The 112127-nt window shown below is 42.2% G+C and overlaps 7 protein-coding genes and 1 long non-coding RNA gene across 16 annotated transcripts; 4 read left to right on the top strand and 4 right to left on the bottom strand.

Moving 5' to 3' along the window:
* Window positions 1-7862: 7862 nt before the first annotated feature.
* LOC6505996 (mitochondrial 2-oxoglutarate/malate carrier protein) lies at window positions 7863-9776 on the bottom strand. The gene is made up of 2 exons (XM_001964715.4): window positions 8934-9776; window positions 7863-8872 (listed from the first exon to the last, which is right to left on the bottom strand). Exons 1-2 carry the CDS (start codon window positions 9033-9035, stop codon window positions 8045-8047), a joined length of 930 nt encoding a protein of 309 aa, XP_001964751.1. The 5' UTR covers window positions 9036-9776; the 3' UTR covers window positions 7863-8044.
* An 891-nt stretch (window positions 9777-10667) lies between these two features.
* LOC6505995 (protein phosphatase 1B) lies at window positions 10668-36722 on the bottom strand. 8 transcript variants are annotated; one of them, XR_004311568.2, is made up of 7 exons: window positions 36472-36722; window positions 34170-35051; window positions 33997-34114; window positions 30988-31093; window positions 30863-30917; window positions 23283-23380; window positions 10668-11616 (listed from the first exon to the last, which is right to left on the bottom strand). XR_004311568.2 is itself a non-coding variant. In XM_044714318.1 (6 exons), the coding sequence occupies exons 2-6, from the start codon at window positions 34980-34982 to the stop codon at window positions 30178-30180; spliced, it is 1107 nt and encodes a 368-aa protein (XP_044570253.1). In that variant the 5' UTR covers window positions 34983-35051; window positions 36464-36722; the 3' UTR covers window positions 29115-30177. The 8 variants fall into 8 exon arrangements, 3 of the variants coding, with proteins under 3 accessions (XP_044570253.1, XP_014760873.1, XP_044570252.1); XR_004311567.2 differs by having other exon boundaries at window positions 36464-36722; XR_004311566.2 differs by having other exon boundaries at window positions 34170-35046; window positions 36145-36722.
* Window positions 27261-29971, top strand: LOC6505531 (dynein assembly factor with WDR repeat domains 1). Its single transcript, XM_001964714.4, has 5 exons — window positions 27261-27490; window positions 27551-27626; window positions 27677-28081; window positions 28150-28467; window positions 28524-29971. Exons 1-5 carry the CDS (start codon window positions 27451-27453, stop codon window positions 29029-29031), a joined length of 1347 nt encoding a protein of 448 aa, XP_001964750.3. The 5' UTR covers window positions 27261-27450; the 3' UTR covers window positions 29032-29971.
* A 1025-nt stretch (window positions 36723-37747) lies between the features above and the next one.
* On the top strand, window positions 37748-38601 carry LOC6505532. The gene is made up of 2 exons (XM_001964712.4): window positions 37748-38189; window positions 38251-38601. The coding sequence occupies exons 1-2, from the start codon at window positions 37809-37811 to the stop codon at window positions 38470-38472; spliced, it is 603 nt and encodes a 200-aa protein (XP_001964748.3). The 5' UTR covers window positions 37748-37808; the 3' UTR covers window positions 38473-38601.
* Window positions 38602-38754: 153 nt separating this feature from the next.
* LOC6505994 lies at window positions 38755-39426 on the bottom strand. The gene has a single exon (XM_001964711.3). The coding sequence runs from the start codon at window positions 39424-39426 to the stop codon at window positions 38755-38757; it is 672 nt and encodes a 223-aa protein (XP_001964747.1).
* Window positions 39427-39825: 399 nt separating this feature from the next.
* LOC6505533 lies at window positions 39826-40682 on the top strand. The gene is made up of 2 exons (XM_001964710.3): window positions 39826-40289; window positions 40347-40682. Exons 1-2 carry the CDS (start codon window positions 39888-39890, stop codon window positions 40629-40631), a joined length of 687 nt encoding a protein of 228 aa, XP_001964746.1. The 5' UTR covers window positions 39826-39887; the 3' UTR covers window positions 40632-40682.
* Window positions 40683-63237: 22555 nt separating this feature from the next.
* Window positions 63238-72647, bottom strand: LOC6505993 (muscle segmentation homeobox). The gene is made up of 2 exons (XM_001964709.4): window positions 70973-72647; window positions 63238-64560 (listed from the first exon to the last, which is right to left on the bottom strand). Exons 1-2 carry the CDS (start codon window positions 72225-72227, stop codon window positions 64223-64225), a joined length of 1593 nt encoding a protein of 530 aa, XP_001964745.1. The 5' UTR covers window positions 72228-72647; the 3' UTR covers window positions 63238-64222.
* Window positions 72648-83636: 10989 nt separating this feature from the next.
* On the top strand, window positions 83637-87073 carry LOC26515608. Of its 2 annotated transcripts, XR_001408496.3 has the most exons (4): window positions 83638-83835; window positions 83887-85547; window positions 85628-85815; window positions 86472-87073. It is a non-coding gene; the product is annotated as an uncharacterized LOC26515608 (long non-coding RNA). The 2 variants fall into 2 exon arrangements; XR_006506935.1 differs by having other exon boundaries at window positions 83637-85547.
* The last annotated feature ends 25054 nt before the right edge of the window (window positions 87074-112127 follow it).

Here is a 112127-nt window from a genome sequence, read left to right on the forward strand (position 1 = left end):
GGATTATTGCTTCAAGCTTATGTTCTGGAATCGGATTCTATTTATGGCTCTGCGTTTTGTATGTGTGAGTAATTCACATGAGCACACACACACACGCACCCGCAGCTACAAATCTGTCTGGCTGGCATTTCCGCTCCGCCAACTCATAATGTATTTAATTAGCGGAAAAAGGGAGTCTACCCCAAGGCGCCAAAGCTTTAAAACGTGTAGTGAATGTTGCAATTGCAATATACATGAAATTTTTTCCTCAAAACCAATCAAAGATTTTTATCAAATATATATTCAAATTACATGTATAAAAATCAAACGTCAAATTGGTTTTTGATTTGTCCCTTTGATGTTGAAATGTTGGCTTTGCATCGCTGCATCCCTCAGATACTTTTTTGCAAACACCAGCAGCAGTAATGCGACAAAAAACTGTCACAATCAAACAACGGCAAATAAGCGAAATTTAGCGGAATATTAAACCGGTGGCCATAATAAAAATCAATGTAAAACATGGCCACAAATGAACGTCGTAATGAAATCAAAAGGCACTTACACCCACAACGACCATCCGCAGCGGCTAAAAAGTCACAATGTTGAACTTAAAACTTGCCACAAGCCGTAAAAAGTTCACTGCGCTTGTTTGTGTGGGCGGTGTGTGCGCCAGAGCATTTATGAATTTTTTAAGCCACAAAAAGGATGCTTTAATGAAATATGTCGTCGTTGGGCAAACAGCGATTTATTGCATCCGAAACGTGCATTATTAATGCAAAGCCGCTGGTCAAAGTCTGAGGGTAGCCTTGTAAATATGCAACCTGATGGGGATGGGGAAAATTGCTGTTGCTGCTGCTCCCGTTGTCTTTATTGGCCCTTAAAAGCCGCTAATGAAATCAATATAGCTGTTCTAAACAATTCCTCTGGAGCCCGGACGCATAAAAATGCTAAATAAATTGATGAACTGCGGCAAGGATGACGGAAGCCGGAAAAGTGGTAAGGGTCTAAGAGGAACTCAAGGCAAAAGAGCTCAAGAATGACGAGACTGCCTGCCATCTTGTCGTAAAAGGCGCCGTTCCCTTCCTGTTGTAAAAAAGCAACGCTCGACCCTTTCATTGTTCTCGTGGCCTGGCCCATTCAGCAAACCGGCGACTGTCAGGGCACTCTTGGTAGGGGGGCCATAGGCACTTGCACTTGCCTTGGCCAAGGTCTATGAAGGGGCGTGGCTGGCGCCCAAATTGTATAAATATAAACGACATTAAAGCGCGTCTGGAAATAAAACAAACAGCAAGTCAAACCCAATGAACTGAGCTGAGGACCTTTCATCGCCCCCCTTTAAATGAAGAACCTCCAGCCATCCTCGCCACAGGACGTGGAGGCCCACCTGATGTGGCAATTCAAGCGCAGCTTTATTGTGCTCTCTGTTCTAGGTTCTCGGTTCTCGGTTCGATTTTCCATATCTCTACACAATGCCCTTGCTATTTTCGTAGGATATGCGGAGGGAGGCGGGCATTTTGCTATTTGTGTGGGTGTGGCAGGTCCTTTACCAATTTGCCATTGTGCGTTGGCAAGCTTCGTTTATATTTAACCATTTATAAATATATGACAGTGGCTAGGAAGCGAGCAGCAATGACAATGTCCTCACCATAAGTCCTTGTTGTTTTGGAGCCAAAAAATGAACAGCCTATGACAAAAAAAGGAGTACAGTTGGTCCTCGGAAATGAGAAACTAGGACTATTGAAGTTTAAGCTATCTTATCATAAAACACTATTCAAGCCTAATTAGTAAGAATATTGATCCAGAGTACAGGTGTCTTAAGAAAACTCTATACACAACTTTATAAAACATAGCAAATAATTAATTTAATAGTACATTTTAATCAATTCCATACCCTTTTCAATTTAACTATGCTTCACTGTATTCGAAAAAAAACTGTGAAAAACCTACGACTACGTGTCAATGCCAAAGGTTCACACTTTTGAGCCGGCGTGGGAGATCCTTTCGGGATTGGTGGGGTTATTGTTATTGGAGTCGCTAGCCTCTGATGTCCTGACGGCTGTGATGGCAACACATTGTTCTAAATATCTAATGGCACACAAACAGGGTATTTGCAGTTGAAGCGTGAATTTTGCCCTGCACAATTCCGGATGCGTGAACAATTTCCACAGCCAAGACGAAAAACACACAGAACAAATGAAGAGGGGAAGCCCCTTTAAAAACCGAAACTCCAAGCTGTCGATAGAGATATGAAGTTTTGTTTTTTGGCGGCATCATGAGTATCATGAAGAGTCGAAGGAGCTGAAGGATATGCAGTGAAGCGGTCCATATCAGTGGATTATCACGGACATCGGGAGGAGCATAAACACAAGCAATTTCCTGCTCCTGTGCTTCCATATTCTTTTTCCTTTGTGAGGAATAAAAAATTGAATAAAACACACAGAGGACTCTGCATGGTGGCCCCGTGAGCATGTGTGAGTGGAGCGAAACAAAAGGATGAAATATTGCAAGGAGCGATGAGGAACACAACGGCACAACACGAGACCGGGTCCCCTCCGGTTCTTCGCCCCCTATTCTAAAGTGTCGAAGTTTGAGGGCAGCACGTAAATTTGCGTTATCCTTGGGCTGACCTTGACAGACGACAGGACAGCGAACGCGGCGGCGACTGCGACATCCTTGGCAATGCCACCAAAGGCCTCGCGCATTCTTTTGCCGCTTAGTCGGAGTATATGTTGAATAACTTCACGCAGAAATACATGTTAAGAAAAATAGAGTGCTTTTTTAATAAAAAATAACAAAAAAAATATATAGATTTAAGAATTTAAAAGTTTTTTGCAAATCATCTTTAAGATTTTATACTTAAATCGTATAGAGTCAAGTTAGAACTCTTGTAGTTTCTAAAAGTGTAATCTATTTTGATAAATGTCCTTTATAGGCAATACAAATTGAACGAAACCGTTTTTTTTCACTTTTTTTCAGGCTCAAGGATATTTCTTATTTATTATTGTCAATCTGGTTTTAAAAAACATTTTCTGTCAATGCAGAGTCAAAGAAGAAATGGAGAAGTGACTGCTGTTCATGAATGCAAGTACAAATTACGGGCTCATTCAGTTGGCCAAAAGGCAGAGGCCCGAGCAGCGGGCGGGATACACGAGTCGTGTTGCCCTGTTGAGGCCCCCCGCGGCTGCAGTTGGCCTTCAGCGGCATTCACACGCTCAGGACATGTCCTGTGCCAGCAAACAACAACAACAGCCGTGGGAGCCTGATGAGCCGCAAGCCCAACATCGACATCGACACTGGTAGTTGTCGCTTCTCGACTTCCATGTCTCACACCCCGCCACGCCCACTTTTATCCTGGGGATCCTGTCGGCCCCTTCCGCACTGTAACACGGCGTCGTAAAACTCTCCATTTCCACACTAAATTACAAGTCTTAAATTTTATGCTTCAATAAATCCGCGGGACAAAAATGTGCGCGACTCGTTGGCAATTTGTAACAAATTGAATTCAATTAAATAAATTAAAATGCATTCTACATAAGCGAGTCTGTTAAATGGAATCAAGCGAGGAAAAAAACTGAATTAAAAATTACTTTCGAATATGAGGGGGGGAAATTGGGGCGCTCGTCCTGCTCCTGCTCCTGCTCCTGCTGGCGACCACTTTTCATCTGCAACTTTCCGTGAGCCAATTTACAAAACCAGAGTGCAAAATCAAAGCGAAAGTTGGAACAAGAGAAAGTTGGCCGGGGCGTGCAGGAAAAAAATAAAAAGGGGGATTGGTTGAAGTAACTGGGATTTGTAGATAAATACGAGTGTGCACGGTCTTGAGAGCACATTAATAAAAGCTGAGCATGTTGGAAACTTTTTGCCAGTCAATAGAAAAGTTGGCTGGGAGTTTCCTCGATTTTTCTCCCCTTTTTTGGATATTTTGAGGTTTCTGGGTTACCGGGGGGCGTAACACAGCCGGAGACGCCCTGCTGACAAATGACAATTTTCACTAAATAACTGAAGGGAGCTCATAGAAACGCATCGGAAACCCCAACAAATGAAAACAAAAAAAAATCACCACAAATAACAGGGTACATCAAAACAAAAGACATCCTGGAGAATCCTGTGAAAAACTTGCCAACGGGGCGGATACTTGAAAAAGTTGAAGGAACAAACAAAATTGCACACTTCCCACCTAGATTATTCAATCTTTGGGGCTCGGATCCCATTGAAGAATTATCCAAGCAAGGGGTTAGAAAGCAGGTCCTTAAGGAAATTGGAACTTGTTAAGTAACACTCTTGGAGGTCATTAGGAGTAGCTTGTATGGGACAACGTTTCAAGTGTCAAGTCAGCTCAGGTCCACAAAATCAGTCATAATCCTCTGTAATTTTTAGAAAATCCCTAAATTACCGCGAAGAAAAACAACACTTTGGCAAGCTTGCAATACATTCAATTGAGCACTAAAGGAGCTGAGAGTCTCGGCAAACTTTTTTGTTCAAAGTTCTGCCTGCCACAGATCCCCTTATAAACATGTTTGCCCGGGCCTGGCTAATTGAAATGCAGCCACTTGGCTAATGCCGGGTGGATGCAGTTTCGCCGTATAGTTGCTCTTTCAGGGGATACCGCCCGATGCCTCAAATCCTCGCCGGGATGGCTACAAACTAATCAATTTAAAAACTTTCAACCGGCAGCAAAGTTTTGTGTGTGCGATGAGCGCTACTTGTCTGTTTTCTAGTTGGGTAAGTCTCGAGCGCTGGTCCAACGTTTTTATGTACACGCCTAATGGGAAAACGGAAGTTGGAAAGGAAATTCGGGTTGGCGGCGGCATCGGCGACAAGCAACAGCCAGGGGAAAAAATATTGAAACAGCGAACGAACACAACACAGCGAGCAGTTGTTCTGCATTTCCGTTTCCGCTGGCGGCGTTGCTATTTTTCCCCCACTTTTCATCGCCTCTCCCCTTCTCTGCAAATGCTATGCACACAGATAAACAGTGACCCGGAATAAATTGTTTCTGAAAAATATGAATCTCAAAAACTATTTACAAGATAGTCTTTTCAAAATACCCGTCTTCTTTCAAGGAATACAAGTCCTGAGAGGACAAGTTCTCGTCTTTAAAGCGCGACATTTTTTCCCAGCAGGATCTAAATAAAGTGCATTGGCATTGTCCTTGTTTATGATGAATTTGCGTCCATGCAACAATACACTTTAGAGGACATTGTAAATAGTCGCAACCAGCTAAGGACAGGCGGCATCGCTAAACAGATAAATTGAAAAAGTTGCGCGTTTCAAATGTTTTGCAAAAGCAATTAGTTTGACGCTTCGGGCCGGGCAGCATCGTATTGCAATTAGCGTAACATAAAGAGCAGCACGAAAAACAATACGAGCACCAAACGGCCGGCAAACCACTCAGCACTCGGCACTCGGCAGGCAAAGCCAAGCCACCAAACCAGACCGAACTAAACCGGCCAGCAAATCGGACAGCCAACCAGTTAACTGAAAACTCTGAATTATGAGCCATGACGATGGGCGAACGGAGGGGCTAGCCACTCGTCCACTGTGGCTTTTCCACATCGCCCTAGCGCTTCCCGATCCCAAATCCAATTCCATTGCCTCATCGAATCCTGTCGACTCCGAGACCCCCTCTGGCATACTGCCGATCGATAGGGAGCTGCCTTGGGGCCGCCCCAAAACGCATTAATACCAAAATCAATCGGGGCCAAATTTCGAAAAATAAAACGGGCATTTGCTGAAATGTGGCTTGATTTTGATATCCAGTATTTCCTTAGTCTGGTTTTGCTTTTTAAATATACATATTTCTCATTTATTTTTGCAAATCAAAGATATGCCAAATGTTAAAATCAGGTATTTATAAATTCAGAAGAAAAGCCACGCAGTTTCTTTCATAAAATCACGCATACGCCTCGTGGCCAAATCCACCAACGTCAAAATATCAAGAGGCTTTATATGCGGTTCCTATTTCAAAATAATTTGTGTAATTAATGTTTGCATTTCTCAGAATTTGGCAAGCCTATTAAAGAACAAAAGGCACAGGCCAGCTTACGTTTTCAAATAATTAATTCGAGAATTTGATGTAAATATTTTTCCAATAAATCGTTTTAGGAAAGCGCCTACAGGGTATTCAAAATGGTATTCAAACGCAGCTGTGGCCGCGGAAAAGAATTTCACGAAAATCAGAGCCAACTGCGAAATGCCACTGGCCAAAGGCAAAGATAGTCGTCGGATTTGGCCCTAATTGAAGTTTGTTTGAATGTATGGATGGGCGGAAGTGGGCGGATGGGGGCTTTGGTTGAATTGACTTGGTTGGTCGTGTGGGACATTGAATTAATTACATTTACACGGCCGGGCGTCCCTTTTTCGCTTTATCTGTATTTTCCTCGATGGTGGGCCGATGTTTTGAGTGTTAATTAAAAACTGAATGTTAAATAGGCGCTGACATTTGCGGTGAGAGCATAACCCAAAGCTAAATGGAGGCTCAATCGCCATTTAAGTGATGTCAAAGGAAATCCAATTTGGCTTCGATCATACGCTACATATTATCTACATTTCCGAATTCCGAAAATCAATATTATTCTTTTTCCGTAAATGGCACCATTCAAATGCGCCTCAAAGCAAGTACATTTTCCCACTAACGAACCCAATTAGAGAGCGCACCCTCCGGCTGACTTTAATTACCCTGAAGTACCAGGGCCAAAGGATAACTAATATCCCACAGAATCTTAAGCAGGAGTCAGCTTAAACTTTTCCAGTAAAGTAGGGGCAGAAAAAGTGTCTCCAAGTCGGAGCTTTTCATAAGCAAGTGCCAGTTTTTAAAACAGGCCCATGGCCCCTGGTCAAGTTAGATTTTGCTCATTTATTTACGAGATAAACTTTTGATTTGTCGCACCAGCTGGAGGGGAAAGAGTCAGTGAGATGTGGAGAAGTGGTTAAATGCAGGCCAAGCTGAAAATATTTTATTACCCAAATACTATTTGGTAATCTGGAAAACTCCGTCCAAGTCTCTGGCCGTTGTACCAAGGCCCTATAAAATATATTTAATATGGCCTCCTTGCTGTTGGCTTTCGGGTAATTCTCGCTTATTATTACCCCCTCGGAGCGGCCCACTTCCGCCACACGAATACTGTAACGCTTCAGTTAACAAACTTATGGCATAATAAAAAACTTTTTAAATAAATTTTCGCGAGGATTTTTATGGTCAGTTTGTAATAAATAAAAATTCTCCAACAACCACAGAAGCAGCCAGAGAAATTCAAATTAAGTTTTTTGTGGCCTTTTGGTTAGCATTCCTTTGACCCATTTGCCGCAAATAATTTTATCAAATTATTTAATTATCGGCAGTCATAAAGGGCAACCAATGGAAATAAAGTTGGAGAACAAAGATATACAACACTTGCACTGACAATCAAAACATGATAGAAAACTTTATGGCACGACTGTTTAATTGACTTAGACGCGAACAAAGGTTATCAGTCGATTTCCCTTATCAATGAAAGCGAAAACTAGGAATATGTTTGCAATCTTTAGTGCCGGAGTTTATCGTTGGGGTTTATACTTTGCACTGGCAAACATCGAGCACCGCTCCAGCTGAGCTGCGATAAGTTTATCAGGGGAATTAGTAAACAGAAGCTACATATGTGATTTCAACCGAGAGGGGGGCGTTGTTTGCTTTATACACGGACTCGGAATAATTAAAGTGCAATAACAACATATGTGCCAGCACCCACCACCCACACCACCTCCACCCACATGACCAGCCCGGCGACAGAAATAGAAGTCGCCCGCTCATGACTTTGAAAGAAAGATAGCAGGGTAAAAGTCAGGGGGAAACTGACAATATGAATCAAATTAATAAACCATCAGTAGTTTCAAACAAGATTGGACACTTTTAACATGTGCTTTATTGAGAATCCATTATAATGGCGCTACAAAACTTTCTTCCAAGCTAATCGTCGTTAAATCGTAATATTGTCTCCGGAATTGCCGACATTTAAATGCCCTATGTTGGTTTAAACTTAACGTTATTTACACGCTTCGATAATCTGTTTTCCTCTGGCCGCTATTTCTACACATTGGCTTTGGCGCTATTAATGTATGTGTTATAGGCCTTGTTGAGCTGCTCCAGCAAAATGAAGGTCAGCACAGTGTGCGGACCTAACCGGCAGTAGTAGGGTGTGAATCCCTTCCACAGCGAGAAGAGGCCCTCCTGGCGGGCCACCCTATATAACACATCGACAGTACCCCGGTACTCGGGTTTGCCATCAATGGTCTTCATGTTTTGGATGCGAGTTTTGGCAATATCCAATGGCATGGACGTCATGGTGGTCAAGAGACCGCTCAGCATACTGGCACAGAAGTGCAATGGAATGCCCTCTTGCATTTTAAGAGGCCCATCCCGGAAGTAGGCCTTGAACTGGGAGTAACTGGCCAATTGGGTCATGTTCACTATCATGGCTCGGCCCACGGTGGGCAAGCTTCCCTTCCAGAGGGCTGCGACTCCTTCCTCAGTCGTGATTCTGGACAGGGCATTAAGCACGCTGGTATAGTTCCTCCTCTCCGCCACCGGCAGGCGTCCATCGGAGGTCATCCGTATAAGCGCCACCTCAGCGGGAGTACCGATGAACGCACCACAGGCTCCGGCTACCGTTCCCATCACCATACTGTGCAGAACGCCGGGGTTGTGCTTGAATCGCTCCAGAAACTGATCGTTCAGGTAAGTATAAATGCCCAACCTACTGGTGGTGTAGGTGGCCTGTCGCAGCAAGGCAGCTCCGATTCCCGTGTAGAGAGCCAGGACTCCCTCCTTGCTGACAATCGTTTGCATGCAATGGAAGGAGTTCCTGAACTCCTTCTTTCCACTGCCAGCTCCAGAGATCTGCATGCGGGTTTTCACCTATCGAAGAGAGAGAACTTTTGAGTAAAGTTTCACTTACACTTTTGAATGGGAATCTTACCAAATCCAGAGGCTGAACCACTATGGTGGCTCCCATTCCGGAGAGGCCACCAAATAGAAATTTGATGGCATTGGAGGTGTGCTTCTTGGGAGGAGCGCTCATCTTTTACAAGTGATTACACAACAGTGATTTGAGTAAATGCTCGCTCAATTGCCTGCAATTTCCAGTTCAGACTGCTGCCGCTGCCGCTGCCCCTGCTGCTCGTACTGCTAGTGTCGCTGCACTGGAAACTCAACTCAGATGAGGAGGGAATGTGGAAAACGGGTGAGGAATCCGTTCGGCTGTGACTTCGCCTGTGGCACAATTAATAATGAATTTTTTCACCCGCACGCACTTGGCCAACAGCTGATACGGCTGACGCGTTATGTTGGTATTGGTTATATTGGCGCTTCCTCGTTTTATTTTCGCCTATTTCACTGAGACTGAGACCCGCGCGAATGTTGTTCAATGTCAAGCACGTCACTCGCTGGCACAGTGTTCCTCCTGCTCTCGTCCCGTTTCTAATTTTGGCTTAGTGGCACACGTGCTGGTTGACTGCAAATTGTTGCGTTGTCGCGGAATGCTTTCCCACCGTTTGTTTGCTCTCTTTTTAGTTTTTTAAACCAAATAAAATGCAACCAGCAACAACACCAAAATACATCTGGTGACGAAGGCGATTGTTGTTGGTGGCTCAGCTGGTGACGTCTGGTTGCCTGAGAGCGGCGGCGCAAGAGAGCATTAGGGTTGTCAGGCCTGAGCATGGTTCAATGGTTAAACAATTTAGCTGTATAAAATGTTATAAAATATACACATTTTATATTAAATAGTGTTAAAACTATCAAAATATAAACTACTACTTATATTCAAAATTTTAAATATGTTTGTAGCAAGATATAATAGCCCCGTTGAAAACAATTATGAAACCGTTTGGCAGTTGACTACCCTGGTTGCTGCCGGGGTCTACCAACCAAGAGCGAAAACTGTGTTGAGAAACGCCTTGACCACAATTTTGAATGTGAGAGCGGTCAATTAGCCGTTTCCCCTGCAACTTTGTTTTTTTGTTTACAAAATTGATTCGCCCACCCGCCCACAGGTTGAATTTGCCAGATTTTTCGCATTGCTGCCGAAGACCAAGAGCGAATTTATAACACCTCTTTCACCTCATTCGTGTGTTTGAACATTTCTTTTCATTATCTTTTCCCTTGCCTTTATTTGGTAACCTGCTTATCGACACACGGCCAAAATGTTTGCAGCCTTTTTATCGTAATTGCTCTAATTATTAACATTATCACTGCATCGTTTTGGTTTTAGACTTGTTACTTTTTAAAAAGCCAATGCTAATGAACTACAGTAAATACTAGCTTAAGAAGACTGAAAAAGTACAAGAAAATATTAACATTAGGCTGATATAATTTTATCTAAAATAAATAAATCTTAATCAAAGTTACAGTAAAAAATATCACATTTACACTATTTTGACTTTGACATTTCAATAACCAAATAAAGTTGTTTTTTCAGTTTTTCTATTTTTGATTTCTTACTAATTGATAACGTAAACATTTTCAATTATGTTTCCACTTTTGTAAATATTATTGTTTTGCCCTTTTCTTCACACTACTATTGCAAGGCCATTCGATTTTTAAAGCTTTCACGAATCAAAGGTCTTCGTCGATTTAACGAAAATGACAGATAATGACGATGGAGCTTGTCGCACAACATATTACCATTATCTCGCACTCGTATTCAGTGAGTGGGCTGGGATTCATCCATCCAAGCGCATTACGCGCATTCGTTACGCTTTTCCCCGACTCCCACCCACACCCACACAAATAGCCGACTCCCGCCTCCTGCTCCTTTGGCGACCTTGTTCCTGTGCTTCTCATTCAATCAGAGGAGACTCAACAGATTGCCTGTCGTTTGCCTGCCATTGAAGCTGAAGCAATTCCAATTCAATTTTAGCAGCGATGACGATGCGCCGACGACAACGCTTGCTCCAACAGGGATTTTCGCATTTTTTTTGTAAAAAACTGAAATGAGGACACTGGAGATGGGATGGTGGGCGGTGGGTGGTGGACTATGGGCGGGGCCAAGCGAGCAGGCACATTGTAAGCAATCAGGGCCGGAGGTAGAGCCAAATCTTCAGCTGTCAGCGGGGCTGTAGATAAAAACTACCTCCCATACAGGACATACACTTCCACTTCCCCGGCTCCGGACTCTCACTTGAACCAACACAACATACAGCTCATGGCCGGAACGGACGGCCAGCCACGGTTAATATGCTCCTCTGGTGCAAATATCAGACATATACATCATACAGTTGTTGAAAAATAATAGTATCATCTTTAAATTAAACATTAAGGTTTATTTAAAGGAAATTCAATAATTTTATAATTGCAATAAATAGTTTTTACCATTCAACTAACAAATATAAATTTTAAAAATAATTTTTCAAAACAAGGAATTTAACTTATTTTTTGTGCTGGATCTGTATCTATGTATCTGCACTCGGTGTGAAGGACATCGTAAGTGAAATTGAACGCTTGGTCTTACGGAAGAAATAAGAGGCGGCGAGGCATATAAATTATATCCCATCGATTGTGGCATTGTGGATAATAAAATCTGTTGACTTTCTCCTTTAAAGGATTAAAACTTTAATCCTTTATAAACTGTAGTTATAGCAATAAACGGTATAAACAACCCATTCCTGAAATAAAGAAAAAGACAACATTTTAAAACTAATTCAAAATAAATTCATAAAAATATTGAGATACACTTTGTTAATAATACTTTTCTTTAATTAAAGATCTTCGGCTCTTAAAATCGCTTTCTGAAAACGAAAATAAAATTTTCAACAGACGTCACAAAGTGAAAAAACCTTTCAGACTCTCACTTAGCAAACTGCACTTTGAAAGTCGCATCAAAATCAGCAAGTGCACTCAATCCGATCCTTTTGGGCAGATGCTCTGGATACTAAGGTGGATTGGATGAGTTTGTCGACTCAGTTGAAGACTTCGAAACTGGTTTCCATCGCTCATGTGACGCTGGCTGGCCAATCAATAAAATTTCACGGCGCAGTAATCAAAGCATGTGACATTAGCGTAAAGTTGAATGAATCCATGGCCCGGGAGCTGGTTAGGCTTTTGTGTGGCAACTGAGATGATAGGGTCTCGCTCGATATAGTATACAGAGACTACCCCCTCAGCTATACATACATATATTCCCAGGCAGAATCAACAGTTTGTCGCCTGCTAATTTTAAACGAGAAACGAAGGAATGGGAGTGGGTGCCCCGCCAGCGAAGTTCACCTGCAAGTTTGTTGGCGTTTATTTTTGTGCAGCGCGGGTATTGATGCGTTAGGGTAACCAGCTGGCGGGCAGGAAGGGGGTCGTGGTGGCTGAATCGATTCGATTTTAAGTTATACCAGGTTGGGTTTTTGGCAACGACCAAGTTGGAGTGCAAATCGAGCGGAAGACTCCAGTGCGTTGGCCAACAAAAATAAGTTACCGCTCCAAGCCCGCTCCCATTCACTTCCTGTCTGCCAACATTTATTCTTGGCTCCTGCTCGAATAAATAGGAATCCTTGAAGTTCAGACAAAGGTCGCACTCCTTAGTAGGTATTCAACGATTTGTGTCACTGCCAAGCGGCGGAATGGCCAAAAAGGAAACGCCCTGGCGCGTGCTGGAAGGCCCGAAGAGTAAGGAAACCGACAAAAAAAATGCCGCATGACTCAGGCAAGAGCCACTGCACTTGGCGCCAAAGTGCAAGCCAAATTAAATGGAAAGGCAAATGGTAGCAGCTGAAGTGAGGAATTGTTTTGGCAAACTGGATTCCTGCAAAGTTTCCGGCGAACTCGAATCACCTAAATCAACAATTCCCAGAAGTAAAAAAATAACCAGTCAAGAGCACACATTTTAAGTTAAAACTATATATTAGCAAGAAATTCAATTTACAGAGAAATCTAACTTGGTTATTGCATTAACAGTCGTATTTATGGTTTACAATGTCACCAAGAGTACTTCTCTTTTAAGATTATACAATTTATGCAAAGTATACACTTAAAACCCTAAACATATGAATCACATGTTCTATGGAATTTGGAGCTTACTCCGGTTCCTTTGAACTCTCACAATGGCACATACTTTTCTGCTGACTGTCGCTTAAATTAGAACACCATTCGGAGATCCTGTCCTCTTTTCAGTAATGAAATCCGCTTTAGGAATTCATGTGGGGATAAAGCCGGAAAAAAGCGAATATCCTCGAATAGAAAGTTGAAATTGCTTTGCCCCAACGGGAACGCGGGGTAATAGGGGGCTAAACGAGGGTAACTCGTGGTGTCCTTTGGCTATTTGTAATATGCAAAATGCGACAAAATAGTTCGGGGTGGCCAGTGCCACGCCCAGCCACTTGGCTGCGTAAATAAACATTTAACTTTCTATCAGAATTTGCATGAAAAGCAGCGAGGGATGGGTTGGATGGTAGCGGAGTAAAGCTCGACAGGATTACCGCGACCGCAGCCAATTTAAGCGGACTCCAGAGGGCGATGAGAACTCAGCCAAATCTGATTGTGGACTAAACATGCTAATGGCATTATAATTATCCCAGGGGATGAAGGCGCACAGCCGCTGTGCCACCTGCCCCAGTGAATGCAAATTGCCAACTTTTTCCACTTTAAGCTGCTAAATTGCATTGTGGTTGCAGAGGCAGAGGCAGCTCCTGCTCCAGCGACTACTGTCCGAGTCCAAAGGGTACTCCGACATTAGCGTATAATCAGCATTAATGGGGGGCTGACAATGCTCTTCGGAAGAAGCGCACCCATCATCCGCCGGATGCCACTGGCTAAGGGGATTCTAAGGGCCATTGTGTTTGGAGCTTCTGCGTTTCCGTATTTTTTGCTCCCGGCTTTCTCCCAGCGCGGGATTATATCCGCATCAGCTCAATGAAAAATTATATGCGTGCAGGGCATTGTTATGGGTCGCGAGCAATATGGATAACGCCCTATTGTCCTTTCCTTGGGTGTCATTGAAATTAGTTTGCATCATTCCAACCAACTCTGGCATTTAATTGTCCTTCGGATGAGCCCTTCTGAGAGAAATTCTCAACCGTTTTGTCATGATAAAAAATTTCAAAAAAAAAACGTTTATAAGAAGAGATCAACATTCTAAAAAACGTATTGTTTGAAATATAAGCTTAATTTCTGCCTGTGTGCTTTTACTGACTTCCCATTCCTGTTGCAAAGGTATATCTCATGATTACCTTTTAGGACCAGGCCAAATCTCTTGGCCGTAAGCGCAGAAAAATATGTTCATACGCCCCATTGTCCATATTACGTATACGCCACCAGGCACTCGAAGGCGGCATCCACATCAGGAGCTACCACCCGCTGATTAAGAACGAAAATTTATGGCTCCTCTCATGGCTGGCTCATAGAAAGGAGTTTTCCTCCTACCCGGCCTGTCTGTCTCTGGTTTACTCGATCCTATTTTGTTGTTTGCGTGTCAACCTTTTCGGTCATATAAATTAAAAGCAGCTCAGCGTCGGCCTCAAACAACTAAGCCACTTGGCTAAAATGTCTGTGGCTTCAACAGTGTAACTAAAGTCGCTCCAGAGCCAACCTCAGCCTCAGTTTCAGTTTCAGTTGCAGGCCTGAGTCTCAGTCTCAGCATCATTGTCAGACGCAGATAAAAACTTGAAATCTGCTGCGGGTGCAACTTTGCTCTATAAATGCGGTCGAGAAACCGAAACCACTTTCAACTGCTCCAAAAACCGAAACACTTTTACTCGGCCACCCTTTGGGCCAGAAAAAGACAACAATGTTGGGCGACATTGCAGGGGGGTGCGGAAAGCAAACAAGCCAAGTCAACGGATGGAAGGGGAAGGACTCGGAGCGACAGAAACAGAAAACAAAAAACAACTTGGTCGCCCCATTTCTACTTGCCACTTACGTCCTGCCCCAAAGTCAAGAGAAGTAAAGGCAGCGTGCCAGGCATAGTTTAGGCTACAAAATTTATGGTGTTAATTCCAAGTATGTGAGTGAGCTTGGATGTGTCGCTTCTGGGCAGAGTGTGTGTACAGTATGTTTGAGTGTCTCAATTCAGGACCCTAGGCCACCACCCACATTCTACGCCATCCCTGAGCAGCAATAAGCTCCTAGGAAATCCGAAATGTCTTCTCACGTGGTGGCGAAAATAGACGAAATCCAATAAGACAAAATATGAAATGCCCTTTACGAAAATAGTACTTTATTATACTCTACTCTATGATGGAGGGTATTAGATATTTGAGATTGGTTTTGATAGAATAAAAATAAAGCAGAGAAACTACTGAAGACCAGGTGACACAACACGTCAGCTTATTAGCCAGAAAAGTGAGTGATCGACAACTGCATTTACAGACTCAAGGCTGACTAGAATATATGCTTACAATAACCACAATAGACACAAATATTAAAGCTTTTATAAGTACAGAAGTGATGACACAACTTAATCCATCATGCCTCAAGGCCGCCCACCCAAGTGATCCACAAATGCATCAAACCCCTGAAACCCAAGAGTATCCTACTGTTTGTCTGCGTAGTCAAGTCTATACATACAGCTTCTTCTTCGCTTCTTGTCCTTTTTTTTTGGCTTTAAGGACAGAAGTTCAGGTTCAGCAGACAGAGGGATACGTTGGGTTGTCGTCGCAGTCATTGGTGATTTATTGTTTCAAAAGTTTTTCTCCATCAGCCGGGCAGTTCTGGGCCGTTCTCCGGGTCGTTGAAATGTGCCCGTGTTCGGTGGAATAAAACTTTATTGAAATCCTAGCCACATCCGCCTCATCGGGAGCGCATCAATCAAGGACGCAGTAACATATGTCGACAGATTGGTTAAATGCCACGCCCACTGCGGCAATGCAGTCATAAAAAGGCCCAAATGGAGAATAGACTTTGAGCGGCATAAATTAGAAAAGCCTAATGATGGTGCAGAGAGAGAAATTTATATGATACTACAACTACTTCAAGCTATGGAGCAACGATGGACTTTAGTAAATAAAAAGTCTGTTTAGATTTTTGTGCCAATCTCATCTTACTTTACTTTGGATTAGCTTCAACTAACGTGACTTTATTAATTCCCTGTGTGGAAGCCAGATTGATTCAAACTTCAGTAAAAAAATAAAAAAGAAAGTGCGGAAACAGAGTGGGAAAGAAATCTGCTCTTAAAGTTAAACGCCTGAAGCAGGCCATGGAGGTCACTGGGGGTCGGGCGGAGGCAAGCGCAGCTGCAAACAATGGCATTTTAAAAGCTCAGGGCAGGACGAGCCGGAGCTCTTTGCTCGACCTCAAAGCCACAGACAGACAGGCAGGGGCAGGGCCAGGGAGCAGAAAAAAATTCTAAGGGCTATGAGCGGCGAACGGAGTGCTGGGTGGTGGGTAAAACACTCGGTAAAACGCGGACGACAAACCTTTAAAGACAAACAAGGCACTACGACGGTGACACGACCGCACACATGGCGTATGCGTAATAACATTTTGCGTTACATTTGCTTTTTATTGCATACCGCAAGGCGGTATGCCTGTTTGCCGTCTCTGCCCAGGTCCTTTGTGTCCTCTGGCCGCCTTAATTTCCGTGCCATGAGGCACGGTGAATGTAAATGTCATACGACTAATGCGAAAACTTTAAACTGCCCCAACAAATGGGGTCCTTCCGGGCCCTCACAAAAAACTTCGTCCAAACCAAATTCGTCGCGTCATCCGGGCATTATCGCACATAATAATTGCCATTACCTTTTAAGTAATAAAAAGGTCCTCCAGACTTGAAGACCTTCTGTGACTGATTTAAGACCAGCCTGAAGCATTTTGCCTTTTTCTTAAGGTTTGTACTTCATTTGAAACTTTGTTTTATTCTTATTATAAAAAAGAAACAATAATATCTTCTGTGACTTAAAGTCTAAAAAGTAACTTCAAAACTAGTTCTTTAGTTTGTAAACTGGTCAGAGGGCTCTCGCCTCCATTGGCCAATCAAGCAGGGCCAAAATACTGGATGAGAAGCTCACGAAAAGCGAAACAAACTGACGAATGTCAAGCACAGCCATCGACAGAGCAATTGGGATGGCAAAATGGCTGAGGGACGGGCAAAAAAGCAGCAAATTGTGTCATTTTCCGTCTATCTGTATCTGTAAGTTTGCTGCTCAAACTTCCATTGAATGAAATTGCGAACGGAGGCTGCCAGAGGGGCAGAAGTGTGGGTCGTGGATGGTAGTGGAATCCCACTGAAACGGAAGCCGCGATTAAATACAAATAAGGCATTAAGTGCAAAGGCGCTGAGGCGCATAATACAAATTGCGTCGATTGGGGAGAGGCGACCGATGATTGGGAGGGCGGGTGGCTCAGTGGGATGGTAGATTGGCTGCCTGGAAGTTTGTCTGGGTGCTTCTGATTGCATGTTGCTGCCAGTTACTTTACAGGAAATTGTCTATGGAAAGTAGGCGGAAAGAAAAAGTAGTTTTTCACCCTGTCTCTTACACTTTTTAACATTTTATAAAAATATTGCAAATTGCATTGCGATGACTTGAGTAATGGCTAAAACAAACATCACATTGCCGGAGGCTGTCGAATTCTTTGTAAGGACATCTCCTAGTCAGCATCTCGTTGACAATTTTCCTTTCATTGCTGCTAGGGCTTCTCCGTTCGCCTGTCAATTTATGCCCGGCAATTGCTTAGCCCATAAGTAGCAACGCTCCCCCTTATTTCCATCCGCTGCTATGCAAACTGTCCTGCAGTCGAGGACCGAATAGGAGTGGATAAGACAGACAAAGACCATAACATTGCGGCTGGACGCGCTTCGTGTGGCACTGAAAATGAAATCGAGGGACTGGCAATTGAAAGTGGTCTGCTTAGCTCAGAAAGGAAGAGCCATCCGGGGCTTTAAAAATTTATGAATGTGCTGGATGCGTACGATGATCCTGACCGTCTCCGGCTGGCCAAGGACGAGTCAATGGATGCAAGTATGCCAATTTATATTTAGCTTCTCATTTGGCCCTTCACCCACAGACAAGAACTTTTTACTATGATGTTGTATTTCTTCTTTCTTCTCGGCCAGCTGCACAATTTTGCGGTTCATTTAATATTTTTTCGTGTTGTTTACCTGGCCGATGGGCCAATTCTGTGTAGGTCGAGTGGCCAGTCGACTCTCGCCCGCGGCCAATGGCATTTGCCTGGGCACTGGTATTAGTATTAGAATTAGTATTAGCCCTGCCATTAGCCTCATCCGCCGCGGGCTCTTTGAAGCTAACGAGCTGCCATGGCAATTAGGGCGTGGAGCAGACGTCTCTTTATTCCACCTTCGGAGCAGTGCTCTCCAGTTTTTCCATTTATATTTTATTTGCAAAAATTGTAAGCTGCCAAAAAAAAAACAAGTTTCGCCAAGTCATCACAATATGAATAAGTCAACGTTCGGTTTGCACGGGATTCGATTGCTGAGCGAAGTTTGGGAATTTTGCAGAGAAAGAAATGGTAGATCTTTTCATCTATATAAGGGCTTTAAAAGGTTAGCCAGAAGGTATACACTAATTGGTTTATATCTTCTAGAGTCCTTACATTTAAATTCAATTTAATACCTATCTTATGTTAAAAGATATCTTTTCTTTCAGTGCACCTGCGGACTGGCATGTGTAGTGGTAGGTGTCAAGTACCTGAGCGCGGCTCAACTCGAATCAACTCGGCGCCCTGTCAATAATGTGTATGCATTCAGTTTGTGTGTGAAACCAACAGGGCGTGCAGTTCCAATTAAATCCAAGCATTCAATTACTGAAAAGGCGACAAATGCACACACCTATGGAATTTTTTCCATTTTTTTACATTTTAGGACGGGGGCATGGCATCCACTTTCACACAAAGTTTTTCTATCAAGAAGAAAATCGAACAAAAAGTCATGGGCCAGGGACCATTGGACTAGACTCCCCAATGGCAATAAAGACTTTAAATTTGTGAAACTAAAGTAATAAAGTAAAAGGTAAACAAGGGACAGCTGCACAGTTGTTAAAAAACAAAAGATTTCGACGTGTCACTGGGAAATCTGTTTGTTGTATGGTTCGTTTTGAATTGATTAAAATTGACAGCCGCGAGTTCAGAATTGAAATAGAAATAGAATAACACCGAGTTGAAACGCAATGGAAAACAGCAACAATGCCCGTCGTGCTTAGGGACAAATGGCCAACTGGGGAGGAAGACCCCTGCACTTTCGACCCGCCCTCGGTCGTCGGATCGAACAGGCAGTGAAGGGCAAGCCATATGTGGATGTTTTTCATTTGGAACAGGCGCTAAAATTTCCGCCTGCAGGAACAGGATGTGTGCCATGTGCCTGTCAGGAGCGGAAAAACAATTTTACATACTGAATAAAAGAGAAACAAAATAATTCTTAAATCTGGGCGAATATAGTTTCGCTTAATCGATTTCCTGTTAAAAGTTCCATAAGCTTTTAAAGCAAAGGAGGGGGAAAAAATCTTTTAAATATTTTATCGCCTAACATTAGTTAAACAGGCAGACCACAAATTCGGGAATATTCGACCATCGTCCTGCTGCTGAGTCGGAGTTATCCTTAAACACAAAGTTGCGCCCGAACATAAAACACGCATAAACAAATGCATGTGGACATAAAACTGGAGCACACACTCGCCATCACGCACATGCAGGGAATCGCTTATCGGCAGAGAAACATAAAATGTGGGCACTGATTACATTTGCATATTACGTATACGACCCGATTGCCTGGCCGAGATACATATCGATGCAAGGGTTAGGACCTGCACCCGAGGACATGGACGTGTGTTTGCTGAAAGAATTTAATTTCCAACTTTGACTTTGGCCAGGCGGTGCCCGACGAAACTTCCGTGTTGGGAAAACTTTTGCTTGCCCCGTGCGCCCGGGCTCGAGTCTACTGATCTAATAAAGGCACCGCGTCCAGGCGCCATGTGTGTGACACTTGTGGCACAGCCAGGCACTCCAGTTGCCGGGATTATGCAGCTGCAGAAGAAACTTTAAAATATGTAATTCAACACGTTGGACCGGTGCCGAAGGATGAGCCAGCTCAAATGGGCAACAGGCAACAGGCGACGGGCGACGCAACAACAGGCAACATGCAACGTGCAACCAGCGATGCGCCAACAGGCAGGACATGCACATAAATGGGGCACGTAGGATTCAGGCACTGTGAAAAAGTCTTCATTTTAATCATCATATTAATATTTTAAATGAAAAGTTATACATTTTAAAAGTTAGCTATTGATGTCTCTTTATAGTTATAAAAAATTCATTATTTTCCAGCTTAGTAAGTTTAATCTTAATCCTACATATTTATTCTCCAATATGATATGATTAAGAAACAATAGTTTCTTTCCATGCACGCATAAATTGAAGTTCCTGTTCAAGGCTCCCCGTTCGCCGTGTCGATGGATGAATATGCCCCACCTGGGATCCACGAATTTCAATTAACGTGCCAACAAGAAGGAGATTCGTGGTGGCGTCGCCAGGTGGCCGTCACCCAATTTCCCCACCTCGTTTCTTGTTTGATGATGCGCAATAAATTGTAAAGAAACATATAAAAAAAGCTCCAAATTAAACAAGCAGACGTCTTAAATACCCTTCTGAAAGGTGCAACATATCCTTAGTCTACCCATCGAATATTCCAGTAATCCCCATGGAGAATATATCTGCCATTCACAAAAAACGCTTTTCACACCCAGGAGGGTTATTTTTTTAATCTGAAAACCGATTGAAATGAGTGAGGCAGAAGGTGTACTGATATGTTGCCTGAAACATTGGCGGAAATTTATATTTTTGTGGCGCTTTTAAGTGGGGCAGGGGAGGAAATGTGTTTCCGCTAAAAGCGATTCAATCTAAATTGCAGCGCGAATGAAAATCATTTATAAGCGTTAAATAAAAACCAGAGCCGAAGACAAATCGCACCACCGATATGAGTGGATTCTGTGTGGGATTGAAAATATGGGATTGTTGAAATAAGAGCTTGTAAGTTGAATTAATAGCCGATTAAGATTTATGTTAACTTTTTTGCGGGGCTTATTACTTATGGAAGAAAACAGATCCATTAGCTGTTATGGTATTTCAGATGCCATTTTGATTAGTCAACAACCTCCTCACCCAAATTTAGATTACTTTTAGAGCCACTGGATAAGAAAACTGAAATTTAGGCAATGTTGGGTGAACGAACTGAAGTGCTTGGGGCATGGTTGACTCTGCGTGCCAAGGTGTTGCATGTGCCGCAGAATATAAAAGGGCAAACGTAAACCTATGGGTACTAAGCAAATAGACTTTCACCCACACTCTTAGAAGAGGACATTCAGAAGCAAACACACACCATGGAATATTGAGGCAGCAAAGCTTATTTTACAAACGCCAAAGGCTGACTTGAAAGTGAGCTTAATAGGCGACGTGAGAGGAACTTTGTGCCGAAGGAACGAGCAGTTGAATGACTTACCCACCCAAGAGCCCCGTATCCTTGCCAATCTTTCTGCTTTGGATGGGTGTGAGCGCGCGCCGTATCGCTGGATTAGGGCGATTATCTTTCTCAAATATCATTTTGCACGAATACCAACAATGTCTAAATTTCCCGCGATTATATGTAAGGTGGCCTGCCATTATGGGAGCTGATTCTACCAGAAATAGGGGCGTGGTTGCTTTGCAAACCGCATACAAATGTTGCAGGTGTGCGGTTGCGTGTGCTTTTGTGGTTACCAAAGAGCCAACACAGAACCCGGGGACCTCCCAACACAAGGTACACCGAAAAAATCAAACCAGTCAAATAGAAAAACTTCACAGAGCTTAACTCCATCTGCCAAACTAAACTCTTTTAAAAATCAATTACATTAGAGTGAGCTTTTAATTTAATTAATAATTTTCAGCCTTCATAATTAATCAGAGCTAGCTAATTCCCACATCAATTATGGGACTTGACGCTTTTCTTGCCGTGCTTGGCCAGGTTCACATTGCCTGGCTATTTACTTTTATGGCTTGTTTGCCAGCTCGTGAAAACTTTTGGCCCGCACGCCCAAGTGACCCATTAAACGAATTGAAAATGAACAACAGCTCGTCGAGAACTCGTCCAGAACTCTGGCAACTTCTCAACCTTGCTCCAACCATGGATGGCTTCTCTCATTCGGCTTTTGTACAACGGCGCGTATGTGTAATAAATTTTGATTGAGTTGCACTGCATTGCAGCTTAGAGATGGTTCTGCGGAAAGTCACATCAGATCGAGATTGCTGGCGAAAGTTGTGGTCATTGCGGTTCAGCAGATTTCATTGAATTGGCAGCCCTGCAGAATCACAAAAATCCCCATATGCCACGGCAATGGGCTAACTTTGCTAACCAAACCAGAAAACTTTCAGAAAATAAGCACGAGTATGGCTAAAACGAAGAAGAACAACAACAGGAGCAACAAGAAAAAATAACAAAACAAAACTAAATAAAATCTCATGCCAAACAAGAGGCAAACGGAATAACAAAAACGTTTGGCATTTGCCACTCGTGGCCCTTGTGGCGGCAACGTGGCGTATACGCAATATGCAATTAACTCGGTCATTTCCTTTCGGTTATGATTCACTTTCGTCGCTGGCACAGGTGCAAAGTGAAAATATGTTGCCAATTAATGTTAATTAAATTCATATTTGTGCCCCACCGAGTCGGCACTTTAAGGGCTGCCAGTGCTTCATTTGCTTGAGTGTTTTAACTGAATAAATTATTGCCACAAAATGGCTTGGAATACATATTGTAATGATTTCATATTTTATGCCATTTAGCAGCCAGACTAAAAATAAGTGTCAGTTGATGATAATGAAATTCTCTAGTTAGTACAGAAAACTTAAATCTTTTAATGGATTTAGAATGTGCTTAAAATATGAACTATTCTTTGTAAGCTTTTAAATTATATTACGAATTATAGCATGAGTACACCATTTAGAATAAAAACCTCCTAAGCTGCATATAAGTTTGAGTGTTTAGACGGAAAATGCACTCTGTATGAATTGAAACGACTTATATAAGAAGCTTCAGAAGTCATTTGCAAACATTGAATCCCAGCGCACTGGCATTGGTGCATTTAGCCAGTCGACTGACAAGAGAAACAGCAACAAAAACCGTCAGAAAGCATAGCCATTTCGGGCAACGTCGCTAGTTTGCATAAATTTTACGCACATTTCCCATAGCATACTATTCGGGGCAAATGAAATTTGCATGGAGGGGTGAATATTTTGTGCATGTGTGTGCATTTCCAGGGGCATTAATGGATTCCATTTCATAATTTACAACCATAACATTTGGAATACATAATACTTGATAGCTAAACAAGCGTATAATTAAAGGTTTTACAAACCAGAAGCTTACCTACGGGCCAAATGGATGTGTTGAAAATTGATTCTCTGTCCGATGATGAAATTGCAGCTCAATTACTTCCATGGAATAAAATATGCAATTGGAGGTTTCTGAAAATAAAATTTCAATGAGTACAAAGGTTAAATCTTAATCATTTTACATTAAATAAAAGTTATCTGAATTATTTATTCTGGCCTTGACACCCACACACTTGTTGAATAAGACAGGCCCCCAGGATAAGAAAAGACTTATTGGTTGTCGGAAAATTTACATAATTAATTGGCGTTCTTTGTCATTCAATGTCAAGTGCAAGCAATCGATACAAGCCGATTGCGAAAGCTGAACGAAAAATCAGTGCAGATAAATGGGCAATATAATGCGCACAAATTAACATGCCATTCATCTTTCGGGGCCACTCCTGGCCAGTCGGATCCGGACTTGGAAGTGGCCGGAAATCTCGACGACCAGGGCATGTGGGCACAATCGCATCCCAAAACATACACACGTGGATGCCACCGACCCGTATGTGTAATATATAATATCAAGCACCGGCAATGCATAATTCATTTTAAGCACCACTTACCGTTATGACGAACGGCCATGCTGGCGATTTAAGAGCGAGTTTAATGCCTTTAATACGTCATTGGGCCGGCGTTAGGACCGGAAGCGGAGCTTCTGCCGGTTCTGACCCTGATTTATGGTGCGTATACTTGCTGCGGCCGCTAAACCGCACAAAATGTCTGCTAAACTTCTTCCTACCATTTAATAAAGCCCACAATAAAACTTCAAAACAACGGTGGCGGGAAACCGAGGGAAACGAGGCGGGCAACCTGCACAGGGCTATTATTAAATTTTATAACATTTCGATGCGTCTGCATTTCAATTGGGCATAAACGGTTTAAGGTTTCCGGCCTGCACACGGTGGGCTATAAAGTTCAGCTGGTTGTTGCCTGGTAGCATGGAGTCCTGGCTGTCGGGCATAGTCGAATTTTGATATATTCATACTTAAGGGATGGCTAAACAAGCTCTCTGGGTTTGTGGGCCTTACCAAGCTCGATTTAATTTATCAAAGTCATAAACTTTACAACGGTTAAGCCGCAGAATGCGTCATAAATGCCGGAGATTCGCAGAAGCTCAGGTTGTAGCTTGTTTATTGACTTTTAAAGTTAGTTTAAGTTTTTAGTTTTTTTTACACATTTTTACCTTAAAGGTCCGCTTGCGTAGTGAGCAGAAATAGATTGAAATATTTAGAAATATATAGCGTTTACCAGAGTGCTTATTAAACAAATACGAATGTACTTCAAATTCCACACACATCGAGGGACTCACTAAATTGGAGGCACCACCCATTTGGCTACCAAACATTGACCCCGGATCTGGTCCGCAATCTGTGAAAATGTTTTTAGTGCCTCACGGTGCGGCAATTCGATTACCAACCGTTTGATGTCCTGCCAGCCTGTCCCTCTCCAATTAGAGAGCCACTAACGACTCCTTTTAGCTGAAAACCGGCCACACACGACTACCAACAAAAAATAACAACAACTAGTTGGCAAACAACCGCGGGCAGGACAAGCGGAAAGGAAAACAAAAATCGAATTTTATGTCGCTTAGTCGAACACCAACTGAAAATCTGCTTATATATTGCTCAACGTCGAGTTCTTCCAGCGGCTCATCCTTCTCCATTCCCGATCCCATTTCCATGCCACTGGAGAAGCTGGTCTATCGGCTTAGAAACTGAGGTTGACGGGCCAAGTTTTGTGCCATTTAAGCATAATTTGCCAGAAATGGGTAACGAGTAGAAGAACCCAGCTCTCAGTTGTCGAACAAAACACACATAAAATGCGGCAATAATAATTTTTATCTCCAACGTTTCTGGTGAAAGGTAACGCTTGTCGTGCCATTTTGAGTTGGGATGGGATATGTGTGTCTATAATTTATGCAACGCCGCATTTTCATGGCTCATCCGCACACACACCCCCTCACACACAGACACATACATAGCACTCACATCCGCCTGGCGGAAATCAACAAAAATTTATTGAGCATAAATTCAAATCCGTCAGATACTCTTCGCCTGCCCCCGACTGTGGCGCATTGCTCCGCTTTGTTTCGCCTTTGCTTTGTTTATGAAAGCGTTTTATGGGATTTTAAATTGATTTTATTTCCATTCGTACTCGTATTTATTCGTCTCTGATTTCCTTAAAGCATCCTGCTCCTGCTGCTGCTTCTACTGCTACTGCTACTGCCATCCCAATTACATGGGGCGTACAAATGAAGAGATGTATCTCCTGAAATGGTAGGACAGCTGTTGCTTTTGTTCTGGATCCATCTGGCAGGGGGATGAGTGTCAAAACGGACCTCCAGGTGCTTCCTGCCCACTTGAAATGAGCCGATGTCTCCGTCTCCACTTCCAGATTGGTATTGTTGTTCCGTTTTCTTCGATGCTCGCCATTCAATGAGCATTCAATGAAATGTTTTATTATTGACAGAGACACAGCCTGGTCATCTTATCTTACTTTTCCCACCGAACATGTTCTTTCAACACACAGAAGAAAAACTACAACCAGAAAGGAACCAAACTTATTTTCACTCATTAAATTGAGGCATATTTTTACCCTGATTTCAGACAGTTCATAGGCCCAAGGTTGTCTTGATTGATAAATGCCTTATTGATTACCAATTTTGGTTGTATTTTTTTCTCTGTGCTCAGACCTCCTCCCGGCCCTGTCCCATTTAATTCTCGCCTTTGTTCATCGCTCGGCTGTCGCTTTCAGTTCTGCTGCTGCTGTGCAACAAAATTGTGTGCGATAATATCTAATCATTACTTATCATTATTGGCCCTGGTCAGACGCCGTGTTCCTCCGCCCCACTATCTTCTGTTTGCCTTTTTTGCCAGGAGGGAGAGCTCCCAGGCTAATGGTTGTGCTTCTTGGACCCCAAAGGAATTTTCTCTTCCAGCCGTCTGACAATTCTGTTCGGTTTCCTTCCCCCAACCCATCGCAGCGATTACTGAACAAATTAAATTAGTGAAATGCCGAAACGAGGCGAAGGAGTCAGGAGCGGCAATCTAATTGCACAGGTGAGAGAGTGTGTGCGTGTCTGTCTGCGGGGGACATATGTTAAATCTGCTAAAAATGCGGCCAGGTGTCGGCAGCCAATTGGCCTCTGGGGTCCCCGAGCTTCCTGTCCCATCTTAAACAAGCTAATTAGGTTTAATGGCCAACGACCATTTAGGTAGCCGCTTACGGTGCCTGTCAAATGCCAAATGGGGTTTCCCAAAGGACAATCGTAGGTCAAGGGTTACTGGAAGTGAGCACTAGTCTGTAGGCTAATTATTTTGAACTTTTGAGTATCCAAATAGCTCACGAAAGGATTTTTTTTCTATCTTATGCTTGGAAAAATAGTTTTAAGAGAAAATAAAAAAACAAAAATTGGTTGGTTACAACAAAGTTGGTTATAAAAACATTTCAAACATGTGCCAACTTTGCTTTTGATTCCTTTTCTTTTTTTATATCCTTTCTATTCTATATGTTAAAGGATTTCTTTAATGTATAGAACATATTAACTCGACTGAGAACCTAAAGGTTATATATTATAGTAAGTAATAGTAAGTTATGCATTTTCCTCAATGTACTTGTTTTTGGAAAGAATCATTTTGGAATGCGGAGACTACTAATTAGTTTTATTGATAAAAACTTTAAAAAACATTAAAGTAAGTAAGTAAGTTTTAAAGTAAAGTTAAAATCATGATTTTCTATCTCAAAATAATCCAAATACTTTATATTTACATGAATAATACAATTTGACAAATTCTACAAGTTTACAAAGCATAGGCCACTACCAATTGGAAAAAATCATGGCTAGAAAAAGCTTGTTTATGAAAAAAGCTCTATGGGAAAGAGATAGCTACGGTAAAACACTAGGATTCAAATGCAAGCCAATAGCAACACCAACAACTAATAACAAATGTGTTACCCTATATCCTTGAACTGCTCATCCTCGAGACCTCGGCATAGACCTATCACAAGGAGCCCAAGGCGAATCGACCAAACGATTACTTTGGCATGGCAGCGCCACTCGAATCAACAAAGTCTGAATTAAAGCAGGCCAACCAACTGGCAGGACTGCGGCATGTCCTGTGAAGGAATTCCAGAGTCGTCAGAGACACAACAACCTCAGAATGAGTGCCAACAAAATACTCCTGCGTTACTATCCGCCGGGTGGGAAAGGTTACTAATCGAAGCGTTCATTAAATATTAATTGTCCTTGGGTTATCCTAGGTCTGGCCATAAATTACAGAACCCTGAAAGGCAACGAGCGCCTGCGGCACTTTGATCTGCTTGACCTAGATACCAAGTAAGTACTTAAGGACTAAAAATGATTTTAGTTTAAAAATCGTTTTTCAGAACAGATATTGAGCCTCTGGCGGATAAGATTCTGATGCAAACTTTAGCCGAGGCGGAGGAGGAGGACAAATCCCCCACGGCTGAGGAGAAATCGTTGGTAACTCGTCCTTTTAGCGGAAGTGTTAGCAACTCCCAGACCACATTCAGTGCCTTGAAGCAGGCTCTGGGAAAACTCCAGAGAAAGCTTCGGGAACCAGTTAAAAAGAAGTTTTATTTGCACAAATGCCACACTTCCCACATCCTGCCCCTGACGAATGTGTGCTTCGACCGGAGCGGAGATCGGTGCATCACCGGAAGCTATGATCGCACCTGCCACGTGATCAACACTCAAACAGCTGAGGTGGAGCACATCCTTACTGGGCACGACAATGTGGTGTTTTCGGTGGACTTCAATCATCCTAATTGGTAGGTTAAAATAATAAGTTTATTGAATCCACAGCCACCACTGCGTATGAGTAATATGCCCATTCCAGTGACAAAGTAGTGACTGGATCTTTTGATGGCACTGCCAAGGTTTGGTCCACCGGCAGTGGACAATGTCAGTGCACCTTTTACGGACACACTGCTGAGCTGGTGGCCGCTGAGTTTCATCCGGTGAACTCCGGCAGTATAGCCACTGCTTCCATGGACGGCACTGCCCGGATATACGATGTGGAGACTGCTCACGAGCTCCAACAATTGACGCATCATGGAGCCGAAGTAATCGCCGCCCGATATAATCGCGATGGGAACTTGCTCTTAACAGGATCTTTTGATCATACGGCAGCTATTTGGGATGTGAGGAGTAAAAAGTGGGTTTACTTATACCACCTTGGATGGATCCCCCTTGAAGTAATCTATTTTATAGCCTCTGTCATCAGCTGCGGGGTCACAGCGCTGAGTTATCCAATTGCATTTGGAACTTTAGTGGATTGTTGATAGCCACCGGTTCCCTGGACCACACTGCTCGGATTTGGGACACTAGAAAGCTGGATCGCGAGCTCCATTTGGCGGCCAAGCACAGTGACGAAGTGCTAGACATTAGCTTCGATGCCGCTGGAAGACTTTTGGCCACCTGCAGCAGTGACTGCACGGCGAGGGTGTGGCAACTGGAGGGATCCTCGGAGCAGCTGGAGATGCTATCGCTGATGGCTGGACACACGGATGAGGTGTCCAAGGTGTGCTTCAGTCCCGGTGGTTGTATGCTGCTCACAGCCTCGGCGGATAACACGGCCCGCCTGTGGCTCGCGGATTCAGGAATGTGCTCCCAGGTGCTTTCCGGGCACGAAGCCGAGGTCTTCAGTTGCGCCTACAGCTACTCCGGCGACGCGATTCTTACCGCTTCCAAGGACAACACGTGCCGGTTCTGGAGGTGATATGACTGGTACACAGTTCAGCTGAACGAAGATTAGTTGTCCTGTTTACCAAAAAGAAACTGAGTGAAAGCAGAGGTTTGGTGTTTTTTTTTTTTATCAACATTTACTACAAACTCGAGCGTAATTTTGCTTTTCTCTCTTAAGATTTTCATCATCAACTTGCTTCTTATAAATTAATAGTTCTTAGTTTTCATTCTTTCTTTAAGATCGGACATTATTGTGGGGTTGCGTTTTGTTTTGCTTACTTTAGGATTTAGGTATTACTTTCTCGTTTCCATACATAGATAGTTACAGATTTTGTTTGCTATTTTGGTTTTTTTTTCCTTTCTTTTCTGTATTTTTTTTCACTTTTTTTTGTTGTTTACTTTACATTATTAAGTTTCGCTTTCACTCCACGCGATACATTTTTCTCATATACATATACAAAATATGAACAAAAAGTGTTTTCGGTAACAAACATTTTACAACTTACATAAGTCCGCTTCGTTTCGGAATCAATAGTTAATACATAGTTTTGAAAAATAAAAAATTCTGATAAACAAAAATTAGAGCGGAATGACCCGCCTACATTTTTATTTTCTTTTCAATAGTTCGCTATTTATATTTCTTTCCAATATTTGTGGAAGTTTGTTTGAAGTTTGGACTGATGATTACTGATTGATGAGGTGTGACGGAACGATAGGGCACACAGAGGGTTAACATTCACATGGATAGACAGACAAGGTCCTTCAGAGTCGATCTGTTCAGATAAATCTGATGTAGTGGTATCTGGTGTGCTGCTGGCTTTGGCTTTGAGCCATCCGCTGTTTAGTCCCATTTCGGTTCTCTGAGGTCTGCTTAGGTACGCTCTGTTCTAGATCTCTTCTATATCTTAGAGTTGTGTGTGGTCGTGTGTGTTGGCTGTTCGTTTCTTGTGTTTTAGGACTGGCTTCGTATAAACTATAAATGTATCGTAATGCTTATTATTATCATTATTAGTAGGTTTTTTTTCTTTTGTGTTTATCAAAGTAGAAAACTGTTTGGTGTGAGTTTTGTTTTTGTATGTTTGTGTGTTTGCTTCGTTCAAGTTGTTGTGTGGCTCTGTGTTTTCTGTCCGTCTTGCGGCATTCTTTTAACTGGTTTTGTATATCGTGTTTAGACCGCAACCTAATGCGTTGGACTCTGGAAGAATAACAAACATCGCGATTAATAAGATGGGGGGCCGAAACATTGGGACGCACTACGAGACGCAGAGGATGCAGGCTTACATGAATGGGTGGAAGGATATGAGTCATGCAGGACATGCTTTTTAGTTCTTCAAAATGGTGAAAATAAACGAAACGAAACACAGCGAAACAAAATTCAGGGAAACGATGGATGAGGCAAGCAACAAAATGGGATTTCGCCTTACATTTGAAGTATGCGAAGCTTAGGGATGTGTTTGAGTTATCTTTGTTCTATCTTGGTTGATTGGTTGTTGTTGGTGGTTTGTTTGTTGGTTGGTTTAAAAATGAACAATTAGCATTACAAAATTCATATATCATCATATGCATACAGCTAGAAATAAAAGAAAGAGAATAAGTAACCATGATTAAATGTTAGGAGTTCCCCTACGTTAGGGGAACCCCCCGGGGAAAAACTGAACATGGAACATGGAGGGGGTAACAGTGATAAATGGGTATGATCTGATGGGATCTGATCTGAGGCCAAATCTAATAAGTAAGGCAATTCCAAAGGCTATAATGATCAAATCGGTGGTATGCAAGCGATAAAGAGAAGCGTTTATGTGTGTGTTAGCAGTGGCAAGAAGCGCAGCGATTCGAGATTATAGATTATAAAACAGATTTCGTACTTCACATGGTCGATCCGGAAACTCTTGCTTGAATGTGCGCTCGATAACGTGATATCTGCGAAAGGTAAATGTCACTGATTAGCAATCGCCGTTCGCTATTTTCGGCCCGTGATCGGACTACTCACTTGGACTGCAAACCGCCACCGGGGGGAAGACCTTCGATGTCGTCTCTGTTCTGGAGACACTTCAGCAGATCCACGTAGTCGGTTATCTTGCTAGACTCTATCTCATCTGCAACAAAACGAGAGAATATGACATTGGTTAGCAGAGCTTAGCTTAGGAGTAGTGCAGTCTTAGCCTAAGAGATTGTTATTTATTTACATAAAAGAAATACAAATGGAATTACGTATTTAAGCTACATGAAAGCAAATTCAATATTTATATATGGGAACTCTGGTTATTTGAAAGTATTAACTAAAATTGTGTGACCATTGCAAGCGTATTATCTTTGAACAGTAATAAAATAATTCGATTTTACAGGTCGATGAAAGAAAAAGGAGTGTGGTGTTGGGACATAATTTAAACATTTTTCAAGTGCCTTCGATAAGTAATATGTTTTCTCTCGACCTGTACAACCCATAAAGGAAACGGAAAACAAAGGACTGATTTAAAAAGAAAAAAGCTTCCTAAGCATGAATATCGGTTTAGTTTGAACTTTTTTTAGAGATTTGCAAAAATACTGTGATGTTTTTCGTTTAGGAAATCAATCAATTAATGACTTTGGCTGACGGGGGCATGCGATTTTTATAATCTGTCGGATTGGTGGTGGATATTATCGTAAAATGTAGTACACAGATAAGTTATTAGCGGGCGGGGCTGGTGGTACGCAAAACAAAATCAAACCAATCAATCGATAAGATAAACGATAACAAAATGACAAAGTTGCTTTCGAAATTTACAAAACTACTAATCTATAGACGTACCTTATGCTCACTCATCTTAAATTTGTATAGCTTTCTGTTTCTTGTTCTTGCACTGGCACTGACACGCCCATTTGGCTTATTCGCTCATTACTTTGGCAATAGTGTTTTATTTTTTAAATTGGGACTTGTAGTACGATGCGCGAACAACCATTACAACAACCATTAAACAACGACAGCGAATGGCTAAAATTTTCCTTTTAACAAATTACTTTAAATTAAGTTAGGCATTAGATGGAGAGAACTCGCTGACAGTTCTTAGAAACTTGGCAAAAATCATAAAACTGAGTAGAATAATTAAATGAATTTTGGATTTGAGGGGATAGGGATAAAATGATAATTTGAATGAGAAACTGAAAACTGAATCCAATAGATAGAATAGAATTAGCAGACAAACACGTTTGCTTCGGTTTTCAAATCGTTCTTTAAGTTATATTTTTTTTGATTTAGCAAGGGAGTATTGGGTTGCATCAGTGGTTATTCATTAATCACTATAGATCATGTATGCTAGGACGTGGTGCACGACATTGGCTTCTTTACACTTGGCTCGAATAATTCACAGATTGATCTCTAAGTGGGTACAAATTGTTTGGGGATATCAGGAGGATATTGCTTATGTTGCTTCGGGTGCCTCTTCAGTATAAACAAGCACAACAGTTGGTGAGCATAAGGTTTACAATTTCGTTTCATTTAACCTACGTATACATGGCATTCAAAACCCTTGGCTAGACTACTACACTAGGCTAAGTAATTTGTCTGGACATTCATCATATTTGTCATCTTTGGTTAGTTGCTTAGATCTAGGTAATTTGGTAATTTTCATAGCTACTGTAACCATTGGTGGGCACGGCATGCTCTAGTTGCTACTATTCACTAATTAGCTAGTCATAAATTATACGCGATCGAGTTAAAGTATTTGTCTCTATATATCAACAAGGTCACGTCTGAAACGTCGGCCCGGACGCCGGCCGAGATTCACTTTGGTGCTTCGAATACTGAAGTCGTTAGTATCTCAGAGATACTCCTCAAACGGAGATATCCATTATTTATTGCTTTATATACATAATCCAGGTAATACTTTGCAGTAATGAGCGGCTGCTTGTAGGTAAAATAGTTTATTTTTGGTATGTTAGCTTCTTAGCTCCTTCTTTAGACTATCTATCGATCTTCTCTGTTAATTTTAATCTGCTATGCCTACTAGTTACATCAATTCCAAGTGTTGTTTCGAGTGTTAATACCTGCTTACGTTAATATTGCATTTTCTTTGATTGATTTTGCATCGAGGCTCCTATCAAATATTGGTAGGTATGCGTAGACGTATATATATACACATACAAACTGGATACGACGGGTCATTTAACCATAACTACCTACTTAGCTCGGGCAGGCTCACCGATAATTGTTAATATTTAGGTGTATAAGTACTAAAACTAAATGGGCTGGATTTCGCATACATGGAACGCTTTGGCAGTGGCTGTATTACACACAGGCATTTATAAATAATACTATAACTCACGCACAATCACACGCACGCTTGCTGACACTTTGGTCAGCACCACACGCACAGCCAGCAGATATGACAAACTAACACGCTATACAGGTATTTGCTATGCATTAATGATAGGATATTGGTAGTACACCCACTCACGCCCACATTTACATACAGGGAAAGTCTCCTTGGTCGAACAGTCGCCACAAAAGGCAGCACAAAAGTGCAAACCTTTCAAGTGGCAACTCTCCTTCATAATCGTAATCTAATGAACACAACTGGATAGAATTCAACGACCAATTCTACCGTTTAGGAAATACATTTTTCAATTTTAGTCTCTTTTGATTTTTGGTTGCACAACGTGAAATTTACTTCCAAGAGAGCTCCTACTGTACAGGGCTGTGGGTGGGTGCAGGCTCCATTCTTGGCATTCGTAATGGCAATGATTTGGTTTTTGTTTCGGATTTGATTTGAAACTACTTTTGGAAGGAACTATGGTCTTTGAATCGAGTTATGAACAAGGGGCGCTATATGTACTACAGCTCTACGGGAAAGATTCGAGGTTTCTGGACATCGAGGCGATGGCCACTCTCAAAATTTGTTCGTGGCGTTCAAGGTACAAAGTATACGTATATCGCCTTGGTAAAGACACGGAGACGGAGACCACTACGCCATGGATCAACAGTTTACGATTAGTTATAAACAGAGTAGACGACTAAGACAACCTCTTGTGATCTTCTCGATTTGTTTCTCCAGCCTGTTCTCAGCCTCTATCGCCTCCACGGTGGGCTTCGGAGCTCCGGGGAAGGCGATAATGATGATGCTCATGTTATCCCGACTGCCCTGTAACCGAAAAATGGTTAAAAACTGTAGATTCAAGCGTAAGCCAAGAACTAACCTTGTGCAGGCACGTGTCCACCACCTGGTTGGCGATGTTAACCAGGTCGCTGGTCACCCGCATTCGCGAGTGAATGAAGCTGCACACGTCCTCGTTGGTCATCACGTCCCAGATGCCGTCACATGCAAGCACCAGAAACTCATCGGTGTCTTGTCGGCTCTGACAGAAGATCTCCGGCTCCGGCGAGACCAGCTGCTCGCACTGTCCCTTCTCCTTGACATTCTTGAAGTCGTAATCGCCGAGAGCCCTGGAAACCGCCAGTGTTCCGTTCACTCGCTTGATCATGACGCTGCCGCCGGCATTGTGGATGCGCTCCTTTTCTTCCGGCAGGATGGGCTTATGATCCTGCGTTGCGAACACCGGCACTCCCTGGCGGCAGAGCACCGCCCGGGAGTCACCACAGTTGGCGATGTACACCTGCGTGGAGCTGACAAATGCGCAAACGGCGGTGGTGCCGCCACACTTCTCCTCCTCCATGGTGAACTCCGGCAGATCCCGCATAACCTCGTCGATGCGAAGGAAACCCGTGCGTATGCCCTTCACGTGGTCGCCGCCAATGAACTCATCGGTGCTGACAATGCTGTCCAGCAGGTGCTTGGCACAATGCTCGGATACCTTGCAACCAGCGTGCCCATCGAACACGGCAAAGAAGCTCCAGTCCTCCAGGGCATTGCCCAGACCGGCACGGGCGTAGTAGGCGTCCTCCATCTCGCAGCGCCAGCCCTGCATGGAGCTGACGCCGAAGAGCAGCTTGTTGCCCTCGCCCTCGTCATTGTGCTTGGCGGTGTTCGGCTTATCCAGGAATCCGCCCATGTCCACTGAACATGCTGTGTTGTGTGCGGGCGGGTGGAATTCGTTCGGTGTGCCTGCGACCTGACTGTCCTGCGGCGATTAAGAAAACAAACATGAAAATTAAACATCTGGACAATCAATAAACAGCGGAGAACGGAGAGCGGGGCCGACCCTGATCTTGAACTCTCCGTGCCCGGTATACATAATGGGAATGGGTAGGTCGGCCCAAGCGAAACACTTTCCTTCAAACAATTCGATGAATCATAGACTTTTCGAACAATTATGAAATTACCAATAGAAGAGCTTAGGGGTCAGGGGTTTAAATGAAATTATTCTTCAAACTTTTCAATCAGAAATCGAAATCCATTCTTGCTACTTATAGTTTGAATGTGTTTTTTTTGGTATTATCTGTAATAAATAACAGTTCTTAGATAGACCAGCCAGTATGACAGTTATACGATCTACTGATCTAATCAGATCGGAACCAACCCATAGATTGTCTTCAACACCTTGTTGAAAGATAGTTATTTTGAAATTTAAAGAATCTATTCAGCTTGGAAACCGGCGAGAGCTTGGGCTTATCTATTTATGTGTTTGTACTTTCAGGGGCTTCCCTCGTCAAGGGAAACTATTGAGGGAAGCCAGCAGCAAGGACCTCTGCCCTGCTCCCCACCCCCTACACTTTGCACTGCTATTGCGGTTTCCTTTTTACTGTTTCTGTTTCGATTTCCCTTTTTGCACATCGATTTATCAAGGACGTGCGCGGAAGGACAGGTCCTTCCGTATCAGTTGCTAAATATAGCAGGACTACAGATGGCACGCCCACACGCGGCTGGTTGTGGGCGTGCGGCGAACCGTTATTCGGCGCTGCCCACGCCGTCGGAGCGCTCGAAAGCGAAATAGAGAAAGGAGAGAGATGGCGGAAAAGTAAAAAAAAAAAAAAGGAAAACCGAAAAGCATTTTCGGCGCGCGGCAGCATCCATTTCCAGCAAAAACAATAATTTTCCAACGGCTACTTTTCTTCGGAATCGCGCAAACAGCGGGGGGGCAGGCAGGCGGGCGGGCGCAATAGGCATATATGACCCCCAACAAATTTGTTAATGAAAACACACGCACGGGGACGTCGATTTATGAACTTTGTTGGCGGCTGGCGGTGGGAAACCTTCGCTCTCGTTATTTTCACCTCGCAAATTTTAAGTTGATGGTCTCCGCTTCGCTTTTGCCTCCGACTCTTCTTCTTCTTCTGCGTGCTCTGCAGCTCGGCCGCCGCGTGTGTGTGGGTAGGTGTGTGTATAAGTGTATGTGTGTTGGTCGAGTAGGTAAAATTTTTAGGAACGAAAAATCGAGTTATTGTGCGTTGGGGGCATCACCGTTTAACACTGTTTCGACTTGCGGACAAACTTCACAGCAATTAACAATTAACAAGAGACCGCTCGCTGCACTCACGAGTCGAAAATTCAATTTTTCCTAATATTTTGATTAACAAAGTGACGCACACTCACTCACTCACTCAGCACGTCTCGCCGCTCTGCTTATTCAATCTATGTGCGACCGTAGCTGCTACCACATCCACTTCCAGGTGAACAACAAAACCTCTTGTATTATTATTTTTTACTTTGCTCCTGCCAATAAATCGATGGTGGCAATTTAAAATCAAAAATATTTCTTAACTGGCTCGTTTTATTGGTATTTTCTATTAACTTGTTGTTACACATTCGCGTCGCGGCGGCTCCAAGCAAGAATGATTTTGTTCGAAGGAGTAGGAGGTCACACTGGTAGCACACGGTCACACTAATTGCATCTTTCTCCTTTTTTATTTCAGTGTTGTCAAATCTCTTCTTTTTAATAAATGGCAACGCTAAGAAAGGCTTTCTAAGGGACTTGGTCACTCTTGGCGCTAAAAGCTTTTTTTAGCGCGAAAAATTTGAATTATATATAATACATTGAACATTAAATTCCCAAGATTAAGAAACGATTTTAGATCAGTTTTTCAGAATTATTAGGCAGGAAAGAAAGGTTACAAATAACTAGCTCCAGGAGCTTCCCAAAAAATTCCCTATTATGCGAAGATTAAAAGATATGGATTCATAGAAATTTATAGTAATTTCTGACTAAACTGTTCATCGTATCTTGACGCTATAAACTAATAAATTATTTGACAACAAATATTTTTTATTTTTAGTTTTTTAACAGTAAATTACGGGGGTTTTCCGATCCCCGGCATTTCATGTCTAATTTATGAGAAGCAATATAATCAGTGTCTTAATAAGAATGAAATCGAATTTCCGTAGCCTTTTGCATTGTTTATCAATAGAATTGTTGCTATAAATAATATAAAATAATTATTTTTATTGAGATAACAAGAAGCTAACAATTGAAAATGATTCAGAAAATGAACCTGCTTTAAAATGAAGCTAAACATTTTAAACACCAATTTATAGAAATTTTTAAAAGGCGGTTTGTTTCAAATAATAAACCAATGAAACAATGTTTTATATTTTGTTTGGGATGCTTGTAAGAAAGAAATGAAGATTCTATTTAAAGTTATATATAAATTTGATCTATTTGATCCCGCGATATTAACCCTTGAGATCAAATACTCAACTATTTGATGATATTTTTTTTAATGTCGGGGAGACGGTATTCTGAGAATTATGGGGGGTTTCATCGAGGCGTCCTGATAATAGAGAAAGCATAAGACCTACACCCGATAATTACTGGATCGTAAATTACCCAAATCAGTTTTCGAGTGGGGTGGGGAGTATAAAAGCAAAATCTGAAATGTGGACAAGCGCACTTTTAGCACGATTGGCGAGTTGTGAAAGTGAAAAGTTAAAATATTCTACAATGTGGTTCAAGGCGTTGACTCTTTTCCTGGTCGCGGTCGTCGCCGTTCGCGGAGGAGTGGCTCCACCCGCTTTCCACATTACGATGGAGACATCGTTGGCCGACGTCTTGTTGAACTCTCCTGCTTTCCGGAATGCCGAAACCTTCAACGCGGGCTGCGTCGAGTACTACATTCCGGAACTTAAGGTCCATGCCGACAAGTATGACGCAGATATGAAAGTTTGCACGGATGAATATAGCAAGGGAAAGGCAGGAATCGATGCCACATACACCCTTTCCCGCAATCAGCTCTTCGACTCGCTTCGGGGTTCCTGCAGCACCCTGCTCGGCTGCGATAGCCAGACTACCAACTCTGATGCCTTCACTTGTCTGACCAAAACGGTAAAAAATACGCAATAGTTTCAATTAAATGGTTTTCTTAACTTTTATTTATAATTTTTAGTGCCCCAGTGAGATCAAGATAATTAACAGCATTGCTGACAATTCCACTGATCTGAACCAGGAAGTGACCGAAAAGTTCAAAGCTATTGATGTCACATTCCTAAACTGCCAAGTCGTTGCCCAGCGCATCTACAAGACCAACCATGGCCAGTGCCTGGAAGATTTCAACGGTTGCCTGGATGACCCCAACTGGGACTTTCCTGCCAGCACCGCTCTCTACTGAGAGTCTTAACATTCTGTCGTACAGGGCATGGTTACTTCAAATATAAAATTTAAAAATTGAAAAAAAATGAATAAATATTATTCAAGACAGAAGCAAAGCGGTAAATAAAACGATCTTGACCCTCGAGAAGTTAAACTTTTTCTTTTTTACGTATTTGGGATAAAAGAAGCTAAATCGTTGAACAAATAGTGTTTAAAGTAAATTATATTTTAGCGAATATTTTTAATTAAAGCCCAAATTAGATTGCCTGATACTTTTTTATTCAATTTTTTAAATTAATCATTAAAATATCCAACCCTCGGTAGTAGTTTCCGGCTGAAAGGTTGTAGTAGTAGGATACTCATAAGTAGAACTGATTGGGATACTTTCATCACCCCTGAGACATGCGTTCAAAGCTTCGTAGGTTTCTGCAGTATTCGTCACATACCTAACCTCTGCATTGTTGAAACATATGTCCTCTTGAGTTTTTATTGTAAGGTAGGCCTCCTCCAATTTTGTTGCTATCTCGGTGGCATTCGCCGAAATACCATAGAATATCTTGGAGTTCTCGGCAGACACAGAACTGGCACAGTCCAGACGATTCAGCAATTCCTCAAGAGTTTGTTGCTGCTCGATCCAAACCTGACAACAGGCACTGCAGGAGTTGGTGGACTGGAGAATGATATCATTGTAGGGTTCCGCATATCGTTTATCAATAACTTCCTTGGCCATGGTAAAGTTCGACGTACAGTACTGGAATTCAGTCTGGTACTGGGCTACGACTGCACTTAGTTGGGGTGAGTAGAATTCAAAACAGCTCCTGGAGGTGTCTGTGTGGGTGGCAGCTAGTTCTCTGTTCTCCGCCTGCAGTTTCTGGATGTGGACGTTGGGTCTGATAGGAGCGTGAAGTTTGAGGGCCAGGGAGGCTCCCACGCAGAGGCAGATAGCCAGGATCAGGGATGGTTTTCGGAACATCTTTGCCGGAGTTCTGGAGACTAATAGACAACTTACCTCTTTTTATATGGACGCTCACCGTACCTTTGCCAAATCATTATCTTTTTAATTAAACCTTTTGATGCCAGGTTGTGGCGTTTTGATATAAAGTTCAATTGTTGACAAGTCTTGACTTTAGTTGGATATGTCTTAGGCACTTTTGATACAGACATGCTTAATTGTCAAATAAAAATCGTGTTTCGCGGAAAATATTTATCTTTAATTAATTCTAGAGAACAATGATATGAATTAAAAAAAGATTATGAGAGAAATTCAGTGGAATTATCGAAAAGTACAATCCAATTAGGAATTACATTTTGACATTTCATCGAACAAAAAGCAATTAAAGAAGATAAAGATACTTGGAACGACTTATGGATATATAAGGGCAGATCAGTACACTCACTGCATCCAGTTGTGAGTGGAGTTCTTACAGCTTGAAAATGTATTCCAGATCCTCGCTGTTCGTCGGGATCCTAGCCATTGGGCTGGTCACTGGTCTGGGCATAGCTCCCAAGCTGAAGGCTTCCAAACTAAAGTTGCCGATCACCAAGAAGCTCGAAAGCCTGCATCAGCAAACAGAGGTCCTGGCAGCTCTCGATCCGAGCAAAACCCCAACCTGCTTCGAGTACTATACCCCTATCCTTAACCAGTATACATTCAGCTTCGAGTTGGACTATGCCTATTGTCTATCGGTCTTCAATAGCTCCAGTACCCAGATAGCCGAAGCCTGGAACAGCACTCTGTACCAAATTCAAAGTGGTGGGGATAAGGGCTGCTCCAAATTCAGAGAATGTGAGAGCTTTTCGGAACTCAACTTGGCTTTCAAGTGCTTTGCCACAGAGGTAAGTGAACATAGCGACTGCATATGATTTATATTGTAAATATTTGTTTTCGTTTAGGGCGCAGAACAATCGAAAATTCTTTACCAAGTTTCTGCTAATGCAACCGAGGTGGCTTCTTTCGTGAAGATCAGTCTCCAGACCCTGCAGACCCAGAGGGATTCCTGTGTGAATGTTGCTCAAAGGAACTATATTGAGGGCACTTCTAGGACCTATGACCAGTTGAATAGTTGCCTTCAAGGAGCTCCCCTTCCAGAAGCTCCTACTACTCCTATAGATTATACTACTACTACTACTACTACGACTACTACTACTACTGAGTATCCGTATGAAACTACACGATAATCTACAGATTATTAAATAAAAAAAAAACTATTTAGATTGAGCCTGAACTAACATAAACTTGAAATTAATTTAAAGACTGGAACATCGAAGAACAGCTTTGGACCACCCGAAATTTGAAATCATATCAATGTCAAAACCGAAACTATCTAGCTAATTTCTTTTATGTCAGCATTTTACGACAGTCCCACAGAGTTCGGCCAGTTTTCCCACAGTTTTCTAGAGATTTTTGACCGTATCGCAGGATCTATCAATGGTTGGTTGGACATCCTTTGACCTTGCCACACCCGAAAAACCAACAATCAAGCAGCCTGTGCCGGCAGGTACACGGAAATAAATTCGTATCTTGTCCCGACCTAAAATACAAGAGTTGCCTTTTCAAGAGTGCCGACACACAAACACACCAAGTCTTTGTCAGCGACCCAAAATTTTGCGCTTAATTAATTGTGAAATATTGGCTGGAAAATCAATTGACAATTGCGTTTGCCTTTGCGTCTGAGTTTGAGTTTGAGTTTTCCGCCGCAATTGAGTTGTAATGGAATTTGCAGCAAATGGCCAAGTAGGCGTCAAAGGATCGTCGAACTCCAAAGGTGCAGAGAAGAAAATTATAAAGGTTTGTCTACAGGTTTTTTATTTTAAGATAGATAGGAAATAATGTGTGGATTATCTTCTCAAACTTTATAAAATATACTTTATTCCTTGCAATTTTCTTCCATGGCTAAGGAACTCTAATTTCCTTCAGTGTACATTTACCGACGTTGCTGGAACTACAATTGCCAGTCATGTCTTCATAAATTTTATTGAATTGAACCGCCGACCGGAGTCGCGGTCTTCAACATGCGCCAAAAACACAAACACACAAATCGGCTCCGAAAGGCGGTCAGGGGGCGATCGGTGGGTGGAAAATATAAGGGGGGACTAGGATACCTCTGGCCTATTCCGACTATTTCATCTTTTGCCGACGGCGTACGGCTCATGTTGTATGCAGCCTTAAATTGAATCGTTACAAATTTTGTTGCTCGTTATAGCAAGCGTTTTATTGCCCAACCAGTTTTGGCCCGCAATGCAAAGCAGCAAAAAGCCGAGGCACTGAGATCAGGCTCTTGGCCAGAATGTCGAGAGCCAATCCGGAGATTATGATCGCTAAATGGACACAGAAAACCAACCGGCCCCGCCCCCCTTCTGTGCTGGGAAGAAACGGTAGCCCCTAGAACAACGGGCAGCGTTTAATAACTTCATTAAATGCCCTTTGACATTTATGCCAGACACACACTTATTTATGTGGCACTATCTGCCATTTGAGATCGGTGCAGGTCCAGGTTTAGGCATAGGTACAGGTAGCGAGGAACTCTATAAATTACATAATCATCTGATAGTGGAACTGTTTACAAGCCGGGTCTCGAGACAGGCACACCCACAGTAGCCACTCGGGAGACGTATAAAAAAAAGGTCATCAACTACTCGACAGAACCTATTCCAATTCCAATTGATTAGCTGCCTTTTTGTTTCATTTTATTTGACTGTCTATTCTTACATTTATTTTTTTATTAGGCAGCCGCTGGTCAGAGCTAATTGCTCTAATTTCCAGCTAAGCAGACGCGCTCTTGACATTTTTCTGGCTTGTTGCTGCCCTCGGGGCAATGCCATAAATATTGCCTTTCGATCGGATGAGATCGGATCGCAGCTTGCGCCCGCCGATTTTTATCAGGAGTCATCGCGGCCAAAGTCCCGCCGCTGGGATCCAAAATTTGTCGTCGGTTTGTGGCGGCGGCCCTTTTGGCCAAACAATGGTTTTCTGGCCACGGCCATTTGAATTTCAGTTGTTGTGTAGAGACCGGGCCGAAAAATGCTGAGATTTATTACGTTCAATGCCCTACAATCTGGAGGAGACATTACACTTGCCATTCCGCCTTATCTCGCCCAGCTTTCTAGCACCAAACTATTAATATATAGAGCTCCGAAAACACGTGGCTAAAATCAGTGATTTGATAGTACAAACTACTAGTAATTGATCGACTAATTGCTGTGTTTTATTTCTAAATAAAAATAATAATTATGGTGCTAAAAATTTAAATGAATTTATAAATTGCGTCAAGATCTATTTATAGATTGCGAGCATTACTTATTTTGGATTGGGATTCAAATTACTTTAAAATATAGAAAGCTGAAAAACTGTAGCATACTTATTGCGTTTTATTATCTACTTTTATTGTCCAAAAAGGATTAAGTCTGAGTTTTTAATTTTGTTTCATTTTAAACTTTAGTTTAAAAGTTAAACTGTTTTTTAGAGTATTTATTTTTCGACTTATAAGAACTCATTTTCTGTTCGATCTGCCGCTGTGATTTTTGCGTATTCCGTCCGATTCCCCGCCGAAAATCAAAAGTGATCGATATGGGGCGGCCTGTTGACAGAACTTTGTTATCGTGCTGCCATTGTGGAGCTTTATTTTTTGGTGGATTTCAGCTTCAAGCACAAAATTATTATGTATCTCGGAGCGATTAACAGACGCATTTCAATTTTATTGCGCCTGATCATTATCGGAGCACAGATTGGACCTTTTTGTTCGGCTGTCGTTGCTGGGGCTGAAAACTGTACGACAACAAATCATTAGACTCCTAATCATGATCATAACAAAATCATAATAAAAACGAAATCGGCGAAGAAACCCCAGGCAGGCGATCGTCGTCCGTCGTTGTCTTCGTCGATCGGCATCAAAGGCGGCCCGAAATTAACATTGAGGCGCGAAGAGAAACTTTCCTTTCGCCGGACGACGCCAATGATTTCACCTAGTGCCACATATTGGCCAATGCCACAACGAAGGAGAACGCGATACCATCAGTACACTGAGAGAAAATTGGCTTTAAACGAATGTCTCTGAGGGGAAAATATGTTAATGAAGGCAGGACATAGTTTACGGACACTTCGGTTTGGAAGGGTTTCTATTTTAATATATTTTTAAGGATTGTCCATTTTTTCCACAGTACATCCTCATTATCAGAGACTTTATACGTGCTATTGCGGGTGGCTTTGGCAATTAGACAAGTGGCTTGATGAAGAGGAAAGAAATACGCTGGCGGCTTTTTTCAAAAACGCGATCCACTAATCAACTAGTTAAATGCTGGAAAACCCGTTGAGGAGGTGTGAAAATCGTTTACCAATTTACCAAGAACAACAAAAGTGGCCATAATGGGCCTGCAATGGAGCGGAGAGCAGTTGGGCAAATAAATTAATCAAAAGGAAATCGGCGTTGAAAGCAAACGAGTTTTAAAGTTACCCACAGTTGACCGCTAATTCACATATGATTTATTTTATAAATTAGGCAGCCCACTCGGAGATCAAAGCCACTGCCATCTCGCACTTAGCCCCATCGGTTTGTCAAATAATCATCTCCTGGTTTTAATTTTTTGATCGCGCCGCCCGTCAAAGAAAGACAAAGGCACTTCGGAAGCGGCTTCTGTGGCCCGAAACCCGAAAAAATAACGAAACGAAATGGTTTAATTTGTTTGTCCAGCGGCAGCGTTTGGAAATGAAACGCTAAGTGGCCAGCACTTGTTTAACCAAGGCCCTATTGCCCCTCGCCGGATTCGGCTGACAAATTGTGTAGCCTCTCGTCTGAGTGTTCAGGTGAAGCCGAAATAATGGAATCCAAGGGTTAAACACTAAAGATGAAAGTTCCTCTCCCACCCATTATATACTTTTCCCCCACAGCTCTTATCAATTTAAGAATACAACTTTATCGCTTAATCCCCGACTTTTCCAATTATGGCACTGAGAATATGTTTGCTTTGAAATTGATTTGATTTACACCCCTCATAAGGGGGAGTGTTAACCACCCGTAGCCGAAGAGAAAGGGAAGCTGCCTCAGCTCGCTGTTTATCCCATTCGCTTCACCCCTCAGCGTACCGCTCTATGATATATGTTATTTTGATAACGAGAGTATTTAACCCGACGTAGGGTTAGGAAACTAGTGATGCTAACCAGAGGTTAAATAAATAATTTTTTATTAATTATATCTGATATATACAATTTTATTTATTATATTTAAAAAACCAAAATAAACTTTAAAATTAATATTATTTATAAACTTTAGATTAAAGATCTTATTTAATTACAGATACATAGAATAGATAAAATATGAGAAAAATATGTTCAAAATTTAATATTTTATTAATCTATATAAAATAAATATTTAACAAAAATATTTTTGAAAAACATTTCTTCTAAAAACTAGCCGAAAATCCAACATCCAAATGAACAACACTGTAACTAAGAGCTGCCTCAGATTCTCCCGTAATTTGCCCGCCTAACGAGTTCCCGGACCAAATCCCAGGAACCCACAAACCACCCCCGCCTGGCCCGTCTTTTCTGGTGGTGGCTACCACATCCTCCTCTCGGATTTTCTCCGCTGGCTGCCGTTCTGCTGGCTGTCGACGCATATTAATCCAATTATCATGCACTGTGCACGAAATCACTTAATCGTTTCGAAATGCGGAAGACCAGCAAGCTGAGGGGGCGGTGGAAGCGCTTAAGCCACCAAAATGGTTACATTGGGACATTATGGAATAGTTGGACTTATTCCGGTTTAGTTGTATTTAGTTTCTGACTTTATGATTGTGATTGATGCGAACTGTGCGACTGGATGTGATGGGATGGCTGTCGTCTTTTGGCAGTTTCTAAATTGATTCTAAATTTAATCATACCACGATTGGAAGATGTATTATTATTTTTATTTAAATAAATGCTTCGACTCAGAAAATATTTGATTTAAAGTTAAAGTTTTACCATTTTAAGGCAAGAATTCTGCAAGAAATCAGTTCTCCATCCGATGACATAAATTACATTGCATCCTCTATCCCACGAGCCTTTAACGAGAGCGAAACAATTTGATTTAATTAAAAAATTATGGGATTACATATATTAATGCTTATCAAGCAATATATATGCAAATTTTGCAAACACCCAGTACGCACACGAAGGGCAAACAGGATGACAGGGAGCAGACTGCGGCGAGTGTCGCATATTAAAGAATATTTTATTTGCTTTTATTACACAGCACGCCCAGTTCACCCTGGCCGAAGGCTCCGTTGGCCTCTGGCCCACCCCGCCCCATTCAGGAGTCCGGTTGTCCTTTCCGCGCCCACTTTGCCCTCCATGCCCACGTAGCAGCATACCACCGGAAACTTGCAGCGCAGACTCTGATGATATGGAATGAAACTGAGAAAAAATGAAACCCGAGGAGGGAGGGAGTAACGCAAGCGTCTGTCCCACAATGAGGCTGAGAATCTAATAAATTGTGGCACTGTCACTTGGCTTAGTGAAGGATAACTGGCCACACGCCCTCTGCCAGAAAAGAAAAGGCAAACAACAACAAACAGTTACAACGTTTTGCTGCAAGGGGCTCATCAAAAATTCATAACGCCACGTAATAAAAATTATTCAAATTTTTCGCAGCCACCGAAGGAGACGAGGGTTGGAGTTACCAGGCGGGGGAGGTTGATATATTTTTTTTGTTATAGCTTTTGGTCCTGCAAAAGTCAACAAAATTGCGGTGATGTTTCAGAGCTGGGAATGTGGCAGAAGAGCCAAGCGACAATCGCAGAAAAAGGACAAATCACACCCTCGATTATGATGCGCACAGCATCATATGCGTCGAAAACAATTGGGTTCAAGGTTGTAGTTCTGAGATTTTTTGCGATTAGAATTTATATGGAAAGTAATGTAATCTTTTCAAAGAAATATAATCAAAAAGTGTGTGCCATTAATTATAATTTTAAACTATTTAAATCATAAATTTTATGTGAAATATAGATATTCAGAAATTTCAGAATAAAACCCAAAGATCATCATAACCAGGCATAATAATGGGATTGAATTATAAAGTATTGTACTACAATGTTCATATGTCAATATAAAAACTCCTATTATTATGGAAGCCACTGTTAATATCCTCAAAAAAAAAAGAAATGGTGGACCGTAAGGATATTCATGGGTCGTGTGGCCAAACGGAAATTGAATGATTTTGCGCAACAGTAGCGGAAGTTGCTACTTTATAGTCATTTAGTGGTTGGTCGTCGGACAATGCATCACGGGCTTATCACATGTTTGAGCTTCGCCGGCTGTCACAGGCGGATTACAGCCAAAAACCACACTCGACGATGGGTGGTGGTTGTTAAAAAATTTTACAGAAATCGAAACCTGGCTGGGATGGCTAGGATGTCCGATAACAAAATAAAAGTGCCGCAGGACGACAATGACAGAGATGTCGCTTCCCAGGCGTCGACGCTGTTTCCGGCGGAAGTGTAATTTGATATTTTACAGCTCCGCACGAGCATCATATACTTGTACTTGGCTTATCCGAAAGGGGTTCTCGATTCAAGTAAGCCTCGACTCTCTACGAAGAACGCTAATTTCTGCAATTGACTTTTAAAGCCTTCGGTATGAGAACGGCGCCTGTCAGACCGGCAGAACGCACATAACGAGCTCCTTTTTTGTGCAAAAAAATTGTGCATTTCAATTCAATTTCCTCTCGCATGCGAAATTGCACACAGAGGAGTAACGATGAGGGCCTAGACCAGGGCCAGAAGTTTTGCCTGAATGAATGCTGGATACAGTCAGTATTGGCAAGAAAAACATTTGGATCGCTGGAAAAAATTGATCTATTTTAATTATAATATTTCATACATACATAGTTTCATACGAAGTCTTCCAAAATAATTATTTTATTATTTTATAATCGAATTCCATTCCCATCTAGCGACCACTGTATGTGCCATATATTGGCAATTTTGTTGGCCAGTTTCCATGGCCTGTTTTTGGCCATTCAATGAATCGCTTTGGCTCCGTGGCCAACTCGGTTTCCCCAACTACCAGATATCTGTGGTGATGTCCATGAGTGAGTGAACTGTCACAATTGACGTGGGGCGTATAAATTTTACATTTAACGAAAACGTAATCGAATTGAGCGAGCTGTATATGGTGGGGCCAAAAAAGAAAAAAAAAAACCACCGACCAGAGGGACGATGGATCAGGGGAGCAGCCAGTTAGCCAACATGGCTAGCTGCCTCTCTTTCACCCACTCTATACCCCACTCTTTCTCTCTCCGATTTCGTTATAAAGACATCAGGCGAGGCGCATGGCAATTTGTGGGACGCCACAAAAAGGGGAAACCTGAGAGCTGGGAGCTGGGAGCTGGGAGCTGGGAGCTGGGAGGTGGGTGGTGGCATCTGAGGCTATGCCAATTTGATGGCAGCATGCACAGAATGCATTCATCAGCCAAGATTGTTAGCCATCGATGGAGCCTGTTGGGGATCAGATCAGATCCGATTGGATTGGCTGGGATTCGATTGGATTATGTGCATTCCCAGGCTCACATGATTAACTGCACGGATGCGTGTAATGGGCCACCTTGGAAAATAATAATGACCATGGCCTCGCATTTCGATTTAAATCGATCCAAAATCAGCTACCGTCACCTGGGGACACATTTGGCCAACGTTTTTCAATCAGCATAAAAATTTATCAAATCAAATTCAAATGCTTTCAGGGAAAAACACAAAAAAAAAAATGGATAAAAAAACGTGCGAATCAAATGCAAAATAGTAAAGCTGATGTATAAAAATTTCATGACAATCAAATACTCGATCTCCTCCAACTCCTGCTCCCGTTCCTGCTCCTGTTCCTCGAACTAAAATGAAATGGATACGTGATGTTTGTTTGCCTGTAAAATTTGCATGTGAAAAGCTTCCTTTTCCATCAAAATGTCGTTTGGCAGCGCCAACAACGTTAAATGGAATGCAAATCGATTAAAATGAAATCAAATCCAATCAGCAAACCAATCGCAGCTTTGTTTGCATTCGGGGCAAATGGCCAAATCATTGCCGCCGCCGGCTGGGAGCTAAGGACCTCCGCAGGCGTCTCCTTTGAAATCGGTAGATGTGTAGTATATGGGCGTTGCCTTTTGCCAGCTGCTCACAAATCGCTTAACTCAAATTGACTTGTCAATATTTAATTAGGCGTTGGCCGGGAAACAGTATGCGGGTCCTGTTCAGCCCTGCTTTGATGTTCCATCTCCTGATGTCGCTTCCTGCGGATTAGTTGGCGGTTTCCTTTGTCTATCGCCTCTCGAGTGTCTTTGTTTGTACACAGAAAAATATCCATAATTTATTGAAGAATTTGGTAAATTTTGCAAAAAAATTAGTCATTAAAACAGAGATTTTTTCAATGGTATTATTCCCAAAAAAAATCATAATCATATTGAACCTATTATTTAGAATCAATGAGATAATAAAAAAATCGTTTTTTATTTGTTTATATTTTTTAAACATTTTTCTTAGAATTAATGTTTATAATTTCCCCAAGTTCTCTTTCAATCTCAGTGATCCATCCTCCAACGGGGCGTATACGTAACCTCTTATTCCCCAACCGCGCCAATCACTATCAATCATTTGATTTTGGCAAACAGCTAGCACAATAAATGTCAAATGCGTTTTAATACAATTAAGGGTCTTTGGTACTAGCATCCCGGCATTAAGAGGCTTAATTTTTTGCTGACTTTGATTTTGATTTCGATTCCGATAGCAACAAACGCCGTGTCGTGTCCTTTGTCAAAAGGCACGTGAAAAAACGTGTCCCATTGACATTCAGCTTGATGAATGATCAGAAGCTTCTTGGGTTCGGCTGGGTCTCTTTGAGTATATTATTCTTTCCCAGATATTGCCGAGCCTTGACTGACTGCTGACACGTGACTCCCTCTGACGAATATCCGAATGGGGTGTGAGGCCATATTTCGGGCTTATATTTAGCACAAAAAGTGTGAGCCTGGTACTACAAAACTGTGAAGGGTTTTCAGTTTAACAATGGACTGTTAAATACGTAAGGTAAATGTTAGAAAAATAAATAAAAGTTTCAACTTTGATTAATTGATGTGTATGATAAATAAAGTTTTTAAAACCTTAATTTTAAAGAAACGAAAATGAAGCTTAGTTTTGATATTAAAAACTCAAATGTCATACATATGTCTTTCTTAAAAGCGCAATTTGCTATTTTATTGACAAAAGTGTCAAAATATATGGGATATAGCACCCTCATCCGATCTCATTAGCAGTGCTCGATAGCTCCGGTGAAAAGTTTGTTGCGGACAACCTCAATATCAAAATTCGATATTCACTTCGTCGCTTGATATTTTTTTGCAATAGTAAACGGAAATTTCGCACAACGCAAGCAAAACTTTTTGTTTCCTGTTGTTGTCAATAACTAATTCGTTTGTCATTTTCCGTTTACATAACATATCAGTAAGCAAAACCTACTGGGGGGAAAAATGGGGGGAAATTCAACCACAACGACCGCAATTCAAGCAACAAAATGCTGCACGTATAAGGACAAAGTTTTCTGGCCTGGTGTCTTGTGGCTGGATCCTTGGGTGGTCCTTTTTGTTTTTGTTGTGGCTGTTGGTTTGTTTATCGCTTCCAGGCTACAACGACAACATTATTGCCAAAGTGTTCGAAACATATTGAAAGCTCAATGGAAGCATACAAGCCTCATACCAGAGCTCCCAGAGTTTCCCCTGGCTTTTCACCCCCAGAAGATGGACGGCTATAGAGGATGTAGATGTGGATGTGGAGGTTGATGTTATGTAGGCGTTTTCCCACATTTCAAGTGTCAATTTTGTCGTGGAGGTCATAAAATGGCAGACTTTCCGCATAGCCAGTGGTGGAGGAAAAAGGGAAATACTTTTAAAATGATTATCATGTTGCTTAATTTTCAAGTTTGTTCTACAACGATACTTTTCTTATTTTATATATATTTTGTATGAAACACCCTCTTCATCGTAAGCCCCTGCTTTCAGCCTATGAGAGTTTGTATTGCCACTGCGATTTACATTAATTTGCCATTTTTCATGCTGTGCCCCGGCACTCGAAATTTATGTCTATGTGCGGGTGAATCATAAAAAGTACGTCAAGATTTTCCTATGTAAATGATGGCGCGGCAATGAAAAAGGATCAGGCTTTATGCGATGGCTCAAACTATGTCCTGGCTGTCGACTGCTACTGCTGCGAATAATGTGATGCCATAAAACGGCAAGATATTTGGGTGCGTGGATATATCCTGTGAACTGCCAACAGGTTCCCCACTTGGAGATTTGCATTTGGAATAAGATTGGCTGACAAGCGCCTGGAAAAAAATGTTAATTTAGTGCACGATGCGTTGACAACGACATCGAGACTCTTATGCAGATATATCAGTCACTATCCAGCCAACCAGCCATCCAGCCAGGCTGCTTGTCATAAAGCGATCAACCAGAAGGCTTGACATTTCAATTTGCAAGCCGAAAGGAGATGAACGCGTTGCGTTGAGAACAGAAAGCAGCCATGCACTTGGGAAAATTTTTTTAAGAAATTCCCAGGTATGGTAATGCATTTTATAGCTTCCGAGAATCTTTTAAAAGCCTGGGCAATTTATTGAAATATTTTGAACTATTTTTTTTTGCGGCATGAAATCAATCACATTTCCAAAGAAATCTAGGAAATTGTGTCATTTAAAAAGTATCCAGCCCTTTGCGATTCTCAATGGGAGGTGATAAAGACATTTTATATTTAACCCAAAAAAACATTTTCAACAAAAATTAAAAAATATATTTTCTTGTGCATCAGCAGCCACGACATCGTATCGACAACGACAACGTACGAGTCAGAGAAGACAGGACAACATTCGCGACAACATGCAAATATGCAAATCGATGCGTTGACAATTTTCAGCCAAATCAAATATGCAATTTCAGACGAGAATTGCATGGCATCGAAACGGAAGATACCCAAACTTGCCACCAGCTTCAGTAATCTAGAAGCAACCAACTTTCCAGCACTCTCACGAGTTTTGTTTAATTTATTTTGGCCGCGTGCCAGTGGCAACTACAATGCGATGCCAGCTACAAGCAATTACGAAAAAGTTACTGTAATCCCCAGTCCTGAGAGTCCTGCGCCTGCTCCCTGACAATGAAACAAGCGGTAAGCGGCTTAGGATTGTTGACTTTCACATCAGCCTCACTTAGGGGTTGATTCTTGCCATGGAATCCTGCGACTCCTGGCCTGTGTTTGTTGTCTTGTTCCTCGCTTTTTGCCCGATGCGTGATTAGCCTATTAGCCAAACAAAATATAAATGAGGAGGGTCGCCCAAAAAATAGAGAAACAGGACACAATCGCTGCTCATGATGAGAAAGGTAAATATTGAATCTGATGCTCGGTGACGAGCCTGTCATCTTCACAAAAAAAAAACGGAGCAAATCCAATAAATATAAATGCCCGCAAGGCGTTAGTTATTATGGCAAATCCAATAAAATTCAGCGTGGGATAAAATAGTGACGCTGGAGGGTTAAGATATTACAACCATCTATAGATATAATTCCTAAAATAGTTTACAAAGAGTGGGACTTGTCAGGAAAGAATTTGTATATATTTTGTAATATTATTTAAAATTATAATCTCTTTCCAATTAATCAAAAATATTTTCTTTTAAATTCATGGAAGGTTACTCTTTCAAGCCAATTTTATTTGTGGATCATCTCGTTCTTCGAGACCTATAAATCACAGAAAACAAATATTTATGTGCAAGCATTTAAAAAGCCAAATGAGCCCTGGACTTGACCATATATTCATGGTCTGGCTTGGCTGGTTATCGTTTTATATACATTTTTTTTCGTTTTTGGTCTTCAAGCCAGCGCCCAGGCCAGAGCCTGGCTTGCATTGTTTTCCGGTCGCTTATTGACGAAAATTTCAGAAATTTTAATTTAAAATATTTCTTTGAATGCTAAATTGTTGACTCTTTGCACCCGCAGACGCTGTGCCCGCGCTGTATGTGGATGTGTGGAGATGTGGGTCTGAGTGGGTCTGAGAGGCGAGTCGGTCGTTGAAGCAAACCAGCTAAGCAAACCCCACGACAAAGACACAAAAGAAGAAAAGCGCGCGACAAACAAAACCCAGAGCAAACACACAGAGCAACAAGCAGTGGCCAAAAGGGGGCCGGCCAGAAGGGGCGGGTATTGGCCAAGCTATAGTTGAAGCTAAGCTGAAGCTAAAGCTAAAGCTGAAGTGAAGTGAACCGAACTGAGACATTCGAGAGGCCGAAGGATCGTGTCGCTCGTTTGTTTCTGCTGAAAATCTTAAAATTCTCGCAATTTCATGTTCGTTAAATTTTGATGTTGCAAATAAATTGAATTGTTAAACGTGCAACTTCGAATGTTGTTGTCGTTCACTGGTGCTGTTGCTGTTGCTGTTGTTTTCTGTTGGATTGTTGCAGGCGCATATTTAAACAAATGATGGCCAGATTTGGTGGCTTTTGCCCTGCAACAGCGGCATTACACTGAAAAGATGAACATCTCTGTTTTCTATGAGCAAATAGCGAGGGTAGACATAAAGGTTTATATATTTTTAGATCACAGAATTTGTTAAACAAAATCTTTTAGTATTTATTAAAGAAAGGTCTTGGTTTTAATCCACCCAAATATAATTGTCACAAAAATATAGCTATATATTCTATTCTAATTTTTAAAGTTTTAAAAATATATTTTTTTTTCCTTTTTATTACCTATTTCTCAAGCTCACCTCGTTGTCTTTGGTTCAGTGCTCTGCCAGCCATATCAACATCTACTCCTCCTCCCACTTTGGGCCCCAAAAGGTTGCCCGAATCCCGATCCCATACCCAATGCCCAATGCCCAATACCCATTTCCCATCCCTGTCCACTGTCGTGCCTTTTGTTATTGTGAGTTAAAATATTTATTTGTCGTAGCGCCTGGCCGGAGTGAGAAATTCTGATGGGTTTCTTATTTGCTTGGCTCGGCTTTTTTGCATATGTCCAGTCAGCCAGCCAGCCAGCCAACCAGTCAGGCAGCAGCAGCGGCGAACACAACGATGACTACATTAACCGAATGCATAATAAACCCGGCCAAAAACAAAAATCGAAAATCGAAAAAAACCAAAAGCTCGAACCGCATCCACCTCCCCCAAAACAAAAAAAAGAAACAAACTTGTCCCTTGCCCTGTCTATATCTTTGTCGCTCTATTGGCTTGGATTTTATATGGAAATGCGGCACCAACAATGGCTTCATATTTTCCTCTCTCCCTGAGGCGCATTCAAATCCTTGCTGCACCTTTGACATGCTCACTTTGGATGGAGGATGGATGATTTATGCAGCCATGGAATGTCGTTTGCTTTTCGCTCTACCATTGCAATTCTCTTTATCTTTTCTTATTTTTGGCCCAGCATCAGCATCAGCAGCAGCAGCAGCAGGTCGGCAGTAACATGTGAAAAATTAAGTGATATTTCGGAATTTGTTGGCAGCTCCGAGGAGGCAGCAGAGTCGAGAGTCCCTCGATTGGCCATGGCCCATGGTAATTGATGCCACTGCTCTCAATCAATGCCCAAATAGATTCCTGGGGTATCGTTTTCCCACAATTTGAAAATGGAAAATTGAAAATGGAATTTTCATCCCACTAATAGAAAGATTATTAAACGCTTGTGCAGTTGCCATTGTCATGTGGCTTGTTTGCCCATTAATTCATCATTATTAAGATGTCAGCATTGTGGTTGACATTTGTGACCAACCATGGTAGGACCCCCTTCCCAATCCCCATCCCCTCATCACTCTCGGTATTTATAAATGCGGGCCACTTGACATCTGTTGGCTGTCACAGAGATTTCGATTTGGATTTGGATTTGGAATCCGATTTGGATTCGAGGCTTGCTCAATTTTTGTGTTGGCCGTCTGCACCTGCATTTGATTGATGCTAATTTTCCACGACATTATTGCAACTTAATCTAGACTCCAAGGAATGAGTGATGTTCTCCTCATGCACTCTTTGAATATTTTTAAATTAATAGATGTGGGTGCCCTCTTTAACCAGAAACGAGATGGGATCTGTGAGATATGTTCATTAGACTAGGGGCAGATGTACTGGTTGTACTGTTGTGGGTCCTTTTAGGTCAACTATTTGATCATTTATCTGCTGGGCAACTAAAATAAATGAGGGCAGATGATCCATTTCAAAGTATCTTACTTGGAAAGGGTATGTTTCAGTTGATACTCGCAATTAGTTACTCATACTGTGCCAGTTATCCTTCGCTTCCAATTAATTGTTGCCGAAACTTGACTCCTGTCGATCAGACTCCACTTGATGGTTACCCCAAAACCCCCTTTCGAGCGACTAATTAATGCGAACTGTGCAAAAATTTACGTTTGAATGCTTAATTGGCTGACTATCAGAGCCGTCGCATCAAATCACATGGCTATTTGTTACAGCAACACCCAGACAGAGCGGCGGAGTGGCAGTGGCAACAATGTAATCAGAAGCCAAAACACGCAATCCCGAGCACACGCACAGGGTCCAAAAGGCCACCTAAAACCACCCACAGGTCCAAAGGAGACTGGACCCACACTCGGATATGTATAGGGTATATATAGAGTATATAATAGCGGGCTCTATCTCGCTTTCACTCAAGCTGGAATATCACAAAATGTCTTCCTCACTTTTCGCGCTTAATTAAACAATTAAATTTAATTACGGTTAATATGGCTCTAATTGCTGTATTTCCTCCGTCCGCCGCCTCTCGTCCGCACGCACATGGAGGAGCTTCTCCACCTACCTTATAGCCACCCCCCTCCCCACAACCCATCTATCTGTACATGATGATATCTGATATATGAATATATATTTATATATTTCTATATAGAGCTGGGAAGCTGGGTCTCCTCGGAGGTCTCCTTTTGTGCTCAATACATAAAAGCATCAAATTAAAAGTGCCAACGCCAGGTCATTTTGTGGCAGCCAGAACGGGATGGCGCCAACGAGAAAGAGAGAGAGAGAGAAAGAGAGACAGGTTGAGCGCCAGGGGGGCAATAGCAGTCAAAATGTCCTTCCACGGACTATCTGTCTGAAGTTCCCCTTGCTCGTTTTTCTGCTGAACCCGAACACAATTAAGCGGAAAGAAAAATTATTATAACTTTATGTTTTGTCATTCCCGGCACGTATTTGGGAGCGAGAGAGATGGCCATATGCTATATACTAAGTGGAAAGTTGGGGTAGTAGTACATAACCTAAAATCAATAAAAAACTACCCCCAGAAGTTAGTGGGGGATGGAAACTCACCACGGGAAATGGTGTTTTTGCGGATGTGTTGGACATGCGCAGGACGAAATGGTTGAATGCGGAGAGAGACGGAAAGTGCCGGCCAGAGGGAGATGGCATGCCCTCCACTTTGTCCTGTTTTGTCGCCCGACAATTTCTTACACTTGGCTGCGTTTATTTGCACGGGAAAATTGCAAAAATGGCGGCTATGTCTCTGCCGCAGTGGCTGCTGCTGCTGCCTCTGCCTCTGTCGCTGTTGCTGTTGCTGCCTCTGCCTCGGTCGACGCAACCATACTAATATGTCCAATTGTGGAAAATAATTATAATGAAACAAATTTCCACTCACTTGCCGAGAGGAAAGCAAAACGTCATATCCTTTTGGCCGGCTGACCCTTCTCGCTCGCACACTGCCTTCGTCCTCTCCTGCCTCCCTTCCTCCGTTGCTTCGTGTTGCTTTCTCCTTTTCCCTCTCGCTTGCGAAAATGTAATAAATGGTTGCGTTTACCGTTACTTTTTCAGCAAAGGGTTAAGCATGGTAGCCAGTCTATATGTATGAGTGTGTGTGTGTGTGTGTTTGGTGTAAAATATTGTGCATGTGTGGTTGAGTTGAGCGAAATTAAGTTCATATAAAATAAAAACAACAATATAATGGCAGTGCAGTCGTGGGAGTTAAATCGTTTCTACTTGAATTAAGGTGAATTGTCTGCCCACGTATGTGTGTTTGTGTGTTTGAGTGTATGAGTGTATGAGTGGGTATAAATCTCGGGGATTGCGAATTTTATTGTCTCATGGATTTCTGAGTTATAATTGGAAGTGTAAAGCAATAAATGTAACTCTCCAGCAGACAGAAAAATAAGAATAAACACCAAAAATACAAAAATAAATAAAATTACTTACCTTTTTGCAAATAAGATGAATGAAAATTAAAATAAATAAGAAGGGGATTTATATTCGGGATGTTGGGAAGCCAATGGGATCAAGTTGATAAATTGGAAAAATTGTATATGGGTGGGTTTTCATATAAGTAAGTTTTGAAATTGTTCAATATTTTCATGAAGAAATAGGAAGAAAATATTTAAGGATTTCCTTAATAATCCTTTGATTTCACCTGCTGTTCGACGTGTCGTCCTCTAACATCCTGCATCTTTGGGTTCAGTTGTAAAATTACTTGATATCTCCCGGAAGCAATCAAACTTAATCAACTGAACAGTGGCAGCAACTGGCATTACTATTGCCATTTCACCACCTAACACCCCCGTTTCGGGGCGCCCCTGGCCCCCGGCTCGGATTGATGAATGAGAAATGAAGCCCATCAATGGCGCCCCTCGTTGTGTGGGGCTATCTGGCTGGAATATCTAAATGTTTGCTAATTTGCTTAATAATTGCATTTGGCATTTGAGGAACACAGCAGCGGTGGAGATGGAAGTTAGAACGTCGGCGGACAGTGGGTTGCATTTTTCTATTTTCCTCATACAACAATCAACGTCATTCAGTGGCCCCCTTGGGCGCCTAATGGCAACAGCACTAACACTGGCACTACCAGGGAGCACCACTCGCACCACCAATCCCAACCACATCCAGTAATAGCAACAATACACATGAAGACAAGAGCAAACAGCTTCATATGGCGAGCCATCAATTCTAAGTAGATGACACCGCGCAGATAAATTTGTCCCACTAAATTGGCCAAAACATGAAATAATTGCGAATGTAATTAGTTATTGCCCACAAGAGCGACTAATCCACACAGACTAGGACCCAGAGGCAGAGGGACAGACAGCAGGGGGCAGTGGGTGGGAAAAGCGAGGGGGCGACACAAAGATGCCAAGGCAGATGCAAATGGGAATGCCGGGAACAGAGGCTGCATCTTCGGGATGTGAGAGTGACTGGATAGCACTTAAAAAATAAATTGATTTAGTTACTTATTTAACATAAAATTACATATAATATAGCTTTAAAAGGAGTGATTTTTATTAAAAATATTTCATTCTTCCTCCTCCTATATGTATCTAAAATTTCCCAATTATTTAAAAATAAAACTTTTTCCAGTGCACTTCTGCTGGTGGAGTCAAGTGGAATGCCATGCTGCAGATGCCACTTAATTTCGCACAAAAGTAAATTGTCTTGTAGCTACAGCTACAACAATAATAACAACAAAACATCAACAGAAACAACAACCATGGCACAAGAGAAACGAACAAACATTACATGCTCTGGCTTTAGCTCTGGATGTGGATGTGGATGTGGATGTAGATGTGAACCTGAATGTACTATATACCTTTGTGGCTTTAGCCTCGGCTCAGTCCCCTCCCACTCCGCTCCAACCACATTGGCCACCTCCTCCCACCTTTCTAGAGCAAAACTATCTATCTCTCCCTCACTCTATTCCTAGCTGACTATTTCCATTTCCCTGCAAGATCCAACAGCCTAGAAAACATTTCTGGCTTGGCTCAAATCAATGGGAACAGCCTGGCACGGATCTTGGCTGGTTTGCTGGCTGGCTGGCTGGCTAGCTGGCTGGCCGACAGTTTTGGGGCCGTTTTGGGCGCGCATGCCGACGATTAAAATCTTCAGACAAATTTTGCATTTTCTTGGCGTCTCTGTCGCACACAATCCGGGCGCATGAATTAAAAGCCAAAGCACTGCTACATGGCTAACACCTACAGGTCCTAGGAGAATACCTGAATACACTTTTCCACATTTTGTATAGAATTTCTGATCAGTCTTTACCTTAGATACCCATATACTTAACTTTAAAATGGTATATATTATAATTATTTAAGGACACTAATAATCTAAAAAATAAAAATTAAATATTTTAGTCCATATAGTCCACATAATTCATTCATTAATGGCCTCCCCTTTTCGGTTAGGGCATATGAAATTAAATTGTAGCTGCTAGCGACGACCTACACTTTCGCTAATGTATCTCGCAGATACAGATACTTGTACGTGCGTTCGGTTTTTGGGGCGCAAATTAATTGTGCGCCCAAACGGAGCGTGCCGACGACGACGACGACGCGCTTGATATGCGCGATTCCTTGAAATTGTTCGCATGAAAATGCAAAAAACCAGCATTGCATTTAATTCAATTGAAAATAGTGCGAAACTGCAGCAGCAACAACACTGCACTAGCAATAGCGAGTACAAAAATTTAATTGAGTATTCAAAAACGTAAACTCCTCTTCGCCAGCGAATGGGAACCTTGGAGTGGTCTTGGAGCGTTTTCGCAGAATTCTAAACTTGGAAATTAGGTTTCAGTTTCAGACACGACAATGTTCTGGCTCCGGGTCCTCCTGCCTCCTGCCTGCGGTTTATCGGTCGCGTATCTCACGCTATTTTGTTTAATTGCATTCTACACAAGTCAATTCCAGGAATGCCGGCAGGCAGTTAACCAAAAAATTAATACCGGAAAGTGTGAGAGCCGGATCAACCGAACCACTACCGATCGCCGATCTTTCCACCCGCTGCCATAACCATGAAAATTATGACTGAAATTTCCATTATCCGGCCATAATGAAACTCAAATTGTAATTACCAATTAAGAGTGCTTAGCTAAGGTCATAAAACCCACAAAAAAGTGTAGTCTAACTCACCTGACCCAAAACCCCCAAAGGTACGCTTTGGCTTAAGTGAAATGTAAATGGATATAAAATGGTTTTCGGTCTACTCCGTAATGCCAACAAAGTAAAACCGTGCAAAGAGTCCAACCAACTTTAATTGACGGCCAGGGAGTTCCGCGGAAACTGAATCATTTGCATAAATTGTGAGAGTGAGAGAAAAAATGGTTTGAAAGGTGAAATTATGGATAATTTTCATAATTTTTTTTGGGAGAAATGGATAATATTTTAAACGTAAAAAATGAAAACTTTCTTTGAATTTTCCTTTCCTTTTATTTCAAATAAAAATGTATATAGATTTTAAAATAATATTAAAAATAAGCTGCTCCTTTTGCATAATTTTCCCAGAGATCTTTGTTGATTTTCCTATCATTCGAGTAATTGCCTTCCTATCTGCTCCATATGGACCGAGGACGGGAGCACATGCAGTTTATTTTCTCCCTATCAGGTGGTTGCCACAATTCTGAGAACGATGGCAAGCAGCTGCTATTATTGCGGCTGCCTCATATAAGGAGGTGAAAACATTATTTTTATTACCTAATTACCTCAATTTATTCGTGGTAATTGCAAGTGCTCTCCATTCCACTTAATGGCCAGCCACTCCATCAGATCGCCATGCCGTCTGGGCCAACTCCATGAGGAAGAAGCTTTACGATTATACGGCTATATCTGGCCAAGTTTATTTGCCGGGAACTGCTGGCCAAAATCGGGTTAGGTAAACGGATTTCCAATTCGCTTGACTTTATGAATGAATCTTCTGTGAATCCGTTTAGTTATCGCCGCGAGTTCGGGCAATCTTGGTTTGTTGAACTTGCTGTCGGTTGATGAAGTTGTTGGTGTTGGTCTGGAAAAACTACAATCTGGCCAGAAGTCGGGGGAGTATATTCCAGTATATCTTGCATAATCAGCTCATAATGAGCTCATTTGCATGTGCTTGTGTGTGTGGGCGTTAATTAAAAAATGTTATGCTTGGCTTTTCACTCCCAGAGGGTGAGGGTAAGATATCCATGAATGAAGTTTGTTTTTCTTGAAATTTTCTACACTATATATTAAGTACAAAATACTAAAAAAATTGTTTATCTTAATAACGTGTTAGTTCCCCATTAGAAACTGAAAACAAGAGTAACTAATTGTTTCTTATCGGTGTACTTCAAATGTTCCTTACTTCAATTTCAGTCTTCAGCTAATCAATTAACAGAAAACAACTGAAATCAAGTTGTAATCGGATCACAACTGCTCTGTCTTGGCTCGAGACCTCTTTCCTCTCAGCCGACCAATTCAATCGATTCCCATTCGAGGCCCGTTGGCGGCTGGCCCATTGATAACTTTGAACACAAATATTATCATTGTAAATGCGCCGCCTCACAGTTGGGCGTTAATATCAAGCTGTGATTTTGGTGGGGGCGGGGTACAGGGCAGGGGACCCCTTGGCCCCGTGGGGTCCCCGGATACATATATACTGGATATATACAGTTTGATTGGACACCGTGCGGGCAGCAGAGAAGACGACAGAGAGACGGAGTCGCCAAACAAATGCCCGCAATCAGCGCAGGCGGCGCTCGGTCCATTAGGCCCGATATAAAGCTTAATTGCCGGACTCGGCCAAAATCGCAGCAGGCTACCAATGTGACCAGGCTCTGATTGTGCTGCCGATGGAGCTCATTTTCCTGATATGGCTTACACCGTAAAAATAATACGTATACGTCTAGGTTGCCAGTGGGTTTTTAATTATTTGTAAGAGGTCTTACTGCGCCATATCTCCTTTGGGTTGGATTATTTTTAGTTAGTTATTATTTAAGAAATATTCTTTATGGAGTGTCCTTTATGGAGAGTAATAATATACCAACTCAGAAGTATTTTTATTAAAAGCCTTGAAAGCAATAGACTAAGAATAATTATATTATTGAATTTTTTACTGAATTTTCTTTCAGTCTATATTCAGTTACAGTTTTGTCTCTTTTCTGTCCCTGCCTCAGTTTCTGTTTCAGGCTGTTACTGCTTGCCAAATGATTTGATTACGTTTTGATTAACGCATTGCACTTTCCGGCGCGGTGCGTTTTGCATGCCAGCGCCACCTGCGGCTACCTGAAGGCGTAGCCGAGCCTAATTAATAAACAGACGAGGGGTCCCAGGCCCCCACTCACCAGCCACTCCGATCCGTCGATCCACCGCTCTGGCGATGCCCCGGCGGCTCCCTAGGCCCCCCGGAATCCCAATGCCCGAATCCCGGTTCTGGACTTGGGCGTCACCGTTGGCGTCAGCGTAGGCAGGCATTGTAATTATATACGCGTAATTAATTGCGGCGACAATCGATTTGACATTCGAGATAAAAACTGCACGGCTGCCGCGGAGAACTCTCCGCTTTTATTGGCGAACGCATTTATTAATATTTGATGAATAATAAATGCATAATTAAATTAATTATTTTATTGCTACCCAATAAAATATCACACGATTGCATTTTAATTGTTAACAAATTATATTCAAATTGTATGAATTGCTAACAAGGCAAGGTTAAATTGGTCAAGTGGACTGCCGACAATTAGATACCCTAGTCCAGTGGTAATTAGGTGGCCTACTTGGCTATACTTTTGGCAAATCAATTTGTGATACCTTGCCAGACCTAGTTCTCATTGATCTCAGTTTTAAGCTACATGAGCAAATAATTTATTTCGTATCCCCCAATGAAGCTCGGAAAATCCTAAACGTTAAAAAAGTAAAAAGTTTAGCTCACAAATATTTATTTAGACCTACATAGTTCGCGGAATTTTTTCCGCTCTTATCAGCAATAAGCTGGCAAATAATATTTTAATTTATTTATTGAGCACACACGCACCAATACACACAATCACACCTACCAGGCATACCAACACTTGTTTGCCGTTCGTAAATAAATCAAAAAGCTAAATTATTTGACGTGTTGCTCGCCGCTGCTGTCGCTACTGCGGTTATGCTGCTGCTAACGCCGCCGGCGTGTTATTTCCATTTGTAATTAAATTAATTGGGTTTTAATTCAATGCGATAAGCGTCAGAGCGAGCAAAGGCAACAACACCAACGAATCGTGCAGCTACAGCCCCATAGCTATATAGCTTTATGGCTATAGTACTGTTGACGCTCGACCAACTGTCAACAACAAATAATGAAAAAACATACTCGTTATTGAACCCCGCCTGACACCCGACAAATCGCGCAGGAATAAAAATTATAATGCAAACAATTTGATAATCACTCAATTGTAATCTTAATTCGTTGATTGCTCGTCTAACCTCAGCACTCGGCCGGCCACTCGGCGATTGAGTAAATGAGTTGCATTGCGTATACGCCATATGGGCCGGCTCCTCTCCTCGGCAACCGCTTGCCTGATTAATTAAATATTAATTGCCACTTGATAAGAGTGCTCCGCTTCTGACAGCCTCTATTCGACTCTTGCCGATGCCCTTTACATTTTTGGTCGAGGATTCCAATTAATTTATTATTTTTCGAATGAAAAAGTTGTGAAATTTCCTGGTTATTTTACAATTGCGCCACATTACTACTCCAATTTCACGCCAATATTGGATGATATAAGCGCCGTGGTTTTGTAACGAACTAATTTTTCCAAACGTACTCCCCTAAAACTTTTCCTTTATCAATTCGTCGTGGCCAGAGCTTCGGTATTCCTAACGCCCGCCATTCCTGGTTCGTTATGGGCTCGTAATTTCAATAAATATATTACATCAGTGCCGTTCGATCTTATGCAACCGCCCAGTTCAAAATAACACTTCGCACTTTAATCATAAAAGTGTGTTTTTGCCAGGCATTCAACTAGGTCGACATTCGCATTACCAAGATCGTTAATACTTTGTTGCATTAAGCATTAAATGGGAGGAATTATTATTATTCATATTTATTCATGTTTCTAGGAGGAAAGACGTATACAGCTGATCAAAGATTAATCTAAGTTTCTTATCGCAAGCAATATTATACAGAATACTTACTGTTTCCGTAAAGAATGACTCAACGACTGATAACTCCGAATAAAAACCAACGATTTTGTTAAATTTTTGTATAATTATATATTTTTTCAATGATTTTTGTATGATTCTTCATTTGCTCTCTTTTTAATTGTTTTTGTATTATTTTTTTCACATTTTTTTGTTTTGTTTTATGATTTATGATTAAACAACTACAGAGGATTAACGCTATATGGTATTCATAGTATATTATGGATGTATGAACTATGTTTATAGGTCTGCGGTATTATAATAATGTAATTTTAACGGCATAGTTGTAGCTTTAGATTAGTTTTAGTGTAGATGCTTATAAGTATTTTTTAAATACACGATCGATCCATTAGCTAGACTGACTTACAATGCAAATTACAATACAATCAAATATCAATTAAGTTAATCTTGATTTTACGCTTATTGACTTGAGTTGGGCAAATAAATAAATGGTATTTCTTGTTTGTCAATTGATTTTCTTGGCTTCACTCCAAACGCAACGGCAAACGAAAACGAAAAAATGTTAAAAAGAAAACGAAACTCGAAATTGATTGTGTTTACATGCTAGATTCTATTTACAATTAGGAAACATTTTTCATTGCTTGCATTTCTTTTCGATATATACAGAGTTCGATTGGTTAATATTGTGATTCGTCCGTCACTTAACGTATGTACAGGGTGCATTTGAAACAACATTTGAAAGTATCGTAACATAAAATGCGCTAACATCACAGCAAAATTTTGGGGGTTTCCGCTCCAGCAGCTCCGGCGGCTTTTTGGTTACCAGGATTGGGACTATGGCTCTGGATGGGGCGTTGATGGCGACCGAGCTCCTGGCGGTGATCGTGCTCGCACACCAACTGGGCCGCCACTTATCCCAAATGCATCAGGCTGGGGTGGAAGTACCCGGCCATGGCCCACTGGGCACCCGGCGCTCCTCGGCCCAGGGCCGCCATCTTGATCTTTTCGATTTCCGCTTCCTGCAGGCGCTTGGCCTTGGCGCGTCGGTTCTGGAACCAAATCTTCACCTGCGTCTCTGTCAGGCGGAGGGAGGAGGAGAACTCTGCCCGTTCCGCAATGCTCAGGTACTGCTTCTCCCGGAACTTCTTCTCCAGCGAGAGCAGCTGCTGGGTGGTGAAGGGAGTGCGGGGTTTCCGGTTCGGCTTGTGCTTGCGAAGGTTGCACTTGATCCTCGGGGGTTCGTTGGCATCTAAAATAGAAGAGAGAAGAAGGTGCTGATTAGTCAGGTGTTCAGTTGATTTAAATAATATACAAATACTATAATGTCTAGGCTTCACTGTAGAACGAAGAGCCAGCCGAATGGCGGCGAGTGCTGAATGAGACGGCCTGTCAACCTCATCTATCCTTGGCCTTGTCAGTTGGCCAAAAGCGACAGAGGCAGCGGCAACAATATACGGTAATTACTCCTTTAAGTGGCCAATAAATTTGCTGTCTAAACTATTTGTCAGACAAAGCAGCAGCGGCAGTTGCAGTTGCAGCGGCGACGGGAAATGCATTCCCCGAGTGGATCCACTCCCCCCTCCGTGCCACAACAATATCTCAGTTCGATTCTCTCCACAGCAAAACAATTTTAATTTGGGCATTTTGTTTTGGCAAACAAAGGCGCACAGGCACAAAAAAAAAACAGCAAAAGGAAAAAAAACAGCAGAAGAAACGTGCAGGCCTTATAAAGACTACAAATCCCAGGGAAAGGGGGCTGGAAGGAGCTGCAGCAGCAGCAGCAACAGCAGCAGCAGCTGTTGGTTGCAAGTTGCATGCCGCTTGGCATTCGCCTGGAGTGTTGTTAATGAAAGTAATGAGCTTGCCATCGGGGCTGCGCCAAAACCACAAAGATGCAAATGGCATTTTAAAGATGCAGTCAGTCCGGGTCAGATCTTCCCAATCCAACTCCGTCCCAGGTTCCAGGCCCCACTCCATTATAGCTTCCACCCTTTAATCCAGCAGGCAGAGGCACGCGTAATTTATTGGGCATTTTGTTTTTGAGGAAACTGAGCAGCAGGGCCGAGGAATCAAAATAAAGACAAATGCAAATGATATGCAACGCTTTAATTTTACGCAAAATTGCACAAATTGAAATTGCCGAGTGACAAACGTGGCTGAGTTGGATGCTTTTGTAATTGCTTTTTATGCCTTGCATTTGGGAAACGAAGCGTTAAACAACAATAACAGGCCCTCAAAGTCCTTACATCATCCTACAAATTATTTTCACGATTTTATTACTATGATATGGTATATTAAAATATTAATATTAAATGCAAGTATTCAATACCATAAATAAGAATCAATTAAGGGCATTTAATATTATCAAGATCCATACTGGTTTACAGCTTTTCTCAGTGTACTATCTCACAAATGAAGAACTCATCGCTGTAATTCGCTGTTTCTTAAAAACTTGATGTGTTCACACACATTTTGTGGCACGTTATGTCTCCGATAAGCAAATAAATGTCTCTCGCTGCCCCATAAGGCAATAAAAATCCAACTTGCGACGGAATCAAAACTAATAATCAACTCCGGCTTATGGGAGAACTTGAACGGGCACCCGGCTCATTAAGTAATTAGTGTGACATGTCAGAGTTATGTTAATGCCTCGGACTTATCGGCCGATATGCATATAATTTCACTTATTTGTGTGTCTGCCTCGGTTTCTGTTTCTGTTCAGTTTCTGATTCAGTTTGGGATCGGTGGTGCAGGTCGTAAAAGCATTTCGGATGGCCACTAACAAGGTGAAACGAAATGTGAACACTCCCGATAAAGCCACCAATGCATTCGAGAGCCCCAGATATCCCCAGAAAACTTTATAATGAAGATGAGCCCCCACCAGACAGCAGCAGCAGCAGCAATATTCAGAAATTTTTGCCTCTATAAATATAAACATATTTTGTTATTTCCCATCATTTTCATTCTCTGGGTTAAGTTTTGATTTTGTTTTGTTTGGTGTGTTGGCTGTGTTGGTTGTGTTGTTTGGTGTTTTGTTGTCGCTCTTGTTGTATCGACCATAAATTAGTTGCCAAATTAGCATATAAACGAGGCGGCCAAACTTTAACAGCCTTTTTTCGCTTTTGTCACAGGTTTTTGATTTTACGATTTTACGATTTTCATTTTAATTTTAATTTTTTCCTCGTTTTTGTTTTGTTTCTTTACAATAATATTTGTATTCCCCGGTGGTTCCAATATTTATATGCAATTTGTGGTCGGATCATGGTTTTCTTTACCATGTTGTATGCCGTTTGCATTTATTTCAAAATTAATTGCTCATTTGTCGCTAAATTGCTGGAATGGGGTTTCCATTGCAAGTGAGCTGCACTTCCCGCCTCTCTTGGCTGCCCCGCCCATTGAACACGGAATGCCTTTTTCTGGTTACAAAACCTGCAGCAAGCTGCACTGACAGAAAACTTTTAGGTGTTTAAATAGCAAAAAAAAATCGATTAAAGTTTGATATCAAAGAGGCAACAAGTAACTTTAATCTTGATTACTTGCAACACTTAAAATCACTTTAAATAAAAGATTTTTTTTCTGTGTAAAAGGAGCGATAGAGACGCACGTTGAAACCCGAGTGCGAGACTTGTTTTCGCCTTTTTGCTCTTTTATAGGCATTGTTGTTGCTGCTGCGATGTTGCTGCCGTACTGTTGCTGCTGCTGCTGCTGCTGCTACTGCTGGGGCAATACGTCGCCATTGCCAGAGCAAATACATGCCACAAACGCCAATTGTGACATTTAGCCTATGTTTGTAATGGATTTTCAATTAATTTGAGTTCTCCGGTGTATTGTAGACGAGACATCGTATAAGACCAGCTACGGCAACAACAGCAATACAAAAACTGCACTAGCAGCAGCACCAGCAGCAAATGAGACAAGCAACAAGCAATTGTGAAATTTACGCGTATCGTTTGGAGCAATGGCAATACCAAATATCCAAAGCAATCGCCTCCCCATAGGGTGACTATAGCTGTATATAGCCGGCGGTGACAACGTTCGATTGATTTGCGGTGCAAATTGCTGGCAATTAATTCTTCATTAAAGCGTTTTCGCATAGCACCAGCCAGCGCTGGTTCAGAGTTTTTTCAGTGAAAATCTGTACTGATGTTGAGCAATATGGTCGGAGGGAAACCGAGCCAAATGGCCAGATAGCCGGCCGGCCGGCTGGATGGCTAATGCAATTACACGCTTACGGTCAAAACGGCAACAGCTCTGGGGCCTTTGGCGAAATGTCTGTCCTGCGCGAGCCGATTTCATAATGAGGGATTTTAATTAGCACCAAATAGGAGCTAGCCCGCTAAATGAATGATTAGGCCACGAGCAGGGCGGCGAAGGGATGTGTTATCTTAGGACCTAGGTCCTAACACCGGTTAAACGAGTCAATTAATTAATCAGGTGCGTGTTAATAACCTGTTGCTTCAGTTTACACAGCGAGAGGTCCAATGCACTGATTTCATTGCATTTTGTAATATGAAATGGGAAATTGGAAACTGTTTTTCTCCATGTATCGGCCACTGCCCACTTGCAACACTTGGGAAATCTTGTCACATTGCGTGCTAGCTTTTTATCCATTTCAACTGTTTTGCAATGAAGTTCGCTGCCTCTGGGCAAGATAAGAGTTTCCAGATAGCCCGTGGGTTGGGCCACTGCTTATGACAAGTGCCAAATGCTATTTAATTACTCAGGTGTAGCAGCAACACCAGCAGCAACAGCAACAGCAACAGCAACATCACAAGCCAAAACAGCAACATCTGTAGTATGTAGCAGCAGCAGCAGTTCAAATTAGTTGAACTACCAATTGTCTACAAATATTTAGCAAATGCTTGCCGTTGTCTAAACGTATTTCTCAACCTCATGGATCCACTCATACACACACACACACACACATACACACCCACCTTGCAGTTGCACCCCCTCCTATGGCTGCTCCATAGGATGGCTCCCTGCCATCACCTTCGCTTTGTCTGGCTTGGTAATTTAATGCAAATAAATTTTATTTACCAAAACATACATCAAAATGTCTGCGCCGCCACACATGCCCCACTCCTCCATCGCCCCCACCGATTTCGAGCCCCCTCGATGTGTTGCATGTGTATTTAGTACAGCCTTTGCACGTTAGATGGCGTGCAGAATGCAAATATTATTTTGGCTTTTGACTCTCGGCTCCGAGCCTTGCAAATGGTGTTAAAACGCATGCAAATTCCCCCTCTAAGCCACTCCTCCTACCTTTAAGCCCTCTCCTCCCCTCCATCCCCTTCAGACGCCTCTGCCACTTCGTACTCCTCCTCTTCTTGACGTCCAGCAGCCGCCTGTCAACGTTTAAATTGCTGCCGGGCTGTTGAAAATTGCGTGTTTCGGGTGGGCGTAGCTGACATGCCACACCCACCGTTTTAGCCAGGTTCTCTCTCCGTCTCGCTCCGTCTTGCGTCCCCCATTGCTATTTGGTATTTGGCATTCGTCTGCGTGTGCTGTTTGTACGGGCTATGGGCCCTCTCTCTATGTATTTATGCAATGACTCCCAAGTTGTTGCTCGTTTGTTCAGCTTGAAAATTAATTTCTATAATGGCTGCCAAGAATTGCAGCTGCAATGCGTGGAGGCCGCCAAGAGGGTGAGCCACTAAGGGGGGTGGCGTGTACGTGACATGGCTGCGCTTGCAATTAGTTAAATTATGAAGGCACAAAAGGGAATTCCTATTTTGCAACACGAAATGTTAATCAAATGGCCAGGCTAAAAAGAGTGAAAAAAGAACAAGAAGCATTCCACCCCATTCCACCCCAAGGCCCACACAACAACCAGAGCGTGTGTGTGTTCCCAAGTCTAATCGGAGGTAGTTTCATTTAATAGGCCATGAAAATGCAATCGAAAAGAGCCGACAAACGGTAGCGGCCAACTCCAGCTCCTCTATCTGGAGCTACTAAGGCCGTAAGGCACTAAGTACCTAACACTTGACATAATGCCGCAAAAGATAGCGGGCCGGGTCAGAAGGAAGCCTGAAAAGGGGATCATCGGCTCACAAAAGACCTGAGCAACCTGCTGCGCTAATGAGACACGCTGCAGGCAGGAGAACCAGCCAGGAGAACCTGAACCTGTGGCAGCAACAGAAAAAAAAAAAACAGCTGCCAAATGAAACGAAACGAAATGAAGTTGTTCGGGCATATTTTATAGAGACAGGCAGCAGTTGACAGCCAAATGACAAAATAAGCGACAAATGTTTGGAATAGTTTATTCATCTCGGCCGAACAAAAGATATGGCTCAAGTGGCTGGCGAGGGGCCATTAGAAGCGATGGTCTACATTGCGATTGATTTATTTCCAATTTCATTTTAAAGACTCTCAAATCGAGGGCTCTCTTGAAGGTCCAAAAGCCTGTAAAACACCCGAAAGACGACGCCCTTTCATGACTCTTTTTGTTGGGCAAGTCGACAGCTTTATAAAGCAATGTGTAGTACCAGGGTACTGGCAAAAAGTGAAACATTCAGACCGCAATCCTACAAAAAGCCAAACAAGAACAATTGTTTGTGGGATGTCTGCATATAAAAAGCAAATTTACACTTTTTTGCCAAACTTTTTGCCGAGAAACCCGAGTGTTGGGCAACTTTAAAAAGCGGAAATGCAAAGTCCACTCCGGCCGACTTAAGTTCACATGTCAGTCCCGGCATCAAAGTGTGACTTAAGCGGGTGTTTTTCCTCAGATTTCCATACACTTTTTTGAGAATGTGTGTGTGGGGGGCTAAGGGAGAGTTCAGTTCAGACCAGTCCACTCCAGGAAATGCAGGCAAAGTGTGAACTGTGCATGCAGATAGAGATCGGTTAGTTAACCCGCTCGCTGGCGAACTAGACTCGCTTCAATTAGTCTGGTCAGTCAGTTAGACAGTCGGCTTTTTATGCGTTTATTATTAGATTTCCATTCGGCGGCCAAAAAATAAAAATGGGGGGCTGGCTGGCTAGCTGTTAGACCGGAAAACACCGAAAAAACAGAGGCAACCGGGAGGCAATCCAATGAACAATCAGACAGAGCCAATTGAGGCAAATCAGAACCGACGCGACGCTGCCATCATCATCCAGTAATGGGCCCAGCAATCAGGCACATTTCATTGTTTTATTTAAGGCCTTAAATAAATAATAATTGCCACGCACTTTGACTACGGCCTGCAGTCACGATCATTGCAACGACGATGACTGCGACGATGATAATGATGAGGTGGCCATGATGGAGCACCCGCAGCTCCCTCGGCCCGTCGATGCCAATTAAGGCGAGGGGCAGCCGTTAATTGAATTAAAATGCGACACAAAATGGTGTAGATAAAGCTGCCACAAGGGGCAAAAATGGCTGGGCACCCGACGAGGGGGTCTATCTCACTGGCATAAAATAAATCGCTTTTAAATATCTCTTTTCTGGCTAATGCGAATTTCGCTCTGATGCTCCTAGACTACTTAATTTCAATGAGATATTAAATTTTGAGAGGATTAAGATTGAGGAGCAGGTAAAAATATATCGAGTCTATTTAAAAGAAAGCCCTGTCTTCCTACATCCTTCCTAGCGAGCTAACCACTTGTCTCTATTTCCTCCATAACAATAGTCATAAAAAGCAAACAAAAAACTTATTTCTAGCGACACTTACCTCCTGCTCCGAATCCCTGACCCGGAAACAGACCCGGCGGCCCAAAGGGTGGCATTTGTCGAGCTCCCGGCCACGGCACTCCCGCTCCCATTCCCGTCCAGGCAACAGCGGCGGCCGCCAGGGCGCTGAACGGTGTCGGGCGGATGGGCACATGTCCGGAGGCCAATGCCGCCGGCGAAAGTATCGTCGATGGCATCTGCGAACCCGGCGGATTTCCAACGCCGTGCGGTGATTCCATAGACTTGCCACCGCCGCTGCCATCCAAGCCGTCAGGTGTGGAGCGCGGTGAGTCGTCCGCATTCATGTCTTCAATATCCACAATGGAGTCCTCCTCCTCGTCGTGGTCGGGATCGTGCTCGTGATCCTGCATCAGCTCCTCGTCGTACTCCAGCTCGGAGTCTGTGTGGCTACCCAGCGGGGAGTGGCGTTCGTTTTTGGCGGGTGTAGCATTGGCTCCGGTGGCAGATCCCGGGCCGGACAGACCCACAGGTGTGGAGCTGGGCGTGGAACTGGTGGAGGCGGGCGGGGAATTGGCTCTGGCATCGGCTTGCTGCTGCTGCTGTTGCTGTTGCTGATGTCGCAGCTGGGCGGCCATGGCCTGGTGTTGGGCATGGGCCGCTGCTGCCGCATGGGCGGCCTGCAGAAAGTGGGCATGGTGGGCCACGGCGGCGGGATGGAAGGTGGCTGCACTAGCCGTCGGCGGAGGTGTGCTGCTGGCCTGGGAAACGGGAGATGTGGCCGCCGAACTGGAGAGATTCGTGGGACCATCACCCGCTGACTGACTAGGCGGTGTCCGGGGTCTCGTGTCCGCCAGGAGCGAAGCTACGCTAAAGTTGCTCAGTCGGGAGGTGGTCTTGTGGAGGTGATGGGCCGGCGGATGAACTGCAGCGGCGGCCATTTGAAGAGCGGCCTGCTGCTGTTGCTGTTGGTGTTGCTGCTGTTGCTGTTGCTGCTGCTGCTGGTGTTGCTGTTGCGCCTGGGCCAGTAGGTGCTGCTGGTGGGCGAGCAGTAAGGCCGACGGCGAGGTGGGACTGGTCAGGGGATGGAGGCCAGCCGGATGGCTGGGACTCAGGCTGCCCATGCCGGTGGTGCTGCCGGTGCTGGTGTTGCTGCTGGAGATGCTGGTGATGCTGCTGCTGGAGATGTTGCCCGCGGGTGTGTTGCTAGTCGGCGGCACCGTGGGGCTGGTCATCGTCTGGCGCAGACCGGTCACTGTCATGCTCGCTGGGGTCGGCTTGCTGGAGAGCTTTAACATAAAGCCTTTCGTTTGATTTTTCGATTACGGGTTGCTGGCTGGCTGGCTGGGTGGCTGGCTGCTTGCTTTTGTTTTCGTATTACAGTTATTGTTTCATTGGAACAAGTGTGTGCTGTTAATTTGTTTTGATTATCTTTTAATTAATGCGCTCGTTCATCACACGCGCTAAGCACACACACAATAACACGCGCGCACTCGATCTCCCACACACAGATACACGCGGCGATAGTATTCTGAAATCTTGACTTCCAACAGATACAAAATGCGCACTGAGAGATACACGTCCTCTTGAGATCACGTCTGTTCTGCGAATGAACTGCCGCACCACTTGCTGTCGCTGCTTCGGCTGCCTCTGTTGCCTCTGTTGCTGCTGCTGCTGCTGCTCCTCACAGATACACACCACCACACAGGAACGTGGTGGTGGTTTCAGAAACCGGCTGCTCTAGCTCACTGCCCCACCATAAGCAGCGACACCATTTTTATTGGCCTAACTGTTCCGTTTCTTTTTTTCGATGGCCATGTGTGCGTGTATTTCTCCACGCTCCGTTGTGTGCGCCGCCTTCTTTTCTCGCTCGCTCGCTTCCAGTGTGGTGAGTTCGCCGACTGAGACGGGTATATCCCTCAGTATCGAGTGGTGAGTTGGGCGTGGCCAATAATAATTGAATAATTCAATCTTTGGAGCATTTTCCACTTTTTTCTGGGTCTAGGAGCTGCTGCGCGTATTAGCATTTTATAACAACCAGCGGCGGCAATCGCTTGTCCACTTCCACTTTGTTTTTCTCGCTTTTCTTTCGTTTTTCTTGATTTTTATTATTATTTCTTGTTTTCTGCTTTTTTTTTTTTTTGTAACCAATTTTGCCTGATGTCGTCTCTGTTTTTCATGACTTCATTTGACTGACATTATTGGCGGCATGGTCGTCGAAAAGTCTGTCATTCTGGGTCTATATGTTCTCTCATTTTAAGAGGGAAGCAAATTTAATTGGTACTCCATGGCGTATGAGCAATCGGCTAATAAATGTCCTTACCGAAAATAACAATATAATAAATAATAAGCCCATCATTATCAAAGCCAAAGCATCGTCAAACGTAAAAGAGACGCTGGCAGGCTGGTATTATCGCAAAGCTGCAATCTCGGTCAGGAAATTATGTTTTTTTCCTGGCCCTCCCTGCTCGTCCTTCGTCTTTGCTCTTTTATGTGTCCTTCGGTGCGCACCTCAAAGATAAGCCATAAAAATCGTATCGGGGAACATAAATCGAGCATCCCTGGACCCAGGCAAATCAATCACACACACGGAGATACACATAAATACGAAGCATTCCGGATTATATGGAATTTTGCAACCCCCCTCCCCGTCTAATGCCCAAAAATGAAACTTTATAATGGGGTTTTGTGAATAAATTCCATAAAATAAAAGGATCCCCCATTCCGCATCCTTTTCGGCGTCTCTCTTCCGTTTTCCGACCCACTCTTTTTATAATTTTACTCTACAAATTAAACTCATTTTAAGGATTATTATGTGAAATTGTTGGCTTGAAAACTTTTCCCAGCAGCCATTGTTCGGCGTTGCTTTTGTTTTCCGCTCCTCGAAAGGACACCAAACGGGGTGAAAGGGGAAATGTGGCGGAAGGATTGTGGTGGCAGAGTCTCTGCAGGACGAAAAGCTGGTAAAGGGATTTTAATGATAATTGGGAGTCCAATAAAGAGCTCAATTAGAACTGGCTGCTGGTCTTAATTAGTTTCATATCCAAGAGTATGGTATTGATAAGGATGATTATTTATTGATTCTTACTATTTTTTTCTATTTCACATAATTAGAACCCAACAACAATCCCAATTATCATCTTCACACACTTCCCAGCCATTCAATTAACACATGATCTATGGCATGGAACGCCCCTTCACATCGCTCCTACTGATTAAAACAGTTCCCTGGTTCCCAAAGCTGAGCACTTCATTATAAAGCCCAGCAATGTCGCTTTCTTTTCAATTAAACATTTCGAAATGGCAACAAAATGTGATGAGATGTCGGCTCGGCGGGCCACTGCTCATTAATATCATTGTCTTCGTCTCATTTTCTAAACTTTGTGGCCGTTGGCATAAACAATTATAGCCAATTACAAATATTAATTTCTCAGGCCGAGCACGTCGAGTGCTTCTTTTCTTTTTTCCTCTACTTAACCAGCATCATTATTCATTGCGCTTTGAAATACGCAAATGAGATCCGAAAAAAGAAATACAAAAACGAGGCGCAAATTAATTTTTCAATAAACATCATAAGCGAGTCACTCCCCCTTCTTGCCAGCCGGCCAGAGATGAAAAGAAACCGGCGAGCCAGCAGCAAGTCGGCCAATAACAAAAGCACCAACAGCCAACACCGAGACCACGCTTCGGCCAACTTGGTCAATTGATAAATGGCCGCCGATTTGGCTGCGTGCAGTGGTGCTGCAAGTTTGTAGAGTAAAAATAGCCAAATGGAAAATTTTAAAATGGCTTACAAGATTTTTTGACTTATAATGGAGGTTTCTTGAAGTGATATAGTCCAAGTGATGTTCTATTAATTCTATTAACTCTTATTTATTGATTTATGTTTAGTAATTATGATAATATTTTTAAAAATTTTAAATTTCCTAAAAAATTTAATATAATTTAATTTTTTAAATAGTAGAAACTTATTATAGAAATCTTATAATTGGCTTTAAAAAAGCTTAATTAACAACACTGCCTGCGTCGATCGAAAAGAGCCAGCGGTTTTTCATTCCTGTTCCAGGCTCCACAGTTCGTATGTAAATGTTTTGATAGTTTTTCATAATTTTTTCATATTTATATTTCCCGCCGAACGATTCGTGTTTGATTTTATTCACTTAAAAGCTATAGGCCAGCGGGAGGAGAGCAGAGCGGGCCGAGTGAATTGGTCGCGTGGGTGTTGCCTATTTATGTGGGCTGTTGCTTTGGCTTGGTGCGCTTTTTTTGTTTTTGTCCAGCAATTAAATGAGAATTCGGTGTTTTATTGTGCAATTAATTCAGAATTGAATTGCATAATTGTTTGTATCCGAGAGTGAGCAATTATTAAATCAGCAAATTGTTTATGGCAATGAAAATAAGATAGGAAATTGTACAAACGCTTTGAAGCAAACTCGCAAGAATATGAATCATTCTTGTTTTCTTTAAAAAGTTGTAACTGCTAATGAGATTTTGGCTCTTTCCACCCTGAGAATAATTAGCCATCCCTTGAACTTAAACCCCATCTCCCATTATCAAAGGGGATCTTTTAAATGAAGCTAATTTTGCCGAAACCCAGCCACCAGTCACAGGCAGTGAAGCCACCCGAGCGGTGCATAATCAAAATTTTATTATCCTTGCGATGCGTTAAATCGCTTAAACAGGCCGAAAAAGAGATGCCTGCCACCCACCCTGGGCAAATAAAACGTCCCGAAAACAACCTTCCCAACCAACGGTTGACATGTTGACAGTTCAGAAATGTTCAGGAGGACGCAGGACGAAGGACGAAGGCGAGGCTGGTGCGAAATTCGACTCAATAAACGTTATTGAGCCAGGGCACGCAGGATGAAAAGAGATGGCGGTTGGCAGCGTGCAAGAGAGGGGGATATTCGGTGGTTTGGGGATGCTTTCGAGGGGTTGTTTGGCGAGTAAATAAACCATCCCCCTCACACATACACTGGCACACAATGCGGTTGTCAGTCAGTCATTTAGTCACAGCGGCTGTTGTGGCAATTGCGGCTGCTGCCTCACACAGATACACACCAACCCACTGGCACACACACTTTGCTAAACGGTTGGGTGTTGATGATGGCGCAGCGCTCGTTTATTGAATTACATCCGCATGGCTGAGCATTTAACGAGCTCTCGGGTGTCGTTTTGCTGATGGCGTAAATGTTTGGCAAACAACAAGCAAATAAATAAAGTTCTGATTTGGCACTGATTGCCCGGGTGGGTGGACTGGATCGCTGGGTGGTTGATTGACAGCAGTTTCCCCTTCGTGATTCAATTTTTACAGCGAAAAAAATAGATCCCTGAAAGAGGATCATAAAAATCTACAATTAGAGACTACTAAAAATATATATCATATTTTTTGGTAATACGAAAAAGTTGGTCTACAAATTATCTTTTTCTGGAAAATAATCAGAGTCTATTTGACAGAAGACCATAACTCATAAGATATCCTTATTCAAAGGATCAGTCCTAAAATCTAATTATTAAATTTTTCCCTTATTGCTCCCTGTTAGCTTATTTAATAATTTCCAACAAAAAAAGCTCTGACATGCGTCAAAAACTCGTTTATGATTTTTTTTCATTCTTCGTAGACGCAAGCCATTTTTATTAATTCATTTTGTATTTATTCTATTAGGTGTTCATTGCATTATTCCGTATTCTACCCTAGACAAGTTCTTATCTTCATTGCCGGCATTAAGTGAGATAAGCGCAGGAGGACGACGACGAAAACGACAACGGCAACGTCGTCGTTGGCAAACAACAGGGAAAATTCCACCCGACTTGGAAGCCAAGCGGTTGCCCCATAAAAATGTAAATCAAATAAATTTACCTAATATCAAATTTCCCCTTCAGCTGGCAAGCTAACAAGGCAGCAGCCTCCCATTTAACCCACGTACTCCCATCCCAACCCAAAAGGTTTTTGCCGGTCCCAGGACTTTACACCCTCTTGGCAGGACCACCTCTCCCCCTGCTTTTTTGCTTTTTCCTCCCTGGGTAGCAGCATCATCATCATCATTCACGCTCATCCTTTATCCGCTCGTTTAACAATCGTTTAATAATTTAGCCTGGTAAATAACACTAACACTAGCACTCCAATACCGACCGGACTGGGGCCGGGGCCGGGGCCAGAGACTGAGCTTGCCTTGGGAAAAAGCAACGCAGTCGGTGCGTTGGATTTTCCGTTTTGGGTTGTTGGTTTTCCTTTTAAGAACAGTGGAAAAGCAAAGATTATGAGAGGGTTGATTATTTAAACTTAATTTTAATAAATAAAAGAGTAATCACATCGGTATTATTCCTTCAAGAAAATAATTAAATTAGGTTTATGTTGATATGAAAGTTATTTTGAAAATAAAAACATCAAAAGGTATTTAAAAAGGCACTTTCAATATAGTTTTTGATTTCCTTAAGCAGATTACACTTTCAGCTCAGACTATGTACCTTGTAACATTTATTATGTATTTTTTTAAAACCATATACCTAAAAAATAAACCATATATATTTGGTACTTATGCCATTGCCCATGGTTGCCCTGTTTTTCGGTGTATGCCTTATCCTTTGCAGCATATTAGCTACTATCATACGCCAAACCGCAGCCTCCACAGCCCACAAACAGCCCAAAACCACTCCCTCCCTTATATCCTTCCCCTCGATTCCCTTGAAAACCAACTGAGCTGGTGGCTGCTGGTTGGAAAGAAGATGGCTGCAAGGATACTTGGCTCGAGTCATTTAGCCATTTAACTTTGGCTTAATTCAATTTGCAATTTTTCAAAAGCCTTCGGGCCTGGGATTTGGTTTCGGTTTGGCCTCCAACGTCCCAAGGATGCTGCTGGGGAGCGGAGGTGGGTGGCTGGCATACGCTTTTCAAGCGTTTTTATGGCCCTTTGCCATTTGGGGGTTGACTTTTGTAATTTCAGCCGGCTGCTTCCTGGGGCAGGATGTGCGGTTCTGTCGCCTTTTATGTGCCACCATCTCGCCATCACCCCGGGCCCCAATCTTTGTTCCATCCTCCCCCGCTGTCCTGGTTACATATTTACATTATATGTGCAAAAGTCACCCCTGAGTCTGAGCCCTGAGCTCTGAGCCCTTGGCTTTATTTGTCGTCGCTTGGCTAATGAATTTTGATTGTTTTTCGTGTGGGAGGACGATGACAACGACAATGACAACGACAACGGCGATATTGCTGGAGCTCTCCATAAATGGTAGCGCTGTCGGCGAACTGGTCTTTGTGCTGCTTAATTACAACTTAATTGCGCTTTATGCGTACAAATTTTCAGCTTCCTTTAAGGGAAAACCAAATCCAAATGCGAAACTCGGGCAGCTAAAATCAAATTAGCTAAATGTATTTATCTTGTCAATTTGCAGACGCGATTGCAAACTGCACTGACAATCACACGATCCCATGTCCCGGCAAATGGACAGTGCAGTTCATTAGGCCCGGCTTCAGATTGAAGTTGAAGTTGAAAAGTTCCTAAAATGTTTACAAGTCACTTTGCGGCGATACGAGCGAAGTATCGGCAAAGTATCAGCATCCCAGTGCTCGCCTTCAGAAGCTTCCAAACTTGAGTTGGACAAACGCTCCTACTGTTTTCTAGAAGAAAGGTTTATACAGAGAAAAAATTATTATTCTAAAGAAGCTTAAAGTTTAAATATTATGAGTACTTGACATGATAGGAATATACACTTAAGTAATTATTTAATAAGACAATCAAAAAGACAACTACAAATTATTTATACCCAGTACTCGTAGAAATAAAAATAGAATGGCTTAGAGAAGGACTTTCGATCCCACTTTTGATTAAAATTAGGACATAATTTCCTATCTCTTCCATAAACCGATTTCTTTATGTGCAACTACCCAGATTGGTAGTCACATAGCCTCCGTCTGGGCCATATCAATTGTTTGTTTGCCTTAGATCTCTGGCTCCTTGGTCCGGCACATTTGTTTGTCAACTGCGTTGGCCGTTCATGGTCGCTGGTTTTCGTTGGCTTTCTGCTTTGCACTGATTGCACTTTGCACAAGGACTCAGCCTGCCTGGAAGCTGGGACGCTTGGACGCTGGGAAGCTGAAGCCGTTGCCGAAGCTGACTCCGAATCTGAGGCTTCTCGCGCGACGCACATAAAGTGTCATTCCGTAGCTGCTAATTGACATCGCACACAGCCGCCAGCGTTCCTTTGCCATTTGTAAGCCAGGCCAACTGAAGCCGTTTCTGTTGCCGGACTCTAAGCCAAACTCAAAGGCCGGACACTGGAACTAAAGCTGGACAATTGTTCTCCTCGTTCGAGGATCCATTGATGCGATTTGAATGCGCGCGAGCGGCTCGTTTCTTGATACTCTTTTTTTAAGGAAAGGGTTCTGGAAACTTGTACGATGATCATTGCCATTTATGAAATATTTATTCAATCAAAAGTTAAGTATAATATTAACTGTTAATACTTAAAATCCTGAAATTCTTTTAATTCCAATTTTAGGTTTAGTTCCCTCTTTAAACTAAGCGTATTTAATATTCCCTCAAAGTAAAATGGATTCCTTGTCCCCCATTCAGATAGAGTTTATTTATAGAGCCCAGTAGCTGCACACACTCAAAGTGTCGCAGTTAATTGGCAAATGTGAGTCAAAGTTTATAGAAAATCTGCCACAACAATTGGCGCGCGTTGCCGCTTTGAAGTCATAATAGATGTTGCCAGTGGTATTGGCTTCCGAAAATAAAGAAGTGGGGAGTTTGTGGATATCCAGTATTTTGTACAGTAAAGTGCCGACTGTCAGGGGACACCTGACAATGCCGGACGTCTCACCGTGGTCAGATCTTTCTCTATTTGCGTGGCAAATATTGACGCTTGGTAGTTGGAACGTCCCAGCCGATGAGCAAACAAATCATAAATATTCCGAATGCTGGGATGCTGAGAGCCGAGTTCGCCGTCTTGGCCATGTTTGGCAAAGTAATTGAGTAAGTGGCGGCAGTGGCGGTGGCGGCGGTGGCGGTATCGGCGGTCGACTTGTCATACCCATTAGCATTTGTTTGCGAAGGTGCGGATCTGAGCGCAGAAGCCGAAAGTCATGCCGCGTAACACAAATGCCACATTAATTGTTTCAAGTTGTATTCGTATTCGTCGTCGCCGTCAGCGGTTGCTCTACAAATATTTGCCATCATTTTCAAGTGGCAAGATTATGACGCATTCACGCCAGATCGAAGATAAAAGAGAGGAAATTACACGTCTGAAAAATAGGAATTAAAGGAATTAGAAAATAAAAGAGATAGATAGGTGATTAGTAAGTGGAATCCGGGAAATCTAAAGAATTTTACTCCAATAATTATCATCATTTTTTTTAACAATCTTACACAAATTTTTCAAGTGTAAGGAGCTCTAAGGAAAGAGACCCTCTGATCGAACGATATTTGCACTTAACTTAGCTCAGTCCACTTGTGTGTTCCAGTTTCAGTTTCCAGTTTCAGCTGCAGTTATTAATTGGTATTTAAAGTAAAGAATAATGTTAACTCAAACAAAAGGACACACCACAAGCACTTGAGTCCTGCGTCTCGCCTCATCCATCACTTTTGCATGAGCTCAGTGGCTGATCTCACCCACAGCGTCTCGAGAGCCTGGTGGCAGGTAGACAGAGGCTGTCTCCTCCCACCCATTCCCTCCCAGGACAGCTGGATAGCTGGATAGCCTCGTTTCTCAAGTGCACACTTGAACAAAATAAAGGTGGTGGTACCCCGGAACCGCAGGACACTTTCTGCACACTATTGGCAGGTTTATTATTTTCACACTAGCACCAAAAAAAAAAAAACTAAAATAAAATGAAAATAATTGCATGCTGTGAGCTTAGCCCAAAACCAAAAACTCGAAAAACTCACAGACGCTTAGGCACCACACCCCGGTGGCAGAAACTAAGACTAGACCTCGTGGCAACTGTCTGGAATGTGTAGTATATGAGTGTTCCAACTTTATGGCACTCGCTAGAGGTACTGGAAAAAAATGCTAGTAGAGAAGAGATTCCAAATTCGGAACAAAAAAGTAGTTACCTATGAGAATTATTATAAACACTTTTTTAAGAAAATAAATTTTAGTGTAAAGATTTTTATAAATATAGATATCCTTTAGAATTTTCTTTGAATGCAATTTTATGACACTCACTAGCTGGCAGCTGTAGCCAGCCAAATGTTGGACACAAGCCTCGAGTTTCGAGCTAGCCGTTAAAGCGACTGCCAAAACATTCAATAAATATGTTGGCTCATATAAATTATGGCGGCTAATGAACACCACGATTGTGTGTGGAGAAATCCTAGGCCCAGTCCATGAAGAAAAGTCAAGACCCAAGCCCAAACCCAAACCCAAAACACAATAAAGCGCAGTTGCATCTGCCACTAAATGCTGCTGCTGCAACACGCTTATCAACCGCCACGCATCTCTAAGATTTCTTTGGAAATTTACTATATCAATAGCCGGCGACGGAACAGACAACAATGTCGACACTTGGGTTAAGGTTAAAATTAACCCCCACCACAGACTCCACGCTTTATGAGCAGGGAATCGGGCTCCTTCCAGCCTTTGGCTGATTGAAATTTGTGAGCTACTTGGCTTTGGCTTTATGGCTTGCTAATTAATAAACCTTGAGTCAGATGGTACCAGTTACTGGAATACCAATGGATGAGAGAGTCCTTGATATTGCACCCCTTCCTAATGGAGAGCAGCATATGTATTCGAAATAAATTAAATTGGAAAAGGTCGAGTTCCTTTTAGGCATGTTTTTACATTTATGTCCAACTGACAAGAGGGAAACCTGCAAAATATATTCTCCCAGAGGTAATTCATCCACGATTATAACCACTTTAAAATCCGATTTGCTTTGGCTTTCAGCAAGAATGGAATTAGGCCGAAAAAATATCTTTTAATTACGCTGCTCCCTCACCGGGGAACAATGCCCCAATGACAATTCGCAGGTTAAGCAGAACTCTGGCAGCTGCTTTGGAAATGGAGAGGATCAATCAAGGAGTTCAACGTGTATGGCCCATAAGCGCATAATGCTGTTTGCACTTTGACTTTCAAATTGGCTGATCCCCGGCGAACAAAGGCCCGAATCCGGCTAATCCTCTTGTAGGCCATTGCTGCCTTTTTGACACCCATCAACCGCCTGAAAGAGCTCAAGTGTGTGCCTGTGTATCTTTTGCATACACTCTGCATCGTGTATCTGTTGGATTGTTTTTTTTTTTCAGAGAAATTCTGGCAAAACGAAACAATCAAACAATTGGCCTGTCAGCAGAGATTGGATGTCAAGGGAGCAGCGCTTAGAGGGAATCGCACTTCATGGATGATCCATTCCCAGTCGCATTGTCCTCGACGAGTTCATTATTAAATCATTTTTGGGCATTTCTTCCTTTTTTCTACTTCTCCACGGTGTTGCCTCCACTCCTTCAAGACATTTGACACGTGAGCTGACCACACACACACACTCCAGCCAACACTTCAAAACTGAAAAGGAAAAAATGCATTTGCCAGCTGGACATGACTGGGCTGAAAGTTGCATTTCATATGCAGATTGCAGGACAGCTGACAACTTTGTCGTTGTTTGCCAATTATGGCGATGAATTCTTGTTTTATATTCCTGTCGCAAATCAATTAATGGCATACCCAGATGCCCGAATCGAAAATCCCAACATAATTGGCTCGAACAACTCGTCATAAAGCCAAAAATAATGAGGGTGCAGAAAACCTCCCGCACAAAATGCGCGAGGGGACGACGAGGGGGATTTTCACATTTCCAGGCAGCAATCGAAAACTGGGAAACTGCAAACAGATAAACAAATGCCAGATAAACATCTCCATAATGAGACGATTCACCAAGATCCTTCGAACATATGCTTTAATTGCAGATTGTTGGCAAGGACTTTGTATGCGGGCTGCATGACTCTCCTGGCCGATTTAAAGGGAATTTCAAAGTGCCAACAAGCAACAAGCAATTGACACAATGGGTCGGAAAGTCTCTGGATCTGAATTGTGTAACATTGTTATGGGCCAAAGGCACCGCCAGTTGTTGGACAAACGCTAAACGCCCCTCGAAATGTGGCAGTTGGCTTTCGAGTTTTGCGCATTCGGGGGAGTGACCAAAACAATTTTCAAATTAAAAACCACTAAAGATGCAGTTGACACGCTTCATATATCAACGAACAGCAGGATGGGAGTCCAGCACCTTTTTGATTTCCGGGAAAAACGAAATCCAAAGACCCGGGAGGCGTTAGGGCCAAAACACACTTGGCACGCTGGCAATTAGATGCGCTTCACTTGAACCTATTTAAAATACAATCGAAACACGGCCAGCTCACAAAAGAGGTGTAAAATTTTGTCTTTCTTCTGTTACGTTTTTGTTTTGTATTTCGCAACGGCCAACAATGCCCGCCACTGATAGAAACAATGGCCGAGAGACAGGGCCAAGATGCCAGACAATGCCTTGCCGCCGCTTGTTGGCCGTTCAAGTTGCAGCAGATTTTCTGCGACGACGACCTGCGGCCAAAAAGGTGCAGCGGATACAATGAGCCAGCATTGTCTTCAAAGGCAATTGCAGATCAATAGCAGGAGACCAAGCCCACTCCAAAAACCAAGCAAAGAAAATCCAAATATATATAACCAATTTTTTAGCATTAAAAATATAACATTATTTATTTCAGCAAAGTTACTGGAAATCATATTTCTTTTGAAATTATTATCAAATCAAATTCCTATTGCATATAATGTGAAAAATTTATTGAAGAAATTTCTCATAATTTCAGAAATAGTCTGTTACTTAGAAAACATAAATCTGTCCGCGGCTTATCAAAACATATTTGTAAAGAATATTTTTCGATTTTGTTGGAAGTTCAATAAACCCGAGTGGCGCGGGTAATCGACTAATTCAATAAGCTATGAAAATTATCAACAGTCCTCCATTAGACCCCCGGGACCCGCTCTCCACTATCGGACTATCAGGCCAAATTAAAACATAGCGCTTGTAATTGGGCATAAAAAGGATAACATCGCTGACAGCCATCCGAGCCTTATCAGGGAGTTCGGGGAGTACTACAAGTACTGGAAGGCCTTCCCCAACTCCAAATGCCATTGAGGCTGTCGTCTCCATCTAATCGGGAGGCATAACGCTTGAGTAGCCCCAAAACGCTTATCGCCGCCACTCGATTCACTCGCACAAAAGACGTGTAATTATTATGCGGCGGTTAGGGAGAGATAACCCTTACTAAGCGGCCCCGTCACCCCACACGAAACCCAGACTCGCGTTCTGTCCCAGAGCCGGCAAGATTTATGGACCAGCTCTGACAATTAGCGCTGATAACTTTCGGTTTTATTCCGATTCGATGTGCTTCGGCTTTTGGGTTCCTTCTCTAGGTTTTCCAAATTGAAATTGGCTGTCTAATTTGTTGAGTTATGGCGCCAAGTTCAGACCGCCAATGTAATTATTAAATACGAAGGAAATTACTCATGCATAGGAAAATATGAACCTCTTCTCCAGAAGGCAGCTGTCGTCTCAGAGGAAAGGCGTGTCTCTGACTTTGCCCAAACATTAACCGGTAGTTAGTCCGATTAGAGAAAGGTTCTCCAGTGGTAAATATTGTGCCACTCAGACGGCTTTCTCCGCGAAGCGTGCTCAGAAAGCCGCACAACCATAACTGGCGCCAGAGGTGGACACTTGTCGCACATTCCGCCACGGTCGCTTTCTTTGAGGATCTTCTTACAGCTGAAGAATGGAAGAGAAATGCTTTCTTTAGGGGGAGTTGTCCTGCCATGGCACGGCTCATTAACATCGCTCATATTCTTCACGCCAACAGCAAGGATTGTAATGGTGTCTAATGAACAAAAGGATTGTCTTCGAATGAGGTCTGAGATGTATGTATTTTAGGGAGTAGCTCAACTATTCCCCAATAATACATATGTATATACACTATCCGATAATTAACCCCTGTTAATAAATTCATCTTTAATCTACTATGACATATCAAGGGCCATTTAATGTCGAGAAATACATGGAGGCAATTTAATCAAACTACTGACACACAAGGCATGAAATGTCTATACAATTTTCATCGAAATTTATTGTTATTGTTTAGTGACTTCCCAGTTAAATGGCTGGGAAGGTCCGGCATGCAAATGACATTTCGGCAATTGCATTAATGGCGGCGATTGTCTCGCCTCGAAAAGGGAGTTGCAGATATTTGGCCATCCAGGGATATGAGGGGTCCATACTGGTCCAGGGACTGGGCACATTCATGCCGGTCAATTGCCAAAATGACATTATTAACATCCAGTCAGGCGGGTAGCTCCGATTGAGGGTATTATTATTGTTATCCTTTCAACGCAAAATGGCCGCCTGACATGGCCATAGTTTCGGCATTCAAATTTTCGCCATTGTTTGCAGCTAACTGTGCGTGCCGAGCGGATCGCCGAGCGGTATTGAAAGCCCAAGCCCAGCGGGCATCTGACGGCCAGCGATTAAAATCTTTGGGAAATGAGAAGCCATATGGGAACAAAGTGTATGTGTCCATACTTGGACTTGTTACTTATTGTGAAAATAGTGTTTGAAACTTCACAATTTTCCGATTAATGTAAGAAAAATAAATTAGACTGCCTTTATATTCTTGTAAATAAATTCCTAATGAAAGTAAATGTTTCCTTACTTTTGCAGCTGCTTCCGCTTGATAGAAGAGCACATCAAATTGTTAACTTTAACAAATGTTTATTAATTTTTCGAATATAATTGATAATTATAGAGCCACTGATGAGGATCGATGACTCTGGATGCGTCAGGACCTGATCCTGATCCAATTACGAGCCGAGGAAATTCCCACACCAGGACGGAAATACGAGAGGCAAGTGAGTCGGTGGAGAAATATAAATATATATTCGGTTCGGTTCAGAACAGACTGATTGCCGCGCCAAGGATCGTTAGTGGCAGACAAGTTGGGCGCAACCGCAACAACACAATTCCCGTGAAAATGCAGCGAACACACGCGGCGTTTCTTTACTTTTTTTTTTTGAATTTTTTGAGCTAGGAGAGCGGAACATAATGGGATATAGTTCGGGAAATAGGGAATCGGAGGCGTCAGCGCCGGCGGCGTTACAGATGCCGCAAGTAGCTGTCACTTCCAACACATGTTTTGACCACGTCAATAAATCATCGCATGTCAGGCGTGTCAGCGGCAGCCACAGAAGCTAATACCAGGAATGCCTACTTCGTACTTCCCCACAGTAATTAATAAATAAAATCAAAATTCCATAGATTAATTCCAATACTTTTCCGAGAATATTTAGTTAATTTAGCTTATCAGTTTAAGACTATTAGGTATAATCTTTATATGAATTAATTCCATGAAAATATTAATGGGACAAAATATTAAGTATCTTAAACTAAATGTAATCGCATCATTCCTATTGATTTCCCACGCATATACTTCAAAAGTAAATTGACCAAAAATTTCAATTGCTCTATGGAAAATTCATTATTTCCCCATTATTCTAACTCATTGCAGAAACACAACCAGCATTCTGGTTTATCTCAACTAGACAATCTTCAAGATGCGACAGATGGGAGGGAGAATGGCCAAAAGACGCAAAGTCAAGCTGGCTACTTGCCCTCGGTTCAAGTATACAAATAAATTTCAATGTTAATTTAAATGGAATTCATTACGGGAAAATATCCGGCAAACCGAACCGAGCACTCCATTATAAATCAAGTTAAAATTTTCGTAAATTCATCGCCACTTTAGTTAACCCCTAATGACTTCTATGCTGGAATTGTTTTGGGCAATCAAGTCAGGCCTGGCCCAGGGTCCTCTGACCAACCCCCGAGTGTTAAATTAGACCCCGGCATAGGGGAGGATTTCGAAAAGAACGAAGGGACCGCGAGGACGAGGCAAAAGGTGCAAAATGCACAAATGAGTATAAATATTTTCACAATTAACGAAAAATTAAATGCGACAAAGATGGCATGGCCATGGTAAAAAGCGGCAGCCGCAGTGATCTAGCAAAATCTACACTGAAAAAAATATACTGAGCCTACTGAGAGATATTTTTTATTTAGCTAATGGACAAATCTAAATTGAATTTCGGTTTATTTCTAAAATAATAAATGACAAAATTATTGTTCCAAATTTATTGAAAATTATTGAAAATATTTTAAAACACAGTAAAACACAGTATGTGATTTATTCGTTTCTCCGCATAATTTTTTTATGAATTTCGCTAAGTGTGGCTGCCGTTTGATCCTGCGGCGATCCTGATCCTGATTCAGAGTCGGAGTCACCCAAAGAGACAGCAGACAAACAAATAACAACCCCAGCAGATGACACAAGGACTCGAGCACTCGAGGCAGACAAAAGGGCAGAACACGAATTTAATAGACTCCGATTCTCCGACTCCGACTCTGCTCCGATGATGATGATGTCCTTCTGCCATTTAATGTGAACAAAATATCTAATAAATTAACTTCACTTCACTCTGAGTGCCTGTGTGTGTAAGCGAGTGTGTGCTGTGTTGTGCTTTGTGTAAGTGGCCTGAAAGAAAAATCGTTTTCAAATGAATTTCAATGCAACGAAGCGTAAAGCATTTTACGCCGCGCATCTCATAGTTTTTAGGGGTATTGGTTGAGGGTTAACAAGGACCTAGACAAAAAGGACATACGGCGGCTGCAGCTACTCGAGATATGGATATGCTATTAAACAGTTTATTAATGAATCCTTTCAATTGTTAGCGCGTGATTTCACTTTCACATAGAGCCACATAGAGCGCACCCCATGCCATTCAAGGATAATTAGAGAAAGGAGTCTACAAAAAATAAATTGCAGTTTATTAAATGGAACTTAATGATCCAGAAAGCATGGAGCTGAGTTTCTTGTAATTATGATTGGACAAACAGTTGGCATCGAATGACACAAAGGACATGCAAGGATATAACACATGAAAGCTATCATGCCGCTACTGTGTTATCTTCTTTTGGTGTCAAATGTTTTCTTGGATTTTAAACGCCTTGTTTTTGGTTCTGAAGAGGAAACTCATTGATTTTGTTGTGATTTATGCACTCGGCAGGAGATCCTTCAAGTAGATCCTTGGCGTGTTAGAATGAGGCTCCTGTAGGAGGCTCCTACTGCAAGCGGTCAGATGTCATTTTTCGGAAAACACTATCCAAGAACCCATTTATTATAATTTAATAAAATTCTCTATTTTTATAGACTTTGTTAAAATTAGTGACAAGAAGTCACTGCTGCATCTGCCTCATAAATATTCCCCACATTATCCTTCTTCAGTAACCATTACGAATTTGTATTATGGCCCAAGAAAAATCAATTGTCAACCTTGGATTTTGGAGAAGTGAAAATGAGACTATTGGATCGCTGTCATTATGAATTGGTTTCAAAGTGCCAATGAATGGCATAAAAAATTATGGCAGAGTTTTCATTACTTCAGACCCATTGAACAAATTTGCTCTGTGCCTGGCTCACTCTTTTCGTTTTCTACTTTTTTTTTGTTATATCGCCTTTGCAGCCACCGACATCAGCTAATACGATTATAAATATACGATTATTAACACACGATTGCCTGCTGACATAATTAAGACACAAGAGGATGGCAGCGGCAAATGACGCCTGAGCAAATAGCTGAATGGATGGTGGGATGGTTATAAGAAAGGATGGTTCGGGGACTACGTTGAACATATACTCCATGTACATAGGAGGGAAAACAATGGCGACGGTCGAGTGTCACACGGCAAAGTGCCTGACTGACATTGGCTGATAGCGGACTGACATGTGCTGCAACACACTCGACCGCCATCCATAATGGCCTGCTAATAGATGTACAGTATTTGAAATTAAAAGTAAACCGCAAACAGGCCGGAGATAAATGGCCAACAATGGGTGAAGTCAGTTATCCCCTGGGAATGGGTAACCGCATCGAGGAAGGGTGATTAATGGGCCATCCAAGCGCATCAAGCAAATAAGTTCGATAATACTCGCCTTTAGAGTTGTGAAAAAGTTCCTGGAATTTGAATATTTAAATGCCAATTTATATCATTTTTGATGTGAACATCATATCAGGATATCATAATATCACATCGGAAAAGTTAATACATGATTTGGAAAGGGTTTAACGAGTGCTTATTTTTGCAACCTAAAATATATTGAAACCTTGGAAAAAAACCCTTTTATGAGCAATCATCCTTCAACACACACCATTATTTCGTTATTAAGCACAAAAACAATTTCTTTTTCATACAATTTACCTCATAATTAGCTTAAACTCGTGCGCTGGCACGAGGTGAGCGGTGAGCGGTCAAGGTGAGCGGTGGATACTCGTTTACCGCAATTAGCCACAATCGAGCTGATATGTCAAATTAATAAAATATTAAATTGAAGGTGGCCCCTGCGGCTGGACGAGGTTAAAACACATAAATTGTGCAATTTGAGGCGTTGATTTGTTGGGCAGCAGGTCCGGTTTTTCACATTTTTTTTTCACCTTTTTTATGTCGAAGGATGCAGGAGGTTGGAGGCTGTCAAAAAGCCGTAATTTCTGTTTAACTTTGCAGCGGGGCAACCTTCGATAAATTATCGCAATTTGCGTTGCATTTGAGGCACTCTAGCAGTTGCTAAATTAACAGAAGCCGAATGCAACTAATTTGCGACAAAACGCCCTCAGGTAGTGGCACTGGGCCAATAAATCACGTCAACCTAAACTGGGAGCCCACGAAACTGAAACCAAGTCCGAAACCGAATCCGAATCCGCATCCAAAAACCAGCTTGGCATCATTTGGCACTCGAATTTGTTGTCGTCGTCTGCATGCGCGCCAAATAAATTGCCCTTGCCGGGAGTCCGGCTTTTGGGCCAGGCTTTTGGGGCCAGCCTTTTGGCCCATTTGCAAGACGAGGCGCAAACTCGGCCGGCAATTGTGCAGGATCACCATGAAATGGGATTAAATCGGACAAAAATGTTCGTTAGCGTCAATGAAAGGCCAAAATGCGCGGGCCAAGAAGGCATGAATGGGAGCTCCGACTTGTGGCAGGCTGCAGTTTTCGAAAAGAGACTAAGTCACTATTAAAAAATATATTGATTTTTATTTAAGTTAAAAATAATTTAAGTAAATCAACCATAATTTATGAAGTAGCTTAAGTTTCATAAAGCTAAGTTTCGCTTTAAAGTTTATTAATTGGGAAAATTCCTTGAAAAGGACATGCTATTTTTTCGTAGTGCAATTCCTGGGCTCGCTGGGCCAACAACAAATTAACACCTTGGCTTTTGTGTTGCCACTTTGGGTACAAACAATAAATAAATATCTCTCCGCTGCAGCTCCCCTCGCCCGCTGGCAGTCGCCTGTCGGTGGGACTTCGAACAAGGCCAGTTCCTGTGCATTGAGATTGGCAAATTTATCGTCTTTTAATTAAAGTGCAGCCGACCTGGTTCTCTGTCAGTCGGCCAGAAAGAGAACGCACTAATTGCCACTCCCTCCGGAGGGATATTCCTACATGATCTGCATAAGCGATTCCAGCTGCATTTCCTCCTCAAGATGCAGCTTCTCCTCGAGATCTTAGTTCTTGGCCAGAAAGTCGGAGCAAGTGGAGGCTTCACTGGCTAACAAAATAGCATACTTTTCAGTTAACTGATCGAGCCAGTAATGTAAGGTTTATCCCCCTTTTTTTTATTGGTTACCTAATGTAATTGATTGGTTCATTTTGGCCTGTCTGGCCCTGAGATTTGTACCATCGTCGAGCTGATAACTAACTGGGCAGACTGGGCCGACGCCTCGGGCTGCCTCCTCTCAGCACTCTGCGCCAAAATTGAGTAATTTAACTACTCAATTCACGATAAATATCCTACTGGGCAGCCACAGCTCACTGGAGCGGATCACCGATCACCGATCAGCGGGGGTGTCGACGCCTCTGCGCCCGGTTACCATCCCCCTTTGGCCCCTTTGATTGGTTGAGGTGTTTTTGAAATTGCCGATCATTATATGGAGACGTGCCAGATGCCAGCGAGGGTGGGTTATAAAGTTTGCAATATATAAATTAAGGTGTGTTTATTCTAGTTATACAAGTTTTTAACATTTTCTTATGAAATTTTAGCTACGATGTTTTTATCCACTTTACCTTTAAGAAACTAAATTTTATATACTTAAGCACTTTAACAAGTTCTATTTAATCTATATATTTAGGAAATCAGTTATTTAGGGTTTATATATTATGTAAAATCCTTTAGGAAAACTCTTCATACCCACCTTGCCTCCTTTTAACTTGGCCACTTTGCCGCCCCATGATCAAAACGATCGGTGCTATGTTTTGTGATCTTTCAGCCGATCGTTCAACATAATCACAGCTCTTATTGTTGCAACGCAAGAAAACTACAAAAAGTCAAGGAGTCGGAGGGGAAAGGAGGGGAAAGGAGTGGAGCAGCAGTTGCAACGTTAACAACTACACAGATGTAACTACAAGATACACCACATACTTTGTTTCCGATCGGACGAGCCGGCCAACTGCAATTTAGTTTATTGTTATAAGTGAGTGAGGTTAAGTACGCGAGTAATCTACGAGATATGTGCCGCCTCCCCTGCCGAAGATGCACCTGCTCCTCCTCCGCCGGGTCCTCCTTGGGGCCCGGGACATTGGCATCATCATCATTTGTTAAGGAGAGGCGAGAGAAAAAATCACAACTGATTGCATTCCAATCGAGCGGCCAAGTAAGTGGCGAGTGTGCCGGAGCAAAGGTGTTATAAAATTTGTTTAACTTAATTTCAGATGAGCGCCGCTTCACAAACGGGGTATAGAGAGAGACGGCTAGATGGGGGGCGAAAGAGACGGGGACACAGCATGGGGCAGAAGGCGGCGCTCCTTTAATCAAGACATCGAGGCAGGACGATCAATCAAGTCATCAATTTGAATGTGTTGTAGCACAAAATATAGTAATTTTCAATATATTTTTTCAGCAATAATTCAATTTGCAATTATCTCAAGTGTTTTGACTCGGAAAGACTTCCAAGACGATCCATCGATCGATCCGAGGCAGAACAAATGATCGAGGAGCCCGGGGGCTCTGTTCACGAAATTGACCAGCCTGAGACCGGGACTGGGGACTGGGGACTGAGATCGAGCCTGGTGTAAATGAACCCAATTGATTAAAGCGTAAATTAACCTGAGGTTAACAATGTTTGGCCGCTATTGTTATTAATCATTGCTCGTATGAATGCCTAATCAGTTTGGAAATTATGAACGCTCTTGGGGGCGGCAATTGTCAAAGCATTTGCTTTCCCATCGCACTTCCAATGGCTTTCAATTCAATAAGCGATGATTGAGCCCGATCGCACGAAGAAAGTGCGATCAGAACCTGGTCAAGTGAATAAAAAACGAGAAATAAAAAGGAGAGAAAAGTACTAGGCATTTTCCCTGGCAAAGCAATAAATAATTGTTAACGATCTTCGATCGGGACTTTTCTTCACAAAAACCCATTGAAAGCGAGCATTATGAGAAGTCAGAGTTATCCTCTCCTCCTCATTGACGAGAATTAATTTTTCATCATTACAATTTCCGAGCCCGCGATCTTCAGATCTTCAATAAATCAATCAACAATGCAATCCGCGCCCCGGCAGACAACCCGTCTGGGCCAAGTCATCGGCCCTTTCAGCTATATGGCTAATATGCCAGACAGTTTGGAGCCACCAGAGGCAGTTCGTTGATTTGTTTACCATTTGACTTATCACAATTCATGCTTAGTTGGCATTTTTTTGGTTCGACATTTCCATTTTCCAGGGGGATACGGTCTGGGGGTCTGTTTATAAGACCCATAGATTCCAGGGGCTTATGTCAATAGAACTTCTTCAGCAGCGCACTTTGAAGTGGGAAATTGACAGGCTTAATGATCTGGCATTAGACCCGTTTGCCGAAGGTGGGTCCAGCATATCGGCCGTAGCTAATGCCGAAAGTCTATTTGAATGGAATTCGTCAGGGTGTAGAGATAGGGTTCCCCGTACAGGAGCCTCAAAAGAATATACTCGCCTTTGCTAACGAAGCCTGTGCCACCACAATACCAACAATACACTAGACTCTTAGCTCTGGCTTACAATATTTCAAGCTTTTTGTCGTTCTCAAAATTAATTCAGTTGTCTAATTTTTGCAGGTCCACTAAATAAATTGCCCGAATGCAAGCATCCCATTTCCATGTCCTCCCAGGCTCCCCAATCAAAATGCGCGGGCAGCCACGCAAAATGCTAAATGCAACAAAAAATTCTCGACTCGTTCGGCCAAATCCCTTGTGGTAACACAATAGAGGGTAGGGGACAGAGTGCATATAAAATATTTTGATACCCGAGCTGCATTCATGTTAAGTTAAGCCTGGTTTATGAGTGTTGAAAGTGCCAGGACCGGGTCCGTGATTGCAACTATTGTTGCGGCCTGTGGCAGCCAGCGCTGCTGCGGCCAAATGTGGCATGAAGTTTAAGGCTGCCATCAAATTTGGTAAAGACAATTTTAAATGCATTGCATGGCCAGCGGCTTATGAGCGTCCAGTCCAGTCGTCCAGTCAGGAAATTCTTCGTAAAAGCCCCCTATCTCCCCCCAATCCCGTTCCGGCCATTGTAATGCGCCTTTGTGTTAAACAAATCATAAATCAATAAAAAGAAAAACTAAGCAGCGGCATTCCAGCATCCAATGGAGTCACTCTGGCTGCTGGATCTCTGGAGCCCTGGATCCCTGCATGCCCGGGCTAGAGCCTGAGACCCGGCCTGTCCACGATAATTGCGCATACACCTCGCCGAGACAGACTGCGGAGACAAAAACATCTTAACTTAGTGGTAAGTGCAGTCAACTAACTGCTACCACTAACAAAGACAACAAGCCAACAGCCAACGGCCACGTTCCGCGACCAGAACGCAGCATGTGCTATGGAAAATCGTGCCGCCAGCTCACGACTCCGGGCCAAAAGTGCCAGGGCCAGAGGGAGAGCGGGCGGGGCAGCGGAAAACGGGGCCGTGTCCCTTTTGGGCCCAAAAGAAGGCAAGTGCCAGCGGCTGTAAAACACTCAGCACCCAAACGCGAGTCGAGTGGGTGGTGGCAGGCAGGCAGTAAAAGGGACACTCGAAAAAATATTTGGTATACTTTTAAGGATTTTTTTCTTGTCTTCAAATTAAATCTTGACTAAAAAATTTAAGAAGGAAAATTATATAGAAATATAAAAATGTACCTAGGGGTGAACTTCTTTTATGAACTATTAATAGCATAGGATCTGATAATCAACTTCACTTTAATGATATTATTAAACTCTATTTTCTTATTGAAAGTTGCGCAAGTCCTTTGGAAGTCCTTGCATCTAACAAAATCTTAAATAATTTTACTTAAAATTCAAATAAAATGGCGAAAAATAGTACAAGATTATTAAAATTTCAAGGATATACCCCTTTTTAATGTTACTTTTCTATGGTCAAGTGTTTCTAGTCTTTTCCTATTTGAACATTCTTTTAAAAATCTTTTGAAAATTCTGACACTCTTGTTTAATGAATATTATTTCCTAAAAGACACCCATTTTTGGAGCAGTGTAGGTGAAGATCGGCAAACTATGGAAAATTGTCGCGCCGCTTAATCGACAGCCAAAATAGCAACAGTAGCAACAGTAACAGCAACAGCAAGAGCAGCAGCAGCGGGCTGTTGGAAAAATTATTATCATAGTCCCCGGGTCTGGGCTTATTGTGGAGGGAAAGCCTTTTGGTTTTGTGTCAACAGAAAATGCTCAAGGTGTTGGAGAGTTCACGCTTTTGCCAACTACAACTACTTACCTGGCCCTCAACAAGCATATTAAGCCACAAAATGAAGTTATCGCCTGGTCGGCAAACAAAAGGCGAACTCTATGAAAAACTGATTCATGACTCTGGACTAGGATCAATTTTTTGTAGCCGCTCTTCGTTTTTTTTTGTTGTTTTTTTTCTATATTTACTTTTTGTGTTTTTGTTGTTGTTGTTTCTGATCGTGCAACTGCGGCACGGCATAGTTGTTGTAAATTTGTTGCAGCTCTTGTTGCTGTAGCCAAAGTGGTGATTTACGGCATGCGTTGGTTTGGGCCAAGAGCCGAAAAGCCGAGTCCTGGGCTACCATCGGAAATTTGCATGCCCATGGAGCGATCCTGGAGATAATAAAAGTGCAGCTAAGAAGCTAGTCAGCTAGACGGCAGCCAGCAGGGCAAGCCAGCTACTCGTACTGATACACTCCGGGCTGTGGCTGTGGTTGTGGCTGTTACCACAGATCTTATCGGCTGCCAGAGTCAACGCTTTGGGCCAAGTGCCATTTGAACGCAGAGACCAATGATCAGGAACAACAACTAGGAGGACAAGAAGAACGCCACGTTTAGTGTGCGCATTTTATGATTATGTTGTTTTGATTTTCACGATCAGTCCAACAGGCTCTCTCCTGTACCGTCCTGTAAGCCAGGTATTTAGTGATTGCAACTAACATGGCCAACAGGCCAGAGCTTAACCTTTGATCGTGTAACTGATCGTGGCATAATTATTGCTGCGGCAACATAATTAACAAATGAATTTGTTACATTCTGATTAAACAAGCTCCACAGAGCTTGAGAAAACTCTTGGTAGCATGTTGGCTAACCAGTCTTACAAATCAATCAGTTTGGATTGCAATAATAAATTCAAACATTTCCTAAGCGTGGCATAGATCTAAGATTTTTACCACTTTGGGGCACGAACTTATTCCCCGACTTTGTATTTGATTAATTAATAAAAGAGGTTTGTCTTAAGTCTATAAAGGCATAATCTTTTTATTAAAAATCATTTCAAAGAACGAACATGGCTTACAATTAACTACTCGATAAAGTTGTTACAAATACAATTAGATGGTGTCTTTGATAAATTCCCAATTAGAATAAAATATGTAAATTATTCAAAAGCATTGTCGTGGCATTGATTATATTTCTAACCAATTAAAGACAATTTCTTTCCTTTATTTGAGCAATAAATTAAATGTATTCATTAAATAAAAACCAATAATCCCTAAAACCCCATCCTCAATTGTGTTACCTCTCACACCGAATTAGAACCCTTTACGTATTTTTTCGTGCTGTCATAAACAAGAATTGTGTTAGATCATAATCGACAGTAAATCAAAAACTTTAAGCAGTAATTAAAATGTCACAAATCCGAGAAAGAGTTGCCCTTTGTGGTGGTGTGCGGCTGTTAAAGTGATTTATGCACTGCGAGCCAAATATTCAAAAGAAAATCAGTTAATAGTTTGGTCCGGCTCGCTGGGCATTTAATAAGGATTTATTGTTTCTCGCTAGATGTTAATGCCGCCCGCTAGGCAAGACCCAAGACCCCATACATCCCGAAACATACAGCTGGCAAACGTCTTAATGGGCTATTAAGTGGATATCTTCATACCAGGGAGATGTTTTAATCAGCATTCGAGATATTTGGTGGCTCTCGACGGTTAGTTGGCATTTTACGAGCGTGACCAGTGTGGTTTTGGGGCTCGACGATTCCGAGTTTCTCCCCCGGTTTCCCATCTGCCACTGCCGGCGGCATTCCAAAGATCCCACTCATCATAACATTTATTTGTTATTTGTAAATCAAAAGCGCATTTTAAATGCCTCGGCCCAGGCAGGAAATAAATCAATGCTTTGTGACACGAAATTCGAGTAATTTAATGGAGTGAGTCCATGATTTTATGACACCCGCTTCTTTAATTTGTTAATTTGTTTTTTTTCCACTCGATGTCTCCCTGGGCACCATATGTTGCAACTTATATGCCCCATGATGCTCACATCACATAAAATGACAAGCTGTGAAGCTTAATGTGTTTCTGAAAAGCTTCGACAACACTTCCAGGAAACTATAGGACTATAGCTTGATTTCTATAGGAGATTATAAATATATACGTGTATATTTTATATTCCCAACGTACTATGATTGTTGTATATGAAGCTGCCAATTGATGTTCACGATTGTGGCAGTTGGATGTCCCTTGAAAGGACACTCTCTCTACGTTTAAGACACCCTGGAATTTTTTAATAACAAATAAATTCTGATAAAGATTAGTATTTAGTAGTAGTATTTATTATAATAAAAAAAAAACTATTTTCCATAAAATAATATTCGTATACAGAATTATAACTTATAATTTTAAGTAATTGGAAATATCCGTTTTTTTGTTAGTCAATACTTTAATTTAAGATGATAAAACCTAGGTAAGTAAATGATAAACAAATGTAAGTATTTATGAAATAAATATTTCTTTAAAATAACGTATTTTTTAATGAACTTATTGTCTTTTCTTTTTGAAAAAGAAAAATATTGTAAGAGGTATCTTTGATTCGAGTAATTTGTTGGAGTGAATCACAATCGGTTATTTTATGTAGCCGCTGTTAATATTTTATTGTTAAATGAATGTGCCAAAGGAAGTTGCAGCAGTGCCTTCGTATATATAATTTTCTTTTATGTTTTTTATTTGCTGTTTTTTACTGTTTGGCTGTTGTCAGAGTGAAGCGTGGCTAGCGGTTGTCACGTTTTGTTTGCTGGCAATTTATGCTCCTGCTGACGATCCTGGCTCGGTTCGGTTCGGTTCAGTTCAATTCAGTTCAGTTCAGTACAGGAAAAAGCCCGCCAACAGGAGTGGTAAAAAGAGGATGAAGGAAAAAAACGCCATCAGCATCAGCAGAGCAATCCTGTCGAAGCATTCATCAAAAAATGGAAACTAATTTCCTGTCAGTTGTTGTTGCTGTTGACGCTCACAATGCCTTACACCTTCTTCATGATGATTTTTTGCAGCTTTCTGTTTTTTATGTTTGTGTTTTTGTTGGTGTTTGTCTGTGTATGAGTGTGTTTGAGTGTGTGTGTGATGCCATTTCGGTTTTATTGTTGCCCCATTTTTTACTTGGCTTTTTATTAATTTTTTGCTGTCTGACGTTGGTCGCGATACAATGAAGTGAAAATGGCGCTGACTGCACATAAATTGCCGTCGATTGCTGTGCGTTCTTCTTCTTTTGCAGCCTCTCCGCCTCCAGATCCTTCGTCCTTTTTACTGCCCTTGTTGCTGTTATCCTTATTGTACATATGGCGAAGTTATCTTTTAGCCCTTTGTGTTGCAACTGCCATTTGGCTGCCAATTTTAATTGAAAAATTTTGCATATTGATGGAATTTTTTTGCCGGCAATTTTCAATTCAAAAACGGAAATATGCAGCTTGTTCAAGTTTTCTAACATATGCTGAGAAATGAATTTTAAAAAAATATAAAAACACTATTTCTATCAGAGCCAAATATATTTCTAACTACAAGCCATTACCAATAAGCCTCAAAAATAGTCTTAAATATAATTTAAAATTCTAGTCTTTATTTTCAAGTCCATGGCTCTATAAAACTGAACAATCAGTAAGCGGCACTTGGGGCCGAAAAAATTATATGCTTTTAGGGATAAGTTTAATGCGATCTTGTAATTTTATTGGCCAAAATAACAGAGAGGCTGCAGCCACAAACGCTGGCGGCATTGAAACTCAAAGCTGCCAATTTGCTGCCGCTTCAAAAGGAGTTTCCCGCCACCCTCCACGGTTAACTTATCCTCTTAATTTGTGACAATAAACTAAACCATCGGCTGGCCTTTGAAAGGAAGTCAAGTTGACTGGAAAATAACTTGGCTGGCCGCTAACAAAAAACTCTAAAATTATGAAATGCAATTTGGAAAATATTTGCAATTGGTTGCGCGGCCATTAAATTGCCGGCACTCTGGGACTGACTCCAAAAAAAAAAGGTAAAATTACTAAAATAAAACGAACCTGCAAACAAACCGAAACGAAACGGAATAAAATGAAAGGCAGCAATAATAAGTAATCATAATAATTGCACAGAGAGGCGCTATAAAAACCAAGAGACAGCGGCGGCGCGGGTATGGTCCGGGAAAGGCGAGGGAAAGCTGGGCGGAGACGAGTTAATTAAGACGTTTTGCCCAACGATCGTTCAGGCGGCGTATACGCAATTAAAGAGTCGCCAGGCATTCAAAATATGAAGAAAGCTGCCTCGGAAGCGGCGACAGAAGCGATCTCCAGCGGAAGTTCTCTTAATTGCGTCACAACGGGTGGAACAAGGAGTTCAGGAGGGAGATGGCCATTGGCCAAGTATTCAGGATCGTAAATGACAAATAGCATAAAATAATTGCACGGTTATTGAGTTGGTTAATATGACAACTGGTCTAAATGTGAGGAAGTCAGACATGTTTTTTCTATGAGAATCGCAAGAATAAAAGCAATCTCCCACAGTTTTTGATCTTTAATACAATTAGGATGGATGGAATATTATTTTTGTTACCAATAGTTGCAAAAATCACACCTCAAATTAGTATAATATTAATTCGCAAGTATTTGTTGATGGAACCATGTCAAATATTCCTCTGGGTAATGACTTACATTGAACTTTAACCCGATTCTTCCACTTTTTTAGAGACAGGCATTAGCCAGGCTTAGTTAGCCATGGCAGCGGAACAAAAACACTTTGGCCACAGCAACAAAATGGCAGGTAGCACTTGAAGCTTAATTGCCTATTAGCAGGAGCTGCAGCAGCCGCAGACACGACCTCGCCGAGCACTAAAAAAATCCATCCAAACAATATAAAAAGACCAAAGCCAGAAAGGCTGAAAAAAGCAGCATGGCTGATCCGAAAGCCAAACTCAAGTGGGAGTTGCAAGCCATTGGCAATTAAGTGCAAGCCAATCAAGCGATTTGTACATGCCCAACACTTACACATGCCAAGGTGCTCGCGGTCTTCGAAGGACACTTGACAAAAAAAGGATATCATAACCAAATCTAGAAAAAATGATTACTTTTTTATCATAAAATGTTTGACCTGGCTTTTCGTCTAAATATAGTTGCTTAGGCAATAATGATATATAAATAAAGCAAGTTTTTTCTCAGTGCCCTGAGACGGCACAAAGGAAAACTCATTTGGGCCCGCTCGTCGATGGATCTTGGCCAGCAGCAGCCCAACGGGCGGCTTCGGCTGTTGTTGGCCAATGCGCATTGACTCTCTTTTGACGCCTTGTGCAAAACGCGCTATAAACTTTAATTAAGACATAAAGCAGTTTTAACTATCCACTAAAAGCCAGCCAGTCCCTAAGCCAGGCCATGTCTGCCAAGAGGCAAAAGTGAAAGAAGGGCATCGTACCTGACCGAATACCTGGAGATGGTATGAAATGTTATGGAATTGGTCGGGATGGGATGACTGACTTTTTTGGACTCAGCACGCGGCGGTCACGACGAGGCGATGCCGAAGCTTAAGTGCGCTATGTGAAGAGCATAAAATCTGTAACGGAACTTTAAGCGATATCACCGACATGGAGATAATACTTACCAGTGGAAAGGTGAGAATAAGTGCTGTACCGTTTCGGGGAGTGTGTCGGAGCAAATTGCATGGAGCTCTATATGGGTATGCATGTCCTTTCAATGCCTAACATGCCACCTTGTAAGATCTCTCTTAAATTGCAATGACTGCTTTTCTCACGCGTTCGATGCATTTTCTTAAACTCATCACAGTTTAATGATATTCTTAACTGGGTTTATATTGGCAGTTAAAAAAGGATTTAACGACAAGAGGAAATATGCAAATAGATAAATATTAAATGGGGATTGGAAGGTATAAGACATAGTATAAGATATATAAAATTGTTTTACCATACATTTTTAAAGAAAATATTTTCAGTTTCAAAAATTTTAAGCATTTAAGAAAACTTTTCCTCAGTTGTTTTGTAAATTCCTTCTAAAGTACCCATGAAAGCCATCACCTGATCCACTATACCAGTCCGAGGTGCTTCAAGTATTTGGCCAATCTGAGGCACTCGCTTACAGTTCACATGGCGAATGAGGAAAACATCAACGTCTTTTTTACAGTCGTTACAAGCGCTCTCAAATCGCTAACCAATTAACTTGGAAAGTTCACGAAACTGCAACCGCGCAGCGAGCACTAAAAATCGACACATAAAATAAAGTTATAAGAATGCTGGCCAGAGTGCGGCAAACAAGCCAGCTTAACAACGGGCTCTGATGGATGAAGGATGCCAGCAGTTGAAGATGTGAGGCCAAGAGGATGTGTGGAGATGGGAAAGACTGGTTTACCAACTCAGTTTTGGATGAGGATCGTCCCAGTCAGTCAGCAGCGATTTAACGTGGCGCACATTATTCATTCCGTACGTTTTTATTACTTCATGTTCGTGTTATTTGTAATTTTAACAAGATAATTTTGTTCAAGCATTTAATGACAAGACGTGGACAAGCAGCACTGGCAACAGGCAGCAGCACTGGCAACGGCAGTCAATTTACTTGCACTTGCTGATGATCTCTTTGGCTGGCTGGCTGGCTGGCTGGCTGGCTGGCTGGCTGGCTGGCTGGCTGGGACCAGGTGCTCTCGCATACTCACATATTTCCGAGTATCCGAAGGATACAGACACTGTCCATGTGGGCATTTAATTGCCATGAAGCGGAAATGTATGCAACTGGCATACAATTCATGTGATTTTTATGCTGCCAAACCAATTATGGCAGCCTTTTTTCTGGCCTTCCCCCGTTCGACTAGCGAAACTTAATTGGCAAAAATATTAAATCAGCATTTTGCACAGCCAATTTGTACGAAAAAACGCCAACTGCCAAGGGGCAACTGCCAACTGCATAATGAAGCCATCAACTCGGGTCCAACTCCGCTGGAAACTGGCCAACTGCCACGCCTTCTCTCTCAGCCGCCTCTCGAGGATCCTAAGCTGGTGCTGCATCGACTGCTTCTGCTGCTTCCACGAACTCCTCGATTGTTTGAATCATCCAATAAATATGCAGACCACTTCCCTTTCCGCGATTCGCTTTCAGCCTTCAGATCGTTTATCAAAATCTGCAGCCATTGTGGCACTGCCGAAGAAGCACCATTTTTTCCATTTTAACCATTTTTTGCCATTTTTCAGTTCACGGCATTCAAATTCCTAGAACAATGAAATAATTCCATAAATTCGATCGCTATTTAGCTTTGGCCACCATTTTTTTGGCCAGTCACCATCTTGGGACTTGGCTTTTCGGGCCCGAAGAAAGCTCCTCCTACTTGGCTATCTTGGTAGGCGGTAACCATTGCGATCGAAACGGGTTTTCATTGTTAACCGACTTGTTGGCCAAAAACAGGTTTTCCTCTTTTTGGGGGGAAACTCAACTCAGCCCGGCATGGACGAGGAGAGCCGTAAAGTTGGCCAGTGTATGGCGCTTGTTGGCCACCAAATGTTGGCTAAAATGTCTGGACCGGCTGGATTTATGGTCAGTTAGTTGCGAATGGGTTTTCCTCGCCGAGTTGGCCGTTTAGATGGCCAAGTTACTGGAAAGGCTTAGCCGACGGCACTTGGATTTGTTCGCAGTACGATCTTGGGATATCATTTGCGTCACTTTAGTGTCATACAACTGGAGTGTTTATCTTGGGTGACTTGTGGCATGTTGCAAGTTTGTTGCACCTTTCTCCATATTGATTCGGTGTTTTTTTGTCAGTGTTCAAGTAGCTAAAGTTTCTTTTTTTTTTTTGAAGTATTAATTTGGAAGTGGTACTGAAAAGTTAAAATCACTTGAATAGGAAGCAAATATTTTAATCGCTTTTTAAACAAACCAGTTTCTCATATTTGAAATAAAATCTTTCCTATACCCAAGCACTCATTTTTTATGTTTATTGCTTTTAATTAACAGATTTGCAAGCCATAAAAAAATGGTAATTGAGCAAAGAAGTTATAAAATAGTTGGGAACTAAGAGCTCTTAACTTCCTTTTTAACCGCTGCCAACGAGTTACTGCACTCAAGCGATTCCATAATTTGTTTACATTGCCACATTAATACGAAATCCCCTGCCGCTCCAGACCATAAATTAATAATAATAATTTCATAGAATCAGCTCTTTATAGATAAATGGGAAAAATTAGCTATAATTACAAGCAGCGGCGATTAAGTGCATCATAACACGAAGGCGCCTCCCCGTCCATCCTGGGCTTCTGGTTTTTAGTTCTGGTTCTGATGGCTCCTTCCAGCCACACCAGTCACCCTCTTTGGTAACGAGCCCCAGCCGAAACCTAAAGAGATCCGATTCCGATCCAAAGATCCACATATCCGCACAAGTTCCTTGAGGCAATGTCGAGGGCAATTAAAACGAGCAACGGCGCGCAAAACGCACGAAATGGAATTAAAAAGGCATCTTGTTATTAATTAGGGAGAACAGTAGCTGACAGATATAAAATGTTTGCTAATTTGAGATATATATATATATATTCTTATATATCTTAGCATTCCCTTTTGGCAGCGGCTTCCTCGCATTCGGTCAAACGAATTTCGCGATAAAGCGAATTTCAATGTCTTTAGCTTATAATTGGGCACAGTCAGCACAGCCACTGTCTCACAGGAGACGGCCGGCCAGACGGCAGACGATGCTGAGATACAAGATACTTTTGAGGGAGCTGTGACTCCTTTGCACGCTCTATCGTTAATATTTCGGAATTCCATTTGTTTTCGGCTTCCTTGCCAGATCGCTATCGTTTGTCGCCTCGAAACTTCGTGGAGTGCGGATTTTATAGTCGAAATTAATTAACATAACTTCCGTTTTGCCGAAATGCTTATTATTCCTCTGCTAATTGGGTATTCGCTGCCTTTGTTCTAAGACCCAACAAAGAGATTCTGGATATTTGGAAATCCTCCCCCCTTCAGAATGTGGGGTATCAACCCCAACTCATCGCAGACTTTCGCTTTCAAAAAACCGAACTAGTTGCCCAATGGCGTGTCTCTTTAGCTTTGTCTATATCTCAGACACACTCACAAAAGTATATTTATTTTTATTGAGTTTTGAATTTATGTATAAATACGAAATTCCAGCCACTTATCGAAGCTCAGAAATCTTTTTCGAGGGAGAAAACAATACAAAGCGACGCGTGCAAATTGATTTTCGCATTTTGCATGCAAATTTCAATCAAAATTAATTAGTTAACATTTTTATTGTTGTACAAATGAGCAAAAATTAATTTGCATGACTATTAAAAGGAATGACTTTCGTGCAATAAATAACTAGAAACAGCGAGCAGTCAGCAGAAACCTAAAAAATAACAACACCCCGGAGGGGGGACTCTTAGCGGCAAGTGAGCAGCGAAACTGTAAAAGCCGAAATCGACTTTTTAACTTATAGGCTAATAGTTATAAATAAAACTTAAAAAAAGCTGAGAAAATGACAGAGCCTTTAAGGCGAAGAGGTGATGCTCTTTATAGAGTCTGTAGGACCTTCAGATAAAAGAAAGTAAAGTGCATAATTTAATAGAAATTTTAAGAAAAATATATTTTAATTTAATAATGTTCTTGTATTTAATAAATACATGTATATCCCCCTTGTTAATAAATATTTAAAAGATAAAATCCCTAATGGTCCGGGAATCAAATATCCCCCACTGTTAAAATAGAGTGCTTTTGGAGCCCGCTTAACACCTGAGATGCGACAGAGAGGTGCGCGACGGTGGGGATAAATTTATGAGTGCGCTACCACAAAACTACAAAACTATCGAGTTACAAGGCAACGACAAGACAACCTACAACATGTTCGGATCTCGAACAGCCGCCCATATGTTGATTATGTAGTACGTTGAACGTGGCAAGTGGTTTTTGTTGTTGGCCGTTGCATCTGGCCAAGTGGCAATGGCATTTTGTTAGAGAATTTATCGACGTGTGTGCCAGGGAGTGTGTGGGTAGTGTGGGGAGGACTGACCCAATTGGCATGGCTCTCGGAAAATAATATCCATTGTACAAACAAAACGTTTTACGAGACCCATCGAGCTTATCAGTCAGATCAAAATATTTCCTAGATAACAAATGCCGAGTCGAATGGAAATCGAAATCGAACAATGCCAAGACCTCGCATAAAATTAAAAACTATTTTAATGGACAAAATATAAAAAAGCTGACTTACGAAATCTTAAAATCTTTGCCAGGCCATCTCCAAAAAGATACGAAACGACAAATGACCAGCGAAGAGTGACAAACTCAAAGGCGAACCCATAAAACCAATTAGTGAGACAAAAACCTCAAAAAACCAAAAATTCTCGGGAAGCAAAAGCTTGACAAAAAAAATCTCTTGGCTACCGGGCATATGCCAAGCGTTCAAAAGTAAAACTTTTTTGAGTATCGGAGAATGATTAACAATCCGAGTACTCGTATATCAAAATCTTAAAAAAGCAAGACGATAATTTTATGCCTCCAAATCAGGGGAAACATGCAACATGCGAGAGTCGGTAGCACCAGTCTCCAGCACCTAAATAGTAGTTAATTAAAACCAGATTTTTTTCCTTATTTTTTAACCCTCTCGGTTTTCTTGTTGAGTTTTCCAAGAATCAATTAACAAACGTTGCTAGCTGCACATTAACCAATTAACTGCTAATCTAATTTTATAGATAGATAGAGAGGACCCACTGGGAGCTGGGGAGTCGATGGGGCGATCGAGTCAAAAGAGTCAGAGGCATCAACGTAAATCTCAGGGAATCCGCTCGTTGACTTTTCAATATTATCAATGAAATGCAATCCAAAACGAGGAGAAAGAGAAACGAACGAGAAAGAGTCGAAGAAACCCTTTAACTAATTAGCATTTTTCACTAAATTCCCAAAGTCCAATTAAAAAACACGAAAACACGACGTTAAGAACAGAGCGATAATTTACCTACATCAATGAGTTTCATTATTCGTATGGGTATCTCTGTGAGTGTGTCCCCAAAGGAAGATCTTTATCTTTATCTCAAAATGTGACTCTGGAACCCAAGACGAGCTCTGATTTCACAGCAGGCCCATAGAGCCCATAGGTGCCCCTAGAAGAGTCGTAGGGTTGGGGGACCCACACGATAGACTCTGGACTTCGTTGAATGCCATTCATAATTAAAAACAAAACTTATACCAATATGTCAAGCATAATTTTTATTTGAATGGACCGGCCCCACCAACCTTAGCCACCAACCCCGAAAGGGCCAGAAGAAATCCCTTGGTTGGGCCATAAATTTCCGGCATAATCGACGCAATGCTGAGAAATATTCTCACCTCGGATCGTAAGAATTTAGCTTCCTGAGACCAGAGACAGCCAAGAAACGCAGACGAAACGCAAATTAACATTTCTGCTGCCTTTCTCGTTGGGGCCTTCGCCTCTTATCCGTTTGTTTGGATTAATTTTAAATTCAGTTTGCCTGTTGCTGTGGCTGCTGCTGCCACCGCCGCTGCCGCTGCTGCATTCTAGTATTAATTACTTTGGCTTCCGAAATCGAATTTACATATTAAAGTCGTTTTAAGGCAACCACGATTCGTATCGTGCGCGAAGAAATCAAGCCGCATCCACGAGGTGCAGCTGCACTCAAGTCCCCAACATTTCAGCAGTCGGTCCTCGGTCTGACAGTCCTTGTGTCTCTGGTGCAGCAGGTTAAATGGAAATCAGCCAGCGCCAGTACACCTTTTTGCCTCCTCACCTCTCCAAATGCACAGAGAAAAATAGATGATTGAGTTGAAAGATAAAAAAGGAATTAAAAACCTCTCATATCCTAGGGCTTTGTTTTTTTGTTATGCAGAGTTGTTTTCTTATTTCAGATTTTCTTTATTAAGATTTCCTAATTATTTTCAGTGTCCAAACTCATCGACGACGATTTCACAAATCGATACAACGGCAGGAAGAGGGGGCCCAAGTGTCGACTGTGGGCTGGCTGCCTTTTGTTTTGTCTTCTTTTATTTTAATTTTTATTTTAATTGGAACAACATAATTCCTAGAAGTTCGCACGAACTAACCACAGACAGGCCCCGTAAAGATCTGCTAATGGAGTTCGTTTGTTTGCTTTGGCTTTTAGTATGAGTTTCTGCCCGATTTAGGGTTTTCCTTCGACTTGGGCTTGGGCTTGGGTGTCATGCGCTCCACCGGCGAACCCAATCACCATGAGGCCATCGTAAATTACTCGATCGTGTGTCTGGTGAGGACGGGAGCTGCCTTCGGGGCCTTTGCCTGGCCGAAGAAAAGAGGATTGAAAACAATTAAAAAATTGGCAAACACGAATCGATTGTGATTACAGTAAATTGTTGTCAAATTAGCTGCAAAATGAGCAGGAGGGAGCTGGAAAAGCTCCCTGAGCCTGTGTCCGGTGTGGGTGTGGATCCGATGAGCGATGGGTGATGGGCGATAGGTGATAAAACTGGATGGGTGCGGAGTGGCACAGCTCCAGAGAAAGTTGAACTCTTGGTAACAAAGTGGTTCAGCATTGATTCGATCGAGGAAAAGGCACAGCCTGTCCTTTTCACCTTTGGATCGAAGGGAACAGATCAGCTAGAAGATTGGCCAAGTCTGAAGAAGTATGCTAAAAAGGAAAGAAAGATTGAAAGTTGAAAGATCAACAGGTTCAAATGACACAAATTCTAGAGATGGCCTAGAGGCATTTTAGTAGAGGACTTATGTATATACTTCCTAAAATTTATTCATACTACAAACTATTTTATATTAAACCAGATTAATGAAATCTAAACGCCTGATTATCTCTTGACAATCTCGTGGCCTTTCCATCCAAACTAAAATTCCGATAAACCAACCTGACAACATAATTACCAAAAAATATTAATAATCCCGAATGGCCACATGTGGTTATCGCATGAAATCAACATATCAAAACACACAATTATACAAAACATTCCTAAAGGTATGTATCTATCATAAGGCATCTCTATAGGCGCACAGATACAGATGCAGTCAGGTATACACAGATACATCTGGAGTACGCAGCAGATACAGATTGATCGATCATGAGCGACGGGACAAGATTGGTAGAGTCAAAGTCAGGCAGTTGAAATAATTATGAAATGTCAAACCTGTGTTCGCGCTCGATTACGCCACTTGACATGGCCAATTAATCTCGGCTTAATTGGTTTGTGCCACAACAAAACACTGGCACTGTCTGCGAGATACAGATACACGATCGTGCATCTCGCATCTTGAATCTCGCAGCCGATATTGATGTGCATTCGCTTCTGATTTTCTCTGAGATCTTTTTTTATTTCACTTTTTCATGTGGCGATGGTGGTTCCTCGAAATTTGTCATATTTACCGACGGACAAGTGATCGATATGCGCTGAAAGTTGGCCAAATCGCCAGGATGGGGGATAAGGGGGCTGTACCTCAGCTTTTTTTTGTTCATCTTAGCACTGGGGGACTGGGGAACTGGGGGATCGTCGCTTGTAGACATTTTATCAGATTCTTTAATTGCGTAAAACATTTTTGGATTCTTCACGTACGAAATTCCAAAACACCGAAGCTTGTTAAAATTCTTCTATCACTGAGCAGCAGCAGCGTAGCTTTTGCAGATATTTGTATCTGTATGTGTGTGTGCTCCGGTGTATCTGTGAGTACGAGTATCTGAGGAGGTTGAAAAGAAAAAAAAGGCGACAGAAAATCGAAATCAACGATCGCACAAGCTTTTGGCAGCCAGAAAGAGATGGCTGGCTGGTGGGCATTGCGATGTGGAACGTACGAAACGCCAATTAAGAAATTGACAAATTAAAGCTGAATGCTTTTTATAATCAAAACAGACAAAGCAAATAAGCCCGACCAGACGGCCAACAACTTGTTCGAGGTTGACTGAAATATTTATGAATTTTTATTGTTTTTATTGCCCAGCCATGGGTCGTTCGGTCCCTGACAACTGGTTGTTTAATTTGTTATATATATTTGACATTTTGCATATTTTATATGCCCAGCCTGTAGCCTGTAGCCTGTGTGTGTCTAGCCATGTTTCTTGGCCACAAATAAAGAAAATAAAACTTTCTATTTTTTTCCGTTCCGAGACAGCTGGCATTTCGGTAGCCAATCGGCAGCGGCAAATTAACGCAACGGCTTGTTACAGACGCGTTTTACAATCTCGGCGCAATGATTGTTTGTATTTTGTTTTTGTGTCCGATTGCAGGTTGCACGTTGCACGGTGCAGGTTGCTGCCACAGACGGCAGCAATCAATCGATCAACCGATCAAGCGATCAAACAAGCGAAAGCTGCCGTGGCCAAGCTACTGCGGCCATGTCAAAGTCCTTTTGGCCGCAGCAGGAAGGCTAAAAGGCAAAAAGCCAAAAGGCAGCCAGATCGGAGGACGAGGACCAATCGATGGCCAACGATGGCTGCTGGTAGCATTCCGAAATGACAAAACAGTTAAAAAATAATTAATTGCGTTGCCTTAAATGGCCTAAAGCGGTTTGCTTATTTTTTTGCCTCCTTCGGGGCTCCTGTTGCAGCTTTTTTCTGCCAACTTGTTTGCAAGCTGCAACAGTAAGTGAAGTACATCAAGAAAATGAATCTTAGATGACAAAATTTTATGTTTAATTAGCAATAAATGTTTTCAATTTGATATGTTATAGTTAACGCATTCCCTAACCTCTCTATATTAGCTTAAATTAATTATCGCTTAAGTATTTTTATCAGTGTATCGGACGCAACAAGAAGAGCAACAAGTGCACATGCTGCTGCGTTGTGCGTTGGCCGCTCATTGCCCATTTTGGCCATTGTTTTTATTGCCCGCCTGGAGCGGCCATCGGGCAGCCACTTTAGGGCTTATTAATGATGGATTCTCCTCCTCAATTCCTTGGCGACTCTTGTTTTATTGCGCAACGCTGCAGTGGGCAACGAGTTTCGGTTACCCCCCCTACGAAAAATAACTTCCAGCAGGATGATGGAGCTGGGCCCGGGACTTACAAAAACAAAGGACCTGGCCGAATGTATGTCAACGTTATTGTCTGCATGACAAATGGACAATTTGCGGGTAGAGATCCTCTGGTGAGAGCAGCGTACTAAACGTTTTGGCAGCTTGGCGACTAATTTGGGCCAACACAGTGCCAGGGAGATCATTACGGAAGTGGCCAAATGCGGACTAAGGGGTATTTTTGATGTCCCCTTAAAAAGATTGTAACAAGACACAACTGGAAACAAATTTAGAATTCGCCTTGGGAATCGTTAAAAAATTATCTTGTAGCCAAATTAGTGAGGAAATTTTTAGGTCACTTTTTAAACAAATAAATAAATGTTATGTTATTGATTTGCGACATTGAACCTGCTAGCAGCGTTGGGGGAAAAGTTTTGAGTTTGCATCTGAATTGCTGATCTTATATAAACTAAACTCATAATATAAATCAAGATTCTTATCGCTGGACACACCGACAAACACCCAGTGCAACAAAAAACAAATTTTCACTTTTATTTAACAAATGATCTCGGGGAGACCCATACAGACAAGATCAGATCACTACAAGTTGATCGTTATGGCTGGGTAAAGTATCCACAACGGCTTTTGACCAGACTCTAGACCAAAATTGGCAGTCAGAGCTGAGTCAGGGCCAAGATATTTATGTAAACAATTCGAAGCCCAAATGATCATGGACAACGCCCTAGAGAAGATTACGGATCAGTGGTCGTAGAGAAGCAACAACATCCCGAGTGAGTCAATGCATTGGCGATAAATTTCAATCAAATCCGATCGAAAACAACACACAAAACATCCGATCACACCACTCAGAAAAGATCGTTCGTTGCATAATTAGAAAACATCTAAATTTTGTTTTGTATTTCATAGATTTTGTGTTGGAGAACACTAAATTAGATTTACGATACCCGATCAAAGAAGCCAACGCATAGAAACGCAATTAAAATCAGCTTAATAATTCTCCCCGAAAGAAAGCAGATCAGATCGCCTGGATTCCCGAAAAGTGTGATAATAATTTTATGAAAGAGCCCAACGAGGCAACAAATCAATTCCACATAATGCCAATAAAAAAGATTTGAAGAAGGCATTTACATTCATGAACATAAATCTTTAGCCCGAGCACAATGCCAAAAAAAATAAGAACTCGTAGAAGGAGACATCCAACAATTTCATTATGAGGCCATGAATGAATGAGTGCCCGAATGAATCAATGAATGGCTGAAGCTAGATGGCTGCTATTCGATTTTTATTGTTGGACCCATTTTTGGCGGCGAGTCAGTTTTTGGAGGACCTCACAATCGGCCGGAGCGCATTACGGGCGATTAGGTGTTAAACACACAATTCGTTGGGCATTTCAGAAATTGTCTGACGTAATTTATGACCCGTGGAACATTGCCCGAACCCTCGGCCCAAATAAACCCATACCTTCTGAAAAAAGGGGGTCACAGTCGCTGAATGCAGCCGGTGAAAATCTGCAGGTAGGACCCACTTTGGTGGTCGTAAGCCCTCATCCTTCGAACTACAAATTTTCACTCAACTGCAATTCCTGAGCATGCGCCGCTGGACACTCGAATGAATCTGGAACCTGGAAGCTTTTTCGTTGGCGCCTCGGCGCCGCAATTAACCAGAAATTGGCAAAATAAAAAAGAGCAAAAATTAAGGTTAATGTAGGCCGGGGTCCGCTAATTAAGATATGGTTGCCTGGACTCGTACGCTTCACTGCACGCACCGGCTCCGATTCCCCGGATTCTCCACCTTTCGACAAGTCATTGAGCTGTTAAATTTATTTAATGCCTGCACAATGGAGTCGAACATGCTGCCAGTGGCTTTGTTATTAATTTTTATTGCTGTGCGATTGAGACAAGTTAATTTTTCCACAGCCTTTCTTATTCGCTGGAATTGTCCGAGTCACGGAATTGCCTGAATTCGGATTCCCATGATCCCGACTCGAGGATCATGCTGCGCCTTTGTTGTCCATTTCAGACATCAAGTGTCGGGGCAGGTCCTTCTCTTTTCGAGTTGAATGAATGAGGTCCTTCATTCATGCCTCACCCAGAGACTCTCCATTCACAGGTTTATTCTTCAGAATTTCCAGTTTTGTGGGTGTGTCGCACATGGATTACACTAATGCGCCCGTTGTCCTGCAATTTAATGCACTCGCCGCACTCGAAAATAGTGAGAGAGCGAGGATTTAATGATGTTCCCATCAAGTTCAAGTGCTCCGAGTCGGCAAATTCGCAAAAAGGATTTTCGGTTTTTGTCCGCAGACAAACAACGAAATCCTTTCATATGTTTCAAGAACCCTTCATATTTCATCGACACTTGAGTGCCGCCAGAAGTGTTTATTGTCTCTGGACATTGTCTGAAGGACTTCCATACTTTTGTAAGGATCGTGTATCTGTAACTGAAACCAACAACTGATCCTCTTCAA

Source organism: Drosophila ananassae, chromosome 2L (assembly GCF_017639315.1).
Source record: "Drosophila ananassae strain 14024-0371.13 chromosome 2L, ASM1763931v2, whole genome shotgun sequence".
Taxonomy (NCBI): Eukaryota; Metazoa; Arthropoda; class Insecta; order Diptera; family Drosophilidae; genus Drosophila; species Drosophila ananassae.

Coding starts and splice junctions, on each gene's coding strand:
- LOC6505996 (XM_001964715.4), bottom strand. CDS start 9,035: ATGAGCGCTCCTCCCAAGAAGCACACCTCCAATGCCATCAAATTTCTA. Junction 8,873..8,933: donor TGGTTCAGCCTCTGGATTTG/GTAAGATTCCCA, acceptor TCTCTTCGATAG/GTGAAAACCCGCATGCAGAT.
- LOC6505531 (XM_001964714.4), top strand. CDS start 27,451: ATGAGTGCCAACAAAATACTCCTGCGTTACTATCCGCCGG. Junction 27,627..27,676: donor CTGCTTGACCTAGATACCAA/GTAAGTACTTAA, acceptor ATCGTTTTTCAG/AACAGATATTGAGCCTCTGG. Junction 28,082..28,149: donor GACTTCAATCATCCTAATTG/GTAGGTTAAAAT, acceptor TGCCCATTCCAG/TGACAAAGTAGTGACTGGAT.
- LOC6505995 (XM_044714317.1), bottom strand. CDS start 34,982: ATGGGCGGATTCCTGGATAAGCCGAACACCGCCAAGCACAATGACGAG. Junction 31,094..33,996: donor AATCGAGAAGATCACAAGAG/GTTGTCTTAGTC, acceptor GTTTTGTTGCAG/ATGAGATAGAGTCTAGCAAG. Junction 30,918..30,987: donor GGTGGCGGTTTGCAGTCCAA/GTGAGTAGTCCG, acceptor TACCTTTCGCAG/ATATCACGTTATCGAGCGCA.
- LOC6505532 (XM_001964712.4), top strand. CDS start 37,809: ATGTGGTTCAAGGCGTTGACTCTTTTCCTGGTCGCGGTCGTCGCCGTT. Junction 38,190..38,250: donor TCACTTGTCTGACCAAAACG/GTAAAAAATACG, acceptor TATAATTTTTAG/TGCCCCAGTGAGATCAAGAT.
- LOC6505994 (XM_001964711.3), bottom strand. CDS start 39,426: ATGTTCCGAAAACCATCCCTGATCCTGGCTATCTGCCTCTGCGTGGGA.
- LOC6505533 (XM_001964710.3), top strand. CDS start 39,888: ATGTATTCCAGATCCTCGCTGTTCGTCGGGATCCTAGCCATTGGGCTG. Junction 40,290..40,346: donor TCAAGTGCTTTGCCACAGAG/GTAAGTGAACAT, acceptor GTTTTCGTTTAG/GGCGCAGAACAATCGAAAAT.
- LOC6505993 (XM_001964709.4), bottom strand. CDS start 72,227: ATGTTAAAGCTCTCCAGCAAGCCGACCCCAGCGAGCATGACAGTGACC. Junction 64,561..70,972: donor TCAGGGATTCGGAGCAGGAG/GTAAGTGTCGCT, acceptor CTTCTATTTTAG/ATGCCAACGAACCCCCGAGG.